Source organism: Bactrocera tryoni, chromosome 2, assembly GCF_016617805.1.
Source record: "Bactrocera tryoni isolate S06 chromosome 2, CSIRO_BtryS06_freeze2, whole genome shotgun sequence".
Classification (NCBI taxonomy): domain Eukaryota; kingdom Metazoa; phylum Arthropoda; class Insecta; order Diptera; family Tephritidae; genus Bactrocera; species Bactrocera tryoni.
This window is the reverse complement of record NC_052500.1, coordinates 44,628,900-44,773,078: the sequence shown is the minus strand read 5'-3', so window position 1 is coordinate 44,773,078 and position 144,179 is coordinate 44,628,900. Positions and strand designations below refer to the sequence as shown.

The following is a 144,179-nucleotide window of genomic DNA, read 5'->3' as shown; positions in this document are numbered from 1 at the left end:
TTTTTGCCTTTATCGTAGTAGTACTGTAAATCATGCCGTATTTTCTCTTTATTTTGCTCCATGTTTGCGACGCTATAACTCACGAACGACTTAAAGGAAACGACAATCAATCAAACACGTGTTAGCGCGTGAAATGAGCTTTCCAAAAAGGTATAGCATAACCCGACGCGACAAATAAAACTAGAACTACGCGCTTTCAGCGCCAACTAGCGAAAATACCGCAAGACTTTTTTGACAAACTAATATTTGTTCCGCATTGGCAAGACTACGCTGTAAGCATCTCCCAACGGTATGATATGCTGGAGGAGGTATCGATAGTGAGTCCGCAGATTCTGTTAAAATTCGCGTCAAGAGCAGGCATCGTAAAGGATGACTACTTCTCTGAACTCCATCGGATATCGCAAAAGACCAAAACTGGTCTATGCGTGGCTTATTGCCTCCCAGTTTAACCTAACCTAACCCTCTAAATTAAAAAATGCACGTTTATTAAAATTTTGTGACAAAAATTCGTTTTATACCTCTTTATTAATTTGTGGTGCCACCTTTAGCGTTTATGACACTTTCAACCCATTTCGAGATGGATTCATATAAAACGCTTAAATAGTTAAGTTTATTTTTAAAATATTATTACTAAATGATTGCTGCAACTCTGCTTTAATCTCGACTGCACTTTTACATCGGTCCTGTAAACTTGTACCTAAGTTAGTGCGGTCTTCTCTTAAGCTAGGGTTTACTTTCTTCCTTCTTCTCTAGTTTGCCAATTTTAGAATATTTCTGCAAAAAACATTACATTGAGCTTTCGTTTAAATGAATTTGTGCTGCTAATTTACTTGCATTTTTGATTAACCAACGAAATAATAATAGCTTTTTGTACAATAACTAATCACACAACCGGATGCTTTGAAATTTATGAGATTTAAAGCAAAATGTCAAAAAAGCTTCTCTGCATAGCCGCAATACCGTTTACAATGAATTTGTAAAAAGCACTTGCTACGGTCTTTATGTTTCGCTAGATGTATCAGTGGCGGATCCACGGTTGCCCCTTGGAACCGCAGAACCGGAAAATTTCACTTGTTTGCTAGAAAAATATTCTCTGCAATAAAAAAAATGAAAATACAACAGTGATACTCTTCTCACCAAATACACCATGGAAATCACAAAAAGATACTATCATAAATTGCATTATATGACCAGTCTAAACTTATTTAATCCTTTTCTGGGCGACTACTGGCGGAAGTACTAAATTCTGAATTGAGAAAGAGTCGAAGTCTTGAGTACAGTATGAGACATACAGCTGCGAGCAGTGAAATAGTAGTGGGTGTTGGAGCTTTACATATCTGTGAGTTACGTAAAATGCCAAACAATTTTAACATCCATTGAAATGCAAAAGTGGATCATATTTTCCAGGCTATGTTTATTACTAAAAATATTTAGATTTGAATATGTACAAGGTATATTTATTTACAAAGATGTGTTTATGTATGAAAATTTTGGGGAGCAGTAAAATAGTAGTAAAGTACTAAAAAGTTTTTTTTTTAAATACTGAAGGATTTTTGCAAGTTTCGTCTATTGTAGATCTTAGTACTTGGTAGCATGGCCATGATTTTTGATAACAGCAATACATCGCTTCTTCAGAGAATCTACGAGACTTTTCAGTGGTATGCTCTGCCATGATTGCTGCACTACGGTCCACAACTCGTTGTTGTTTTTGTGTTTATCCTTCCACACGGCTTTCTTGACATCTGCCCAACGGTTTTCAATAGGATTGAGGCCAGGGGATTGAGCTGGCCTATCCATGGCCTCAACTCCATGGACCGGAAACCACTTTTCTACCACCCTACTAGTGTGCTTCGGGTCATTATCCTGCTGAAATAATCTTTTCAGCGGGATGTTCTCTTCAGCAAAAGGTATCATAATATGCTGCATTATATCCACGTATGTGTATCGGTCCATTATGCCAGTAATCTTGTATTTGGGACTACACAATAAAATTGGGCCAGCCCAAACCATGATATTCAAACCGCCATGCTTCAAAGTTTTTGTGCTGAATCTGGGGTCGTACTCTGCATTAGGGGAACATCTTAGATACTGACGGGACCCTTTACCGTCGTATAGAACAACTTTCGACACGTCGGTCCACAAGATGTTGCGCCATTTCTCAATCAGCCAAATCAGGTGTCCTTTGGCGAATTTAAGACGTCTTGCTACATGATTTTTTTTTAATAACGGTACTTTTCTAGGACAGCGGACATATAAATTATGTTCATATAGAAGTCTTCTTACTGTATGAACACCGTAGGCCAGGTTAAGTTCATTCCGAATCTCCATAGCTGACATTCTAGGTCGAGTCTTGGCACATCTTACAACTATTCGTGTAAAATTCTTAGAAAGAATCCATCTTGCGTTCCTTTTTTCGCCTTTTTTTATAAATAATTGCATTACGAATCGTGGTGGCTTAACACCCTACAAGTCTTTCCACTCCCTTGTAGGATTTTCCGTTGTTTATGACAGATTGAATCCATTCTCGTTTTTCTTCACTACAGTGCTTCCCGCGGCCCAATAAAAGGGGCAAAGTCATATTTTTTTTGCTTTTTGCATTGAATAATAAATAAAAGATTAGAAAACTTACTTTTTGTTTGATAAAATTAAATTTTTTTTAGTAAAATAATGATCGACGGCAATATAATAAAAAAAAACAAAATTTAAAGCAAAACTCTCTTGACCAATAGGCACTACTATTTCAATGCTCGCAACTGTATATGTCCGCAGAGATATCGAATTAATGGGGCGTTCGATAGTCGCAAGCGGCATCGTGTCTATATGTTTTTCGTAGTTCGTGGTGTCACTTAGCGTCAGTTGACACCACGAACCACAAAAAACATATAGACATGATGCCGCTTGCGACTATCGAACGCCCCATTAATTCGATATCTCTGCGGCATATATGTATGTATGTCTCACCCTGTACAATTGGTACTAATGAGTATAAAAACACTCGACGCATGGTGACGTTTCATTTAAATCCGTTTATCTCGCCAAAAACGCCTCAACTTGACTGTCCAATAGAATCACGCTATGCCCAGCTGAGCGGAATCATCTATATAGTAACTATAAGTTGCCCAAGTTGCCAAGTTACCCATTTCATTTTCATCAATTTCTGTGAAGCCAAGAAAATGGCGGAAAAACTCGATGTTGACGAACCGAAACCGAGAACATGTGGTCGACAAACGAAACGCGAAAATTACGACGTGAAAACTTGCGAAGATTACTACAGGGTCTCTGTCTACATACCTCTGCTGGATACCATCAAAGAAGATTTGGAAGCTCATTTTTCACAAGAAGTTTTGGATGGTTACCAATTAAATGTGTTGCTCCCAGAAAAAACAAGTCTTTTAAAAGAAAAATAAATCGATGATCTAATCGGCGGCTTGATAGAAAGATTCGGGTACAAAATTTAAATTCAAAGGTGAATTAAGCTACTGGCAATGTCACTGGCAGCAGCAACAAAAAATTGAAGGCAGCGAAATTCCAACTTCTGCACTGGAAACATTAAGAAAATGTGATGTCGACATATTCCCAACAATCCACACCTATCTCCGAGTATTCTGAACACTTCCCGCAACAAACGCGAGCTCTGAACGTTCTTTCTCTTATCTTCGCCGCATCAAAACATGGCTTAGGACGACCATGCTTCCAGAAAGACTAGTTGAATTAGCGTTGCTTCACACGCATCATGACATCGAAATCATCGCCGAAGAAGTCATCGAAAGATTCACAAAACTTGGCAGTCATCGTTTTGCGTTATGAAACACGCAATGTAAAAGGATTTTTCTGTTTGAATTTTTAATAAAATGAGCCACTATGTAATGCATGCATATGGTTGACTTTCGATTATAACCACTTAGTTTACCTAAAAATTGGAATTGATAATTTTTGTTTCATAATTTTTACTGTATTTCTCTCGCAATAATAAGTTTGAAACCCAAATCGAAGGATAAATTCAATTTCCCTCCCCCCCCCCACAAGAATCATATCTGGATCCGCCACTGGATGTATGTAGGTCACACCGTTGGTACCGTCCATTCCTTTCCTTATTGGTCGCCCAATAGATTGTATTTTCTTGATTACTTGATCAGTCTAGCCCAAGTTCTGTAACAATAAGGTATGATACGGTCAAATGGCCTAGCCATAAGCACTGTATCGTATTTCTTTTGATTCCGTATTGACTATATATCAAAACAGACTTACAGAGCCTTTGTGGAAGTGGAGCAGGCCGTGTCCCTGCGATTTATTACGTAAAATGCAACGAATATAGTTCTCCATTGATATAATGGACCGGATAACATTTGCGAACAGCCAACCACCATATGTGGTCGAATGATTCTCAACCTTAGTTTTTATTAAAGTTAACATCAAGATATTAAACAGAACTTTACCAGAATTAAACAGTGAGATTTTTGCCTGCATAGCAGATGACATTAACCTTCTTGCTGTCTCAGTTTGGTGTCTAGTGATTTTTTTCCCCTTCATATGTAACTTCGCATTGTTTTGCTTATGACTTCACCAGCCAGCAGATTCTGATTAATGCACGGGGTGCCTGAAGACCAGCCGACTAGTGGGAAGTGGGATAGACTGAACGATCTGTAAGATTTCAGCAAATACAAGGTGCGTTCCAAAGTAACAGGACTTTTTGAATCTAGCGGCCCCCGTTGGCGCCATCTATATGTCGACTGGTGTGTTAGAATCTGCTATCTTTATCGATTGTCCAGTGACAATTTCATGACATTTTATCGATTGGAAGTGAAATGATTGCGTTTTAAGTGTCAGTATGTTTGTGTCATCGCAGTGGGTCTTGTATGGAATGAGCGGCCAAAAATACTTCCACTGCATATATAAAAGTGAAACTTTTGCCAAAGCTTTTTAAAATCTCCCTCTCCCGTTTCAAAACTCTGCCACCCCCCGATGGTAACAAATTTTAATTAATTATATTAAATTAAAAAATTTGATAAACGAAAAAAGGATTTTTTTGAATATTGTTCAACTAAATCAAAAACTGATTTTAATAAAATTGATTTACTTTTGCAAGATAGTTTCTTTGACTGGTGATGAAAGGATCTAAGCTCAAAAGCAATCGGTTTAGCAAGTCCTGTTTTGTAGCGATCCGTTAGTTCTTTCATGTATGATGGAGTCGATACATCTTAACGTCCTTATTGCTTGACTCAGCAGATTCTTATGAGAGCTCTACATTTGAAACTGGTGCATAGTGAATAACATCGAGCGTGAATTAAAATTTTCGGACTGACGAAGGAAGATAATACCAGAAATATTTTGTTATTTCCTTTGCAGGATCTAGCGCAAATCTAGTGCATTGAGGGTTTATTAAACTAATTTCTTTTGAAATTGAATTCGAACAGGACGGCAATAGCGGGTGGACGAAGGTCGGTCTGCAGTTTTTCCAAATTTGTTTGTGCTCTTCATCATTTTGCGATTTTATTATCAGGGACATATGGCGTGACAAATAAATTATTGTCTTCCAAATTATTATTTTCAAATTTCTTTTTATATTCGCTCTGACCAGAATTGCCATCAAAGCCACATATTCCTATCGATAATAGGTAATTAGAGGACTCATTCTGTTCATTAATTACATTTCTGACGCAATGTGGACCAATAATTTTTTTATCTCAACTTCAACATCAGATTCTGAGACCTTTATTGGCTCAGGATAACTGTTTTTCCCTTGAAACTTTTTAAAAGTTAATATCAAGTTTTTTGTTAACGAAGCTTCTAATAAGTAAATAAAGAAGCTTTATTAAATTTGCTTCGGTGATAAGTGATATTTCTTCACACATTTTCTCAAACACCAAAATTCAAAATTATATAGGCGTGAAAGTTTACACCGTGAGAAAATGATAAAATGAAAACCAAAGCTGTGTATATATGTATGATGGAAAAAAACATAAAAAACAATAAAATATGCACGAATATACGTACACGTAAATACAAAAAATTATAAAAAATAACTCATTTTGATTTATGAGGATTAAACACGATTTTATATCGCAATTTAATTTATTATAAGAGCTAATTTTTAAGCTATTTTCACTGCACAGTCGGTGTGTTTCTATTGTCTCACTTCTCCTGCTTTTCGTAGCCCCTACGAATGGGATAGACCAAAAATGTATTTACCGTTAGTTTTATTGGTGTTTTAAGACATAGCCTTGATACAAACAGTGGTAAATTTCAAACTTTTATTTTTTTATTTTTGGCCTGTGAAATCGACCAGTGTGCATCGATGCGAAAATGAGCTTCGAACAAAGAGCCAACATTAAATTTTGTTTTAAAATTGTTAAAACCCGAAAACGTGTTTACCGAGACGTTTCAATTGATGAAACAAGTTTATGGCGATGATTGCCTATCCTGTGGCAGAGTGCACGAGTGGTTTCAACGTTTTAAAAGTGGTCGTGAGGACATAAATGACGATCAACATGTGGGCCAATCAAAATCCGTGATCCCCGGAAAATCCATCGTAGCTGTGCGTGAATTCATCAAAAATCAGCCAAATTCATCATTGAAATTCATGGAAATGGAATTGAACATCTCCAAAACGTCGATTTATCGCATTTTGACCGAACATTTCGGCTTACGAAAGGTGTGTGCACGGTTTGTTCCGCACAAATTGACTGACCACCAAAAATTGCTCAGAATCCAACTTTCGAAGGACATCATTAACCGATTATTTGACCAAAAATGACATTTTAACCATTAACCACTCCCCGTATTCACCTGATATGGCACCGTGCGACTTCTTCCTTGTCGGAAAAATGCATTTGCCCATGAAAGGAAAGCGTTATGCAGACGTAGAGGCCATTCAAAAGGCTTCCACCGGCTTACTGGTGGCCATACCGGCCAACGAGCTAAAACACTCGTTCGACATGCTTTTGAACCGTGCAAAAAGCTGTATTGAAGCAGAATTGATTTTGCCGAAAAAAACATTTGTTCTGTTTTTTTGAAGTCCTGTTTACTTTGGAACGCACCTTCTAGTACTTTCTCTAGGATTCATGCCTTCTAATTAAATACGCTACGCTATGTGCAATAATTTTATAATAATTCTTATTCTGTTCTTCTAATCATCACTATGACACCAATTTTAACAGTAATATAGTTATGGTTTTAGGTTAAATTATAGGTGGCATAACAGTAAACATATAAAACAGCTGATCGAACCAACTTTACGGGCAATACTGTGTCCAATCAGTTGAAACTTATGACATCATCGTTTTGGTTTGACACATTTTCATTATCTTTCACTAGGAGGTAAAAAAAGCAGCACGAAAAACGATTTCAGGATTAATTAAAAGTAGAGTAAATTGGAAGTAGTATCTATGTTTTATTTAACAAATCAGTGTTTAGACCAAGGACGGACTGATTACAAAGTTCGCTACAATTTCGTTCGTTAGTATTTACAATATTTTCTGTGAGGTTAATCAGCGATTAATTCAAAACTTCAATAAAATGTACGCTTTATATTAAATAAAAAAGTTAATCCCATGATAAAAATATAATTGTTTATTCAAATTGATATCATTCATTTATCGACATAATTGCACATTAACACCAATGACTACATAAAGAGGAAACTAAAAATAATTTCAAGAGGAAAAATCTTGAACAAATACCTGTTACATAATACCTTATAATAGTATAATTGTCGTACAATTTAAAACTCAATGTGTTGTGTTCCAATTTACATTTAAATTATATTTGTTATAGTTATACATTTTTGTTGTTATTCATATAACCCTTGAAGGCAAATGTTTATACGTCGCATGTTTAAGTTGCCTTTATTTCTTAAGGTACTTTTTTGTACCATATAATATTAAACATATAGTATGTCTTTTTTCATATTAGTGAAACATAATTTGAAAACAAAAGGCTGATGCACTAAAAAGTAAAATGCTTATTGTGTTGCTGATGGTTGCTCCGGTTGTTGTTGCGGCGCTAAACGAGTCACAAAAGCGATGCCACTATGTATGATCTTACCAACAACCGCAGGTGATGAGGCGGCTAAAACCTCGGCTTTAACGCGAAGTTCCGCAAAAGCGTTCCGGGTATAAGGATTGCGTCTGGAACTATAACGCATAACCAAGAAATGATAGTAAACTATCGGAGTCATTAGTCCTGCTTTTCCTCTGAAATAGATAATAAAATTTGCAAATTATAAAAAATGCTTTTTACTGCATCCATATTCAAAAAAGTTGTTATATGAGTTATTCACTTTTGATATCGATAAGCAATTTAATTGCAAACAAATTTCAAAATGTTGTATACAATAGGTAAAGAATTCTAGGTTTCAGGAAAAAAAGGAATGCGAAAATTGACAAGTTGTGACTGATACACATACAGCTTTTGCATCGCCTTAGGAAAGCTATTGAAAGTATTGCCATATTCAGCGACGGTTAAACGGCACTTAATGCGATCTCATCTTACGAGATTAAATCGCTATTGGTGCAGGAGTATATAAAACGGCTAAACCTTCTTAACAGTTTGCAACCGATTGCAGCTCATTGGGGTGCCAGATTCCTTACAGGATGGGCGGACCAGAACCCTGTTTTGCGTTCGGTTGGTTCCCATTCCATAAAGGAGCTGCAAGAAGGAGTAGGCAGAGTAAGATATGAACATCTTACAGACTTGCGCCAGGGGAAGTTGTTAGCGGGTGGTTTTACCCGCGTTAAGTTGAAAAGTATAATAACCCTTCCCAGAGACACACGGCAATTCAAGCTCAAGATGCTCCTGTTTAACATTGGTGCAAACTACCGGTTTTACGCCATGAAATTGGAAACCCCCTACCACCCGTCTGCAGATACACGGTTGCACATCGGATCTTTATATCCGAATAGGGATCACAGCTACTTAATAGTAATAATTCATAAGTGTTGGTGAGTCTTCATGATTTACATGGTTTACAACCTATTCTTATACAGTTATCATTCAAAAAACCAAACCCAAAAACAACAGTTTTTCGTCGTTTTGTTTATATGATTCAAAATTTTAACTAAAGAAAATGCGTTTTTGAGTGACAACTGAATATGTATAGATTGTAAATCACTCAAAATTAACGTTCATAGAATTAAGGTTCCAATTAATATTTGTGTTACTGTTTTTTTACTTCTACGTTTTTTTTCGATTATTTGATATATCTCTATGAAGAGATCTAATTTCAAAATACATTTGATATCTTAAAAAACAAACGTTTAATTTTGTTACTGCATTCTAGGTCACTCAATTTAAATTTTTTAAATATACAAGGTGGCGCAAAAATAACCTTCCGATGTTTTTTGGCTGTAATTTTTTTAAAAAATTAAAAACTTTGATTCTGCTTGTTGATTATTTTTATTTGGTCTTTTAAATTGTTTTACATCAAGTCGAGAATATGATATCATGTAAATGGCTGCCGCCACAGTTGATTGTACTTTGAACCCTTTTTATGGCATTTTCCATCACTTTGGCCAGAACTTCCGGCGATAGGTCCTCACATTCTTGACGGATATTGTCTTTAAGAGCTGCAAGAGTCTGAGGCTTGTTGCCATAAACCCACGACTTCAAAAATCCCCGCAAAAAGAAGTCTGGAGCGGTCAAATCAGGCGATCTTGCTGGCCAGTGCAAATCGCCAAACCGGAGAACGACGTCTTCGAAGAAAAAAGGTCCGATGACTCCTCCAGCGAAGACAGCACACCAAACAGTGACTTTGAGCGGGGTTACACGCGGATTTTCAGTGCCCCAGAAGCGCAAATTTTGCTTATTTACGTACCTAAGATGGAAATGGGTCTCATCACTCATGTTTTTGATGAAAAATCATCATCGTCTTGGTGGTGATTAAGGATGGCTTGAGCGTATGTTAGACTCGATTGGCGGTCAGCAGCTAACAGCTGATGCACCGTCTGGACTTTGTACGGAAACATCTTCAAATCTTGTACCAAAATTCGCTACCACCGTCGACTGATACCCATCTGCGTGGCACGTGGTCTGGCGATGTCGACGGCGCTTTAATGACATCCTTGGCAACAGCAGCAATATTCTCTGCAGAACAGCTACTCCGGGGTATGCCACGCTTGGCAGCATCTCGTGTTGTGCCAGTCTCTTCGAGGCGAGCGGCTAAACGTCGCAGTGTTTCACCAGTAGGCGTCGGACGTCCAGGAAATCTGCGACGAAATTCACGAGCCAAAGTCACCGACCGATTGATCAAATAAATAGTCACCAATAACCCGCGTTCTGGAGCAGTGTAGCGTACCATTGTTTATTTACGTGTATTTCGCATGTTTTTACTACACAAATGTCAAAACAGAACTGACATTAGAGGTCAATTGCAAAATTTATAACATTTTCTGATAGGAGGATTACTTTTGCGCCACCCCGTATATGCCACCAAATGTTCTACACGTTTCCTTTTTTCTTAACCCCAAGTTTGTTTTTGAACCTTACCCAATTTGAAGTGAATATCTCCTTCAAAATTATCCACTTTAAAGTGTTTATAGTGCATGTTGGCTTTTATAACTCGGCATTTGAGAATAAAAGTTCTGTACACTTTCGCATGTATTTTAAACAATTGTCGAAGCACTTTTAAACACTCTGTTTGAGGCAGCTCCAAAACATGCGTTCTGAACGCATCAACCACCTCTTCAGATGTCGAAAAACTTTGAGTTCTTAGTTTATTCTTTCCGTACGGAAATAAAAAAAGGCATTCGGCGCAAAATGAAGACTACACGAGGGATTACGGTCCTGTTTACTTTCGGGCTTATAGGTATACCTCCAGGATTCACCACCTGTCACGATGTGATTGACAAGTTTCTAATCACCATTATCAAACAGCGTTGCGCACGAATCGTGCAACAAAAATAAGGAATTAAGACGGGATTTTGGTAGCACTCCCCCGAAAGATGGATCATTATAAGGTTGGATATTCACCATGCGCCAAATTTTGGAAAAGACGCGTGAAAGGAGAATCGACACACACCACATCTTCCTTGATTTCAAAGCTGCTTTCGACAGCACGAAAAGTTGCCTTTATGCCGCGATGTCTGAGTTTGGTATCCCCGCAAAACTAATACGTCTGTGTAAACTGACGTTGAGCAATACTAAAAGCTCCGTCAGAATCGGGAAGGACCTCTCCGAGCCGTTCGATACCAAACGAGGTTTCAGACAAAGCGACTCCCTATCGTGCGACTACTTCAATCTGCTGTTTGGAGAGGCTTTGACGATGACAACAACTGATGAGTCAACGTTGCGACTTCTCGAGAGAAAGATTCTGGGAAGACCTCCACTCCGTTGGAAAGACCAGGTGGAGAAGGACCTGGCTTCGCTTGGAATATCCATTAGGCGCCACGTAGCGAAAAGAAGAAACGACTAGCGCGTAGTTGTTAACTCCGCTATAATCGCGTAAGCGGTGTCTACGCCAGTAAAGAAGAAGACACATGTTCAAGAAATAATCGCAGCTGTTGTATCGTCAATTCAGGCGAATTCAGGAATTTCGACTCACAACTTATCTTACAACGCATAATTCATGATGACTTAAACCTCTTTCCGTACAAAGTTCAAATATTAGGTTGTCAAATATCTCCCTTTCGCCTTTTGAATTTCGCGGCTATGTTAAGGAAATCGATTAAAGTTCTACGTAAATACTGCGTTTTTCCGGCGTATAAATTTTAATAAAAAAATTAAAAATAAGAACTTTTTTTGTGGAAGTATATTTTTAAAAGAGAATATTGATGAAAACTTTCAATAATATTTTCGAAACTAGAGATTATTGCATATTTATTGCTTTTCCTCGCCAACTCTAAGATTGCAATGTAGACGTGTTACTGATCTAAAACATATTAGCGTTTGAAGCGGAGACAGTTCCAAGTGGAGTGAAGCTAAGATGTATCGAGTTATACCTAGTTCTACTTCCTATCTAGGAAAGCGGAAATAATTTTACATCTCTGCTAAGAAAACACGTCTTTGAAAAAAAAGGTTCGCCCACGCGTTGCTGTGGTTATTGAATACATTAAATATTATTATAAAAAACTTTTTAGTATAATAAAAATATTATTTGTGAATAAAGACGTAATTGCTAGTATAAGAATCCAAGAGGTTGAACTTTATGTCTGTATTTGAAAATAATTGATACAAATATTTTTTTATCGGATGAATTTCAAAATCTAATCCGATCCGATCTAATTGTTATTTTCCGGCTTTTAGACATATTATAGACATGACGAAAGATTGGAAAAATGTAGCCTTGTTTCTCGGATTTTACTCAAAATTTTAATTACACTAGTTTGTAAACTTTCGCGAGTTTTGGGTTGCTAAAACCGAAAATGATAGTAAAACGTAGGATTTCTTATGTTGCAGTCATGGGTTGTAGGAGTTAATCCACTACCATCTACTAAAATGACAAAAATACGTGATGGAAAATTCGCTATCAGGACACCTAAAATACCACACAGACCTTTTAGCACATCAACTGCAAATTTTTTCTTCAGATTTGTTAGTAATTTATTTTTTTGTTTTTATCCTTTTTTCATTTTGATCTCATCATTATATTATGTTTAGAAATATATTTTCTCATTTATAAGCTGTTTTGAGTTTCAACACAATTGAAATAAAAACTTCCCCATCTTTTAAGTTAGATCCCACAGGATAGCGTGCTAAGATTTACTAAACTCGTTTCAGTAGTTTAACAGCTTACCCCGAACAAACAAAGAAGACGTAATTTTTGTACGGTTGGAAAATAATAAAAAAACGGCTAAAAATGTATCAGTCTTGAAGTTATAATATTTATAACATATAATGGTAGGTAACACACCATACCAGATGAAAGCGTTTTTTGCATTCGCTCATTTTAGTAGTTAGATATCTGGTGTCTGAAATCTGTGTCGAATGCCTATGTTTTTGCTTGAGTTTGCCTCATTCTTTTACATTCCTAATGTAATTTCTGTCATTCAAAAAGCTTTTGCTTTGGCTAAACAACCTAAAATGGTACACATACGAGTGTATAAGTCCAAAAAAATCGTTTCCTTGACCATAGGAATTCTTTTGAGCTTTTTTCATGCTTTTTCTGTGTACAGAGATCGACTTATTGTGCAAACATCTTAAAGATTGTATATCATCTATAGTGATAATCATTCATACTTTCTTGAACACTAAACTAATACTTGCCAATCTAAACAGGGTTATATTGCTGAAATGACAACCCTGGCGTGTTAGAAATTTGGATCAATACCCGCAACGCTGAACCTATTGTAGGGCCGTAAATCGCATATAATGTAAACTTCCTACTTTCTTGAATTTAATTGTGTTTGGAAAGGTTTTGGATTGTCTGATTACAAAATTGTTAAAAATTCCGGGTTTGAAGTTTGTAATATTATAATGTATATAGGAGGATGGAGTCATGTGTAGAAGTTCACACTAGTGAGAAAAGTTTTCTAATTGCCATTCACTTGGGTGTGGCCAAAACGATTATTTTACATATGGCTCAAGCAGCTCAAGACTTCCGGTCTTTGACCACGTATCCTCTGGGTAGCCAGAAAACATCCGTTTGAAGGCGAGCTAAAGTGAGAAAGCAAAACATCCCCTCCACACGATTTAAGGGCATGGAATGTCCGGTTCATTAATTAGGAAGGTGCCGCTGCCCAGCTGGTTGATGTCCTCGTTAGAGTGAAGGCTGACATCACTGCCGTCCAAAAAATGCGATGGCGGGACAAGGACTGAGGCGAGTAGGTCCATGTACATGAACGTCTAGCCACAATCCGCATCAAAGCGAAGTTCCTCCACAAATTTTTGTAGTATTAGATTCCAGCACAAGAAAATTCATCAAGCTACCTGGCTGTCTCCGGATCGAAAAAACAATCCACAAAAAGGGAGACCCCACAATCTGCGCCAACTACCGTGGGATAAACCTCCTCAGCATCGCATATAAGGTTACTCGTGAGAAGAGACAATTTTTCGTCGATTTCAAAGCTGCTTTTGACAGCACGAAACGGAGCTGCCTTTATGTCGCGATGTCTGAATTTGGTATCCCCGCAAAACTAATATGTCTGTGTAAACTGACGCTAAGGCAATACCAAAAGCTCTGTCAGGATCGGGAAGGACCTCTCCGAGCCGTTCGATACCAAACGAGGTTTCAGACAAGGCGACTCCCTTTCGTGCGACTTCTTCAATCTGCTCTTGGAGAAAATAATTCGAGCTGCAGAACTTAATCGAGCAGGTACAATCTTTTATAAGAGTGTACAGCTGCTGTGGTATGCCGATGATATTAATATCATTGGTCTCAACACGCGTGCCGTTACTTCTGTTTTCTTCAAACTGGGTAAAGAAGCTAAGCCAGTGAACAAGGGTAAGACGAAATATCCCCTGTCATCGAACAAACAGTCGTCGCACTCACAACTAGGCTCTCACGTCACTGTTGTCAGAGTCCGTTGTGATTTACGTGAGTACCTGCCTGCGAAGGCCTAACAATACGTTGATCAGCGCCCCAAAGCATAAGTGCTTTCTGCACTTATACCTTGGTTCCAATTGGTTCGGGTGGAAGGAAACACCTTAGCCGCCTTGAATGTGACTTCAAACTGAATATTATAGCACTTTTCTGACTTTAGGCCATGCTGACATTCAAACCAAGACCTGTAAATGTCAGACACAGTGCATGTGGATTTTAGTCGCCTCTTACGACAGGCATGCCTTACCACGGGTATATTCTTTCACTGTTTGCAGTTATAACTTCGAGGTTGTAGATAATTTCGTCTAATTTGGAACCAGCATTAACAGCAACAACAATGTCAGCCTGGAAATCCAACGCAGAATATCTCTTGCTTACTTTGGATTGAGTAAGCAATTGAGAAGTAAAGTCCTCTCTCAAAGAACAAAAACAAAACTCTATAAGCCACCCACTATTCCCGTTGTTATGTTTGTTGTTTTAACGGAAATATAATCCCCGTTAGGATGGAAAGTGTCAGTTGTGTTGTCGTCGATGTCATTTAACGGAAGGCCCAAGAAACGTGCTGTTTCAACGGGGTCGGACCAAAGGGAGGAGGGTGTTAGATGAGTAGGGTTCGTAGGGCGTGCAAAGAGGTGGTTAGTATCATGCGGAGACTCGTTGCATGCAGGACATACATTCGGTATGTCAGGGTCTATTCTGGATAAGTAGGAGTTTAACCTGCTACAGTATCCAGAACGAAGTTGCGCTAGGGTCACTCGCGTTTCTCGCATCAGCTGGAGCTCTTCATCTGCTATGGGTGGTGATTTGACTCCAAGAACGCCATTCACGGGAAGGGAGTCGGTGAAGGTGTTGATGGCTTCGCTGTGAATGGCGCTCAGTACCTGTCGAAAGTCAGTTGCGTCCAAAGTCCGGTCGGCGTACTGTACGACGTCGTCGACGTAGTCAAGGAATGACCTTTTGATGCTCCTAGGAGGCGGTTCCGCTCCAAGCAGATGGCTGCAGGGGTGATTTCTGCGAAAACATCCCAGCAGGAACTGCTTGGAGAGGAGTTCATTATGCTCCTTAACTGGGAGCATAAGCGTCTCACTGTGGAGGTGTTCTATGGGAGACATCAAAAGACATTCCGTCGTAGTCCGGAGTGCAGTGTTTTGACAGGTCTGAAGTTTCCTCATCTGCGTTTCCGCTTCTTCGTCTGCTATGGGTGGTGATTTGACTCCAAGAACGCCATTCACGAGAAGAGAGTCGGTGAAGGTGTTGATGGCTTCGCTGTGAATGGCGCTCAGTACCTGTCGAAAGTCAGTTGCGTCCGAAGTCCGGTCGGCGTACTGTACGACGTCGTCGACGTAGTCAAGGAATGACCTTTTGATGCTCCTAGGAGGCGGTTCCGCTCCAAGCAGATGGCTGCAGGGGTGATTTCTGCGAAAACATCCCAGCAGGAACTGCTTGGAGAGGAGTTCATTATGCTCCTTAACTGGGAGCATAAGCGTCTCACTGTGGAGGTGTTCTATGGGAGACATCAAAAGACATTCCGTCGTAGTCCGGAGTGCAGTGTTTTGACAGGTCTGAAGTTTCCTCATATGCGTTTCCGCTTCAGCTGGAGCTCTTCGTCTGCTATGGGTGGTGATTTGACTCCAAGAACGCCATTCACGAGAAGGGAGTCGATGAAGGTGTTGATGGCTTCGCTGTGAATGGCGCTCAGTACCTGTCGAAAGTCAGTTGCGTCCGAAGTCCGGTCGGCGTACTGTACGACGTCGTCGACGTAGTCAAGGAATGACCTTTTGATGCTCCTAGAAGGCGGTTCCGCTCCAAGCAAATCGCTGCAGGGGTGATTTCTGCGAAAACATCCCAGCAGGAACTGCTTGGAGAGGAGTTCATTATGCTCCCTAACTAGGAGCATAAGCGTCTCACTGTGGAGGTGTTCTATGGGAGACATCAAAAGACATCCCGTCGTAGTCCGGAGTGCAGTGTTTTTACAGGTCTGAAGTTTCCTCATCCTAATTCCTAATTAAGGACCGGCCGGCCGATTGCCTTGTATGTTGCCATCAACGTTTCTTTGTCTTTTCCCCATGTGCTGCCGGCTAGCGACTTAAGGATTTTGTTGCGGCTCTGTACTTTGGCGATAATCGCGGTCGTGCGGGGAGAGAAGGAGCATAGACTGTCGAAAGTTACACCTAAAATCTTAGGATTATTGACAGTCGGAATTTTGACGCCGTCGACTGCAATATTAAGCTCAAGTCTATACTCCTTCGTCCAGTTTGTAAATAAGGTCGCTGTGGATTTGGTGGGGGAAGTGTTAGGTTTCGTGCAGTGAGGAAACGAGAAAGGTCGGAGAGGTAGCTGTTTACCTTCGAACACATGCCATCGATTCCATTGCCCGACGCCAATATCGTGCAGTCATCAGGGTACGAGGTTATGGAAACTCCCTCTGGTGGTTGTGGGAGTTTCGAGATGTAAAAATTAAACAGTAGCGGGGAGAGGGCACCACCCTGCGGAACTCTCTGTTTAATTCTTCTCAGTTTATATGTTTCACCTCGAAATAGTACGGATGCCTGACGACCGCTCAGATAGTTCATGGCTCACCTTTTTAACCCTAGAGGGAGCGTAATTTTTTCAATGTCCTACAGTAGCGTTCTGTGGTTGACTGCGTCAAAAGCCTTTGACAGGTCCAACGCTACGAGGATCGTTCTTTCGCAGGGTGGTTGCTGGTTGAGGCCACGACCTATCTGAGCGTTTATGACGCTAAGTGCTGTGGTGGTGCTGTGCACTTTTCGGAATACATGCTGGTGGCTGGCTAAGCTCAGGTGGTGAGTGAAAGTCGGGAGTAACAAGGCCTCAAGTGTCTTCACTACTGGGTGGAGGAAAGTTATCGGTCGATAAGATTCCCCTTTGTTGGCGGGTTTCCCAGGTTTCAGTAGTGGGGCCACTCTCCGACTTTCCACACATCGGGTATTTGAAGAGTGGTCAGTGACAGATTGAGGACCTTGGTGAGATATTTTACTCCCGTCGAGCCTAGATGCTTTAGCATTAGCATGTTGATTCCATCAGGGCCAATGGATTTGAAGGATTTTGCCTTGTTGATGACACCCTGAACCTTCTCATCGGTGAAAGTAAGTGGCGCGCCGTCGTTTGGCATTTTGCGCAGCCGTCGGTTAACACATCGTTTAGCTTTGTCTACCGAAGGGTCCAGTGTGCACTGCCGGCTAAAATAGCTCGAGCACTTTTTCGGGTCCGAAGAGGCATGACCATTGAATTGAACTTCAACTCGGTCGTCATGTCTCTTCGGGTTTGACAAAGCTTTGACAGTAGCACAAAGCTTACTCACACCGGTGGAGAGGTTGCAGGACTTCAGGTGCTCTATCCATTTCGTCCGCTTATGTTGGTTTACCATACGCCGAATCTCCAAATTGAGATCCCTTATTCGGGGATCCCCGGGATCGGCATGGCGTAAGGTGTCGCGCTCGTTAGCTAAAACTGCTGCTTCGGCTGGGAAATTGGGGCGGATTTCCGCTATTCTTCCAACCGGGATGAAGCGAGCGGTAGCTGCTGCGATCACCTTGCGGAATTGACGTTCGCCAACGCATACGTCCGTAGGAATAGGTAGAGCGTTGAAGGTGCTCTCGGCAAATTCTGTGAAGCCGACCCAATTATCTTTGTTAAAGTTAATGAAGGTGCGGTTGTTCACAGAAACAAAATCAGGAGGCTTCTCGATCGAGATAATTATAGGCAGATGATCTGATGCGAGAGTTAGCATAGGTCGCCAGGTTATGCTATTTATCAGACCACCGCTAGCAATGGTAATATCCGGCGAGCTATTACAGGTGCCCATAACTCTGGTGGGGGCATCGTCATTCATTGTGCAGAATGTCGAATCGTCAATCTGTTCCGCCAGCTCCATCCCCCTACGGTCATTTGACAGGCAGGAATGCCAAAGATCGTGGTGCGCGTTAAAGTCGCCTAGTACCAAACGGTTTTCACCACGAAGTAGCGCACCTATATTCGGGTGATATCCTGTAAGGCAACATGTAACTTGGGGGATGTATATATTAAATATTTCGAGCTCGACATCGCCTGACCGGATAGCTATACCCTGACATTCTAGGGTAGTATCCCTTGGGTCGATGTCTTCATCGATTAGACGATACTGCACGGTGTTGTGCAATATGAAGGCTAGGCCACCACCATTATCTCGCTCGCGATCTTTACGTATGTATAACGTTGAAACCGGCACAACTCAGAAGATCTGAGCGGCTGTTTAGCTTGGTTTCTTGGACTGCAGCTATCGATACACGTTCCCGATTCATAAGTGCAACTATCTCCTCGATCTTACTCTGGAGTCCGTTGCAGTTAAATTGAAATAGCCGGGTTTGTCGCGGGTGTCCGTGGGTGATCCTGGGGGTGAGGGAGTGACGTGTGGGTAGTAATTGTTGCAGCTGTAGAACCCGCAGGGGCGGTTGTCGCGCTGGGGTGTTTTTAGGCGACGCCACTGTTGTGAGTTGCGGGGGCAGACTCCCGCAGCATGGGGCAACGTACGACTCACTCCACTCACGTGTGGTGCGCAAGCCGAAACACGCCGGAAAGTGACACCAGTCAGTACAGGAATTGCACTTGACGGATGTAACATTCCGACGGATGACGGTCTGACACACGGAACAGACTGTGCGAGAGACGAAGAGCTGCTGGTTGGTTCTCGCACGAGGATTGGAGCGGGCAATTCCCACGACAGCCGGTTCTACCCACCGGAATTGACTCGGATTTTATCCGACCAAGGGCTGTTTTTTCGGCGATCTAACCCCGTTTGGATCGGTAAGTGTTAATTTGTGCCATTATTCCCGTCCTGCTATATGGTGCAGAGGCATGAACGATGACAACAACTGATGAGTCGGCTTTAGGAGTTTTCGAGAGAAAGGTTCTGCGAAAGATTTATTATGGTCCTTTGCGCGTTGGCCACGGCGAATATCACATTCGATGGAACGATGAGCAGTATAAGATATACGACGACATTGACATAGTTCAGCGAATTAAAAGTCAGCGGCTACACTGGCTAGATCATATCGTACGTATGGACGAAAACACTCCAGCTCTGAAAGTATTCGAGGCAGTACCCGCCGGGAGAAGCAAAGGAAGAGGAAGACCTCCATTCCTTTGGACAGACCAGGTAGAGAAGGACCTGGCTTCGCTTAAAATCTCCAATTGGCGCCACCTTGCGAAAAGAAAAAACGACTGGCGCGCTGTTGTTAACTCGGCTATAATCGCGTAAGCGGTGTCTACGCCAGTAAAGAAAAAAGAAGAAGATATATAATTTAATATAGCATATGTTATGTTATGTACATATGTATAAATTTTTCATAGCAGAATACTTGCAAGATGTTGCTACAGCATATAACTGCAACCTAACGGTAGTTTGTATGTTATCACCTAAAACTAAGCGTGATAGATATGCAATTATACATACATACTAGCTGTGCCGTCGACTTCGTCCGCGTGAAATACTGATTTTGGGCTTCGTCTTTATCTTCGTCCGCGTCAATTTCTGTTATCAAAGAACTTCTGCGTAAATTATATTTTTTGTTTTATTTTCTGTTGGCAGAAGAACATATTGATTTTCTCCGCAACCTGATCTTGACAACGCGACACATAATTGGCCATGTGAAAGCAGTCTTGGCGTAAATTGATCCCCACGTGTTTAAATGTTTACCCCTGCGGTGGTTTCAGATTTCTAAGTAAAATTATTGGGGCGCCTATTTTTAGCTTAAGGGAATGTGGAGGAAGGCCACTTGGGTTCAAAGAATTTAGAAACTCCTGTGGGTAATGGACCACATCTTCGTGATCCATTACATTATCAATAGATGTGTCATAGTCACACTATATCTCCTTCAAGTTTATTTAAAATTATGTCATTAATTTCGTCCACGCTACTGTTTCTCGCCGCCAATAATGCCCTTTGACACATCCATTGGTGATCTTTATTTTCTATTTCGCTGATGTCAGGGTAAACTTTTGATATTAAATCCTCAATGTTACCTACTCTTACTCCTAAATCGCGATCAATTTAAATTTTATTTTGAAAATGAGGTATTTTCCCGTCTCCTACTAAAACTAATTTTGAAGGGAAAGTTATACTACCTCCCCCCAAATGGGCTCACATATTTGTCGATAATTTTAAAATCAAAGTTCGGGAATTCTGTGAGGCCCAACGATGTGATCGTTCAGCGCTTGATTCCCGTTGTCGGTTCGCCAAAGTTCGGAAATTTTGTGAGGCTAGACGCTGCGAACGTTCAACGCTCGATTCCCTAGCACAGTTTTGTTCATGATTGCTCGTTGAGTACCCAACCCATGCATATTCTCATCCTCAGTTTCATTGCTGCGCAAAACTCGCAGCCGCTTTGCAGTAGCAGTCCGCCGAGAAAGCTGAGTTCTTTTTCTAGGCAATATAGTGACAAAGAAAGACCGTAGAAAATGAATAAAAAGAATTTAGAAAAAAGAAATGTAAGATTAATAATCAGGAACCTAATTATTTTTAACTGCACTTGGTATTTACGTAAACTGAATATTATGTCAAAAGAATTACCGAACAACACATTTATTTGGATAAAGATTAATATTATTATGTTAATACAACTCTAACAAATAATTTCGACCAAATTAGTTTTCACAAAAACAGTACTCACAGACTTTTTTTTAGATCATTAAAATAGAAATAATTCTTTCATACATAACTTTTGTGTATCTTGAACCGCTTTCGCAGCGCAAGGAACGGAAGCCCCCAAAGATAAATAATTTCCCCGTTTTTTACACATTTACCACTGTTTCTTCGCTCCTATTGGTCGCAGCGTGATGCTATATAGCCTATAGCCTTCCTCGATAAATGGACTATCCAACACAAAAAGAATTATTCAATTCCAGTAGTTTTGGAGATTAGCGCGTTCAAACAAACAAACAAACTCTTCAGCTTTATAATATTAGTATAGATATATAAATGACCAGGATGACGAAACGAATTGAAATCCGGATGTCTGTCTAGTTGTCCGTTCGTCCATCCGTCCGTGCAAACTGAATCCTTTAAAAGGAAGAACTTTTTAGTGTTATAACTCAACATGAAACTAAAATAGATAGATGTAATTTGGCACAGGGCATCGCAGGAGCAAGGTGCACTTTATATCCCTCAACGCAAATCCCTTCCGTGCGAAGCAATTAGTCCGGGTCAGCCACGAAACGTGTGACAGGTGCTTAAAGTGCGGTTGGGTATCACACACACCAACTAGCAATGCGCATGGTCCAAAAGACAAATGTAATTATTTTTGTTTATTTATTTATTTATTTATAATGTTTATTTCCGTATTTAACGTTGTGAAATATTGTTTGCCGAGACAAGCAAACAATATTTCATAATATATAGTATATTCATATTAGCGGAAGAAGACATATTACGAGCACTGGCAGATCAAGATGATTGTGACACTAAATTATAACAAGAATCGGATGATGATGTGATCATATCAGTACTCAAAGTAATACAGATAGTGAAGTAAATGCTGACATACCGTATTTGCATTCAGATTGTGATGATGCTCATTTTGCCCTAGACGAAAAGATAGGACGACTAGCCACACTAGTCAAAAAATGTGATAAGCCTATTTGCATGTTGCATGCAGATTTTAATTGTCTAGACTGCGGAAACTTAGATGACTAAGATCTGATTTTATTATTGTTTGATTTTACTCAATTATTAATGTTTAAAAGTACAACGCTAGATATATTTGATTTTAGTACTCAAGAAATGTTTTAATAGTTTATAAGTTGAGGAAAAAAACAAGTTTTTGTACTCTCTTAATAAAAGTATATTTTAATGTTAAAATAAAATTTGTTTTACTTTAATCAATTTATTATAAGATATACATACATATATGTACATTAGAGTGTTTTTTTTTTTGAACTATTAATTTTTTCAGTCCCGTTACGAAATTTCCTTGGAAATACCCAAAAAAAAATTCCCTAAAAATTTTAGCCCTTAATATTAACATTAAGAACTGGACCAAGGCATGTAAAAGTTTTCCATAGAAAATACATTACAATAGTGATTTTTTATCTTTAAATTCCTACAGATCAGAGGTATTTTACGGTATCGCTTTGACTTTAGAGGCATATTTCTCAGAATTGTTCACTCTACAAAAGTGCCCAGTGCAACAAAGTCCATGTTCCATGAAATTCGCATTTTTTTGTATATATCTCGTAAATGACAAGAGCTATAGAAAAAATGTACATCACAAACTTGTAGGAAATTTTATTTGCTACAAAATATACCATATACCATATACCTAATACAAAGATTTATGAACTTCCAGTTTACTTTATACCGCACTGTGATCAAATTGAAATTTTTAATTTATACTTGGCGAGTTTTTAGAATTTGTAAATTTTGTTTTTATAAGTTGGGAGTACTGTTAGTGACATCTATGCTAAATACGCCACGTCAAAATATTCATTACTATTTGAGATACACGTCATTTTGTGAGGCTCTAAACGTGAATTCTCCGATAAACAAAGAAGTGCTCATACTAAATTGGTTATTTGTGATCATTCGCCTGATTTACCTTCGTGTAACTTCTGGCTGTTCAGCAAATTCACATGACCACTTCGAGGGCACCGTTTTGATTCAATTAAGGATATAAAAGCTTAATCGAAGAAAGCTCTGATAGCCATCACGACAGAGGATTTTCCAAGTGCTATGATGACTGGAAAATTCGTTGGCATAAGTGTATTGCAGCGGAAGGGGATTACTTTGACGGAGATGAAATAAACAAAATTCACCTTTCAATTTGATCTCACTAATATATCGGCCAATACATGAATTATCTTAGCGAAAATCAGATAGCATATTTTACTAATAACAATATAGTTATTAAAAATGAATAAAATCTGGTAGAAAACTTGTCCTTGTCCCCATTTAACTAATATGTATCACCATTTGCGAACATGCGGCTGACTTTACTCCATATACTTATGTATATTGGTGAGTGTACCTTACTAAAACTCACGAGAGTATATTATTAGTATGTGGCATGTTAATGGTATTACGACAAATATATATGTATATAACCGGATCAATAAATACTTAGACCACCTATACCTGCTATACAATTTTGAAACTTCCGGTGGGCTTTATACCTTATACTATAACGTTCAGTGTGTGTGTATATAAGTAACAAATTGTTTGAAAAAAATGCTCAAGTATACCTGTCAAAATTAATGCAATTAGCCCGCCCCTTTTTCTGTCCTCAAAATAGCGTTTATAATGATTTCCGACTTTCTATCTGACTTTAAATTGTGCAGGTTGGTCAAAATGTGTGATATTATAATGAAATTAAATGGATAAGTTTCCACTGAATATGAATAGAATTGTTCGGTTACATCTAATTTAGCCCTTCCTTACTTGTTTAAAAATTAATTTTCCGTAAGCTCTCAGATACCTCTCCCTCATTTTCTACAAAGAGGTAATAGAGAGGGACTGGAATGTATTGCCTTGTAAGTATTTTTCCCCTTAAAACAGTCCTTAATTCAAACCAGGATAAATATGGGTCTTGCGTTAAAATTCATCAAATATTTTTATTTAATTTTTAAGAAATATTGAAAATTAGCCCACTATCATTGTTCCTAATTTCGTGTTAATTAATACTGTTGGTAAAGTTTTTAAAAATTTGTAAGTCATTAAATTATTTCTTCCAAGACGAACTAACGTTCATGGTATAAAAAACTCTAACAATATTTCAAATAATGCTTCAGAAATACGAGGCTTGGAGTTAGGTTCAACAAATTCTTTGCATTAGGTTACTTAGAAAAATGGTATTAGATACATCAGCGTATAAAAATATCAACGAGGGGAAGTAAATTGCTGTATATTTTTTATCAATAACTTTGAAATGAAAAAAATCTCAACTTACCTGAATGTGAAAACAATAGCCAATGGCATAATAAAAATCTCAGCAAAAGCTGCAGCCTTCAAAATATTACTGGCTTGGAACTCAACCAACGAAATTAAGAACCTTGCTCCCCACCAAGAGTTTTGGCCAATAATCTATTTAGGGAATATAGAACCAAATATTTTTTAACATGTCTATAATATCGAAATTTACTCACGTCTAATAATTTTAATGAGTAACTGGATGCATGTAATACGGCGAACAAAACAATTGGAATGAGAATTAGCAATGTGGGTTGCACATTAAAAAATATTAACGAAAACATAAGATAATGGCAGGAATCTTCAATAAAGAGGCGGGCCAAAAATTCCCTCGTAAATGCAAACGAAGGTAAACGCTGATGTAGGCGTAGTGCTGACGTCGCTGCATTCGATAGTAATACTTTGTTAAATGAGCTCTGTTGATTACTGTAAATTAAACAGTTAAAATATTGAACGCAAATACTATAAAATTATTTAACCTTATTAGCGGTACCAAGTAGCTGAATGTAAAGAGTACTGTGAGTATGCGTGTAGCCCACATAGCTACGTCGACTTTATTCGTTCGAATATGCTGTTGCATTTTTTCCAATACATTGCCATTACTATCTTGTTGTGGAGGTGGTGTAGATGAAGACGTCGAACTGTTATTCTGTTGATTATTACTTGCGTCGTCACTCATTTTACTTGTTCTGTAAAAATTAGTTAATATTTAAAATTGTTCATATATAGTATATGTTCATATAACAGACTTAATATTCGATGCCAGAAACCAAAAAACGCTTAAGGTTTCAATTCAATTTTAAAAAATAAAATTAAGATATATAAATACATAAATGAATAGATGCACTTTACAATATGTGCTCACCGCACGTTTATCTATTAAAATTTGATTAAGTTTATCAAAATATAAGTGAAAAAGGGATATTGAATATAAATAATACGCTCTTGGAGCATTCCTGAAGCGATCAACCACGTATCTACGAAATTTATTCTATCTAATAGTATTTAGTCAAGTTAGTTTTGTAAGACCAATTCTGCTGTCAGGCGTACGGAAATCCACCTACCGGAAGTCAATTGAAAGGGTTCAGAGGCCTGCTGCGCTGTGCATAACGGGACCTTTAACAACTAAAACGGCGGCTCTTAAACTGATATTAAACCTGTCACCTATAGACCTCTTCGCTGAAAACTGCGCAGAATCGGTGGGACGACTACTGTTTGCAGCAGAGTTTACATATAGGGTATAGTTCGGTGTAATGGCGGTTTGGCAAACACCGACCATATGATCCCACTTTCCAACTGGGAAAGAAAGTTCAAAGTAAACAAAGAAAAATATGGTTCACGTAAAGGTACATATGTATGTTAGGTACGCATAAAAACTCCAAACATTTACACGGATAGCTCGAAAATGAAGTTGGTGCGGGAATATAATATTCAGAGTTAGGCAAAAGGCAGCATTTTAATTTTCGGTGCACTGCAGTATATTTCAGCTGAGGTCTTTGCTATTGCGAAAGCCGCGAAGCTGGCCTCTAATGCACCTGCTGCAATTCTAGAGTCAACATCTACGAAGGCAGACAAACAGCAATCAAGAAAGTGTCATCGTATCGCTTATCGGCCAGAAGTGTCTTAGGAAGCTGAGCAGCAGTGGAAAGTGTTGCCAGAAGCAATCAACTTCACTTCTACTAGATGCCATACCACAAAAACATCGAGGGCAATGAAATAGTGGACGAGATTGCCAAGAATGGTGTACGGCTAACACCCGAAAACGTGATCAACATTGAGAAACCCATGCATTGTTTATATGACGACCTGAACAGCATGGTAAAAAAAAAAAAACCCGATGGAATGAGCTACATGGGTGCAATACTTCAAAAGTCATGTGCAAAGCAGTTAATCGGAAGGACACAAAATTCCTATTAACACATTACTGTAGGAACATAATCGGAATACTAACTGGTCTCTGTCTGGTTGCCCGCACGCCCGCAAAATAGTGCTGACAGATCGAGAAGACTGCAAAAAATGTCGAGAGCAAGGCACCAGGGAAACAATGCAAGATATAAAAAGTTTATTAATTGCTATTCATAACGTAGGTATATTGGACATCAGACAAACCTAAGGTAAAAGGAAGCTTTTTCGACAAATAAGTCTTCCATGTTCTGGAACCAAAATTTACATATGTATATTACGTGAATTCTTCTCCCTTGTAAAAAAAAATACATGTAAATTCAACAACAAAGTTTTTGAGTGGAATTCGTAAAAGAAAGTATCCAAATACTTCTTAAGTTATGTTTTGTATATTTTAGATCGGTTTTACAATTATGAATGGTTCAAATGACAAATGATAATACATTATAATTAAAAAGGTGATTTCCTTGTTTTTTATTTATTTAAGACTTAAAATCAAGTAAGGCAGGGCTAAGTACGGGTGCAACTGAACATTTTATACTCTTGCATCTTGCAAGAATCAAAACCAGGGAAATATTTTATGGTGTAAAACCAATAAAGTCAGTCGGATGTTCTAAAATCCTCATTTAGCTATGTAGGGGCTAGGTCAAGTTTTGGCTCAAATTTATCTAATTTAGGCACAAAGATACACTGGTATGAAAACACGCTCTCTTATTTTCATTGGGATAACTCATATGTATTAATTTAGTGCTTAATTATGTCACTTTATGTGTTTTCGGTTAATGGCCGTTATTTGAGCAAAACTAGAATGCTCTGTAGCAACTGATTGCAAGAATATAAAAATAAAAAAAAAATCCTTTAGAACACTTCAAACTAATTAACTGGCAGCTATATTGACCGAAAAATACATCTACAATGTATTAAATTTGTTGACAACATGATGCTTTTAACTGCATAGTTTTAGGTGCGTTTTTTGTTTGCAGTGCCTATCTATTGATTATTTTGCCTTTCAGTTTCAATGCCACCGAAACATTTTACAAATATACAGGTGAAACTAATAAAAATGTTACAATGACAACAAACCCGCACTAAGAATTTGCTCATTTAAAAGTATGAAATCGACATAATTAATTGTTCCTCTACAGTAAGTGGAGGAGTGGCGCACATCCGAATGGTTTTGCCCGCCACTTTATGTATGTATGTACATACTTATGTTTGTGTAGTAAAATGTCGAAAGTATTTTAAATTATGGAGAAATTTACTTAAATCGGCAAGTGCAACTTCACGTTCACATATTCTTCATCCGTTGTAAATAAAAATCAACATACATAACGATTAGGTGAAAGCGAAATTAAAACTTTGATAGCATCACTACTATATTAAATAACAAACGAAATCCAAAATTAAAATTAACGCAGAGTGAAATTACTGAGTCAGACATCTGCGTTAAGCAAAAAGACCATTAAAAAGCGGTATATGTACATGTTAACAAATATATGTATACTATAAATAACATGTGTAACAATGCTATATTTTTAACACGCTTGTATGTATACATACATATGTACATACATGGCGCAGTAACTACTTATGAAAGACGTTACAACTGGAGTAAAAAAATTTTCCCTTTCGTAAGTTGATCGCTTGCACATTTTTTTAGTAAAATAGTTAAAAAGTAAAAACTCCACACCCATATTGTCAAAAATGTGCTCAATAATATACAAAATATCCGAATAAAATTATTCAATCCATATATAGGAAATAAATACGCAAAAAAAGTCTTTTTGTTATCGAGATGTTTATTTTCATTCAAGTGTAATTCCATCTCTAAATAATAAAATGTAGGAGCTGATTAGACCTGTTCGTTTTCAATGCAGATTTTTGCGACGGTCCCGTACTGAATTAAAAATTGGACTTGTGACTGTATCAGAGTACAGAATTCCGGTATAAATTAGAGTTTTGTATCTTAGTTTGCGGATTAGTTAGGGCAATTTAAAGATTTTCGATTAAGAGTGCCAAGAAACATTTGCAAAAGTTTTAAGTACAATTTCATGAAGACATCTTAATTCTTACTTGTTACAGATTACCCGAATAGATGGACATGCCGATCATTTCTATATAATAATATAACCTTATCTATCTCTTTTAATTTTAGGTGGTACAAACAACTCTTAGTTGAACAAAACTATTATATTTTGAAGCTATATGCTGCAAGAGTAGAGATACGGTTACTTATTCAAATATATTCCTGTTGAACGGAAAAATTCATAAGTTCAAATTTTTTCAGCGATGAGGCCCTTTTCCGGCTCAATGGGTACAAGCAAAATTGCCGCATTTGGGACGAAGAGATGCAGGAGTTGAGATTTCATCCAGATAAAACAACGGTTTGGTGTCAATATTTCTTCAAAATTGATGCCGGTAAGAACGTTACCGTAGCTGGCGGCCGTTATCGCGGTTGCTTGCGCGGCAGATCCTCCCAGTTGGTCACATCCCTCAATTGTGACAAACGTATACTAGCAAAACCATTATCGCGCCATGATAACCGAATATTTAATGCCTGAAATTGAAGCTCGTTATCTCGGCGACAGTGAGCAGATAAGGTCAAGTTTTGGGCCGGTCGATTGGCAACCAAGATCGTGTGATATCACACCGTTAAACTGTTTCCTTTAGGAATATGTAAAGTCTAAATTCTAAGCGGACAATCTCGCTCCGATTCATGCCTTGGAGCAAAACATCACGCGTGTCATTCGTCAGTTACAATTAGAAATCCTCGAACGAGTCATCTAAAATTGGGGTCAACGGACCTTGCAAAACGTAACCGCGGCCAATATTTGAAATAGATAATCTTATAAAAAAAAGAATGCCAAAGAATGTTCTTTGGAATGATAATAAACATTCTCTATTAAATTCGAAATCCTGTGCTGTTTCTTTAAAAAGGAGGGAACCTCGAAATGGACCCTATAGTTCTTGTAATATATTTCGAAATTTAGTAGATTGTAATTGATTTGGTTTTGGGCCGGTCGATTGGCAACCAAGATCGTGTGATATCACACCGTTAAACTGTTTCCTTTAGGAATATGTAAAGTCTAAATTCTAAGCGGACAATCTCGCTCCGATTCATGCCTTGGAGCAAAACATCACGCGTGTCATTCGTCAGTTACAATTAGAAATCCTCGAACGAGTCATCTAAAATTGGGGTCAACGGACCTTGCAAAACGTAACCGCGGCCAATATTTGAAATAGATAATCTTATAAAAAAAAGAATGCCAAAGAATGTTCTTTGGAATGATAATAAACATTCTCTATTAAATTCGAAATCCTGTGCTGTTTCTTTAAAAAGGAGGGAACCTCGAAATGGACCCTATAGTTCTTGTAATATATTTCGAAATTTAGTAGATTGTAATTGGTTTGAATAATGTATAGTTTACGCCCTCAACGAAGGAGGCCGCGAAAATTATAATTTTTTTAATTCGTTTTATTTTCCCGTGATACGAAAGTCAACTCTTTATATATGTATGTCTGTATATACATATATAAATTATGTTTAACACACTTTGCATACATTATTCAATTAACTTATTTGTAATTAGAGTTTACTCATTGAAATAGGTATATCAAAAATACTTTTTTATAGTGCGTTTTTAAGCAAAATAATACATTTTAAAAATTACTTCGTACACCCATACTGCACTACCCATTTTAACCCCGAAATCCGGGGATGCTATTCTAAAATTTACCCTGTTTATTAAATACGTGAAACTTTTTCTTAAATTAACAAAGCGAAAGGAAAATTACAGCTCAATCATCTTATGTGGATCATCTCAAATTATCAAACATTTACAAATAGAATTCACTTTTCATTATGCAGCTAAATAACCTTTGGCAAAACATTTTAATTCTATTTAAATAATTAGTAATGCCTACCAACTGTTCCACATAACTGATTTGATTAAGTCAGTAGCAATTAAAGTCCAATGCACAATGTACATAGATTAATTTTTTAATAAAAGATCAGTATAATAACAATTAGCTCAAACTAATACGTGTTGATTCTTTAATTTAAATACTATATATAATTAACTACGGGGTATACATTTTGAGCCACAAGTCTATCTATACTAGTATGTATTATTTGATGAGTATTACACATGACATTCGAAATCAGAAAAAACGAAGTAATCGGCCAAATTTAATTGTCTTATTCCCAATACGAAGACTGATATATTCAAACCTAGTTAATTTAAATAGTTTTTACTTTAACTTTACTCACAAATTTTCCAACCGTTTTCAACTTATTTCTTCCACTAATTCACCTAAGACTGATTAAATTTCCACCTGTAGTAAAAAAAAAAAACTAATCCATCTCCTGCTACTATCTCTTTCTAAGGGAAGTCATCATATTCATTCACTCTACAAATTTCGCTAGTTCACGCTTAAAGATGACGTTGGACAGTGCGGGCAACTTAGTAGACCAAAATTTTGTAAAAAATGCTACCACACTTCACATAAGTTAAATAAATCACAATGGTATTCGAACTTTGGAGGGTATGGTTAGGTAGTTTACCTGATAATTTGGTAAATGTTCAACTGCGCGGCTTTTCCGAAAACGTGCAGCAATTTTTACGGGAAATGTCTTAAAAAATTCGTTTTTAATTCCGCTTCACGAATATATATAGCGCGTTATCTATTTTTATGTTTTTTTTTGTAATAAAAACAAAAAGAAATATGATTTTGCCCGATATTTACGCTATAAATGGCATCACTGTTCGAAATTCAATTGGGTACTAGTGATACAAGCAGCGATCGGTTTCGAAATATCGATACTCTCGATATTCGAGACTAAACAAGAATTTATAAAAATGAGAGACACATAATAGAAAAATAGTAATAATTGGGAAAATAATAAGAAATTAAAACATCGATATTCTCAATATTCGAGTCTGAATGAGAATTGGTAAAAATGAGAAATACATATGTAATAGGAAAATAATAATAATTGGAAAAATAAGAAGAAATTAAAATATCGATATTCTCGATATTCGCGACTGAACGAGATGATAAAAATGAGAAATACATAATAGAAAAATTTATAATTCATCATTATTGCAAAAAGAAGCAGAAGTTGAACACAATTTCTGCAATAATAATGAATTATAAATTTTTCTATTATGTATTTCTCATTTTTATCAATTCTCGTTCAGTCGCGAATATTGAGAGTATCGATAATTCGAAAACGACCAGTGCATGAATCAATAGTGCCCATTCGAATTTACAACAGTGATGCCGTAATTTCGAACATAACCTTGCCATTTTCTTTGAAGTGAAGTGATTGTGAAGTTTTTCATATTATTATAAAAATAACATAAAAACCAATTTCTCTTATTGATTAACTAACAACATCTGTATACGTGTATACTTATAATTGATAGAAAATATATTTTTAACTTCTAAAAACGTGTTAAATGTAAAAGTGAATTTTTAATTTCGGGAAATACGATGTTTTTTTTTATTAAAACAAAGAAAATATTGTTTTTAAACGCACGCGCCATATATATTCGTAAAGTAGAATTAAAAACAAGTATTTTAAGATATTTCCCCTGAAAACTGGTCTACGTTTTCGGAAAAGCCGCTCTCCTGAACCTTTACCGAAAGATGAGGAATGCACCGCGACCTATTGGGTCTATTGTGCCCTCTCCTAACTCACATAGACTCACCTAGCCCTAGCGCATTGATGAAGTTCAATAGACTTCCAGGTGCTAATGAGGCTATGCGATCCCTATCCGGAAACATGGATCCAAGGGCCTTAGTCCTGCGGCTACAGACAGTGCTCAGTGTTCAAGCTCCAAGTCGCAGAACCGGCAGTTAGCGCAAGTCCAGCTTGCAGTGGCCAGTATACCATGTCACCAGTAGCCTGAGTTTGTTCTTGGGAAGGTTTATTACAACTTTGAACCTACTCAAGTTGTATCCTCCAATTAGCAACTCGGCATGTCTCATACCACGTGTTTGCTGCCAATGCTCTTCCCTGCCTACTCCTTTTTCCTTGCGGGGTAGCTCCTTTATGGCACGGAAACCTACCCCAATAAAGGGTTCGGGTCCCACCATCTTGGTGGAGGCTGCGGAGCGGGCTAGCTCGTCCGCCGGTTCGTTACCGGCTATACCTCTGTGACCAGGCACCCAAATTAGGTGTACCTGGTTACGTTCAGCCTTTCCCTGCTCTCCTGCACTAAAGGAGATTTGATTTCGTAAGAGGAAATCGCTTTTAACGCCGCTTAACTATCGCTGAAAATGGCTATTCGCTCTTTGCGGTAGTTGCGATGGAGGTTTATTTCTATACACCGACTTATGGCAAAAACTTCTGCCTGGAAAATGCGTGGGTATGGAGAGCTTAGTGCGTGGGTCCGCGATACCTGCCCGATTCCCTCCGACATTTTCGAGCCATCGGTGTGCCACCTCTGCGTGCTATTCCTCAACATCAGCTCGAGATTGGAGTCATTCCACTCGTCTTTGCTGCCGAGGGTGACCTTAAACTTTTTCTTTAAGTTAACTGTTTTCCTCTGGGACGAGATTACCCTGCCTTTGCCCCACCCCTCTGCCGTTATTTGCAGAATTGTGTGCTTGGCTACCTGATCAATAACCAAATGAAGCGGAGTAAGTTCCAGCAGAACCTCCAGTGCTGACGTTGGACAAGTGCGCATTGCGCCCGTCATGCAGACACTGACTAGCCGCTGCAGCTTCGATAGTTTGGTCTTTACCGAGGTCTGCGACGCTATTGAGGCCCAGGCCACCACCCCGTATGTGATTATTGGTCGCACTATCATGGTGTACAACCACCTAACGATCCTTGGCTTACAGCCCCAGGACTTTCCCGCCAGCCGATTGCACACCATTAAAGCTTTTGTTGCTTTGACCAAGGTCAGGTTTACATGCTGCTTCCACCGCAAAGTAGAATCTAGCATCAAACCGAGGTATTTGACACTGCTGGTCATCCCTATCTCTCTGCCCCCAAGTGTGAGATTCCTGAGACCGGGTAGGGACCTGCGTCTCGTAAACGGGCCTATGGTCGTCTTGGAGGGATTGATATTCAATTCAACCTCCCTACACCACCTCTTCGCGATGTTTAGACTTCTTTTTATTAGGTCACAGAGATTGTCTTCGTATTTACCTTTTGCTATAATTACAATATCGTCCGCATACCCTTGGCAGCGGATCCCATTGTTCGTTAGCAGTACTAACAGGTCGTCTACGACCAGACTTCATAGTAGGGGTGATAACACACCTCCCTGTGGGCAGCCTCTTGTTGTGCCGAGACGAATCCTCTTATCACCTACTGTGGTCTCAGCAACTCTGGTGCGCAGTACGGCTTCAATCCATCTACGCACCGGCTGTACTCTTATGAGACGTGTTATCAGAGGCACCTTCGATGTCCAAGAACGCGCAAGGCATCACCTCTCCATGCTCCAGTGAACTCTCTATCTCAGAGGTTATCTGGTACAGAGCAGTACTTGTAGATCTGCCCGCTCTGTAGGCATGCTGAGGCGCATGCAGGGGTGCTCTCTTCAGCGCTGGTCCACGATCTTCTCCACGGTTTTTCGTAGGAAAGACGTTAGACTGATTGGCCTGAAGGATTTCGCCAATGAGTAGTCTTTCCTACCTACCTTGGGTATGAAGATCACCTTCGATGTCCTCCATACTTCGGGGATGTACGCCATTGCCAGGCTTTCTCTCAGCAGCCGAACCAGGTGAGGCAGTAAATACTGCTCCCCCTGTTGTAACAGCGCTGCAAAGATGCCATCCACTCTCGGAGACTTGAATCTCTCAAACGAGGCCATTGCCCACCTGATCGAGTCCGCCGTAAATAGCTGTTTGGCGATACTCCAATCCTCGCGGGATGGCCTGTGTTCGATCACGGGTAGATATTGGTCGCAAATGTCCCATCTCCTCTTTTGATTGCTACTACTGCGTCATTTGTGCCTCTGGCCAGAGCTTTATGCAGCCGGGCTGCCTCTGGTGCTGAGGTGACATTCTCGCAGAATCTCCTGAAGCTAACCTGCTTTGCAGATCTAATCTCCTTATTGTATAAGGTGATATAGCTCCTGTATTCTTCCCAGACCCAGTACCTTTCGCTTTGTTCAATAGGCTGCGTACTTTCTACCGGAGGTCAGCTAGTTTTCTTGACCACCATGGACAGTTTCGTCTGTCTGTGATCACTTGTAGGGGGCAGCTGCCATGATACGAGTAAGCGTTAATAACATACTCGTTTAACTCAGAAACGCTATTATCAGTCTGCCGCCCCCTGCTCAATTCCTCACTTAGTATATCCCTAAAGGCATCCCAATTCGCCTTCCGAAGGTTGCGCCTGGGGAGGAGTTTCCTGACCTCTACCTTTAGCGTGAACCTTAAAATCCAGTGGTCTGACAAAGAGGGCTCTGTCGAGACTCTCCATTGCGAGACCAATCCGTTTGTGGGCTTATTGCTCAAGGTGATGTCCAACACCTCCTTCCTGTTTATAGTTATGAATGTAGGTTCACACCCTTCATTCTCTATCACTAAGTTATTTCCTACTATATATTCTAAAAGAGACTCACCTCTTAAGTTGCAGTTGGTACTGTCCCTTTCCACATGGTGGGAGTTTGCGTCGCACCCAATAATAAGGGGAAGCCTATGCCTTCTACAATGTTCCACCAGCCTTTCCACCACCTCCGGGGGTGCCGTGGATACCTCTCCTGGGAAGTAGGGTGAAGCCAGGACGAAGTCCTTGCCTTCGAAGTCTCTGGCTTGCACCACTACCAGATCCTGCGGCAGGAACTCTGAAATGCAGAAGAATTCAATGTTATTCTTGACCACTATGCAAGTTCTAGGTCTCTCTCTAGAGAGATCCCACATTACCTTATTTGACTCCTTTTTGAGGCCTTTAACCTCTCCTCTATGGGCCCAAGGCTCTTGGATCAGCAGTATGCCCAGTTTCTCCGCTGTGAACCTGTTCGCTATGACAGCGGATGTGATGCAGGTTCACCTGGAAAATTTCCGTATTGACGGCCATTTTAATAATGGTTCGAGGAAGGGTAGATCCTCTTCCCCGCCGTCAATCACGCTGCCGTCCAGTGGGTCTCCTTGCCCCTCGAGGAGTTCCTGCGGGGGGGGTAGCTCTGCTCCCTTACCGCAGGAACTAATATCAGGAACGTCGATGGTCGCCGCTGGCATTGCCTGTCCAGTCCTGCTTTCGCTGGGGTGATTTGCCACCTCGTCCACCTGCATTGCTACTGCCTCCGGGGCTGCCACAGTCTCTGCCTGTTTTTCGACACCCCTGCTTTGTTCAGTCGCAGCCTTTTCTGCTCCTTTGCTTCCAGTGCCTGCAGGCTTGTGGAGCCGCATGACCACCGTGCTGAACCAGGAGAACAGGCGGAAGCTCGCTGCCCGGACGTACTTGTCCGATTCGTCGTCAATGTACAAGTACAATCTCCAACCTATCATGTCGCCTATTTTCTCCACCTTGCTGTTGACGACGCGCCAGGACGAGATGCTGAGGCCCAGGTTCTGATTTTTTACCAGATCCATACCGCATCGAGGGAGGAACATTGTCATGCTGTGTATGATTGGCAAATCTTCCGCCCTCTTCACGCAGAGGACAGGACCCTTCCAGTCCCCCATCTGTAGGGCGAACTCCCGCAGTCAGTTGGCGGACCACTTGTATCATACCTCCTTTAAAGTCCACTCCCAGGAAGGATGCCGCGTATTCAGTCCCTCTGAACACCTCTTCCATGGCAGTACAGCCATGCGGATGCCTTTGACAGCATCCGCATATCGGCGCCGCCCCTCCTCCACCCGGTGGGGTGCCGGTTCGTATGGTTGGCCTCCGGCTGCCTTTGTGTTGCTGCCCCTCAACCTTTTGGAGCTGGGGGGCTCCTACGGCGTGATCTGGCCGCTTTTCCGCTTCGCAGCTTGAGCATACGTGTCCGAGGGCGCTGTCCTTCCATCGCCACGCCTTGCGGACAATGTAGCACTGACCGGGCCACGGTTGCTGGTTCCGCCGCCTTGCGAGCGAGCTGACACGGTCTTACCACGCACCTTTTCTGGGGCCACCCCAGACACGCATACAAAACTTGTACCCTTTGAGAGGACTAAAAGCTTTTGACGCAGTCAATCACACAACGTTCTCATCCGGGGTAAAGTGGTGGACCATGAATTATCTGCTCAATATTTCAGTCGATGGCATTAAAATTTCGACTGGAAACAACTCTAAACAAACTCAATGGTTTATCAAAAATTTTGAAATTTAACAATTCCCTAGATAAGCAGCGAAATTCTTGATTGGGCATTGCTTAAAATAGTTAGTTCATATTTTTATATATAATATAAATGAACCTGTCACATGTCCAATACTTTTTGTGATATATGGATCGTGATTCATAAGGGATGATTGATAGATCGCGGGTAAATGCTACACGTTCAATAGATATAATAGAAATATATATATATATAGATATAATATAAAATAGATCGGTTTTTTGAAAAAATTATTTAAAAAAAAATTGTTTTGTTTATTATTTATTTAAGTTTCTGCCCTGAAGAAAACTTTTTATGGTATTGAAGAAAAGAATGCAAAGAAAGCACTGGATCAAAAAATATAAATAATTCACTAGATCTTTGAAAAAATATGTTAATATAAATATAATTAAATAGAACAATTAGAAAACTTCCGCAGTTTATATTTTTATCTATATTTTTTTCCTTCGTATCACCAATTTACATATGTAAAAACGTACAGCTTTGATCACAGGATCCACGATCCTCGATCCGGAGTTCAAAATATTTAAATAATTTAGTAATATGGATCGTAATCCATCAATATTGCATCCTCAAAAAGTTTATTTTAATCAATGTAAACATGTGTTAATTTTTAAATATGCATTGCCTTATGTGCTGAACACATAGGGAGCGACAGACTTCAAGTGCTAAACACAATGAGCGCGACAGACTGCAGCAGCACGACAGTGAACTGAAAATGGCGTCGTGAATCCTACTACATGAACATTTGTGAGAAGGCAGCAACAACACAATGGCCGGCATGTACACAATTTCGTTGTGGCCATACTAATACCTAGCACTTTAAAGAAATTTTAATATTTTGTTCAAAGTGAAATTTTTTATGCAAAAAATAAGTAAATAGGTCAATTTATTTGTTTTAAATTATAAATTGTTATTACTAATGATATAATAGAGCTATTTTATGCTTTTATTTGTAAAATAACGTCACGTTTGTTAGAGCTTTGAATAATTTTACATTTTACATATTAGTGGCATCACCACTCTACATCATATCTCTACTGTCGTCCTTTAATATTTAACAGATGTTGCTTTATGTCTGTCGCTCTCTATGTGTTCAGCACATTAATCTACGTCTTCGTATTCTACTGTGTTCTACATTCTCTACGAGACATCTACAGCACCGTAGAGCAAGCATTTAATTAAATTTTATTGTATATTGTATTACTTTTTGATATTGGTACTGTAATTGGCAATATGGTTGTGAGGCCTTATAACGAAGAATTGAAATATCTCGAGAAGATAAGCGAATGCTGCTGGAGGATAAAAAAAGAATTTCAGCCCAATATGAAAGTGGAAGGGTGTTTCTATGTAAACAGCCGGTTAGAACGGCTCATGTTAGAAGAGCTTAAAAATTCATGTAGACCGGGAGCAGTTGGTGGTTTCTTGCCAGGAGTAAAGCAAATAGCTAATGTGGCTGCTTTGCCAGGCATTGTTGGACGATCTATTGGGCTCCCGGATATTCATTCTGGTTATGGGTAAGTAACATTCAATTAATTAAGAGTTATTATGCATATGCAATTTTGTTTTAGATTTGCTATTGGAAATATGGCCGCATTTGATATGCACGATCCCACATCAATTGTAAGCACAAAAAATAAAATTCAGAAATATTTGATATTTTTATACATATATAACTTTGCAGGTAAGTCCAGGAGGAGTTGGTTTTGATATCAATTGCGGTGTACGTTTACTGCGTACAAATCTCTTTGAAAAAGATGTTCAACCTGTTAAAGAACAATTGGCGCAATCTCTCTTTGACCACATTCCAGTTGGAGTTGGTTCTAAAGGTATCATCCCAATGAATGCCCATGACATGGAAGAGGCTCTTGAAATGGGCATGGATTGGTCTCTTCGTGAAGGATATGTGTGGGCTGAAGACAAAGAGCACTGTGAAGAATATGGTCGTATGTTAAACGCGGATCCCTCAAAAGTAAGTTTGCGTGCAAAAAAGCGAGGTCTTCCGCAATTGGGAACATTAGGAGCAGGTAATCATTATGCTGAAATTCAAATTGTTGATGAAATTTATGATAAATGGAGCGCTAGTAAAATGGGAATTGAAGAAAAAGGTCAAGTATGTGTTATGATACATTCTGGCAGTCGAGGATTTGGACATCAAGTTGCTACTGACGCTTTGGTTCAAATGGAGAAAGCCATGAAACGAGATCATATTGAAACAAATGACAGGCAATTAGCATGTGCTCGCATAAACTCACAAGAAGGCCAGGATTATCTGAAAGCCATGGCAGCTGCCGCAAATTTTGCTTGGGTTAATCGAAGCTCGATGACTTTTCTCACGCGGCAATCTTTCGCCAAAATGTTCAACACAACTCCTGATGATCTTGATATGCACGTGATTTATGATGTGTCTCATAACATTGCAAAAGTAGAAAATCACATCGTCAACGGCAAGGAAAAACAATTGTTGGTGCATAGAAAGGTTAGCTTTAATATAAATAATAACTTTATTTGATATGCATAATAAGGAATTTTAATTAATAGGGATCAACACGGGCTTTTCCACCACATCATCCTCTTATACCAGTGGACTATCAATTGACTGGCCAACCTGTTTTGGTAGGCGGTACAATGGGAACATGCAGTTACGTGCTAACTGGAACCGAAAAAGGGATGCATGAAACTTTTGGCTCTACATGTCATGGAGCGGTATGCCTACTAATTATATAGTTTTTCTTAATATTATTTTAATGATATTCTAAAGGGGCGCGCTTTATCACGTGCTAAGTCACGACGAAACTTAGATTACAAGGATGTTCTTGAAAAATTGGACGAAATGGGTATTGCTATACGTGTGGCATCACCCAAACTTGTAATGGAGGAAGCACCAGAATCTTACAAGGATGTTACTGATGTCGTTGATACTTGTCACATGGCAGGAATTAGCAAAAAATGTATAAAATTACGTCCAATTGCAGTAATTAAAGGGTGAATATTCAAAGTAAATTTGCCTGTGAGAACTTCACGTGTGTTTAGACATACATATATGTATGTACTGTTTTAGCAAATACTAAAAATTTATTGATTTTGTTAAAATTGATTCGAAATTTATCGGAATTTGTAATACTAGAATTTCAAACCAATAATGTCAGCATATACCAATTAGAGAATTTTGGTTAAACAATGCATTTATAATTGTGCGAGAATTTATAGCTGCTGTTTGACAGCAGAATGCCAAATTGCAACCAATTGGTTTTTCTGTTGTTACTTTGTGCATATTATCCTATGCATTATTATAGTAAGTAGAAATGTCAAAATCAGGAACTCCTCAAGAGAATTTTGGGAAATTTCTTAGTTTAAATACATTGAATACCTCTGAAGAAAATATGTATACTTAATTTTTTATTTACTTAAGAACTTTTCAAACTGCATACTTTATCAAAATTTTTCTTAAAAAAATTAACTATTGATGAATTAATATTATAATTCAAATAATTGTGCTTAATGTGCTGAACAGAATGCTCGCGACAGACTGCAAACGACATCTGTCAAATATTAAAATACACACGTTCTTAGGGACACAGTTATTTTGACAGCTGCACGACTACACGACTGCAGGCCGAAAGTTGTCGCTCTCGCTAACTTCAATATCCTATATTTGCCAACGACAGTAGAGTTGACAGTAGACATATGAGGTAGAGTGGTGATGCCACTAATATGTAAAATGTAAAATATTCAAAGCTCTAACAAACGTGACGTTATTTTACAAATAAAAGCATAAAATAGCCATATTATATCATTTGTAATAACAATTTATAATTTAAAACAAATAAATTTACCTATTTACTTATTTTTTGCATAAAAAATTTCACTTTGAACAAAATATTAAAATTTCATTAAAGTGCTAGGTATTAGTATGGCCACAACGAAATTGTGTACATGCAAAATGGAGAGCTGTGTTGTCTTGTGTACATGCCGGCCATTTTGTGTTTTTGCTGCCTTCTCACAAATGTTCATGTAGTAGGGTTCACGACGCCATTTTCAGTTCACTGTCGTGCTGCTGCAGTCTGTCGCAAGCATTGTGTTCAGCACATAAATGCTGTATTTTTATAAATATATGCAAATAAAAAACTGAAAAAATGAGTTCATAGACAGAGATGTCCCAATTTTCCGTCGAGGTACTAACAAAATTAAACTTAAGGTTGTTATCTGGATTTCAAATAGCCTTGCTTCTGTAACCTTCCGCAAATAACAATCCTGTTATGGTGCACAACACAAGCATAACGCAACTATAATCTTATAGCAATAAGGGGTAATACATTTTATAAAAAATAGGTATTTACACATCAGAAATATAAAATTCAAGCAAGTAATGTGTATAAGTAAAATATATAAACAAATTTGTAAAAAATCAACGGTAACTATACTTTTATCTGATGTACAATTACTGTCAGCACTGCACCTTACATATCACACTGGATATCTATCGTTAGCACTGTAAAAATCAGTTATTTAATTGCTTACTACTGCAATAAATTGTTCAATACATCTTAATGCAATTGTATACTAAAATTAAATAATTATTCAGTACCCTTTCTTAGCTAATACAATTATAAAGTTTTTTCAAATTTTGAAGTCAATTGTTTCCTGCTGTTGTTCTATTTGCATACGTTTCTTCATCTTTAAGCAACCCTGTTTTTATGTCAGTTCGAAAGTGGGACTAAAGCGAAGTGTCAGTATTTTTTCTCAATAGCATATTCTTTTGCTGGTATAAATTTCTTGGGTGATAAGGAATGAAAAACATAAAAATTTAATAAAACTCAGTGAATTTAGTAGATTAAACGATGTTAATATCAAAGGAATTATAATTACTGTGAATTTGGAACAACAAAAGTAGTTGTAATAAAAAATCTTTAGTTACATAGTTAGGTATGCAAGGTAGAGGCAGAGTTGCAGAAATCCAAAATTCCGTTCATTTCTTTAAGGTGAGAATTTTGTTAAGGATATAAGTTTGATATAAAAATGTTTTCTTTCTTAGCGGAGTTCTGCACAATCCAAAAGTTCCAACGAGTTACAACCAGAAACCCTTTATAGTTCAAAAGAATTACAGCAATGTGCGTCTTTATTTCGGGAGAGAAAATCCCAGGATAGTATAAACATTTGTGTAATAAGTGGCGATGGCGACATAAATCATATTGAAATAAGTGATACAGAAAGTGAATTTGCTGGATTTGGATCCCTAACCAAATCAAGTGAAAGCAGTTTAGGAAAGCAACAAAAATTCGAAAAAAGTTTCTCAAAAATTTCAGTTAAAAAAAGAACAATTGAGTCAAAGCGTTTGAATATGAAGGAATGCGACTTTCAGCAAGAAGAACATTCGTCCCTGAAATCAATTTATGATATTGAATCAATGGAACTAGATTTTGGGATAAATTCCGTGCCTGATAAACATAAAAAAATAATGAATGCGAAAGAAGTGGGTAAGTAAGCCTGGTACAAGAGAAGTTAAAAGTTTTTATCAAAAGTTAATTTTTAAAGTTTAGTAATTCCAGGAACAGTGTTTGAATAGGTTAATACAGGATAACTGAATCTAAAGTATTTAAAAAAGTCGGAGACCCTATAATATTGTACATATATTTATTTATTTAATAAACCATAGGCCAATCGGTAGTAAAATATACAAAATTAAGTACAAAAAAAAAAAAAAACAAAATGATATAGAGATAAGAATGTGGAAAGTGTTATATATACACAATCCGTTGAATGTAAGTAACGAGTTAGTGGTAGATTACTCGCACATTTTTGGTGTGCGAGATGAAGGCTTGATATGTTCCTCCGTAAAAATCAATGTCTGCATGTAGTGAGTTTACGAGATTAGCAATCCAATTATTTGGTCCGTGGTATACGTAGTTTCGTTGAGTCTTTGTTGTTTTTAACAGTCTGTTATGCCTGAGCGAGAGGCTAGTAGGAGCAAGCTCAAAACTGCTGAGTGCTTCCGAGGAGTCAATCAGACCGTTGACAATTTTGTAGAAAAATGCCGCATCAGAACCTTCCGACGCGATGTTAAGCTGTTGAGTCTGAAACAGGAGCGGATGTCCTCAGTGGATAGTCCCTGCATCCTTAACGATTGCTGGAACAACAATGTCTTGCAGAAGTTGTTTTGTATTCTCTCAACTCTGTTGATGAGTGTATCAGTATATGGAGACCAGATTACACAGCCATACTCTAGTATTGGCAGTACAAGTGAGCGGTATAGACTGACAAGAGAATTTGGGTTGTTGAAATCCCTTCCTGTTTTGATGATGAATCCTAGCATTTTAAAAGATTGCACAGTTATTTTGTCAATATGCTTAGTTAAGTTAAATAATTTACAGGATCCAGTTCCTAATTTATTTAAAACAAAAAAATAATAAAGGTTTTCATTCAAACTTACCAATTCATTATGGTTTCATTATAATGAAATAATTAAGTAATCAGTAATCTCGCATATCTTCTGAAGTTAAATTCTTAAAGAAGTCTGTCCACTAGCGGCAACATATCTATGAGATTTTTTTTTGAACAGCCCTTGGCCAGATAAAACCCGGTCAATTCCGGTGCGTAGAACCGGCTGTCTTGGGAATCAAATATTTTTGCTCATTTGTATATAGGAACGTTTGAAATATCTTATTTTAGAATTTTTGATTTCTGCCTTTGTTATATTAATGCACTTAAAGATGCTTTAAAATATATTTTACCACGCCGCCAGATAAGCGCAGTGCCCGTGGACCACCAGTGGTTCACGCCGTTTAGAACCTGTTAAGTAAACATAAAATGATTGATAATATTCAATTTGTTGAATATTGTCCAGTAAATAATCAGTATATGTTGTCATATTCTATGAGGGCTACCGATCGACGTGTATGTTAAGAGCGCTCCGTTATAATAAGTAAACATTAGTGAAAACAAGTATTAATTTGTATTAATTTATAATTATAATTAATAAGTAAACTTATAAGTATAATTTATTTACTTCTGCCCTTATTGCACAACAATATTGATCAACTCGCGTTTGTATACATTTATAAGTGCGAATACACTGATACTCAGCATGCCTCCCAAGAAGCAAGTTGATGCTAGCGCATGCGGTAGCTGCTCTGAACCAGTACGAAAAAATACAAAAGATCTAAGATGTGCATTATGTCAGAAATGGTACCACGTTGAATGTCTAAAACTGAGTAATGAAGAATTTAAAGTCATTGCTACTAATATCAAAAAACATGATGAACGGTGGAGATGCGCCGTATGCAGTGCATTTGAGGTTAGTGTTAGAGACATCGATATTGCATCTGACGAGGAGTCAGATGTTAGCGGAGATGACAGTATTGATTGCTTCTTGAGAATTGTTTCGAATAATTTTCCCAAATATTCAATAACAAATTTGATAATTTTAAACAAACCATCAGGGAAAGTATCGCTGGACTCAAGAAAGAAGTACACAAGCTTTCCAAGCTGAGCGTTGCCACTGAAAAAAAAATGTTCTAACTTCAACTCCTTCAGGAATGTATCATCTCCGGAAGACATCACAAAGGAGATGAACGATCGAAAAAGGAGATAGAGTAATGTCATTGCCGTTGGCATCACTAACCCTACTAATGCTGCTGGTAATGACAGACTGGAAACCGACAAAATTTCGCTCTCGGCAGTCTTACCCCCTGAAATCTCTGCCAAGATATCTCAACTCAAGATTCGAAGACTAGGTCGTCCGTCAACCGGCCGTACACGTCCCCTGCTCATCGAGACTCATTCAGCGACCCACGCTAGGGAGATTTTCAAGCTTAACCAACGTGATGGAATGACAGTTACTACTCTGATCAGACTCCAGCACAGCATACTCATCTCTGTGGGCTAGGATCCAGACTCGATGCTCTTGGCAAATGTGGTGACACAAGCAAAACCATCAAATATATTCGAGGAGTACCGCAGATAGTGAACAAAAATTTTCGTTCTATCAGTGAGAAAAAAAACCTGAAGACTCTTTGGATTTATTACCAAAACACTAGAGGCCTTCGGACAAAGCTGCCTAAATGTATGACAGTATCAGCGGCTAGTGGTTATGATCTACTCTGTATCACTGAGTCGTGTTTAAACTCGTCAATCAATGATGGAGAGGTAATTGATAGCACTTATACTATTTTTAGAAGAGATAGAGATCCTATATGCACCGGCCTAGAGCGTGGTGGTGGCGTCCTCAATGCCGTCAAACGTCATATCCATGCTGATTTAATTACCATAGATGAAAGATATTTGGAATTGATCTTCGTAAAAGTGAAAGGTACTGTACATGATATTATTGTTGGATGTGTATATATGCCGCCTCTTACAACACTAGAAACTTATCGTTAACTACTAACAACTCTAAACTACATCAATGTGAAATTCAATTACGCAAAGCTAATAATCGTAGGGGACTTCAACTTGCCAGACAGCATCCCCCGAGCCGATTGCGACAAATTTGTATACGATGGACTTGCTTTACTAGAAGGCATCCAAATAAATAACATAAACAACCTCCAGAACAATCTTCTTGACCTCTGTTTCAGCAATGTTGAGGCTTACGTGGATAAAACTTTACCTTTATGAGGACAAATATCATCTCGCCATCATCAAAAATCTAAAATTTCAACTCAACTTAGAACATTTGAATCGCCAGTTACTCATTCAAGAAAGCTGATTACTTCAGCTTCAACGCTTCAATTGGACGGTACTGTACGAACTCGACACAATTGAAAGTAAAGTCAATTGGCTATACAATAGTCTTGAAGAAGGAATATCGCAATATGTACCTGTTAACAAAAAATCTATCAGTACCTGTCCCTGCTGGTTCTCCTATGAACTCATAAACAAGATTAAACTAAAAAAATTAGCACACACTCAATACAAGAAAAAGGAAAACCAACACAATTACAACCGTTTTAGTACTCCAAGGCGGGATTGCAAAAGAATCAGTGCGGAATGTTACAGTAATTACGTATACAAAGTTGAGAACATGGTCCAGTCTGACACCAACGCTTTTTGGAAGTTTATAAAGGATAAAAAACAAAATAACATTGATATACCATCCTCAATGTCCTGGATGGACCAAATAGCTGACACCGCCCCGGATATTAGCAATATTTTCGCCTCATATTTCAAGACTACATTTTCCACTCATACTAACGGCAATCAGCTCGTTGATGCTAACTCAAATGGATCGTCAACCAACGTACACAGCTTAGAGGTCCAATACAATGATGTTCTCAAGCAGCTACTCAAATTAAATCCAAATAAAGGTGCCGGACCCGATGGGATATCAAACGTTTTCTTGCGCCATCGAGCTTTGTGAGCCCCTCACACATATTTTAACTACTCTCTTCAATCAGGTAGTTTCCCTCGTAGCTGGAAACTGTCACATGCGAGTCCAATACATAAAAGTGGCCCAAAATCTGAAGTAACTAACTACAGGCCCATCTGCATCCAATCTGCATTAGCCAAGGTCTTCGAAAAGTTGGTTCTTGCTCAACTATCTCTAACCTTCAAGGATATCATCACTACAAAACAACATGGATTTGTGGGTGGCAGATCAACCGTGTCAAATCTCTACCTGTATGTCAACTATATACTCAACAACTGAATAAAGGACAAAAGGTACATTCAATCTACACTGACTTCAGTAAAGCTTTTGATCGTGTTGACCATATGATACTCGTCTCAAAATTCAATAACTATGGCGTCAATGGCACCGCACTGGATTGGCTTAACTCATATTTAACTGACAGGTTCCTACAAGTCAGGGTTGATGGATATCTGTCTAGAGAATATGAGGTCCCATCTAGAGTTTCTCAGGGATCGCATTTAGGACCACTACTCTTTAATATTTGTATCAATGACATTGTAAACAATATACAGTCTGAATGTCTGCTATATGCCGATGATTTGAAAAAATTCAGAATAATTTCTAATGATTCCGATGTCATACAACTACAACAAGATATCGACTGCCTGTCAACCTGGTGCCTTAAAAATAATCTCGATCTCAATGCTAAAAAGTGCGCTGTCGTATCCTTCTCACGCTCTCATATCAACATTGTCACCAACTACAGATTCAACAACGAGTATTTACAGGAATTAATCGAAATCAAGGATCTAGGAATTATAATAGATAACAAACTCACATTTGGAAAGCATATTGACAAAATAACTGTGCAATCTTTTAAAACGCTAGGACTCAACATCAGAACAGGAAGGAATTTTAACAACCCAAATTCTCTTGTCAGTCTATACCGCTCACTTGTACTGCCAATACTAGAGTATGGCTGTGTAATCTGGTCTCCATATACTGATACACTCATCAACAGAGTTGAGAGAATACAAAATAAATTCTGCAAGACATTGTTGTTCCATCAATCGTTAAGGATGCAGGGACTCTCCACTGAGGACATCCGCTCCCGTTTCAGACTCAACAGCTTAACATCACGTCGGAAGGTTCTGATGCGGCATTTTTCTACAAAATTGTCAACGGTCTGATTGACTCCTCGGAAGCACTCAGCAGTTTTGAGCTTGCTCCTACTAGCCTCTCGCTCAGGCATAACAGACTGTTAAAAACAACAAAGACTCAACAAAACTACGTATACCACGGACCAAATAATAGGATTGCTATTCTCGTAAACTCACTACACACAGACATTGATTTTTACAGAGGAACATATCAAGCCTTCATCTCGCACACCAAAAATGTGCGAGTAATCTACCACCAACTCGTTACTTATAGCCCTGACAAATTTGAGTAGGCAACACTGCTCAAAAATGGCCGATTTTTGCTATTTTTTGACAGATGTTGCTTGAAGTCTGGCGCCACCAAAATACCAAAATTTCTATTAATAATTTATCTTATTCATTTTTATTTCACTTTTTTTTTTTTAAATAAATAAACAAATTTCACTATCATCTGTCTAAATGCACAAGTCTGCCGTCTGTCACCATAAAATTGCAATGCGCATTAGCGTTGCTTAAAACGCATTAATTTTGCTCGTCTGTCAGGGCTATTACTTTCAACCGATTGTGTATAAGTATATAACACTATCCACATTCTTATCTCTATATCATTTTGATTTTTTTTTGGTACTTAATTTTGTATATTTTACTACCTATTCGATGTATAAAGCCGATTGGCGTATGGTTTATTAAATAAATAAATAAATAATATGCCACAGAACCTGGAACCGCCGATATAGGATATACATATTACTGCCATACAAAATGAACGACAAAAATCATGTCCTTGCATGAAAAACTTTTTTATTTGTTGAGATATTTTCACGAAATTAGAACGGACCGACCTAAATCAAGTTCTTGTATGAAAATTTGACAATTATCTTCACGTACTGTGGGATGGATTATTTTCAAAGGCAACGGTATAATCTGTGAACAAATTGTTCAGATCGAATAGCTATAGCCAAATCGGCTTTTATAAAGAAACTTTTTTTTATTTATAAAGGGTAGTCTAGCTTCCCAGGATTGTACGCTGGGTTTGGAACCCGCCACGTAAAAACGTGGAATAGATTTAAGGGCATGCACCTGGAATGTTCGGTCCCTTAATTGGGAAGGTGCCGCTGCTCCTGTCCTCGTAAAAATAAAGGCTGACATCACCGCCGTTTAAGAAGTACAATGGACGAGACCAGGACTGAGACGAGTAGGTTCTTGTGACTCCTTTGCCGAGTCCTAGAATTCACCCCGGTAGATGAACGTCTAATCACAATCGGCATCGAAGGGAAGTTCTTCAAAATATCGTTGATTTACGTTCACGCCTCGACGGAAGAGAAGAACGAAGTGACCAAAGATGCCTTCGACCCCAGCCAAGATTTCGAAATCGTGCTTGGCAACTTTACACCAGATTGGACAAAGAAGGTATCTTTGGCGCAACGGTTGGTACATTCAGCCTCCACGATGAAACATCCCCAAATGGGTTGAGGCTGATCGACTTCGTCGGGGCAAAATATGGTTATCTATAGTACTAGATTCCAGCATATGAAAATTCACCAAGCTACCTGGCTGCCTCCAGATCGAAAAGCTATCAACCAGATCGATCATGTTGTGATAGACGGAAGACACGTCTTCAGTGATTTGGATGTGCGTACTCTTCGAAGTCATAACATCAACTCCGGCTACTATTTTGTTGCAGCTAAGGTTTGCCGACAAACAAGAGAGAGGCCGAAATATGTATGTGAGTACAAAGAGCTTGCCGACATGGGTAATGCTTGAAATTTCTACCGAAAATGCGGCAAATAACGGAAAGTTTCAAGACCGGAGCATACTCTTATATAACCTCCAGATTTGAGAGTCACTAGGACTGATGCCCACAGCATACACTTCTCCAGCCTGCTGAATGGTAGTGAAAGTATAAGGTCAAGAGATTCCTCAATCGATGACGATGGAGCAGACGTTCCATTGCACGACCATGAAGAATTTCGAATAGGAATTATCCATCTGAAGAACAACAAAGCGACGGATGCCGAATGCATTTTTTTTTCGTGTGTTTGTTGTGCCATTGCACCACGAAGAAAATTCTGCAATTGGGGCACCGTGCAAGGGTTTTGCAGGAACAAGAGAATCCCCTTAACAGTGAGCAGCTGTATTTGTATATGGAATGTAAACAAATATCAAGTGACAATATAGGGCCGGCAAAATATGTCTTCCAAAAAAATCGGTTAAGCTAGAGCAGGCACCGATTATAATGAGTGGAATCTAAGTTTTCAAGTAGCTTTCAGCGAAAACTGTGTTTTCGTTTGACAGATTTTACATGGACGAAAACACAAGTTTTCGTGCGAAAACCAGTTTTTCCCACGAAAACATGTTTTCTCAATGTCGGTCCGAACATAGTATATGTAAGTATGGACTGTGAAACCGGGCATTAGACTCTGTGGCAACATATTGCAGTATTAGTATTAAACTAATGCACAAACTCACAGTTAGTTATTCTTATACATTCTTAACAAGTTAATTGGAATGTTGTCGAATTGGCTTCGCCCGTTTATAACCGTTTTGGATACGTAAATCCGACTCGAGTGTGCGGACACAGAGTAGCTTGTAACCTCTAAAACCAATCGAGATTGATAAGGAGTATGTGTGTACTCAATATTATCTAATGAACCAAAATTAGCTTGATCAGAATTGAAGTGAATGACGGATGTCGGTCTATCCGTGAAAGCGATAGCTTCAGTAAAAATTGAGATATTTTTTTCCAAACACTCTTTCCTTGGGACTCTGAGGAAGCACTCTTCTATATTTCAAGAATTTCCTAAATTTAATTCGCCAAAGACTATTATTACGACGGTTTAACACCATTTATATCAGTGAGTTGTCTTAAATAAAGTTGGCATTGGCGTGTAGTAAAACTGACCTTTTTAAAAAAGTTTTACAGTGTAATTGTATAAGTGACGTAATCTGTCATAGTTGCGTTAGGAATATTGTCTTCTAATTTACACACATCCTTGATCTATCTTTTGTATGAAAATATATGAACTTTGGTATGTTTCTATCACTTCGCACGGTTGATTTATCTGTTTACATGTTCGTTACATGTCCTAATTGGTTTGTATGTTTATCTAGCACTCATATAAACATACTCACATGCATAAATATGTTCTTTCGGGTCTACGAGTATAGCGAGCTCTTTGCGCTCGACTTGTTCGTGCGAAAGAAGAGAAAAAGAGGGAAACAGTCAAAAGAAGAGTGTGTTTACAAACAAAACCAGGATTTTGTGTGTTTATTTTTGCTACAGTATTACTGTGAAAATACGCATATTTCGCGCCAGTTCTCATCTTGTTTTTTTATTATTCTGTTCGCTTTGGTTATAATAATGAGTGATGAAGTGGAATATGTGTATAACACACGATTACGTTCTAGAAACATCAGTGCAGATTTTTATGATCGCTTAACATCAGCATTGGTAAATGACATTCAAACTGAAAATAATGATGTTGTGCGTGAAGAAGTGGATCCATTCGAAAGCGATGACGATGATAGAGATGTCGATTATGTGCCATTTGAAGATGCATCGGATATTGAAAATGAAATCGAAATCAAGCCGAATGAAATATTAGATAGCGACGAAGAGGAAGTAATCGATGGTGCAGAAGAAGAAGAACGTGAAACTCCAGCTGCTACTGAAACTTCTTACTACGGTAAAGATGGGACAGAATGGAAAAAAGAGCCTAATGAAGCAATTCGTACTCGTGCACACAATATTATGCGCTTTAGGCCTGGACCGAAGCAACAAAACTCTGTTCCCATTGAGGTATTCAAACAGTTTTTAACTACCAATATTTCATTCATTATCATCAGTCAAACAAATCGTTATGGAAGAGACCAATTTGCAAAATGGAATGCAGAAAATCTAACCTCAAAACCTAAAGTTTGGGTGGATTTCACTAGCATCGAACTTGATGCATTTATTAGCATTCTTATTGCTTCTGGTGTAACGCACTATAATATGCAGTTTACACCACTTTTGTGGTAAACAGATGATCTTCCCATCTTTCGAGCGGCGATGCCACTCAAACGATTCAAGTTATTGACGCGATATATCCGTTTCGATGATGGCCGCAACGATTGGCTACCATTGGACTTGCTTTCGTCGGTACTATTCGCGCCAATAAGAAGTGTTTACCCGAAGAATTGAAAAAAAATCCGTCTCGTCCGTTGCTTTCTACTATTTCCGGGTTTCACGATAATCTCGTTTCGATTTGTAGCTATGTTCCGAAAAAAAACAAGGCAGTCAATTTGATTTCAACCCTGCACTACACAAAGGATTGTGAAGGTGAAGCCAAAAAACCGGAAGCAATTTTATTTTATAATTCAACAAAGGCCGGCGTTGACTGCATGGATCAGATGGTTACCCATTACACTACAAAACGGCCAACGAAACGATGGACATTTGCCTTTTTTTGCAACTTGTTGCATGTGATGGGATTGGCTGCTTTCGTAGTTTGCAAAGAAATCGACCATCTAGATAAAAAGTATGCACGACGCACTTTTCTTTACAATTTATCGAGCACATTGGCAACGCCTTATATCGAAAATCGTAAGAACAATCCCAATGTCATCAAACATCTATCTTCTCGTTTGGCTTTTGAATCCTTTTTCGGTCGTTCACTGAACATCCCATCACGATTAGTAGCTTCAACATCAAAAGGTGCTGACACACTCAAAGGAAGGAGAGATTGCAGACTTTGTTTGCAATAAAGCCATAAATTGCGTCGTAAAACTCGATTTTTCTGTTCTAAATGTTCAAAACCAATTTGTCAACAGCATTCGAAAATTGATTACATATGATTTTTTTGTATTCCTCAGGACCCATCATCATAAAATCAATTGAAAAATCGCTCAAAAATGATTCATATGCTCCTAAATAAATCAAAAAATAAACGAAAAGGAATGCGTTGTATTTCATTTCAAAAGCCGCATACGAGTTTCATTTTTCTTTTTCAGGTAGTTCAGAGTATGCCCAAACGAAATCGTGAGGGAAGAAATTTCAAAAATGTATCTATATTGTACATATATGAGCGTAAATACAACACGTATTTCCATACAAATGTATGTAAACACATAGGGGCCTAGCCAAGCACCAATATTCTTTAAACATAAGTATACATATGAAATCTGCGTGACTGTCTGTCCGTTTGTCGATGGACCACTGCCCGGAAAGTACCATAACTAAGCGCTAAATTAAGGTATAAAACTCAAATTTGACACATCGAACCAGAGTAGCATGGGTCATTAGTGTGCAACATTTTTAGAAAAAATAGGCGTGGCGCCGCACTCTTAATATGTTTAATGCACATATTTCGTGAACCATTAAAGCTACAATAACCATATTCGCCCAGTGCAAATATTATAGGAACTCCTCTAGACTATTGGATGATAACCCCGCTCACACCGCATATAACGGTACTGATAAAAATTATTGATAAATGAAAAACTGAATTCGCCAGATACCTTAAATTTTACCCCAGAAATGGTATGAGAGGCCTTTGATGTGACTGGGGTCAAAATCGGATTATGGGCGTGGCACCGCCCACTTTTAGGTGAAATCACATATCTCGAAAACCGCCACACAGTGTGAAAATGGGCGAAATCGGACTACCGCCACGCCGACTTCACCATAACACAATTCTAAACTCCTTTTGATTCTTCCACTTTTCGGTAAACAAATCAGGAAGTAGTTAAAATAACGAGATAAAACTTTGCACGAATAATGCCTTTAAAGTATGCCACCATATGGCTAAAAAATGTCCAAATTCAACAAAACTGTTCAAGCGCCTAGGCATCGAGTATTTTGACCCCAATATTTATAGTTGACTTTTAATCGAAAATATTGGCCAATGTGTGAGATACAACTATGGACAGAGATTTAGCGCACTTCTTAATGTGAAATATGATACTTAATAATGTTATATTTAAAGAAAGTAGAATCATAATAATGTAAAAAAACTATTTATTACCTCTCTAAAAACTAAAGTAGTCCAAAATTTCTTAGTTTTCTATAAAAAAAATACAACGTTTTGTTCAGTTTACATTATTAAGTCAAAATTGGCTTGGACAAGTATTTAGCGCACTTTAAAAGATCAGTAAGGAAAAATAAATATTATTAACACGAATAACCGTTATTCGTTATCACCGCTTCACATCTGCGTGGCAAGCTCTCTATTAACCTTTGGCATCTGTCCAAAGGAATATATTTCCACGCTTCCTGTACTCCTGCCCAAAGCTCGTCGCAATTTTTAAATTTTCTTTGCCCAACTTTTTCTTTGACATCATCATTTTTCATTTGACATTTGACAAAAACTATCCTTTTCCAAAAATTTAAATCTTTTGATCTATGGCTATGAGCGAATGACAAACGCGCTTTAATATTTTTTTCGACAATAGCGGTTTTTTTCTGCTCACACGTCCATACAAATAATTTGCATTTAAACGTCTTCGTACTAGTCTACTTGACCCTTTTGAGTCCTATTCTGCATTGACTTCGACCATAATCGCGCGTGAGAATTTGAAAGGATCAGCTTTACACTTTCTAAGAATTATTTTATACTCGCGGTGGCACGATTCCGATTTCCTTTTCGGAGGGGTAAAAAAACCGAATTTCCGTATAAATGGGGTATGTGCGGATAGGGAAGCTTCTCCAGAGAAGAAATATCCAAAAATAATATAAAAATAACTTATTTTTTAAAATATTCACGATTAAAAGTTCAAAAAATTGCACTAATAACACATGGTATTTCTCTATGTTTCACTAAATATTTTCACGTTTTTCAATCTGTATATTTAAATATACACTCTAAACATTGAAATAAGTTCACATTTCACTTTTAGTTTGGTATATTTTACCTAAATTTATTAATTTAAAAATCCCTTAGCACACTCATCGTTGAAAAGGTTCGATTGTTTACAATTATGAGGAAAACAAGCCTTGCCACATCTTAAACAGCAAATATGTAAGATTTTTAACAATTTTTCTTTGTTTGCTTTTTCGCGTGATTCTTTTTTCTATATTAACTATAATTCTACATATGTAAATGTATGTGTAATATGTGATTTATGTGACTGAAGTACTTTCGCGTAGTACTCCTTTCTGCGTTGGCGGCCTTCGGCCGCGCTTTAAAAAAATAACCCAGGTCGAGCGAATACCCGGGGTGACTGAAGTACTTTCGCGTAGTTCTCCTTTCTGCGTTAAAATAAAAAAACATATTGAGTTTCGCTATAAAGTGGTTATATTTTTTGGTTATCTTGCACTGATATTGAAACAAAATTTGAGGTTTCGTTATAAAATGGTTAAATTTTGGTCATTATATCTGTCAGCGGTTTCCATTTATTTTTGATAATACGTTTTTTTGTTTATTAGGTGACAATATAGTAATATTATAAAATAATATTATATAATATTACTATATAATATTACTTATTTCTTTATTAAATTAAATAAAGAACATATCCACATGAATGGATAGAGGAATTTTTGGGAAAAAAGGCATTTCAGCGAATTTCCTTATTATCACATGGCAGCGCTCCATTTCGTCGTAATTTTTAGCACACACATGATGTTCACTACGAGTGTAAAATGTAATTTTTAAAATAAAGATTTCTTCGGTAAAAAGACTGTTAAAAGTGTAAAATGTGGATTTATTTAAAAATTTATAGTTTAATTTAATTAATTTGAAATGAAAAATGTGAGTAAAGTTTTGTTTAATGCGGTAAAATAACTTGTTGAAATGTTCGAATTTTGGGAATTTTTGAACTTTAAGGTCGAATATCTCGTAAACTAAGCGTTTGCGGTACCTATAACCCTATATATTTTTTAATCAGGAGGACTTCCTCTTTCCAGCGGTACCTTCAAATCGCGGCGCCAAAGAAATCGGAATTGTGCCATCGCGGGGGGTTGTTTTGCGAGGGGGAGCCTTACGAACTTTGTTTTTTTTTTAACAAATTTGGATCACTCTTAACATTTTTGATGGCATTATACACCATTTTTCTTGAACATTTTACTATTTGAGCAATTTTTACTTGATTTGTACCGTTTTTGTAAAGGTCCCAAATAATTTTTCTTTTTTCAATCGAACAGTATTTCTCTCAGCCATTTTATTAAAATTTGTAATGTTACTAAAACTGTTGTATACAAGTTCACAACTGAAATTAATTTTTTGTTGGACCAAACACAACAAATGACCGAAAACTATAAGTGCGCTAAATCATTGTCCAACGAATTTATGACGAAATTTAACAAAAACAAATTAACGGTATCTGAGGGGAAATGATAACGGTTATTTTCCACGAATTTAAAGAGGCGGCAGAAGTAGTATTGATCTACTGATAACAAATTCATGAAAATATCCCCCTCTTAAAATTAACGGTAATATTTCTAATTATGAATGCAAGTGCGCTAAATCTCTGTCCATAGCTGTATATAATTGAAATTATGTAATTATAATTATATACAGCTGTTGATAGCGCCATATATAAGCTGTTGACAGCTAATTAGAAACGACACCTATTTTGAAGAAAATTATGTTATTTTCCAATAAATCACTTATATTTATTGTATTTTCACTTATTTTATTGAATCCTATGTTAACCTTAAACTCTAATAGTAAAAAGTTTGTTTGAAATTCGTTTTTGTTTTGAAGAGTTTAACCTCTTCGGTCCTCACGTGCAGTCTACTGGACATTCTTCAAGTATCCGTAGAAATACTTTAAAAATACTTTTTGAGTTTATGACCATTTGTGCAGCCGTACGTATTATTTGTAGTAAAAACCCAAAATTTGTTCTCTATGCTGGCAATACTGTTAAAAAGAGCGCAATGAGTGTAATCAGCTGAGCGAAACACAGATTTTGTAAAGTGCTAATGATTATTAGTAAAAACTTTGAAAGCTGTGCAACCAAAAAATTCGAAAGTGTGATTAATTTGAATCTAACAATTACAATAAACAAGGTAAGGTATAGATTTTGTCACTAACTTTGTTCTATTACCCATATTTTTATACTCTCGCAACAATGTTGCTAAGGAGAGTATTATAGTTTTGTTCACATAACGGTTGTTTGTAAGTCCTAAAACTAAAAGAGTCAGATATAGGGTTATATATACCAAAGTGATCAGGGTGAACCTATAAAGTGTCATAACTAAGCCATAAATAAAGATATTAAAGTGAAATTTGGCACAAAGGATCGCATTAGGGAGGGGCATATTTGGACGCAGTTTTTTTGGAAAAGTGGGCGTGGCCCCGCCCCCTACTAAGTTTTTTGTACATATCTCAGAAACTACTATAGCTATGTCAACCAAACTCTACAGAGTCGTTTTCTTCAGGCATTTCTATATACAGTTCAAAAATGGAAGAAATCGGATAATAACCACGCCCACCTCCCATACAAAGGTTATGTTGAAAATCACTAAAAGTCCGTTAACCGACTAACAAAAAACGTCAGAAACACTAAATTTTACGGAAGAAATGGCAGAAGAAAGCTGCACCCAGGCTTTTTTTAAAAATTGAAAATGGGCGTGGCCTCGCCCACTTATGGACCAAAAACCATATCTCAGGAACTACTCCACCGATTTCAATGAAATTCGGTATATAATATTTTCTTAACACCCTGATGACATGTACGAAATGTGGGTGAAATCGGTTCACAACCACGCCTTCTTCCAATATAACGCTATTTCGAATTCCATCTGATGCCTTCTCTGTATAATATATGTATACATTAGGAACCAATGATGATAGCGGGATAAAACTATACAAAAATACGGTATTTGAAAAATATATAAATGACGTATAATGAAATCTCGTTTATCACTTTATCATGCGAGAGTATAAAATGTTCGGTGACACCCGAACTTAGCCCTTCCTTACTTGTTGCCCATATATTTCATGACCAGCCCGCTGCACATTTGTAACATATTAACAAAAAAATGGCAGGTAAATTGTCGGAGCAACAGATTTTTGATATGCTCTTGGAAAGCGATATTGAGGATATGTCGGACGATGAGGATGACGAGGAAGAGCGAAATGGCATAGATTTTGAGGAAGAAATAATTGCGGATTTATTAGAGGAAGAGGAATCTTCCCCACCCGAAGTTCTGCCACAAACTCAAGTCCGAAGACTTAAATGGTTTTCAAAAAGCTTTTCAAATTCTTCTGAATGTTCCGACGTAATTGAATGGGATGTTGATAATAGAGAGATGTGGACACCTTTCAATTATTTTTCAGAGTACTTCGACGATAACTTCTTGAGCTTAGTTTCAGAAAAAAGTAATATGTATGCAATACAAAACAACCGCAATTTAAACTCCACTCCTTCTGAGTATAAAAAGCTAGTAGGCGCTCATATTGTTGCGGGGTGCATGAAACTTCCAAGGATACGTATGTATAATCGGTATTATCGACCTCAAATAAAAGTCCCAGCCATCACAAAAATTCCCAGAGACAGACTTTTTAAGTTGCGAAATCACATGCATTTTGTTGACAACATGTCAGTTACCGAGGAGGAAAAAAAAGATAAACTTTGGAGAGTTCGACCAGTACTAGACGTTTTATTGAAAAGGTGTTGATTGATTCCCAAGCCAAAAAAATGCAGCATCGATGAGCAAATGATTCCGTTTTCAGGAAAAACAAGCCTTAAGCAATACGTAAAAGGCAAACCAAATCCAGTAGGATTGAAAAACTTTGTTCTAGCATCGCCTGATGGTTTAATACTGGATTTTTTTATATACCAAGGAACAAACACGTGGCCCGATGGAAAGCCGAATAAACATTTGGGAATTGGTGGTACTGTTGTACAAAAACTTGCTACAGATCTCAGTGAAGGTAGTGAAGTATTCATTGACCGATATTTCACCTCTATAAACATTCTCGAGCATTTGTTGGATAAAGGAATATTTGCGACTGGTACTATTCAACTCAACAGGATACCTAAGGAACTTCGATCAAAGTTATCAAACGACAAAACTTTATTAAAAAAAGGAAGAGGTAGTCACGAAGAGTTCGCTAGGGAAGATGACAAATTGTGTGTTGTCAAGTGGATGGATAGCCGCTCTGTGCTTATAGCTTCCACGTCAACTGGATCGTTACCCCTACCAACCGCTGGACGATGGGATAAAGTAAACAGAAAGTACATTAACGTTGATTGTCCACATGCAATTTCAAGCTACAACAAATACATGGGAGGAGTAGACTTAGTCGTCTCTTACTACAGGATTGCAATTCGCACCAAAAAATGGCCTTTGAAGGTGTTTTGGCATTTTATCGATGTTGCCGCTTGCAACTCCTGGGTTATGTATAAAAAAGACAAATATGCATGCGGTGAACACAAAAAAAATATCATGGATTTACTCGATTTTAAATTCTATATCGCCGAATGTTTAATTGCTGATGCTATACTGGAGAAGAGCGCAGAATCATCATCAGAGAGTGAAGATGAACCACCGCAAAAAAGGGCAAAAAGAACCATAAAATCTCTGCCGCCGAAAGATGTGCGTACAACGAAGAATAAACATTTACCTATTTGCGCAGTTTCTGATAAAAATAAGTTTATGCGTTGTCGTAAAGAAGGATGCAATCAAAAAACACGCTTTAAGTGCATTTCCTGCGACATATTTCTATGCATCAACAATGATAGACATTGTTTCATGGAGTTTCACTCTTAATTGCTCATTATTCAAATATTATCTAGTTCTTTTCCTTATTTAAGCAAAGTATTCATCAAAGATTTACTGTTATTTATGAATTTAAAATTAATATGAAATAAAACATTAATCCTTTATATGCTTTTACAAAAACGAGATTCATTCCACTTGGTTACAAATGTCCAGCCAGCTGCACCTGTCTTATCTTCGAATCCTTTCATCGCATATGTCCTTGAAAAATTTTTTGTTTTTAACGTGGCAAGCTTAAAAAAATATATTTGTCGACTTCTAACTTTTTTTCCCCCCCTTGGGACTGAGGAGACTAACAAAAACATGTGGAACCAATGATTTGAGTGCAACAACTAATTAGAAACGAAAATATTTTATCCACAAAAAATAATGATATAACAAAAACTTGCTTACTTTCAGTTAGTATTTTGTTGGTTATCTCTTTTACTTTAACCCTGGTCGAGACCAACGGTCTGATACACTTAGTCGAGACCAATGGTGCTTGGCTAGACCTAGGCTAGTTTACATACATTTGTATGGAAATACGTGTTGTATTTACGCTCATATACATACATATGTACAATATAGATACATTTTTAAATTTCTTATCTCTCGATTTGGTTGGAATCAAATTGACTGCCTTTTTCACGCTTGGCGTGGCAATAGCGTTCACAAAAAATGTAACATTTTGAGAAAAATTACATTTTTTCTTAACCTTTTAAAACGCTCTAGCGGCTAAAGTATTTGACCTAGATAAACATACAAACCAATTTGGACATGTAACGAACATGGAAACAGATAAATCAACCGTGCGAAGTGATAGAAACATACCAAAGTTCATATACATATTTTCATACAAAATACATACTTATGTATATGGGGTCTAGCCAAGCACCATTGGTGCACTAAGGTGTAATATTATAATACCTTTTTTCGTCCTTTTCGATACGATATCCTTGATTTTTTTTTTCTGAATTCTATAGACAATAAAATTCTAGGAAACTACCTGGAAGCGCAAGTCGTTTGCTACACTCTAAATATATGTATTTAAATAACATTTAAAAACAAAATATGCCTGGCCAGACCCGAGGGTCTCGATGAGGGTTAATATTGCTTCACATCGATTCCGAATTTACATTATAAGACTATAACGGCGCACCAATGGTGTAGTTTGCCATGCCGTTCTAATTTCATCACAAAGAACATCCATATTTGAGATATTTTTGGTGTATACGGCTCTTTTAACATCACCGAGAGATGTTCTATAGGGTTTAAGTCTGGGCTGGACGATTCCCACTCCAAAACATTGATAGAATTTTTGTTAAAAAACTTTTGTGGCAACTTTGACGTATGCTTTGAATAGTTATCTTCCTTTTAACAGGCAAATTTTTCTTAGCCCATGGCACTTTGACATTTTTTAGGATGTCGACGTATTTCTCCTTGTTTAAAATTCCATTAATCTTATGGAGCGGACCAACACCATTCCAAATAAAAAATCTCCACATCATGATTGATCCTTCACCATACTCAATCATCAAGTTCTTCAATTAATGGACGGCGAACATACCTTCGACCATCAGGACCTAAGCGATTAATTTTTGTTACATCTTTCCAAACGACATAACTCCGTTGATTTGTCGTTTTAGACCAATAAGAGTTGGCAAAGTCTACGCGTCGTTTCTACGAATTTTAGTAGGAAGTGTGTTCCTGCGTGCGGTGAAGTCCAGAGTCGACCAAACGCCGGGCAATTGTTCTCTTGGATATTTGGACATTGTATTCTACTTGAATTTCATGTAGAGTGTCAGTGGAACTCTTTTTTGGGTCTCTTCGCGAGATAGTATTAATTCTGACGTCTATTTCTGTTGCAGTTTTTCGAGTTTTTTCTTTGCGTGCAACTTTTTAAATAGTTTTAATGTTCGGTATATGCTTAAAGGCATTGAAAACAATTTTGGTTGAGCATTTGATATGATTCACAATTTATTTGTACGTCTTTCCAGTCTGAGGAAGGACAAAAAAGGAAAATACGTGGGGCAGATGTACATCGTCTCATTAAACAACTTGAATAATACATTTTAATATATTTTAAATTACAACTTTGAAACACACGCTTACTAGAAATCAATAATGTTATTAATAAAAATTAACGCCTTGAGAAATTCTAATTCTTTAAACAACTGTTTCTAATTAGCTGTCGCACTTAATTCACCTTCTAAATCGTAACGCATTTACTATTTGAAAAAAAATTAAAAGAACTTTATCTTCACAAATATAAAACGGAGTGAACTTAGTAGTGAATAGAGTAACACGAACAATGCAAGAATTTTAGGAATATAAATAACGGTATATCAAAAATGTTTATCTTATACTCATCAGCCACCTATAAAAAAGTGAGCATTTGTCAGTATGTCGCAAATGGGTTAAATCAGATAAATACTTAGCTCCCATATAGGTAGGTAGGTAGGAGGGCAGCCCTATCGGGCTCAATTAGCACTTGATGTGCCATTTTGATACACTATTCGTAGAACCTTTTGTATCTGCTATAACGTTTCACTTTCTCTCTCAAACCATTTTGAGGTTTCGATGAAACTACTTATGTCCGATATGCTTTTGTTGGAAATCCATTAAAGATTTGGTGCTTGGTGGATTCCGAGTGTTTTGTGTCGGATCTGTGCTAGAGCTGGGCATTCGCAGAGAAAGTGGAAGATTGTTTCCTTGTTCCCTGTTACTTGTTGGCTGCAACAAGATAGTGGTCCGAGTCGATGTTAGGACCTCGGAGCGCACGCACATCTAAAACACTGGAGACGTGTCTTCCGTCTATCACAACATGATCGATCTGGTTGGTAGTTTTTCGATCCGGAGACAGCCAGGTAGCTTGATGAATTTTTTTGTGCTGGAATCTAGTACTACAGATAACCATATTTCAGGCCCTGGCGAAGTCGATCAGCCTCAACCCATTTAGGGATGTTTCCTCGTGGAGGCTGAATTTACCGACCATAGCGCCAAAGATACCTTCTTTGCCCACCCTGGCGTTAAAGTCGCCAAGCACGATTTTGACATCGTGGCGGGGGCATCTCTCATAAGTGCGTTCCAAGCACTCATAAAAGGCATCTTTGGTCAGATCGTCCTTCTCATCCGTCGGAGCGTGGGCGCAGATCAGCGATATGTTGAAGAACCTCGCTTTTATGCGGATTGCGGCTAGACGCCACTGTAGTAAATGTCACAAGGACCTACTCGTCTCTGTCCTTGTCCCGTCCATCGCATTTCTTGGACGGCGGTGATGTCAGCCTTTATTTTCACGAGGACATCAACCAGCTGGGCAGAGGCACCTTCCCAATTAAGGGACCGGACATTCCAGGTGCATGCCCTTAAATCGTAGTTCTTATTTCGTTTGCCATGGTCGTCATCAAAAGGGGGGTCTCTCATCCGAGGCTGGTTGTTACTGTTCATTGGGGTAGGCTTTTTACGTGGCGGGTCCCAAACCCAGCGCACAACCGTATGCAGGGGATGTTTCGCCTTCTCACTTTAGCTCACCTTCGAACGGATGTTCTTAGGCTAACCAGAGGATACTTGGTCAAAGACCGGAAGTCGTGAGCTGCTTGAGTCATATGTAAAAGAATCGTTTCTGGCCACTCCCAAGTGAATGGCGATCAGAGAACTTTCCTCACTTGCGTGAACTTCTACACATGACCCCATCCTCCTGCTGCTCTTTGTATTCCATTTAATTTTCTAATGTTGAATTCTTTGTTTAGCGCTGGCCACCACACCAGAGCTCCATATGTAAGTGATTATACTTGGTTTAAGGCTCCAATTCCTGTTGACGATTTTCTTACAAGTATAGTAGGCCATGTAAGCTTTGTTTATTCTTTTTTCTATATTTATTTTCCAGGACAGTTTGGTGTCAATCTCCACCCCCAAGAATTTAGCTGTGGGGGGTAGAGTGAGTGTTGTACCGTTTAGTACCGGAAGTTGGAACTGAGGTATTTTGGTTCTGCTTGTGAATAGCATCAGTTCTGTTTTGTTCGGGTTAACTCCTAGACCATTGTTCTTAGCCCATAAGTTTAACCTACGAAGTGCTCTTTCCAAAATCTCGCTGACTGTTGAAGGAAACATACCTGAAACCAACAACAGTATATCGTCTGCATACGCTACTGCTTTCACTCCTCCACCGTTTAGTTGGAGTAGTATTTCGTTCAGCGCTGCAACCCATAGAAGCGGAGAGAGGACCCCCCCTTGAGGCGTCCCTCTACTCACATAGCTTGTTTGTGTTGCAGCGCCTTTTGAAGCTATAATCTTCCTATTCTCAAGCATCGATAGTATCCATCTGCACACAGTGTCGTCTATGCCACCATGTGCCAGAGAATTTATTATCGCATTTACTTCTATGTTGTTGAAGGCGCCCTCTATGTCTAGAAATGCAGCCATGGTGTATTGTTTGTGGTGTAGTGATTTTTCGATTACACTTATCACCTCGTGAAGGGCGGTTTCGGTTGATCGGCCCTTCATGTACGCATGTTGGGACTTCGATAACTTCTCCGCCATTATTGTTCTTACGTGTAGATCTATTAGCCTTTCTAGTACCTTCAGCATAAAGGAGGTAAGGCTTATAGGTCTAAAATCCTTGGCATTCTCGTGTGTTCTTCTGCCTGGTTTTAGAAGGAACACAACTTTACTCCTTTTCCAACTTCTTGGGATGTAAGATAGTTGAATGCTAGCCTAGTATATATTTTCAAGCCTTAGAACCATTGGTTCTACCAGTTTTTGCAGCATTATGGGCATAATCCCGCCAGGACCTGCCGCTTTAAATGGTGCAAAACTATTTATGGCATATTTGATTTTTCTTTTGTCTACTATTTGGCTTCGATAGTCAGCTGCGTTCAGCTGTGGTTCTGGTTGAACCCTCGTTGAAGGTGTTTGCTGACTCCCGGGGAAACGCGTTGTGATTAGTACCTCCAGAGACTATTTTGCCGAGGAGGTCAAATCACTTCCCTCAGCCCTAATGTAGGCAGTATTAATATGATCTTTGGATAGCATTTTACTCAGCTTAGCGGCTTCTCTGCAACTTTCTATCGATGTGCAGAAAGATTGCCATGAGTCCTTTTTAGCTTCAGCTTAGAGTTCACTGTTTCACCAAGGAAGAGACTTTCTCTTTTTCAAAACTGTTAGCGGAGTAGATTTATTAAAAGTTGTGGTTAAGATTTTTTCCAACTTCTCTACTTCTGAATCTAATTCCTCAGGATTTCTGATACTCTTGTTGCCTCCCTTTTCAAGGCATTTTGTTGCTATACTGGTAAATTTTCCCCATGCCGTTCTTCTAGGGTTCCGGTATGTGAGAGACGCACTGTACTTCTCGCGGATGCTGAAGAGTATCCAAGAGTGATCCGACATGGAAGGCTCATCGGATACCCTCCAGTTATCCACAACGAGACTGTCTGTGTCTGTTGATAGCGTGAGGTCAAGCACTTCCTCCCACTCCGGAAATCTATCCGAGTTTGGGAAAATAAATGTTGGCTTATCGCCCTTGTTGCAAATACTTAGATTACTATTCAAAATATACTGCAAGAGTGACTCACCTCTGGTGTTTATATTTGAGCTACCCCATACGGTGTGCCTTGCGTTTGCATCACACCCTATTAGGACATCATCCTTCCTGTTCTCCTCTACTAGTCTGGCGAGCGGGGCCGGTGGTAAGTCTTCGTCATGGGCCAAGTAGGCTGAGACCAAGAAGAAGGGCTTTTCCTTCTGTTCCACCTTTACCACTGTGATATCTGCTGTGCTGTAATTAGGACAAAGAAATGCATTTATACTTTTATTGATAAGAATGCATGCCCTAGGTTTACCTCTGTTCCGTGTGTAAAACAGGTTATATTTGCTGCTGTTTAGCCCTTTAATGGTATCATCATTGACCCAGGGCTCCTGTACTAGGCTGATGTCGATGCCCCTCTCGTTCACGAGGGTTGTCAGATTAGCTGTAGCACTCTTCGAGTGCTGCAGGTTTATCTGTATGCATCTTATGTTATTGGGCATCACGGGTTTCTTCGATGCCCACATTCCTTAGCAACTGGCTGGCGTCGTCGACCTCTTCCGTGTCGTCTTCGTCAGCCGCTTTGTCGCCTTGGAAGATTTTTAGTCTAGCCTTGCGGATTCCGAAGCTGATTTTGTAGTCAGTCTTCTTCAGAGCCTCAATGGACTCATCACAAATGGCCACTAGTATTGGCTTGCTTGCTTTATTAGGTTTTTCCTCCTTGATTAGCTGCCACTCATCTATACCTGGTATAGATTTGTTCTACAGCTTAATGCACCTCAGGAGTTTTTCGCCTGGCTCCTCTAGAGGGGGTAACCAAATGCGAGCACGAGGTCTCTTTGGAATGTCCCTGGCGGGTATAAGCCTCAATTGGAGGCCTACGAAGGCGTTGCTAATTTTAGCAACACTACCCGTCAGGAAATCTAGCGAGGCCTGGTCCGCGCACTTGATGACCCTGTAGGCCCTGAGGGTCTCAGAGGAGTCAAACTCCGGGTGAGGACCCGCAGGATTGTCGAGTACATAGCTCAGCACCATACTCGACAATCTGACGTCGATCTCCACCCATCTCTCCTGTATTGTGCTCGGAGAGGAGGAATTTCCATCTATAATGCCCACCTGCAGGCTATCCCTGGCTACATCGCAGAAATGCCTTGCCGTTGTTGTGCTGCTGTGTTCACCTTCACTCCGCCTCGGTTTTTTGGGCTGAGTTCCGGGTACCTCTGTGATGGAGCGATTTTTCTTCTGAGAAGTGCTCTCTCGTTTGCTCTCTACTTGAGGTTGTGATTGCTTCCTTTTCAGGTAGCCTTCATATTCCTCTACGATGGATTTGAGGCGCTTTGTTTCAGCTTCATCAACTGGGGTACCGGCTGCCTGGTCTTTGGCTATCTTCCCTAGTATGAAGACTGCCCTCTGGTACCGGTTTTTCCTCAGCTGATTTTGGGATTTCTTGCGCTTCTTTTTGTTCTCTCCTTTAGCCGCCAGTGCACATTGGTTGGTGCTCATGGCAGCCTTGGAGGTGGACGCTTCCTGCCTTACATCTGTGGTTTTCACTGCTGTATCTACAGGTATACTTTGGTTGGTATGTCCGGTAGTACTCTTACTCGTCTCCTGGCTGGAGGCAAATAGTTCGTCTTCATCGGATTCCGTAATAGGATTCCGATAGCTCATGTCCTTAGTCGTTGCTGTTGTCGTCAATTTGGTTATTGTAGTTGGTGTTGTTGTTGTATTGTTTGCGTTCATATTTGGTCCCACGAGTAATCCGGAAAGGGTTAGTCACTCGTCCGCAGAGCCGGTATGCGGAGAGAAGGCTTTTATACCTCCGACCTCGCCTGGGCATCGGAGGGGACCGTTCGCGATCAGCTATTTATTACCCCCCGCTGACTATTTAGCCCTCGGCACGGGTACCTCGACACCTTGGCTTAGGGTGGTGTTGGTTCGGGTATCCTCATACTTCCACAATAGGAGATGAGCGTAAAACCTGGGGTTTATTCATCCATATCACTATTGTGGGAATTATGAAGTGTCCCTCTTAGTTCGTAAGATTAGAGTGCGTTTCCTTTGGGATAATACTTAATAATACTTAAGCCCCTTCGCCACGACAAGGCGACCAACTTCAAAGGAGAAGCTCCCATATACCCAATATAAAGAATTTCGAACTTTCGGGTGACTTATATAAAGTTTCTTGGTTGACGCACCTGTCTTTGGTTCTTGCAAGTTTTAAGAGTATAAAATGTTCGACGAAAAATGTGTTCCATCATCTTTTTTTTACGATCTGAGAGCAGAAAATAGTCACAGAGTCCCAATTCATGGATTTTTGGCATGGTTTGCACTGACCTCTAAAATTGTGCATTGTCTTAGTGAAACAGCACTTTCCTTTCCAAGACCAGTTTTTGCTTCAATTTCCCTTCCCTTCAAGAATCAATATTTTATCAACAAGCGAAATTTCACAATAAAAAAGTTGTTTCACTCAAAATGATATAATTCAAAAACGAATGATCCGACAAATTTTTACACGTGACTTTTAAAGGTTAGAGCTAAATAAAAATAATATGGATATAATTCTAGCAGCGCCATCTGTGTGACAGGCCGTGAAAGTTTCAATTGATCTGTTCAATTAAAATGTGTTAAAAAGTTTCTCTGACTAGCCGTATGCTAGCTATATGGGAATTCGGGCAATACCCAATACCGTTTTAAAAGAATTTGTAAAATTATATGGTATATCAATGATCCACGGGAAGAGCTAAGTCGCTTAGCCATGCTGGCAACTTACAAGTTTATCATAGAGTTTGTCATTTTTTATGTTGTACTAGCCAGAACGTGGATTAACTCATTAACAGTGCTTCGATGAACTTAATTTAATTTATTTCGATAAAGCTCCTTTAAAGACCAGTGTATTAGACTATTTTGGTTTTCCTGTGAGGAATCAAGACAAATCCTGGGTTCCACATAAATGACAAGAACCTAGGCATTTGTCATTTGCTATACCAATGATTTGGACGGAACCAAAGGATCATGTAAGTGATTGTTATTTTTGTTTGACTCAAACAAAAGGTATCAGTACCACTAGAATCACTAACTCCAGGTCATAAAAATGTTAAAAATGATCCTCTAGGGAACCTTGATGACATACTTTTACCACCGTTGCACATAAAGCTTGACCTGATAAAAAAATTTGTAAAAGCTAAGCATAAAGATGGAGATGGATTTTTATATCTAAAAGAGAAATTCCCTAAACTCAGCGAGGCGAAAATGAAAGAGGGAATATTTGTGGGCCCACAAATACGGCAATTGATGAAGGATAAGAGCTTTGAAGAAAAACTGAATGATCAGGAAAAACTCGCCTGGAAATGTTTTGTGAATGTTGTTCAAAATTTTCTGGGTAACCATAAAGTGGGAAATTACAAAGATTTAATAAATGAACTTATGATATCATTTAAAGCTTTGGGATGTAATCTGTCCTTGAAAATACGTATGCTGGACTCTCATCTGGATTTCTTTCCGTCAAATTTGGGTGCTGTAAGTGACGAACAAGGTGAGAGGTTCCATCGAGACATTTCCTTAATGGAGACTTAAAAGGGACCTACCGGAAGCCAAATATTCAAGAAAATCATAAGTATCTATTAGATATTAAAAAATAATTCTGTAAGTGAGGCTGAATTTTGTACTTTGTACGAAAATATATGTTTTGATGTCAAAAGAAAACATGATGTGTACATTTTTTCATTGATAAATTATTATTTGGTGGCCCTAGTATATTCAAAATTTGATATAAATTTTCATGTGACAAAAAAAAATTACAAACTTGTTGACCAGTGTAATGTTTTAAACATCAAAGTTAAAAGAAAATTATCTTTATAATAGATAAATCATCGACCATTAAATCGAACTAAATCTTAATATTGTTGCTATCTTTTTAATGTAATACATCAATATGTTTTGAGACCCGAGTGCAGCAAGCAGTTTTGACCGTTTAACAAAGAAAATATAATTTTTCTAATTAATAAAAAGGGTGGCGTCATATGCATCCCCTCAGTTGTTACGTTTTGGTACATAATTCATAAATGTATAAATGTAGCAAACACTATAATATATTTTAACGTATAATTTATCAACATTTGTATATGTATTTTTTTAGATGATCACGTACAAAACCCTGTGAATGAAATTGTTGAAATCTGCTCAAAGTCGACAACTAGTTCGGAGGCATATAAGAGACAGAAAATTAATTCCAACCTTCAATTGCGTTTACGTTTAAATCAACAAACTGTGAATAGCAACAGCAACAAAAACAAGTGTTCTACTGAAACCACCAGCGATTTTCCAGTTAGTTCTCCTTCGAATCCACGAAAACGGACTGCTCTGCAAAAAAATACATTGTCAGGAGACGTTTTTGAGCGTAACCTGGCATTATTAACAACGCAAAAACCGCAAATGTCTTTGGACGAAAAAATTAACGCTTGGAAATGTGATATTGATTTCAGTGAGGTCGAAGATGTGGATAGTTTTGATGATCTTTTCAGAGAACATGAGGAATTACAAAAAGGAGTTATACAAGGCAATAGGAATGGCGCTTTCAACAGCACACAGTATGATTTTAACGTATTTCGAAATGATATCCTGCCTAGGCTTACAACAACGTCTACTTTAATAGAAAAAGATGAAAAAACTAAACCTTCTGCCACTGGTACATTTTCGGCACAACGTCGTATGCGAGCAGCTCTTGAATTTGAGTGCAAAAAACGTCAACAACAACATTTGTTAAGAGGAAGGAATACTACCCCTACATTTACATCCTCTTCTGAAAATGATTTACTTTTATGTCTTACTTCCAAACAAAAATTCAACAGCAATCAACAAAAGCTACGCCCTAGAAATTCGGAGCATGGTAATCAAGTTCTGAATGGAAAGTCTTCGTGTGATATTTTAGAATCAAAAGATAACATGTGTCGCCATTCCCAAATGGCAATAGGCGGATATCCGTCGCTTGTATCTCGTCAATTTCGGCCATCTGCAGATGAGGAATCGGTTTTTAAGTTACGCCGCCTGAATAGGGAAATTGATAAATTCAATGAAAAGAATGAGACAAATTCTCGAGGTCTTATTCAAATGCGTTTGGATTTTGCAATACAAAATAAAAGTCAACAACTTTATGAAAGAAGGAGTCAATTGTTTAAAACGCCTACATTGCCACAAAAACACCTGCCGCTACCCGTTCCCACTCAGTTACCGATGCCGAACTCAGCTGCCTTAAACGTTTCGATATTAATGTCAAAGAACACGCATAGCTTTAATCCTAGTGATATGGATAAAAACACAGAATGTCCGCTTCACCAATCAGAAGACAATGAGTTACAAACAGAAATAATATCTACATCGCCACATGAAGCTGATCAGTCCTATTCTACACTTTCCCCAGTTTCGAAAAACCTTATATCTACCAGTGCATGTCATCAACAACAAGAGTTTTGCAATTATTTGGGATTGACCGGCATGTCCACTGCTAATGCAGTAGCAAATGCAGTAGCTGAATTGGCCAAGTGTAATTTAACTAGACGTTCTTTGCGTGTGCGCCGGTTGAAGCAACAAGAGAAAAGTGAAAATAACCAAAAAATTACAAATTCAAAAGACATTATATTAGACGATAAGTATGTAGAAACAACAATAGGCGAAAGGTTAAGTGCAGCCGAAATTGTTGAAAAGAAGGAAACTACGGAGATGTCAGCAAATTTACGGTAAGTGAATTGTGGTTATTGCTATAAAAAAATGCAGTGCTAATATACATTTATATTTACTTATTCAAGAACTAATTCAAGTCTATGGAAGATATCTTGTTTAATAAAAAAAAGTTTCACGTACAAGAACAGAATTTTGAGCGTTCAGTTTATATGGCAGCTATAAGCTATAGGGTCTGAAATCGGCGGTTCCGACAAAACTTCTTGGGAAAATTTGTGTGAACAAATATTTCAAAAAATACCTATTACCTTAGTAAAGAAATTATATGAGCACGACTTCAGGCTATTCAATTTTTAATATAAAGAGCGTTTACAAAGTTTTGGTTTTTACACATTTAACACAATTAGAAAGCAAATAGATGTTAAAAAGAAAATATTTATATGTACATGTTAAAAAATTGTCATTGATTGTAATGAATATGCTCTCTCTTATTAATTTTGACTTGGTTAAGTTGAGATGGCATTGTTTCAATCAAAGGTTTTAGCTTTAACATGGCGATTGAAGCCCATTTCCGCTGCATTGCCTTTTTAAATACTTTTGTATTAAAAGGTCGTAGGGTAATCTGGGCTGTTCTTTTGACATTATTTTTTTCATAGAAATTTTTATTCTACAATAGAACTTTTTTTACTTTATCATGAGGTAAATCGTGGAGTGTATAAACAATTTTTTCGGAATTTTTTGATGACATCTGTCGGAGAAATGGCTGGGTGAATGAGACGCTGTTTTTCACTGGCGAATGGTTATCGTCCCTACTAGAATCATGAAAAAATGTTGATAAATTAAAAAGTAATTAACGTTTTCATTTTTCCCCATGTTTTTTTACATACATTTTATCATAACATTGTCAATAAATTATAAAAAATTATGAATCTTGTAGGAACGATAGCCAGGCGTTTTGTGAACATTGAGTAGTTCGACCGGAATCATGTTCGCCAGTTTAAAAAAGTGTGTTTTAAGAAAAACGCGTTTAAAGTTGGAGGTACTGAAAAAGCATACAAAGATAGACATAAACGTTGAAAAAACGTCAAGCGGTATTATTATTTTTGGGCCTTTTTCGAAACCTTTCAATGGTAAAATCAATTTCTGCATTAATTCTAAGGGTATAAGGTAACAGAAAGTGCAAAAACAAAAAAAAAAAATTGAAAAAAGATTACCCTACTGACCCCTTAAACTGAGATCCATTTTTTAAAGCTCTATCAGATAATAGTCCCCACAGATCTTCGATAAGGATTATATCCGTTCTTTTTCCTGACCATTTTCTTGCTGGTAAAAATGCCTTACAAATTCTATCTATTTACTATCGAGCAAATCAAAATACATTGGGGCATACATATGTATTTGTCGTTATGTAGCATATTAGAGTTTTTCCTTTATAACAAGGCAGCCCACAACCATGTACTCGTCGGAGACAAGTGCGCCGAGAATTTGTAGTACCATAGAAAGAATAGTTGGCTTTGAGCGTATATTTTTGGTTTTCTAGCTTGAGTAGGATTTTTCGCAAATTACTAATTGTAGTTCTATGGCGGTTTGGTACTGTGCAAATTCATATTATTTTCATATCACATTCACGCAAACTTAACCCATTACTGCCAGCCTATATATCTCGCCGTACGATTTTTTCGAAAATTTATGGGGCATACCTGACATATGTATGCGATGGGTTATAAAATACCCAATGGGATAATAAGGGTTCTAAGCGCACCTGAAATTTAAAATACTTGTATGTGACAACCTGTTGATCGGTTGTTCGCCATGTGTCGATCAAAATCAACTGTTTTACGAAGTAGATGCAAGTGAAAATGCAATTGTGAAATAGTGCGGATGTTGAAATTGTGAATCATTTTCTGGTTTTTCAAATGTCTCAACATTGACTTTGAAAATGGGCACTTATTAATCAAAATTTTGTCCTGTCTTTTAAGTAGTGTATATTATTTTACATTTCCTCTATGATTTAGAAAAAAAGTAAGGTCAATATATCTAAACACTTGCGAGATATGATTTCAGAATCCGAAAATATTGACTAGATTTTTATTTTCTTCTATATTCGACGAAATACTTTATAATAACAATCTGCTATAAAAACAAGAGACTAGCGAGAGTTACAATACAAAATATGTATGCACATAAGTATAATTTCTTTACTAAGGTATTATTAATCAGATTTGGTATCAACTTAGTTATTAATATTATTCTTTGTTTTTTCGTGTTCGAAACACAGTGAAATTTCCAAACACGGACAGCCTCTTAAGCTTACAAAACCAATTTAGAGGAAGGATTTGATTATTTGTTTGTTCGAATTAAAAGACTCCGAAACAAACGGGGTTTTCAATAGGGATGCTACAAAAGTACACCGATAGAGACTCTTTTTTGACATTTCTTTTCAGTAAGGCTTGCCATTTCATCATGGAAATATATTTCGAAATTCGGAGAAATGTGTTTTATTTGCAATCTATGTATTTTAAAAATAATAAGCAAATGAGATAACAAAATCATAATCTGACTTATGATATTGATGTCCAGTGATATCAATAATAATATACAATATTCATATCAAATGTTCTTATTTCTAGTGCTTATATTAACAAACTTAATACTAATATTTAATACCGTAGTAATATATGCTATTAAATATTTAGTACTTAATTCCTAAATGGGAGATCTATAATATGTTGTCTTTTGAGTCTTTTGATTGCCAAAGGATTGTCATGATAACTGATTCTGTGTAAATATGCTGTACTAAATCTTTTAATCTCAGCTTTAACAAAAGCATAAACATATTAAGATGTGTATGAATGGCTTTATTCGTTATAAACCAAGGGGCGTTTGTAATTAGTCTTAGGGTTTTTGACTGAAATCTTTGTAAAATTTCAATATTTGAATTACTAGCAGTGCCCCAGAGCTGCACACTGTAGGTCCAGATAGGTTTTAGTATGCCTTTATATAATAGCAATTTATTTTCAAGATGTAACGGCGATTTATATCCGAGTAGCCAATACAGTTCTTTGGTTTTTATTTTTAATTGCTTATTTTTAGCTTGTACGAGGGCTGCTATATATATTTCTTGCCTAACAATGAAAATAAGAATATTTATCAACGAAAATGGTTTTATTGTTTTTCAAAATATTCTCCATCAAGATTTATACACTTTTGCATGCGCTCAAACCAATTTTCGAAGCACTTTTTCCACTCCGATTGAGACACCTCCAAAACATGGTTTTTGAATGCTTCAACAGCATCTTCTGGCGACGAAAATCGTTGACCACGCATTCTTTTCTTGATGTGTGGGAATAAAAAGAAGTCATTGGGTGCCAAGTCAGGGCTGTACGGCGGATGACCCATCAATTCGACGTTTTGGCCGGCCAAAAAGGCGCTGGTTTGAGCCGATGTGTGAGAGCTCGCATTGTCATGGTGCACAATGATTCGTCTTCTCTTGTTCGTTTTTTGAATTTCTCCGAAGACTTCAGGCAAACAAATGGTGGTGTACCACTCAGAATTAACCGTCCTACGTTGCTCAAGCGGAACAGTCGCCACATGACCAGTTTTGCCGAAGAAACAGGCGACCAATTGCTTCGAAGTGCTTCTTCCACGAACAACTTTCGTTGGATTTGGCTCGTCTTGGAAGACCCACACGGTCGATTGCTGTTTTGTTTCGGGCTCATACGCAGAGATCCATAATTCGTCACGAGTGACGATCTTATAAACGTCTTTTGAAGCACCGCGATCGTATTTTTTCAGCATTTCTTTACACCAATCCACACGAGCCTTTTTTTGAGCGATTGTCAAATTCTGCGGGATCCAACGAGAACAAACCTTTTTTACGGCCAGGTGTTCATGCAATATCGAATGTATGCTGGTGGGAGAAATGCATAGGCATGCCTCTATCTGAAGGTAAGTATGTTACTTGACGGTCTTGCATTATCAGTTCACGTACGGCATCGATGTTTTCTGCCAAAACGGCTGTTTTTGGACGACCTTCACCGAATTCGTCTTCTTAAGCGAGCGTCGGCCACGATTGAATTCGTTGTACCAGTTTTTCACAGTGCTATAGGATGGTGCTTCATAGCCATACAAAGATTTTAGTTCATCGATGCACTCTTGTCGTGATAATCCACGTCGAAAGTTGTGAAAAATGATCGCACGAAAATGTTCACGAGTTAATTCCATTTTTTGGCCGAAATGAATTTTTTAATCCGTATGTGCTGTTTCCATGTTAACCGTTTGTCCAAGTGCATGCCGAGGTATTTACCGCTATCACTTTTAGGTATAGCATTGCCATTTAAAAGCAATGAAGGACTATCGCTTCGCCTTAATGTAAATAAAATATGCACGTTTACTTTCATTCTCCAGCAATCTAACCAAGTTTGTATCTTATTCAATTCTTCTTGCACCAAATTAGTTGCTTCAACAGGAGGCTGGCTTAACGACAATAGAGCAGTGTCGTCAGCATATGTAGCAATTAATAAATTTTCAGTTTCAGGTATGTCAGAGGTAAAAATGGTGTAAATTACAGGACCAAGACGCTACCCTGTGGTACTCCAGCATTTATGAATCTTATGTCAGACGTTTCGTCATTTATTTTTTACATAAAATGACCCACCAGTTAAATAAGACTTAAGAATTAGATATACCTGAGAGGAGAATATGTTTTTTAATTTATATAGTAGATCAAGATGCCAAACTTTATCAAATGCTTGCTGAATGTCCAAAAATGCTGCTAAACAGTACTCTTTACGTTCTAAAGTGTCAGTAATATAGTTAACTACACGGTGACATTGTTCGGGTGTACCGTGATAACAGCGAAACCCAAATTGATGTGCAGGTATTACCTTATTCTCCTTTAGTAGTGGCAATATTCTACACAAAAATATTTTTTCAAATATTTTGGAGAATAAGGACAACAAACTTATTGGTCTATATGAAGTGATTTCATTCTCGGCTTTACCTGGTTTGAGTACCATCACAATTTCTGCACACTTCCACTGAGTAGAGAATTGGTTCAGCCTTAATATTGAATTATAGATAAGTGTAAGAAACATAATTCCTTTTTTACGTAAGCACTTAGCTACTCTGGCATCAATTTTGTCATACCCTGGAGATTTTTTGTTGTTCAGCTTCTCGATTTCAGAACGTATTTCGGCGGGCGTAATATGTTTCATTGGTAGAGATAGTTGACACAGTATATCAAGAAATTCTAATATTGCAGCATCATTGTTGGTACCACTACAACCAAAAGCAGTGAACGTTGCTTCAAGGTATTTACTGTACGCATTTGCTTTGCTTTTGTCTGATCTTTAGATATTTTGTATCATTCCAAATCTTATGATCTTCATTATTTCTATAATTAAACTCTCAATATATCAATATAATCAGAAATCGATTAATTTTGATTGAAGTCTTTTAATTTTTCTTTTAGCTCTTTTGTGGCTTTATTTAGAGTAGTTTTGAAACGTCCTTTACTCTGAATTAATGATTTAATCTCTGCAGATACATGAATCAGTTTATGAGATGTAAATTCATTCCTTTTTTGGGAAGTGGCAGGAAAAGATGCTTTGTGAATTAGGTTTTTAAAACCTTCGACTGCATCATCCAGTTCAACTTGAGATTTAAGTGTTAAGTATTATATTTTGCGAAATCCAAACTTGAAAAAGTCCAATTTCACTTTTATTGCTTAAAGCAAAATATTTTCTTTGCTTAACATTAACTGAAGTGTTGTATCTCACTATGATAGGCGAGTGATCAGAGCTTAGTTCATCAGAGCTAACAGCATCTAACAGTTGAGTTGGAATACCTTTGTATACAGCAAAATCGAGGTCGGCTCATCGCTTGACAGAGTTCGTAAATTATTCTTTATAATGCATTTATAAAGCCTCTACCCTTTGGATTTGTAGTACGTGAGCCCCACCAGGGATGCTTAGCATTGTAATCACCTCCTACAAAAAATCTTTGACCGAGAGAGCTGAAGAAACTGTGATATTCCGTGGTTGTTATACTATGCCTTGGTGGTGGGTACAAAGCATAAATGTGTAAATCATTATCGTTAGACTTTATTTTTATTCCGGCAGCTTGTATAGACGGCGATTAAATTGGTTCAAGTGCGTCATATTTGATACAAGACTTAATTTAGATTGCACAGCCAGCATGAGCCCTGTTATTTGGATGATTAGAGGCGACTATATCATAATTTTTTATTTGTAAGAATGTTTTATTCGTGAAGTGGGTTTCTGACACTAACATAATGTCAATAAATTTTGATTTAAAAATATTTAAATTTCTTGAGTATGACGGGATATGCCATTGGCATTCCATTTTGCTAATTTTAAGTTCACTTGCATAGCTTGTTAAGAAGTAGAGACATCATGTTAAGTAGAGTGTTTGTTAATTCTATTTGTTTTTCTAGCAGCTGTTCAATTTATTTATCATCGCATTTTGTTCATTTTTCGTATTACTTTTTAGTACATTAGAATAAGTCTGCTTAGTGTTGTCACTTGCCTCATTGTTAGTGGAATTTAATTTAGGTAACCCATTACTTAAGCTAGGGAAGTTTTGTTGGTCCATATATTCTTTCGTTTCAAATAACGACTCTCAATATACAATTTAAATTAAATTTATATTTCTTTGCAATAATATATTTTTAAGAAATTATAGAATTTTTGAAATTTTATATGAGCTTGAGAAACTGGGATATCAATGAATTTATTAATTTCTGTGAAAGTTCATTCGTACGTTCTACATCACCATTGTATCCTGAAAAAATTGCGGTTTGGTGCGTACTTCTTCCGTGATAATCGCTACCGCTCAATGATAACCGAATATTTTTGACCCGAATTGGGTTATATGGACTTGGACAATATGTGGTTCCGACAGAACGGTGCCACAAGCCACACTGCAAATGTCGCAATCTATTTATTGAAAACCAAGTTTGGTGAACGTGTTATCACACGAAATAGACCAGTCAATTGGCCGCCTTGGTGGCGCGATTTGGCGTCGTTAGAAAAAAAATTACAAGTAGACTGTGGGGCTACGTCTGGTCTATGGTCTATACCAACAAGCCGGCGACGATTGCAAAAGAAATCGAGCTCCATACTTAATGGCATCGAATGTACTTTCACAGGAATAAATAATTTCATTGTTTTTTTTTAATATAACAAAAACGGGTTGGGATGTTTTTGTTATATTAAAAAAAAACTCTCGTAGCGTTCTCATTGAAAAACCCGTTACTTGACGGATTTGAAGAAATCCGTTCACTTTTGGGACGCTACACTCTCTCCGCTTTGTTATATTTTCAAAAAAGTTAGGGATCTTTACCAAAACACCAATAATATAATCCAAGATGTAAAAAAATTACCTAAAAAATTACTTACATAGCCCGGCCAAATAATCAGAAGGAACAATAAAAGAATGTGGATTTTTTCTTGGCTTTTATTATTAAAAGAACTGAAAAATTTGTCAAAAAATATTTTGTAGTGGACAGCAAATGTATTTTTTCCCAATGAATCAAGTTAACTTTTGAGGCACCAACGCAAACCATTTAAATGAGTTAAGCATCTACCCCCTATACACGGTAAAACTGGCGCATCCTAATAGAACAGCTGAACTCACCACGTCCGATGACACCATATCCATACATCACCACACAACACAACTCACCAAACAATCAACACACTTAACAAAAAGGATGGGAAAAGGGATAGCGAACACAATTCGCTAAAAAACTCATCGCACATCAACATTCGCTTGTGCACTGCGCCGCGTTAGCACTCTACGCTAATTTACTTCGTCTATAAAGATATACCCTGCGCGGCTTCAACAACTCTCTGATCTACGATTAGCCGATTCGACCTCGATCCGCGGAACCCCGATCGGCAGCTCCGGCAAATCATTTCTGAATTGAAGTCTCTCCATCCGTCGATATTTATAACTTTATAAAATATAAATTTATTTTATAAATAAAATTGTTAACAAGCCAAAGTGTGTAAAGCGGTTTTTATTTTAATTAAGCAGTAGTGTGTACTCCACAATATATTGGATATACACTTAAACAAGGTCCTTCGAGCCTTAACGAAAGGCACCTTCGGCTTGTCACAGTCAAATTAAAAACAATAATAATTCACATAAATTGGCTTAATAACAATAATAAGTGGATTTGGTGGCAAAAACCAAACCAAGTTCGGTAAAAAAGTGCACTGACACAAAGTGTAGAAGAAAACAAAAACAAAAACATTGTGCGCGAATTTAAAACAAAGTATAATAAACAATTTCAACAAATGAAAAACAATAAAAACCACAAAAGACTAATGTGGTGAACACATAGAGCGCGACAGACTGCAAACTACATCTGTCAAATATTAAAATACACACGTTCTTATGGGCAGTGTTATTTTGACAGCTACACGACTACACGACTGCAGGCCGACAGTTGTCGTTCTCGCTAACTTCAATATCCTCCTATTTTTGCCAACGACAGTAGGACGACTGTAGAGTTGACAGTAGAATGGAAGATAGAAAGAGGAGGTAGAGTGGTGATGCCACTAATATGTAAAATGTAAAATTATTCACAGCTCTAACAAACTTGACATTATTTTACAAATAAAAGCATAAAATAGCTATATTATACCTCTATTATATCATTTGTAATAAAAATTGATAATTTAAAGCAAAAATATTTACCTATTTACTTATTTTTTGCATAAAAAATTTCATTTTGAACAAAATATTAAAATTTCATTGACGTGAAAGGAATTAGTATGGCCACAACGAAATTGTGTATATACAAAATGGACAACTGCGTTGTTTTGTGTACATGCCGGCCATTGTGTTGTTGTTGCTTCTCAAAATGTACATGTAGTAAGATGAACAACGACGTTTTCAGTTCACTGTCGTGCTGCTGCAGTCTGTCGCGCTCTATGTGTTCACCACTTAAGACAATCGGGCGCGAAAACTTATAGCAAAACATAAATACAAACAAGGTAAAACAAATATTCGGGCGCGAACACAAATTATCTACTAATTACAACACAACAAAAACTACCAGCCGTTCTCGTATCCAGCAGACTTCAGGAGTGGAAAAGGAATTGGAACAAAACGCCCAGGCTTGTAAACACCTACAGCGCATAAAACGCCCCCTTGAGGAAAAACGAAGTGAGCGTATTTATTTCATTTCCTTAAATCTATTTAATGCGCATATGTATGTAAAAAATACGTTTGATATAAAATCCGTATTTCGAAATCCGTTTTAACAGCGAAAAAACGGTTGCCAAACTACATATACCAGTTTCGAGTTTATTTTGCGGGAAAAACCGAACACAGTTTGGTATAAAGATTATATATCAATATATGTTTATAAATAATATTACTGTATTGCCGAGGTACTAGCTTACCTTTGTGTATTCAAATACACATATTAACAAATAAAAAAAAATATCAATTTACTTCTCATATTTTCCGGCATACCTCTTATGTTTAACAACAACAAGCAGGAGTGCATAAATTAAGTAAGCAAAGGCACCTACAATAATCAAAAATTGTAACAGAAAAAACAAAGCAAGAATTGAAAAAAAAATACATATTCGCATATATACCTAGAGGAGATATATTTTTCCTCATATATTCTTAATATACATACATACCACAAAAAATATACACAGAAACCTTAACATACAAATTACATACTTATAAAATCAGAAATATTATATTAGAACATATGATTAGTTACATACATACGTACATATGTATACAGATGCGTGCAACCAATTAACAACGACTTGCCCTTATAAATTAAATAGCAATTTCTGTAAAATTTTTAAGCGTAAAAATATATATTTTTTTTAGTTCTCTTCTGTGAAAGTATGGTCAAATTTAGCTGTAAAAAAATCTTGATAAAATCCCGTTATTCTGAAACAGTTCAGTCTTTTATCCAGAAGTGAGTAAAACGGTCGTGCATATAATTAACAACGCGTGTTGAATTCTTAAGATTTCTTATAAATTAGTTGTGTACAGGTAACTAAATAGGTATTTATATTTTTATTAAAATAAGTTACTATTAAGGAAATAAATAATTTTAGTGAAAAAAAAAATCGGCATGCGCAAGTCTTGTGATGAATAAGGATAGGACAGATGCACAAGGATAGGAAATCTTACGGAGATATTGCAAGGACTCTAAATATTTCCAAACGTATGGCTTTTAAGGTATTAAAAACCACAAACCAAGTGCTTAGAAAGAAAAGAGGTCGGGAATCGACTCTTCGGGAGGACGAATTAATTATCCGCGAGTCAAAAAAGGATCCCCACAAGACGGCAAATCAAATTCGAGTTGCGGTTTTTGGAGAAAATCCAAACGCACCATCTGTAGATACCGTAAAAAGACGATTACGCGAGGAAGGACTCTTTGGAAGAGTTTCAAGGAAGAAGCCATTACTCTCTGAACTCAATCGGAGGAGCCGCTTAGAGTTTGCAAAAAAATATCGCCATTGGACAGCAAAAGATTGGAAAAGAGTTTTATTTTCTGATGAAAGTAAGATAAATGGGAAAGCTATGTCCGCAGGCCTCGATGCAAGGAGTTGGACCCCAAATACACCAGGCCAACTTTAAAGCATGGTGGTGGCTGTATAATGATTTGGGGTGCCATATCGTGGCGAGGTGTTGGGCCTATTTATAAAATCGATGGGCGTATGGACCAGTTTAAATACATATCAATCTTGGACAACGTAATGTTACCATATGCTGATGATAATATGCCTGTAACGTGGATTTACCAGCAGGATAACGACCCGAAACATACTGCGCGTGCTACAAAGCAATGGTTTCAGAAAAACATGGTGACTCTATTAGACTGGCCTTCATGCAGCCCCGATCTAAATCCAATCGAAAATCTTTGGACACATTTAAAGAAAAGAGTTCGTTCCCATAAAGTTGGAAATTTCCAGGAATTATACGAAAAGGTTCAACAAGAATGGAATCATATTCCAAAGGACATCTGCAAAAGTTTAGTGGAGTCAATGCCTCGCAGATGTCAAGCCGTGATTGACAATAATGGGTTTGCAACCAAATATTAACTTTAAAACCGAAATAAAAATAATTTTTCCAAAACACAAGAAAGCGTTGTTAATTAGTTGCACGACCTATTTTTGACTTTGAGGTCGTAAAATGCCCTTATTTTATAAAAGCCCTCTTATAATAAAAAAAAATACATTTTTTATATTTCTTGTATTATATAATTTATTCTTAAAACATATAGTTAAAATATTTTTCTCGAAAATCAAAATATCAACCAATTTCAATTTTTCCTACCAGCGTTGTTAATTAGTTGCACGCATCTGTATGTACATATATAATAGTGCATACGGAAATCTGTTCTACCGAATCCGTTTTCCCCGCTCTCTTTTCGTCGTGCAAATATATTGCCAAACAAAAAAAGCAAAATTACACAAGCATTACAGTATATTGTTTGCTCATATATGTATGTACATTAGCACAAACAATTTGTGCATACTAATCAAAAAAGCGAATTGATCTCTCTAACGAGCTCTCAATTGCACAAAACATAAGCAACTTCGTACGAAAATACATATATACATGTACCACCGTATATGCAAACATACATCTTATATTAAAACATAAAAGTTCAAAGTCCACATTTGCAATTATCCGGCAATACCTCTTGTTCTTTGGCAAACAAAAACAAGCAGGATTGTGGACAAAAATCTAATTGATCTCTCTAACGAGCTCTCAATTGCTTACGAACAAATCATAAACACACAAACAATTCGTGCATACTTATGTAAATAGCGCATTGATCTCTTCAACGAGCTCTCAATTGCACAAAGCATAAGCACATACAAGTCCAAGTATTAGGGTGTACCTAAATACAAATCATTCGGACAACAAATATTTTTATTAATAAAAAGAGCGGTTTTAATAACAATTAACAATTCAAATACATTTTCGAACTAAAATATAAATAAATAATATTATTTTGCAAAAATGGTTAACAACAACAATAATCAAAATACACCTGCAGGAGCTACACGCCCAAAACAGGTTGCTAAATTTATTTCAGAAAGTGACAGATTAACAAGATACTGCACTAGATTTGCCTCTTCACCGATTCAAGAAAACTCTGAATCGTTATTAGAAATAAAAAGCCAAAATCTTAAAAATTTCTGGACTCGTCTCCAAGCGGCCCATGACGCCATAGTAGAATCTGACGATTCAAACCTACCACAAAATTTGAAACAATCGGCTTACGAAATATATGAAAACTGCTTAGACCAATATGAAGAAACAAAAGCTATGATCTCCGATCAATTAAAGCTAATTAAAGCAATTGCACCTACTCCCCACAGTAGAGTAGAGCTGCCACAAATGCAACAATATCAAGAGGCAAGTTCAGGCATCCACCTCGAGGTGCCCGCATGTGACACAGAAACCTTTTACGGAGGTTATGAAGAATGGCCGTCCTTCCGGGACATGTTCACGGCCGTGTACATAAACCATCCTCAATTATCACATGCGCAAAAATTGTATCACCTCAGATACAAAACCAAAGGTCAAGCAGGCATAATAGTAAAACAGTTCGCTCTTAATGACGATAATTTCAATTTGGCTTGGGAAGCTCTAAAAGCTAGATACGAAAATGAAAGAATACTGGTCGATAAACAAGTAACGACACTACTAAACTTGCCTAAAATCAAGAAAGGAACAAGTGAAGAATTTGTAACACTACAATCCACTGTTTCTAATTGTTTGTCGATTCTGTCGACCCTAAATATTCCCACAGACAGCTGGGACCCAATTCTGGTAAACATTTGCACCGCCGCATTACCAGAAAAGTCGTTACTTCTATGGGAGCAATCGCTCTCATCACGAAAAAAGTGCCCAACGTGGCAACAAATGAAAGATTTTCTCACCACCCAATATGAAATTGCGGAAAGGTTAGAAGAAAAAATAATCAAAACTAAGAACACTAAACACGACCAAAATAGAAGCTTCAATAGACCCCAAGTTAGTAACAAAAACAATTTAAACAAAAACCTTCACAAAACGCAATCGTTCACATCTGAACAAAGAAATCATATGTCATGCGAACTATGCACAAGAGGACATAAGCTTAAAACTTGCGAGAAGTTTAAAAAATTGAATGTCAATGAAAGGAACAACTTTGTCAGGTCAAAAAGACTCTGTACAAACTGCTTGTCCCACTCACACAATCTTAATCATTGCAAAAGCAAATTCAATTGCTCATATTGTCACAAAAGACACAATTCAATGCTTCATTACAGCAGATTTCCCCTCTCACCCTATAAAAGCGCTTATAAATCAAGAACCACGGATTTAATTACAAAAGTAAATCCCGAAGGCCAATTTACTAAAAATTGCCACGAGACACCATGTTGCTCAAAGGCACAAAAAGTTCAAACGCTGCACAGCGAAACACAAAGTGGACTAGTTACCGAACTAGTTACAACCATACCAACTCAAGTTGAGTACAATACAAATAAATTCCTTAATTCACAATTAAGGAAATTTCAAACTCTAAAAGATCAGTATTGTGAAGACTTCTCTGAAGCTACAACTACTCGATCAAATAATGGCCGGTACGTCGCACGACTACCACTAGTGCCACAATTTTCCAATACCTCACATATTGGTAGAAAAAAAAAAAAAACAAAGTAAGATTTCGGTCTAACAATATTAAAAACTCACATATATGTTACTTTTCGACCCCGCAGGATGGCTTTCGCCAATAATGGAAAAAACACAATCCTGAATATATCCTTCAGCGGTGGCGGGCTACTAAAAACCAAATTAGTGCATACGCACTTAAACACAATATATAAAAATATTGTTCCAAAGGGATAGAAAATCGACATTTCTCATAAAACATTGCTTAATACGTAGTTTCTTAAATTCTCAAATGGAATAAAGCAAAAAAAAAAAACAAAAAAAACTAACAAAAGCAGAGGTCGATCTTATCGTCCCTACATAAGCGCTCCACATATGGTTAGTGGATGTGAATCTGTTATACAACTTGAACATCCCACTTAAAAAATTATAATTCTAAATGAAGCCGTTCGCCATTACCGCCTACTCTCTCGCAAGATCCCTCAAATTTCATAGTCCTAAATCTGGGGCTAAGGTGTACCCATTCTGGCCACATCTGAGCCAGGCGTGGAGTTACTATCCTTTATAAGCCGGTAACATAGAAAAGGCAAATAATAAACAACCGATATTCCATACCGATAAAATAAGAAATGTTAAATAACCGCCAATGAAATGAATAAAAGCAAAACAACTCATACACTTGTAAACCGTAATAATGACTCCCAAAAAAGCAAAATAAAATAAACAAAATATAAAATAAAAAAAAGGGTTGCTTCTCTTAAATACCTGCACGCAAATTAAAATGCATACAAAATACCTGTGTCATATTTAAATCAAAATCCGTTCTCTGCACACCGGAATAAATGTGAGTATATTACAACTCCATCATCAAATACTTCTGTTCTCAGAATGTATTCTGCGCCTTGGCTACTCCACCAGCAGTACGCCAAAATACAGATAGCAACATATTCGTGGAAAACTAGGCAAAATATTCGCCTAGGGGGCCCAGGATGTTTAAATGAGTTAAGCATCTACCCCCTATACACGGTAAAACTGGCGCATCCTAATGCAACAGCGCAACTTACCACACCACACCAACACAACTCACCACACCTGTTCCCACTCAACAAAAAGGATGGGAAAAGGGATAGCGAACACAATTCGCTAAAAAACTCATCGCACATCAACATTCGCTTGTGCACTGCGCCGCGTTAGCACTCCACGCTAATTTACTTTGTCTACAAAGATATACCCTGCGCGGCTTCAACATCTCTCTGATCTACGATTAGCCGATTCGACCTCGATCTGCGGAACCCCGATCGCCAGCTCCCGCAAATCATTTCTGAATTGAAGTCTCTCCATCCGTCGATATTTATAACTTTATAAAATATAAATTTATTTTATAAATAAAATTGTTAACAAGCCAAAGTGTGTAAAGCGGTTTTTATTGTAATTAAGCAGTGGTGTGTACTCCACAATATATTGGATATACACTTAAACACAAACTAAACAGCCGAATGATGTTACCATGGTCGCCAGTCTGGTACTTCAATACTCAATAAAACGGTAATCTGTAAATTTTACAAAAACAAGACGCACCTCATGAACTACCGAGTAACGAGTAACGAATTCGAGCCAAAGCTGGTCTGAATACCCCTGATAATAGTTTCCTTATAAATATTTATATGTGCAAAAAATTATTTCAATACAAGTAATTATTTTTTTATTTATAAATCAAATAGTGTATGCAATAACATGCAATGAAAAAATAATATTTTTTATTTTTTAATTTAAATTCATTTACACCATAATTGAAATTAATATTTTACATATTTCATTTTTATTGAAACACGAAGTTTAGGCGGTGTATAACTTTAAAAACAATAAAATCGGCTGATTTTTTATAAGCACAGAAAAGCTAATTTGTGTCTCACTCATTAAACGTAATAAATTAAAAACTACAATTATAATTAGATAATATAATTTAGTTTACTTCTGCTTACTAAAAACATAAAAAAGCCAAACTGAAAAAAATCCCGAACGAACGAAAAAGACCGAAAAAACGTTAAAGAAAGTATAGTGGTATGGTTTGTGTGGCCACGAGTGTATATATAACTTTTTGAATTATTCGATTCGAAAATTCCATTCGAAAGATATCACAAATTTAAAAATGTTAGCATTAGAAAAAAGTCTCATGGTAAGTGGCGACCCGCTCGGCCGGGTTACATATATTTCGAGGATCTAACCCTGTTTGGATCGGTGCCATAAGTAGTAAGTTGATCTATCATCACTTTTATAGCAACACCTAACCGCAGGCTTGCTCCGTATTCTCCTGATCCGCGCTGGCATTGAGTCCAAACCGAAAACAGAGGAATTTTCTACTATAACTTTACGTTGGTTAAATGCAACACTTGCACCTGTTCAGACCTTAAGACACATAGGGAGTGGTTCATGTTGCCCCATACTGCGTAATAGCCTCTCCATCAGATTGGCCAACAAGAAACCTGTATAATCCCACAGAGCTCAACTAGGCAGCATAACTCCCAATCTGATCAATACCGACTTTTACAGTTGAACAGCAACGGACTATCGAACAAGATAGAAGAGATAGTTGATATTATGAGTCGAGAAGGCATATTGATATCTGCGCTAAACAGATCTTCTGAGATGTACAGATTTCAGCGTGCTACATAAAGATTGCGAGCTCCAAATATGTATACTTCCACCTAGTTACTTGTTACTCAACAGGATATCAGCCGACAATGATGCGCTTCGTGGTGAGAACCGATTGGTACTAGGCGGCTTTAACGTTTAGCTCTATCTTTAGCACTCCTTCGACGTTCTTCACAATGAATGGCTATGACCTATGCTAACTATCGCACAAGACCATTTGCACATAATCTCGATCCAGATCTCCCGACTTTATTTCTGTGAATAACCGCACCTACGTTAACTTACGCTAACTAGGTCGTCTTCACAGAATTTACTGAGAGCACCTTAACCGCACTACTCATTCCCATTGGCGAATTTGATGCTGAACGATAATTCCGCAATGTAATCGCTGCTGCTACTGCTCGCTTCATTCCCGTTCGTAGGATTAAAAATCTACGACCAAATTTTCAAGCTGAAGTAGCAGTCTTAGCAAATAAGAGAAAGTGACTCCTTACACAACAACGTCCTCAACTTGTGACTGACCACCCTTCACAAACCCGACCTGTGGAAAATCGGAAGGGTGCCAACCTAAGGGAGTCTTATCGCCTAATAACTCTCTTTTCTCTAATAGTGAAAACATTTGAGGCTTTGCTACTCCTGACCTGAGCCTAACTGAAAACCAGCACGAATTCCGTAAAGTAAACATGTGTTCAAAAGTGAACGCCTATCTCTTAGAACTTTTCGCTTCTTCCCAGTCAGAGTTCCAAAACTCCCCTTTTCCTGCCAAATCCACGACCATTCTATTTACAATGTGGACGAAGGAGTCCAGACTGGATCTCCGAATATCAGTTGATGATATCAAAACTCCGACGATAAGCAGAGCTAAAATTTTAGTTGTCACATTCGACAGTCTGCACTCCCTCTGTCCGCACACGACGCGATTTTAACAAAAGTATAGAACCGAAACAAGATCCTTAAGGACAAAGATACGTTGTTGACAACATACAAGGTAATCGGCCTGATCATTAACTACTTCTTCTTCACTGGCGTAGACACCGCTTACGCGATTTTAGCCGAGTTAACAACAGCGCCAGTCGTTTCTTCTTTTCGCAAGATGTGCCAAATTTCAGTGCTGGAGTATTTTCGTAAAAACGCGCAAAGGAAACTAAATCTTCCGCAGAACTTTCTCTAAAAAACACGTAATGTCGACTCATCAGATGTTGTCATCGTCCGTGCCTATGCACCATATAGCAGGACGGGAATAATGGGTGGCTTATAGAGTTTTGTTTTTATTCGTCGAGAAAAGACTTTAGTTCTCAATTGCCTACTCATTCCAAAGTAGTACCTATTGGCAAGAGTTATTCTGCGTTGGATTTCTATCCAGACATTGTTGTTGCTGTTAATGCTGGTTCCAAATTAGACGAAATTATCTACAACTTCGAAGTTATCACTCTCAATAGTGACGTGGGAGCCTAGTTGCAAATGCGACGACTGTTTGTTTGATGACAGGGGATATTTCGTCTTGCCCTAGTTCACTGGCAAACCCATTTGCCTCGCTTCCTTATCCAGTTTGGAAAAAGCAGAAGTAACGGCGCGTGTGTTGAGGCATACGACGGTAGCTGTACACTCTTATAAAAGATTGTACCTGCTCGATTAAATTGATTATTTTCTCCAGCAGTAGATTGAAGACGTCACACGAAAGGGAGAAGCCTTGTCTGAAACCTCGTTTGGTATCGAACGGCTGGGAGAGGTCCTTCCCGATCCTGACGGAGCTTTTTGTGTGGCTCAACGTCAGTTTACACAGACGTATTAGTTTTGCGGAGATACCAAATTTAAACATCGCGACCATCGTGGATTGAGCAGAGCACACTTAAATTACAAACGTTGTGCATGCTTTCGACCGAGCATATTTTACAAAGAAGCTGATGCATGCTCCTTATCAGTTCTTCGCCATCGTTTTTGAATTGCTCGGCCGACAATCCATCGGCCCCGCCGCTTTGTTGTTCTTCAGACAGGCAATTGCTATTCGAACTTCTTAATGGTCGGGCAATGGAACATCTGCTCCATCGTCATCGATTGGGGAATCAGCTTCGCCTTCTCCTGGCGTTGTACATTTACTGCCATTCAGCAGGCTGGAGAAGTGTTCCCTCCATAATTTTGGTATGCTTTAGGCATCGGTCGCTAAATCACCTTTGGGGGTTATATAAGAGTATGATTCGTTTTTGAAACCTTCTGTTAGCCACCGTATCTTTTCGTAGAATTTTTTCTGGCTACCCAGAGGATACTTGGTCAAACACCGAAAGTCGTGAGTTGGTTGAGTCATATGTAAAAGAATCGTTTCTGGCCACTCCGAAGTGAATAGCAATCAAAGAACTTTCCTGGATGAGCAGGACGCAGATGGAGAAGATACAGACATGTCAGAGCACCGCACTCCGAACTATAGCAGTATAGTAAGGCCCGCATTCTCCCTGTAAAGAATAATAATAAATTTCTCCCCAAGCAGTTTCGGTTTCCTATTTATCCAGAAAAGACCCTGACATGCAAAACCTACTGTGATGTGCGATGAAATATAGCCAGTACTTAAAATCCTGGTATATTATAAGGTATCCATTGTACCCTCGATCATTATACTCCCGTCGCCAAATTGAAATTGTATCGTTTTTATAGAATGTTGTGGGAATAAATTGATATTGAGAGTTAAATAAATTTAATTTGGTTTCTTCTTACCAAAGACGTTGACTGTGGTCAGACTAGTACCTTCCGAGGAACTTAAGCCTTCAACTTGTTTTTGATAAAGAGTTTTGGAACGGTGAAGCATGGGCGTCGCGAGGATCCAGATCATGGGGGGGTGAGTCCCTTTGAAATGACGACTCATTTCAAGAATTTGCCGATTTAATGTATGTATATGTTTATAAATATATATAAAATAAGGATATCTTCATTTCTGATAAAGTATTACGGAGAAGTTTGACAACATAATAGCATAATTCATTATTTTATTCTCAAATAAGTATTGTACATATTAGTATAATCATCATTTAATATGTTTCCCTTAATATAAAATACATACATACATGTACATTGTTCAGCGACGTGTTACGCGGAAAAAACAAGATTTTCTTAAGAAATTGAATTGCAAAAAATATAAATTTCTGAGTTATATTTTCACTCTGCGATGTTTCAACATTGACCATTTTCCAACAACATCGCGCAGATCGATTTCGTCTACTTTATCCTTTGAAAGCAGCATCAAAGAATTCAAACGTTCATCTCCCATTGTTGTACGCAAATCGTTGAAAACAAATTTCAATTTACTAAAAGAACGTTCACATGAAGCTGACGTGACAGGAGCAGTCATTATGTAATGAACAATTTTGTGCGCAGAAGGAATGACCTTTCTCAATTTGTACGCTACTATAGAAATGTCATCGAAAGATTTACACTCTTTACATGAATCAAAAAGAATTTGTGTTTCAGCAAAAATACAATCTAGATCTTCACTGAAGAACTTAGGTTCCAATTGCACAACAAATTGTATAGATTCTATTGTAATATTACTTCTGTTAGCTGGAATCCTGAACATCTCTTGAATGGGTTTGAAGGTTGACATAGTTTCTTGCAAATTATCTTGAATACAATTTGTGAAATTTTCGAGGACAATTTTGAATTCTTTTCTATAAAATGTCTGGAAATCAAAATTACAAGCAGTTGCTGGATTATCGTCATATTTCTTCGGAGCACGGCGTGTTCTGTGGTGTTTCGAAAAGTCATTTTCAGGGTTGATCTGACACTTTTCAGCAAATGCAACTGAACTCGCTAGCAATGCGTTAATTTGTGAATCGTCATTCATTTGTTGGAATGACGCTGATGTGCTTTCAATCAGCAATAATGCGTCAATGCGAAAATGCCGACTCGTTCATAGATGGGGGGGTGTGGAGTTATATATATATATATGTATATGTAAAAGGCCAGGATGATGAGACGAATTGAATTCCGAGTAGTTGTCTGGCCGTCCGTCTGTATGTCTCTTTCTATATAAGCTGTAACTTGAGTAAAAATTAAGATATCTTAATTTTGGTGCACGTGTTTCTTGACTAAAAAGTGAGGATGAGTTCATATATGGGCGTAATAGGACCACTGCCACGCCCACAAAACGCCATTAACTGGCAATAAATTAAGGTATAGAACTGTGATTTCGACTAAAGTTTTTTAAACAGAGGGCGTGGCTACGCCCTCTAATGGGTCTAATGAACATATGTATCTCTGAAACCACCATAGCTACAATAACCACATTTACTCAAGAAAAATCTTATAAAAACACATACATATGATAGTGTGAGAATGGATAGAATCGGATTATAGCCCCGTCCTCTCCCCACATAACGGTTTAGCTAAAAACTACTTAAAGCACAATAAGTCAATAACCAAAAGAGCGTTTTTTTCTAAGAACAGTATATCTTTGTAACGAATATGGATAAAATCGAGCAAAAACTTACCTTAGCCACCAAATAATTGATTTTGAAGCATCCAGCTGGATTTAATTCATATATATACTATGTTGATACTTATGTTATATGCTCAACACTACCCAAGTAGCCCTTCCATTTCTCTGTCTCCAATGAAAATATAGTAATAATAATATTATTATTATTATTATTATTAATGAAAATAATAATAAAACTAAACTTTAACAATACAAAAAGTATCAGCATTAGCGACTATGGCCATTAGCTACATAACTTATTAAATAAATCTACTAATCTTGTTGTATTACATTATCACACTTCAAAATATATTATATGTTTAATTTATATATAAATCTGTAATGTTAGAATGTGTTACATTTGTTAACAATTCGCGTAAGTTAAGGTTATTTAGTACTAGCCTGAGGTACTCTAATGATTGACAATTTTCTATTAAATGTTGAACTGTGAGATTCTCCAAGTTTCAGTATGGGCAGATTGGCTGTAGGGTTTTTCCAATAAATGTTTGTGACCCAGTCGAAAGCGAGTATATATAATGCACTGTCTCCTGGATATTGTTGTAGGAAAGACTGGAGGACATCGATAGGGATTTATGTTTTTGTATAAGTGTGAATATGTGTGAATAAAATTTTTTGGCTGCATTTCTGATGCCATTTTAGTTAATGCTATTTACAAGTTTTCAGGGAGATGTAGTTGCTAATTTTGCTTTCGTAGTCTGCTAGAGTGTTCCCTTGTATGCCGATATGACTGAGTGTCATTGAGAGTTTAACTTTTCCGGGGGAGGTGCGATAAGGCCATGTGAGTTAAGGTCATGCATTAACTCACATCTGAATGGGAGATTAAGCCATATTATTTTGAAAAAACGATATGGCTTTATCTCGCTTTTGAATTTGAGATAAAGCCATCATGGCCTTATCTCACAATAGCACATAATTCAATATGGCCTTATATCTCAAATACATTTTAAAGAAAAATCATTTTTGATTTTTTTTAACGTTTTTAATATTTTGCAATTTATGAAAGATTAGTAAAGTGTTACCCTTTTACAAGATAACAAAAATGGGAAATCCTCACCCTGTTTTGACAAGAAGTGCAATTGGCAATGTATTGTTTTATTAGAAGTCACCCTGTGTTGATAAAAAGTGCATTTGACAATGACAATTATTTAATGTCATATTTTTATTGCCGTGCACGTGTTTTCAATTTCGCGAAATTCTTAACAAAATGGAAAGTGTGAACATAGTTTTTTAGTACACTATTATACCAGGGTTTAGAAAAAATAGTAAACTTTTGTATATTGGAAAGGAAGAACAAATCTATAAATATAAATATACAAGTAGAAATATTAAATACTATTATTGTTACAATAAGAACTGTAAAGTTGGTGTTGTAGTTGATTTCAACAACCTCCTGATTCATTGTCGTAAAATTAAAAACTAAAATTCAGTCCATGATCATGAAAAACAAAATATATTGTTTGATAAATTGAAAATAATAAATGCGATCAGATGTGAGGTCAAAAATGCCACTTAAAAAGAACTAGTGTTCGTGAAATATTTGACGATCAGTGCAAAAAGTATAGATCATCTGCACATTTAGTGGAGTTTGGTTCAATGCGTAGACATTTGTTTGAAATAAAACACGAAAAATATCCCAAACAACCTACCACATTCGAAGAAAGTGGAGAAGGAAGCTTAAATAATTATGCGCAAACACAACTAAGCATCTTATGTATAATATGTTGCGAAAGGGAAAGGCAGCTTCTTTTCAACCCGTGCAAACATTACAAAGTTTGTAAAGATTGTTATAATCACATGAAAAATAGAAATGATTCGGTAGGCATAAAAACATTATGTCCAATTTGCAGAGCGATTATTATAGATGCTCAACCAATTTTTTGTTAACATAGATAATATAACTTTTTTGTTTTTTTTTTTTGTTAAAGAATTAAATTTTTTTGTTGTTTTTTTCCTGTTAAAGAACTGCAAAATTGCTAATACAATAATAAAACATGGTTGCTTAAAAAAGAAAAATTGTAAGTATATATGTATGTATATCAGAATGGTTTGGCGGTTCTGTGATTACTCTCCTTCGCGTCCCGCCGCGCCGCGCGGTTCGCGTGCCGGCCCGCCCCCTCCCCCTTGCGAAAAGTTTTCTTAGTTTTTCTAGAAAACCATTTTCAAAAGTGCAATAAAGTCTTAATAGCTTTATTTCCATTTACTTTAAAAGAAAAAATATGGCATTACCTCTCATTTGCAAATCAAAAAAAAAATACATATATGGTTTCATCTCACATTTAAATGGAAATTAGACCATATGGCTTTATCTCTCATTTGGATGAGAGATAAGGCCATTATGGTCTTAAGGTCTTATCTCGCATGGCCTTATCGCACCCCCCCAACTTTTCCTATATTGGCGATAAGTATATATCTGATTTGGTAAGAAAAATTTACGTTGAGGATAGCTTTGAGCGCCGATAAGGAGTCACTCAAGATTATATGCTTGTCTCTACTCTTTATTGATATCTGGCAAGCGTGAAGGATGGCTGTTGCTTCTGCTATAAAAAGTATAATAGTATAGCAGACATAATTGTTGCATAGTGATTAACAACGCTGAAGGCAACGATTTTGTTGTGTTTAGAATCATCAGTGTAGAGAGTTTTCCAATTAATGTAATTGCTTAAAATTTCCAAAAAGAGTTCTAAATAATCGTTAGGTGGTGTGCTTTCTTTTTTATATTTGACGACGCCCAAAATAACGTAAGATTGGTGAAATAACTGGAACATCCGTTTCTTTTACCGCATCGATTAGCTTTTGTAAGGCTGGAACTTTTTGTAGACTTACCCTTTAATCTATTTTTTAGGGCAGTGTTGATAGCTGATCCTTCTGCGATGGTTTTTAATTATTTTCAATAAATTGTATATTTTTCAATTTTATGAGCTTGAGAAATGCTCAAAATATAGTAATAAAGCTAAGTGAGTCGATGACTTTCATCGGTTGACGATTTCGTCGAACAATGAATTTAAACCAATTTGTTAACTTTTAATATACTTAATTAAAATATTTTACTCATTTTTTGTGTAAAATGTTATCATGCAAAAATTGTTTAGCTTCTCAGAATATTTGATTTGATTGTTTATATTTTATGTATTGACAAATAATAATAAATAATTACTTTCAAATCGCAATGGCAAAAATAAAAATTGACCTTATAACTACATTTGAAATCACTCTTATTAGTAAACGAAAATAAAAATCAAGATACAACGATTATTTTGTGAAGATAAAAAAAATCAAGTTTTTGACATACTTATGTAGTCTTCAAAAAACAAAAATTTTCTATTACTACATCAATGCAATGACTTTTATTTTCTTTCCCTGATTTTAAATTAAGTAATATTGTCGGCTTTATTTTACCACACATCACTGCATGTACTTCATTGAATGAGTAGGCGCATGACAGTAATCACCACTTTGCATGCCCAATGAAATCAACTCAGTTAACTCCCCATTCCCTCTATGCTTTGAACTCGTTCCCTGGGCCCACCGTTAAGTGAATTTCATTACAATTAACTAATTGCTTTCTCCTAAGCAGGGTCTGGATACAGCAACAACAACAGCTATGCTGCTACATAATGTACGATGTATCGTGAAATAAAGTGCAGCAAGACTCACTTGCCACCTTCCTCCCGAAGGGGTCGTGTGCAGAGTTCAATTTAAATAATATTAAAAGTTCGATGTTTACATCTCAGCGTCTATATTAGGACAAGTGGAATGGCAAATGGATCTGCTCATCTCTGATAAAGACAAGGACAAGAATTCATAAACGGAAGAAGAAAATTGTTTACAATTTGTAGTTCCCGTTTTTAATTTGATTACACAAAATGAGTAAAGCAAGCAAATTGACTTACACTGTCGTCGCCCGTTTCTTGGATATGAGAAGCTTTTTTGAGCATATCAGTACTATCCATTCTAGGTACTGCAGAGTGGATGCAAAATTTAGCGGCGAATTCCGCGCGTTCTTTGCTGTCATACTGTTTTGTTCGAATATTCGAAGTTCGAATATCATTTTATTTAAAACAAGAAATTAATTAATGAATGTTTTGTGATAAGTAAAGAAAAGAAAAATTGGGCGTATAAATACAGGTATTTCCTACTTTCCCGATAGGTTAGGAAATAGCCCTTGAAATTCATAAATTTGGCCTTGAATATATTTATAGCGGGATGGAGTCATGTGTAGAAGTTCACGCAAGTGAGGAAAGTTCTCTTATCACCATTCACTTGGGAGTGGCCAGGAACGATTCTTTTACTTATGACTCAAGCAGCTCACGACTTCCGGTCTTTGACCAAGTATCCTCTGGGTAGAGAGAAGGCGAAACATCCCCTCCGCAGGGTTGTGAGTTGAGTTTGGGACCCGCCACGTAAAAAAACACTCCCAATGAAAGGATGCATCAAGCCTCGGATGAGAGACCCCCCTTGTGATGACGACCATGGCGAACGAAATAAGGACTACGAATTAAGGGCATGCACCTGCAATGTCCGGTCCCTTAATTGGGAAGGTGCCGCTGCCCAGCTGGTTGATGTCCTCGTGAAAATAAAGGCTGCCATCACCGCCGTCCAAGAAATGCAATGGACGGAACAAGGACAGAAACGACTAGGTCCTTGTGGCATTTACTACAGTGGTCATATAAAGGAGCGCAAGTTTGGTGTGGGATTCGTGGTGGGAGAGAGACTCCGTCGCCGAGTACTATTATTCACTCCGGTGAATGAACGACTAGCCACAATTCGCATCAAAGCGAGGTTCTTCAACATAGCGCTTATTTGCGCCCACGCCCCGACGGAAGAGAAGGACGATGTGACCAAAGATGCCTTCTATGAGCGCTTGGAGCGCACCTATGAGAGCTGCCCAAATCGTGCTTGACGACTTTAACTCCAGGGTGGGCAAAGAAGGTATCTTTGACATTACGGTCGGTAAGTTCAGCCTCCACGACGAAACATCCCCAAATGGGTTGAGGCTGATCGACTTCTCCGGGGCCCGAAATATGGTTATCTGTAGTACTAGATTCCAGCAGAAGAAAATACATCAAGCTACCTGGCTGTAATCACAACAGACAGCTGAGCGATTTTCTACTCGGCTTGCACTCCTGCTCTCTGAGAGCACTCGTCAACAACTCGGTATAAGGGAACTGTGGGACGGCATTTCAAACTCCTTACGTACAGCTGCTACCGAAACCATTGGTTTTCGGAAAATGCAAAAGAACAGGTGGTACGACGAGGAGTGCCGTGTTGCAGCGGAGAGAAAACAGACTGCCTACCTCGCAATGTTACGATCGACCACTACACGTGCGGGATGGGATAGATACCGAGAGTTGAAGAGGGAAGCGAGACGCATTTGCAGACAGAAAAAGAAAGAGGCCTAAATGCGTGAGTATGAAGAGCTTGATAAGCTGGCCGACAGGGGTACTGCTCGAAAATTCTATGAAAAAAAGCGGCGGCTTACAGAAGGTTTCAAGACCGGCGCATACTATTGTAGAACCCCCAAAGGTGATCTAGTCACCGATGCCCAGAGCATACTTAAATTATGGAGGGAACACTTCTCCTGCTGAATGGCAGTGAACGTACAACACCAGGAGAAGGCGAACCTGATTCCCCAATCGATGACGATGGAGCAGACGTTCCATTGCCCGACCATGAAGAAGTTCGAATAGCAATTACCCGCCTGAAGAACAACAAAGCGGCGGGGGCCGATGGATTGCCGGCTGAGCTATTCAAACACGGCGGCGAAGAACTGATAAGAAGCATGCATCAGCGTCTTTGTAAAATATGGTCGGACGAAAGCATGCCCAACAATTAGAATTTAAGGGTGCTATGCCCAATCCATAAAAAGGGAGACCCCACAATCTGCGCCAACTACCGTGGGATAAGCCTCCTCAACATAGCGTATAAGGTTCTATCGAGCGTATTGTGCGAAAGATTAAAGCCCACCGTGTGGCTTTAGACCTGGCAAATTAACAACCGACCAGATATTCACCATGCGCCAAATCTTGGGAAAGACCCGTGAAAGGAGAATCGACACACACCACCTCTTCGTCGATTTCAAAGTTGCTTTCGACAGCACGAAGAGGAGCTGCCTTTATGCCGCGAATTTGGTATCCCCGCAAAACTAATACGTCTGTGTAAACTGACGTTGAGCAACACCAAAAGCTCCGTCAGAATCGGGAAGGACCTCTCCGAGCCGTTCGATAACAAACGAGGTTTCAGACAAGGCGACTCCCTATCGTGCGACTTCTTCAACCTGCTGCTGGAGAAAATAATTCGAGCTGCAGAACTTAATTGAGCAGGTACAGTCTTTTATAAGAGTGTACAGCTGCTGGCGTATGCCGATGATATTGATATCATCAGTCATAACTTTGAAGTCGTAGATAATTTCGTCTATCTTGGAACCAGCGTAAACACCACCAACAATGTCAGCCTGGAAATCCAACGCAGGATAACTCTTGCCAACAGGTGCTACTTCGGACTGAGTAGGCAATTGAGAAGCAAAGTCCTCTCTCGACAAACAAAAACCAAACTCTATAAGTCACTCATAATTCCCGTCGACGTTGCGAGTTTTCGAGCTTACTCGGCTATAATCGCGTAAGCGGTGTCTACGCTAATAAAGAAGAAGAAGATTTAATTAATTCTAATGGATAAGGGAATTCCCGCCATGAGTGTTCCCTTGAAAATATTAATAGTGGGTATTGTAAATATTGTTCTAACACAATATGGTAATCCCTTATGAACAAAATATGAGACCAATATACAAATTAACTATGCAACACGCCAAAAAACTCTTCAAAATTGGCTGTGGTCCGCGTCCACTTGGCGCTGCCTGTGCGATTTCACATGAAAGTGTGCGCGCACAGTTTTGCCAGATGCATTTGTCAGCTTTTCTCTCGACTCGGCTTTCAGGATCCACTCTTCAGGCACACTTTGTTCAATTAACGACGTCACTTCAAAAAAAAAAAACAAAGCGCAACGATGCAAAGCGAGGTCGTAGGGTGGCCGCAGAGTGGACGCTTAAGGGGTCAGTAGGGTAATTTGGCCTGTTTTTCATATTTTTTCATAGAAATTTTTATTCTACAATAGATTCTAGAATAGAGGTATGTATATCGTGGAGTGTATAAACAATTTTTTTCGGAATTTTTTTATGATACCTATCGGAGAAATAAATGAGATGCGTTTTTCACTGGCGGACACGATTTCTCATGTTTGGATCATCTGAAACACAAAACCCTAATTTATTCTTAAAAAGTACGTGAATGGTTATCGTCCCTGCTAGATTCATAATATCGGTTAAGTAGTTCGACCGCAATCATGTCCGCCAGTTTAAAAAAGTGTGTTTTGAGAAAAACGCGTTTAAAGTTTGAGGTGTGCACTCCGAGCGCTCCGAACGTCGAGCGGTATTCTTTTTTTGGGCCTTTTTCGAAACCTTCCAATAGTAAAGTGGGTTTCTACATTAATTCTAAGGTCATAAGGGAACAGAAAATGTAAAAAAGAAATTTTTTTTTTTTGAAAAAAGATTACCCTACTGACCCCTTAAGGGGGTATTCCGGTCTAGAAGCATGAATTCCAGGTAATTTTTAAAGTGTCGTAAAAAAAGGCAATTAATATTTTTACTATCCATTTTTTATTAGTTATTTGTTAATTTTAGAAGAGTACAGAAAAAAATTAAAAACTAAAAAAAGTAAAAAAATTTCAAAAATTATGAGCTGACGAAGTGGGGGGGTCTCTAAAAATTTCCACGTGACCATACCCATGATTTCAACCCTCCTAGTTATCTGAAACCAAAAAAAAAGATTATTAATCTAGAATAATGTCGCAATGGCCGGAACTACGGAAAAGTGGGAAAAATTTTTTTTCACAAAATGGCGACTGCCTGAAAAAAAGTTTTTTTGGATCACTTTTTCTGACTATTTCGAATTTTTTAAAAATAATAAAAATAAAAATTTGGGGATGGGGCTAGTTTCAACCATAGACAAGCCTATAAAGAAGACTCTATAAAAATTTCAAGTAAATCGGTCCAGTAGAACCTGAGAAATCGTGGGTATCGTTCCGAAAAAGTCAGTTTTGAGAAAAACGCGTTTAAAGTTTCGCGTAAAGTCTTTTGTTCGATTAGTTCCGGCCGAACCAGTTTGGATGTCGGGTCAGAAAATGCCTATATCTCCGAAAATAATTCGAATTTTGAAAAATCCTCTTGTACACATTTTATTGAATAGTTAAACTTTAAATATATAAAAAAAAATTTTGATTTTTTTAAATTTCTATACCAGAATCCACCCTTAAAGCCGAGTCGAGCGCATTTTCCTATTTACCCAACACGCGAATTTACGTTCAGCTCGGCCTTGAGATCCCGCTCTGCGGGCACCCTTACTGTACTGCTGCCGGTGCATTTATACAAATGTATATTTGTGAATATGAGCATATTTACCAGTTGGGATGAAAATATGTTTACTTTATACTTTCAGGATTAAAGAGTCTCAGCCTTCACCGAATCAGAAATGCTTGTGTACCTTAGCAGAAGGAAATGTAAAAAATATTAAGGAACAAGAAAAGATCATTTGCAATGTATCCTGCAAAGCCCAAAAGAAATACGTAGAAGAGGATACTATGCATAAAACGCTGCTACGCCATTTGAAACATAATACAACAAATTCAAATGGTACTTCAACATGTCCCCGCTCATCGGTTAGTGATATTATTTACGACTATGAGATTAACAGCAATCCCACACTAAATGAATCACAAAGAAACAAAAATGTATTAGACACTGAATATAGACCTTCACCAACACAAAACAGTGCGTGCTCATCATTTAAAAATACCTTGACTTCGAATAGTATAGAACATCAGAATTCTATTAAACGACAGTTACATAACAAGTTCAAAAAATATTTAGAAGCGTCGCGTAAAATGAAGCCAAGTATTTACATCGTAGACACTTTACATAATCCTGACCCGCGGCAAGGTTTCCAACATGAAAATAATCGTATGGCTGAGAAAAAAACGGCAAATAATGAACTTTCAAATGAAACAGATGTTGAATGCATTGAAAAAATTGCTAAAAATGCTAAAATAAATAATATCGAATCATTGGATGCACAGAAACAAGAAATGCCATTACTCTCAAAGCAAAAGAAAAAGGATCGCCTTCGAAAATTATTGGCGGTCGCTACACCTTGGCATAAGATAAAAAGTCATCGCCAACTTCGAAACCGTAAAATATTGTTGGTAAAAAGAATAAAAACAGCACCTAATAAAATTCAAAAGAGTGCAAAACCAAGTGTTAGTATTGTAAAACCTGAGCATTGTAGTATAATTTCAACATCCAAAAGCAATCTATCTAAAACAAAGGGTACCACATCAGAAAAAGTAAAGAATCGAGGTTATAAAAAAAAATACAAACGTTTTCATAAAGGTAAGCTAACAGATAAAAGCACACAATCTCCACCCGACACGTCTACTGAAAGTCCTGAATTGAATTGCATTTCATCGCCGATACAAAAAGTCCAAACTACATCAACAGGACGACGTCGACTTAGATCAAAATCGTTTCCAATGCTTTCAACAGTAGATTTAGCTAACAGCAGGAAAGATAATACCAAAATAAATCCCCCAATATGCAACCTTGATAATGAGACCGTTGTTGTTTCATCAACAACCAATAGCTATGACGAGGCGACGTTACTGAAATTAAATAAAGTTGATAGTCCTAGTCAAATATCACACGAGCTTAAATCGGATCAAAATGATACGTCCTGTGTTATTCGAACCAAAGATAGTAGTACCCAAAGTGTTTTTCCCTTGGGTATTCATTTTCTCAGTGCACCCAGTCACCAATTAAATAATCCTGTGAAAACCGTAAATGGTGCAATTGATTATATATATTATGAAATGGATGTGCTCATTATAGTTCAAGAAAGAACCGTTAGCTTTTGGAAGTCTTTTAAACTTATTAACGTCTTAGCCAAATCACAAAATTGCGAAAAATATTCTCATCGAATAAATAATGAAGACATGTATGGACCACCCTATTCTTCAGATATGGATGATACCTCACCTCAATGGCTGCCTTTAGGAGAGTGTCGACGCCTTTCTGCCGGTAAGTTTATTATGATTAAATAAAATATAAATCTCGCACTTGGCAAGACTCACAGACGGCGATAGATTTCCTGGAATATTTTCCACGGGTATCAAATCTTAACATGAAAGATGTACGGAAGTCCTAAGTTCGAATATAACCGATCAAAGCTGAGGAAATACTCTTGGGCATTAGCAAAACTTTATATTACAATGGTTTCTCGAGAATTCAATAATCAATACAAATTATAGCTGCATAGTTCTCGGGGTGCCCAAAAATTCATTATGTTCTTTAACCATAATTATACGGGTTTCACTGTGAAAAAGTTCGATGGAAGACATCGATATGTATCCTGATATTGATATATGGAATTCCTTCCAAGAAGTCTGTAGCTTACTGCATCCATACACCAAAAAGGTGCTGCTTAGTATAAGACCGCATGGCTTATTTCTGTGTACTTTGCCGTACTTTCACTAGTTTTGAACATAACCCTTATATGAGGAGTAGGCATCGTCCTGATTACACCCATTTTGCCAGTAAATGGGCAGGAGTTAAATAGACTTGCCTGTAGAAAGTTTTGCAAATATAACGTTAGGTGTTTCTGTAAAATAAACCTAGTAGAGACTGAGCCGGCGAACACTCTAAAAATTTCTAAACCACGCATGTCTCTCCTTGCGGTGATTATTTGTACAAAACTTGATTGTCGTTGCTTAACTCAGCTTTGACAAATCGATTAACAGAATTTTGTAGACGTGGCTAGAATAGAAAAATCGTAATCCTTGTAAGTTTATGGTATACGTATATACTCAAATGTTACAACAAAGTGTAAACACAGTCTTGGCATCCAGTTGACTGATCAATTAACCGTCGATGGGATTGGTAAAAAAACCTACGACTTAGAAAGATAACTATAGCTTTTGTTATGCAAGGATAAAATCACTAAATTCTTTGGTACTGTCAGCAATAACAGTGAAATGAACAACAAAATTATAGTCAATATTTATGATAAGGTGTGAAATAGAAACACTTATCACGTAGCCCAAAAGCAAATTTTGTATACCATATTTTTAAAAGAGAAGAATTGCTCTTTATTCTTTGCGAGAACTTCAAAGTGTTGCACGTTTTCCAAATATACTCTCTTGTGTTTTATATTAAAAGACAAACATACAAAGATAAGGAAACGCAAAGTTCGGGTGTAACCGAACATATACACTGTCGTATTTTATAGGGCTCAAAAGGGGGAAGGATTGTGAGGTGTTGACAAAAATTTATATTAAACAAGTAAGGAAGGACTAAGTTCGGGTGCTACCGAACATTTTATACTCTTGAATCTTGCACGAATCGAAGCCAGGGAAATACCTTAAGATGTAAAACGTACTTATGTATTTATAACTCATACATTGACCGACATATTCAGCTTAAGATTTGTTAGAAAAAAGAATATTTCGATTTGATTTCGATTCGCCCATTTTCACACTGTGACATAAGAATATGAAACTTCACAGAAAAGTGGGCAATGCCACGCCCATAGTCCAATTTTCTCACCGGCTCCCATAAACCATCTCTTAAGTAAAATTTAATGTCTCTGCATATTTAGTTATTGATTTATTACGATTTTAGTAGTTTTTACCAGTATGGTTATATGGGGAGCAAGCGAGGTTGTCCTGCGATTTTCACACTTTCGGTAGGAGTTCTTATAATATTTGTGCTGGGCGAATTTGGTTATTGTGGCTTTAGTGGTTTAGGAGATACAGCCGTTAACAGCTAATTAGAAACGCTACCTTTATTGTAGGTAGCTGATGAGTATAATAATTAAATGTTTTTGTATACCGTTATTTATATTCTTAAAAGTCTTGTATTGTTTGCATTACTCTATTTACTGCTAAATTCGCTGATTTTTGTAGTTGTGCAGTTGAAGTTCTGTCAATTTTTTACCAAATATTAAATACGCTACGATATGGAAGGTAAATTAAGTGCGACAGCTAATTAGAAACAGTTCTTTAAAGAATTAAAATTCCTTAAGGTGTTAATTTTTATTAATAATATTATTGATTTCTGGTAAGGATGTGTTTCAAAGTAGTGGTTTAAAGTATATTAATGTATTTCCAATGTTACACGCAAAGTATAACCCTTAAAACTTCAACAGAAATAAATCGCTGAATTACTACCATCGCCCGAAGAGGCCCAAAAAAGAGTTCCACTGACATTCTACATAAAACTCAAGACGAATATAATAGCTAAATATACAAGGAAACAACTGCCCGGCGTTTGTCCGAATTTGGACCCCACGGTAGGACTTCACGCAGGAAACCACTTCTGACTAAAATTCAAACTAAACAACGCGTAGACTTTTCCAACTCTTATTGATCTTGGACAACAAATCAATGGCAGTATGTTGTTTGGAGCGATGTAACCAAAATTAATCGCATAGATCCTGATGGTCGAACGTATGTTCGCCGACCAATCTATCAAGAATTTGATCCTCGCTATGTTTCACACGTACTGAAGAATCCATCATGATGTGGAAATTTTTTCCCTGGAATATTGTAGGTCCGTTCCATACGATTGATGTAATTTTAAAAAAGGAGAAATACGTCGACATTCTAAAAAATGTCATTCTGCCATGGACTAATCAAGAATTTGCCTGTTATATGGAAATTCCAACAAAAGAACAATCCAAAGTATACGGGAAAGTTGACAAAAAAGTTTTTTGTTAAAAATTCCATGAATGTTTTGGAGTGGCCTCAAGAGAACACATCTCTGTTGATGTCAAAAAAGCTGTAGGTGCCAAAAATATCACAAATATGGATGTCCTTTTTGATAAAATTAGGACGGCATGGCAAGCAACACTAGTGGTATGTTGTCAGAGTCTTATAACGACAATTCACAGTGGATGTGAAGCAGTATTAACCGTCCGGTCCATGACCGGGTACCCGGGTATCCATTTCAATTTACATGTCAATTTTTCTTAACTCCTCCTCAAAAAAATTTTATGGCCGCCTGGATCCCCAAAATTAAAGTTATTTGACATCCATTTTTCATCAAAATTTTTTAGAATCAATTATTTAATAAAAGTTATTAGCTATCAAACTTGATACCCCCTCCTATCAATAACCAGGTACCCGCTGAGAAAAAAATAGTTAGTAAGAACAAAATAACTCCGTTTTTATTTATTTTAGTAATATTATTTTCTATTTTCTTACTATTTGTTTATTTATATTGCTGTATTTATTATGATACAATGCTATATAAGAATTAAAGTGTATTAAATTATTCTGTACATCCTTCACATGTCGTGGTTGTAATACAGTGTTCATCACAAATAGGTTTCTCACATACTGAACATATTTTTCTAGTTTTGCGACGTTTTTTGAATTCACTGTGAAGACATTCATAGCATACACCAGTAATCTTTTTCCTTCCAGTTGAATTGCGCTGCTTCTAAGGTCTCAATGATACAGATGATGTTGGCTGTATATTTAGATTGACAGCTCGACCAAGTAGAGATTCAATCGCCACTTTCGGTGAGAAATGCCTCATAATTTGTGCATTATTCGCACGATTTTCAACAAATGGAGTACACAGCTCTCTGCCCAATTGCCGATAAAATAAGCGTCGTTCATACGATTTTTATACTCTCGCAACAATGCTGCTAAGGAGAGTATTATAGTTTTGTTCACATAACGGTTGTTTGTAAGTCCTAAAACTAAATGAGTCAGATATAGGGTTATATATACCAAAGTGATCAGGGTGACGAGTAGAGTCGAAATCCGCATGTCTGTCTGTCCGTCCGTGCAAGCTGTAACTTGAGTAAAAATTGAGATATCATGATGAAACTTGGTACACGTATTCCTTGGCTCCATAAGAAGGTTAAGTTCGAAGATGGGCAAAATCGGCCCACTGCCACGCCCACAAAATGGCGGAAACCGAAAACCTATAAAGTGTCATAACTAAGCCATAAATGAAGATATTAAAGTGAAATTTTGCACAAGGGATCGCATTAGGGAGGGGCATATTTGGACGTAATTTTTTTGGAAAAGTGGGCGTGGCCCCGCCACCTACTAAGTTTTTTGTACATATCTCGGAAACTACTATAGCTATGTCAACCAAACTCTACAGAGTCGTTTTCTTCAGGCATTTCCATATACAGTTCAAAAATGGAAGAAATCGGATAATAACCACGCCCACCTCCCATACAAAGGTTATGTTGAAAATCACTAAAAGTGCGTTAACCGACTAACAAAAAACGTCAGAAACACTAAATTTTACGGAAGAAATGACAGAAAGAAGCTGCACAGAGGCTGTTTTTAAAAATTGAAAATGGGCGTGGCCTCGCCCACTTATGGACCAAAAACCATATCTCAGGAACTACTCCACCGATTTCAATGAAATTCGGTATATAATATTTTCTTAACACCCTGATGACATGTACGAAATATGGGTGAAATCGGTTCACAACCACGCCTTCTTCCAATATAACGCTATTTTGAATTCCATCTGATGCCTTTTCTGTATAATATATACATTAGGAACCAATGATGATAGCGGAATAAAACTTTACAAAAATACGGTATTTGAAAAATATGTAAATGACGTATAATGAAATCTCGATTATCACTTTATCATGCGAGAGTATAAAATGTTCGGTGACACCCTAACTTAACCCTTCCTTACTTGTTTAACAAGCATTTTATTATTCTCGTAATATAGAATATATGCTGCAAGGCAGGCAATATCGAGAATATTGTAAAAAAATGCTAGAGGCCTTCGTTGAGTTGACCTTTTTGTAGTATATCTACCAAGCATTTTATCCATCGTGTCTACTCCAGCTTTGGGCTTCGGGTTTTTTCTGTGCACTATCACGAATTTTTGCTTCGTGATGCATTGATGATAGCATAATTACTACCTTGTTTTTTTTTTTTGGCACATAACTACATAGAGTTACTTTTTCATGAAAGCCAAACACAGTGGATAATTCTTCTCGAGTTTTTGAAACAGCCATTGCTGGTGGAATGTATCAAATCGAATAAAACGAATAATATTCCAGAAGCGATTGATACTCATTGCTGCGCGATATAATGGATATGAATACGGCTGCCACATTTCCTTTGCATTATCAGTATTTGAATTATTTGCGCCAGAAGTTATCAAAATAGCCAAAAATGCATAAAATTCCTGCAGCTCGAGATTTTTCCTTTCTAATTGTTTTTTTTCTGGATTTTTTTCATTATATGCTGTATACGTTGAAATTGCCTTTTTATTAGTATGGCGTATAATGATATTAGCCATTTCCGGTGTGAAAAATAATTTAAATGTGTCTAGATTAGACAACAAATTGGTGTTTCTATTAGGTCCACTTCTTTCTCGCACAATATTACGTCTCTCAGCTTGATGTTCATTTGGTGGTGTCGCAGCCCACTGAGTGCCATCTTTTGCTTTTAGTCCAGACAACGTCGCTTCTATTTCACATTGTTCATCTTCATCTTTATCCTCTCCATCTTCACCTTCTTCATCTTCTTCGTCTTTATCTTCTCCTTCTTCTTCATTATCTTCATTATTGGGTGCAATTTCATCATCTATTATAAAAAAAATACACAATTTATATTACATAAAATACGTTATAATTATCAATATACTCAAGAGAAAATAGAAGTGTTAATTACCGCCTCGTTTGGTGGAAAAAATTCATCAACACTACTATCCAGCACGTGGTCATCATCAGATTCTTCTGCTTCGAACGTTTTCTCGAAATTTTTATTTTCTTGAGAACGGGTGACTCTATGGTCAAAAATAACTAATTAGTAACTCTGTTCACTAGGCTTGTAGAATTCCAACTGAATACGTTTCTTTCTTTTCGTGCGAAATATAAAGGGGGCGGCTTAGGTACCCAAATATCCATTGTTCTTGACACTCAGCTTTCGTTATTTCTTTCGGTCCGAAATGGAAAGGGGATAGGTACCTAAATATCCCTTGACCTTGGCACTCAGCTTTCGTTATTTCTTTCCGTCCGAAATGAAAAGGGGATAGATATCTAAATATCCATAGACCTTGGCACTCAGCTTTCGTTATTTCTTTCCGTCCGAAATGGAAAGGGGATAGGTACCTAAATATCCATAGACCTTGGCACGTTATTTCAACGAGAACTATGGAATATGTCCCCATTTATAGTTATTTCCTGTGCCATGTAGCCAAATTACACAGAAAAAAATTTTATTTAGTATACTAACGATTTCTACATCTGCTTCACTCCGGTCATTGAACGAAAGGTGAAAGTAAAAGGGTTAAGTAACAAAATACTAACTGAAAGTAAGCAATTTTTTTAATAACAGCATTTTTTGCTTATAAAAATTTTCGTTTCTAATTAGCTGTCGCACTCAAATCGTTGATTCTACACATTTTTGTTAAAAAGGATTTTTAATTAAAATTTTTACTATTAGAGTTTAACGTTAAACTTCATGAAAATGAGAAAATTGGAAAATAACATCATTTACTCCAAACTACGTAGCGTTTCTAATTAGCTGTCAACGGCTGTATGTCTTATATTTTTCAAAATTGTTTGCCAACCTGTGCCTCTTGCTACTGCGATCCCCTGTGCCAAATTACAGTTCAATATCTGGATTTAGTGCTTAGTTATGGCACTTTATGGGTTTCGGTTTTCGGTTAGTGGCGTTTTGTGGGCGTGGCAGTGGTCCGATTACACCCATCTACGAACTCGAGTTTTAGGGTGAGCAAACTATTTTACTCTGTAGGAACAGGTTGCAAAAGTATAAAAATGTCGCGTATAAAAATGTTCATTATTTAAAAAAATCTTGAATGAATTGCAATCATATAGTATTTGGTATCTTATTATATGTCAGGTCATAGTCTCAATTGTATTATTATATTTAACTTCGTGTCGACGATAATTATATTATATCAAATAAGACTCAACCGAAGTGGCTAAATTTAAATTATTAAGTTAATGTGGAAAAAGTCAACCCGAGGATCGAAATTCATTACAATATTTCATCCGTTTTCATTTCAGTCATGTGGAAAGTCACTATTAGGGTAAAATGAGGGTAGAGATCTGGACTGATTGCATTAACTTTTGACATTGCTCGTGGTATGGCTTTTCTCCTAAAGGTGGATGGTGTCACGCGAATTAAATCTATGTTATTAGGCTGAGTTATGACAGAAATTTGCGTGGATGTACAATAAGAATATTTTTAATATGAATCCACTTATGGTGAAGTCATAAATACGTCCCCTATATATATCACAATTACTTTTAGGTGATACAAACAACCGTTAGGTGAACCAAATTTTTAAAAACGGAGCAACATGTTTCCAGGGAATAAAGGATGGGCTATCAAGTAAACAGATGTAAGCAATGAAATGTAGTTGGCAATAAATTTGGTAAAAAATTGTATTTCATGGTAGAAAATTTAACGAGTGCTCAGCATCAATGATCCGTAATGCAATAACGTATAAAAAATAACACGAAAACCGAGGTCGCAGCTAGATTCTTTCACAGTTTTCCGGACAAAATATTGTCAAGTACGACAAAACTCAACCAAAAATGTCTGCTGTAGAAATCCCAGGCGATTTAAATTTAATTTAATTTTAAATCATGGTGAGTGGAATATAATGGTAAGGGAATGTTTCTTGTTCAAAGGCGTTTAACTGATCCATCGAGTTGAAGGCATAATGGACCAGGACGTATAAGCGAATATACTTCAAAATGTTATGCTGAACAATGATTCCAAACATACCTGTAGGCGGGCACAGAAATGACTTCCGGTCAAAGGAATTGTGGTTATGGACAAGCCAGCCAATTCCAATGTGAAATAAAGTTTTATATAATAAACCGTTTGCAACCGGAGTCAAAACTATTTTTTTTATTTTTTATTTATTTACAAGAGAGCTAATTATATATAATTAATTCACTAAGTTAAAGCGCTGGCTACTAAGGCCTTCGGCTCTTATATTACAATATTATATGTGTCTATAAGTATCTAACATTGGTATACATAGTTACAATTAAATTAAGTTTGATATCTTACATATTTTTAGAAAATTGTTGATTGCCCTGATTTTGTCAGTATTTGGTGTCTTTAAAAGATTTGATGGTTTCGTTTTACCAAAAGTAGTAGTCCTAGACGTATTTAAAGCGGTGCATTCATTTAGGATGTGATTTACTGATATATTTGGCTGATTACAATATGAACAGCTTGGCTTAGCCCAGGCCCGTCCAACATAATTTTGTGAAGGGCCAGGTTTAGAATTTTCATAACCGTAGCGGGCCAAAACAAAAAAATAAAATGACGTTCAGTTTTGGTATATTTATTTATTTATAAAAAGCAACATCACATATATTATTAATGTAACTATGGCCTTAGCATATAAAGATATTCTTATTCTTAAAATCTAATTAATGAGATGTCTGAAATTTTTTCTGTTTGCACAGCGCATCTATGTCAGCTGGAGTTTTAGAAGTGGCTATGCGCAAAATGCCTTTAAGATGGCTATCTAATAAAGATGATCTGGTTTTTGATTTGTTAAATTTCATGCGAGAAAACAGCTGCTCGCAAACATATGTACTACCAAATAAAGAAATATGTTGAATAGCCAGCTTAGTAAGGTTTGGGTATTGACTGGGTGTAATTTACTTTTTGTTAAATTAAATTAAGTTTGGAAGACAATATGCCGTTTTTAGATGAGAGCTGCTTTGCAATTCTATTAACTCCAGCTGTAAACTCAGCGCAGCGCCTTCAATTTCAACATCAAATGGATTTTGAAACACTTTCATGCATGGAGATTGTGATTTGAAGTCTGCGAATCTGTCGTCAAACTCATTCCTTAATATTTGTAACATCAACACGTACTTGTCAAAATCCAAGGTATCTTGCTTTCCTGTAGATAAGGTCTCCCAATGAATCAACTGCTTTTGTTCCAGCTGCTTTTCCAACAACAAAAGCTTTTTTGTGAAAGCTAGTACGTGTTCGTATAACTGTGTGCATAGTTGGTCTTTCTCTTGTAGTTTTAAGTTAAGATCAGAAAGATATTTAGTTATGTATATCAACCAGGAAAGCCAGATCTGCCAACCACTCCTCATCAGTAAGGAAAGTAATTTCTTGGTCTTTGTTGCCACGAAAAATCTTTAAGTCGTCCAGCAGGGAATAGAATCGTTTTAGTGCAGCTGCTCTGCTGAGCCAGCGAACGCGACTGAAGTATACAATGTCTTCGTGATCTGAACCGACATCAGCCAGAAAAGCCTGGAACTGTCTGTGGTTAAGCCCTCTTGCGCGTATAAAATTAACTGTCTGCACTACTTTATTCATCACGTATTTCAGGCCTATACAACTGGGATGCCCAAAGACTATGAGAGATGGCGGGCCGGATGAAAGGCCTATGCGGGCCGGATGGTGGCCCGGGGGCCGTATGTTCGACAGGCCTGGCTTAGCCGTTTTGTTTAAAAGATGACTGTCAGTTGGGTGGTTTGGCTTGGTACCAGAGAGATTATGTTCCTTGTTATGGTGTTGGAAATTTGACCAATCTCTCGATGCTGACTCGTCAGTAGTGGTTCTTTTCCAGCCATTTTTGCACGGTCATCTGCAAGTTGGTTTCCTCTAATACCAGTATGCCCAGGGATCCACATGATCTTAATTCTGTTTTTGTGTTGATACATAATTTCTTTTATTTTGTTGATCAGCACTGAGTTTGTCTCATTTAAAATAGCGTTAATTGTTGATTTGCTATCTGTACATATGATATATTTTTTTCCTGTTTGTGCGACAAATAGAACCGCTTCATATATCGCAGCCGCTTCAGCTGTAAATATCGAGCAGTACGTTGGTAAAATTCCGACGGTTATGGTGAGACCTTGGTCGTTTGTTATCGCAAACGAAGTGTGGGTGTCTGATTTGGATCCGTCGGTGTATATTAATTTCCACTCCGGTTTGTACTTTACTACTGCGTCATTGAATAGCTGGATATATTGCTCTGCATTGGTGGATGTTTTTTGAAATTCGATTAGCGTACTTATTATAGATGGTTTCAGCGTTAGCCAGTGCGGGTGAGTGTTCACTTTTAAAAGTTGCGGTGTCGAAGTCATATGAAACCGATTGATAATATTCAAGCATTTTATGATCGTAGATGGCTTGTTGGTTTTAGGATTTGTTTTCAGTAGATTAAACAAGATCGAGTTTTTACACTGCATGAACTTTGGTATGAGCATCATTGTGTTAAATTTTATTCTATGATGAATGTTTGGAAGACCTATTTCAGTTATTACTACTTTGGTTGGTCAGGTGGGGAATGCACGAATGCTTCTTCTTGCCGCCATGTGATAAGGGGTTTCAATGAGAGTGAGATGCTTTTTTGCACAATGTCCATAAATTGCGAGCCCAAAATCTATTTTTGACAACATCAGTGCTTTTGTGATATTTACAAGTGTTGAGATGTGTATGTGACAGTGTTTTGATGAAAGAAACTTAATAATGTTTAATCTATTGAGTAAGCTTAATCTAACATATTTACAATGTTCCTTAAATGTTAGCTTTTTATCAAATAATATACCAAGTATTCTTAAGATGTTAGTATGTGGGATTTGAGTATTTTCAAGGGAAAGGTTAGGAAAGGTGCAATTTCTTTTTCTGCAGATGTGAAATGTTGAACTTTTGCTTGCAGAAACTTTGGTTCCTGTCGCCTTAGACCATTACATTATGTCGGTCAGAATATTTTAACTTCGTTCAAGTTTTTTAAAGCCGAGAATATTAATACATCGTCAGCGTAGATAAGGTGGTCAACGTTGCGGTTTAAGGCTATTAAGTTGCTGAGTTGATTAAAGGCTATAATAAATAACGTTGCTGAGAGAGGAGATCCTTGTGGTACGCCGTAATGAAGGGGGAAAATATTGGAGTTGAAGTTGCTAACACTTACTTAAAATTTACGATTTGAAAGAAATGCCTTTATAAAATTATACATTTTGTTTCCAATGTCCCATTTTTGTAGTTCTTGTAGTACTGTAGGGGCTCCGATTCTATCAAAAGCTTTTTCAAAGTCTAGGATGGTTTTTCGCAGATATTGTTGAAGAGGCGCAATGTTCAAAGTAAAGTAGGGGGTCAATGACACCAAGACCACTTTAAAAAGCGAACTGATTGGGGCTTATTAAATTTTTTTGTTTGGTATACCACATTATTCTTTTTGAAATGATTTTTTCCAAAACTTTTGCCATACAAGGAATCAAAGAAATTGGTCTGAAGTCAGCGATTGAGGTATTTGATTTGTTAGGTTTGGGGATAGGGATTATAATAGCTTTTTTCCACTCCTGAGGCAGTAAGACTTGTTGTAATATGTTATTGTATAAAGTTATCAATCTGACTTTTAAGGAGTGTGGGAGTAAAGTAGGGGGTAAAAAAATTTTGTCTGATCCAGGTGTTTTTCCAGACATTTTGCTAATAGTAAAATCAAATTCTTCAATTGTAATGGGATATTCTATCAAGGTTGCTTCAAAACACAGTGATGAGTTGTAGTAATTTTGTGAAATTACTTCATTTGAAAGAGTAATATTTATTAATTTATTTATTTATAATAATTCATATAACAAAAAGAGTTTTATTATATAAATACATAAACGCAGCACTGGCTACGAGGCCTTCAGCCGTCTTGTAATTATAACTAGGTGAAAAAATCCATTTGCTAAGGGTTAGTAAAGATGTAAGTTGCTTAAATATATTTTAACAAATCGTTGGTTTTTAAGAATCTATATACAATCATCACGTTTTTTTCTGAAGGTTCACTTAGTAGTTTTATGAGATCAATGTTGCCAGAGTTGTGGGCTGTTGGGTGAAGCATCGGACAGAGTGTGAGTAAGTGTTTGATAGAAGCGGTGTCATCGCAAAGGGGGCAAATGGATGGGATTATACCCGATAGTAAGTGGGCGTGTGTTATGATAGTGTGTCCAATCCTTAATCGAGTATATGTCTTCATTGCGCTAGTTGGAACTGTTGACGAGTAGATTATACGATTTCTGGCTGGGTTTATGACCGCGTAGTGGTTTTGTAGTAGTTTTGTGCTTAATAAGGTTAAGAATGTCTTGCTTGGATGAGACGTAGTATGTTAAGGCAGGAGTCCTGGCTACATTTTTCGCAGCGAGGTCTGCAAAGTGGTTGCCTGTAATACCCTCATTGCCAGGGATCCACATTACTTGGATTTTCTGAGGGACACCAATGACCGCGTCCCCGATAACTTCTATTATGGGATTGCGATTGGAAGGAGACGTTATTGCAGACATACACGATTTGCTGTCTGTACAGATGAGGAACTTTCCTTTAGTCTTTTTTGCGTAATTAACTGCATGAAGGATAGCAGATCCTTCAGCGGTAAATACAGAGCTCGTTGAGGGAAGAAGCCAATTGCAAATAATTTCTCCTGTGGCAGTGACAACTGCTTACGAAGTGGAATCGATGGACTTGGAGCCATCCGTAAACAATAACTTCCAGCCATTATTTGTGTAATTAGATTCCAGTTCAGCAAAGGTTTGTTGAAAGACTTCGTTTGGTGTGTTTTGCTTGGACAAAAACATAAGCTTATTCTGTAGTATTTTATCATTGATCAGACAGGGAGGATGTCGAGTGGTGAATTTGCGTGTTGCGTTACGTAAAATATTATTTTCTGCAGCGAAACTTAAGCATCTCGAAATAGCCGATTGTATTCTTGGAATTTTTCTTTTTTTCGTGGCATGCGTGATAGTTGTATTTAGTAATGGGTTGATGTTCTCAGCCGTTTTCGCAAGAATTTGAAGCGAAGAATCTATAATTTTATTTTGAATAGTTGGTAAACCAGATTCAGCCATTATCGTTTTTATTGGCGAGGTTGGAAAGGCCCGGAGACTTCGCCGTATTGCGCAATGGTAAGGTGCATTTAAAAGGTTGATACTGCTTTTGGAGCAATTGCCATAGATGGGGAGCCCATAATCTATTTTTAAAGTTAGCAAAGCTCTGACAACATTGACTAGTGTGTTCGGATGAATAAATGAATGCTTAGACGAGAGATATTTAACAATATTTAATCGTGACATTAACGAGTTTCTGACATATTTACAGTGAGCATTAAAATTATAATTAGAGTCAAAAATTAATCCTAGTATTTTCAGCTGTTTTTACATTCGATGTTAGCTTGGTTGTGGGTTAGTGAAATACCGTTGCAATTTTGCTTCCTACATACATGAAGGATATGTGTTTTGTCTAAGGAAAGTGAAGCACCAGACTCCAGTGACCAAGTCTCAATTCTGGCGAGTATATTAGTAAATAAGGATTGAGCTAAATTAACGTCAGAGACTTTTGTGTAGATTAGGACATCATCAGCATAGATCTGGTGCTCAACTCCTATGTAATTTTTATCATCCTACTAATATCATCGAAAGCAATGATAAAAAGGAGGGCTGAAAGAGGTGAGCCTTGCGGCGTACCATTAGAAAGCGGGAGTGTTGAAGAAAGAAAACCATTTACGTTGACTTTGAGTTTTCTGTTTGTGAGAAAGTTAGTAATAAAACATATCATATTCTGGCCTATTTTCCATTTTCTAAGTTGTCGAATAATAATATGGGCTCCAATTTTGTCGAAAGCTCTGTGAAAGTCCAGAGATAGTACGGACACGTGGTTTTTGCTGGACTAAGCGTTAGTAATGAAGTAGTCTAGTTGGATTAAATCATCTAACGTGCCTTGACCTTTTTTGTAGGCGACTTGATTCGGTGATACGAACTTGTTTCGCTGAGCATACCACATCAAGCGGTTAACCACGATCTTTTCCAAAATTTTGCCCATACATGGAAGGAGAGAAATCGGCCTATAGTTAGCAAGTTCATCAGAGGATTTGTGTGGTTTAAATATTGGTATAACACAGGACGTTTTCCAAAATTGGGGGTAGACACCAGTATTGAAAATTTTGTTATAAAGTTTTACCAATCGGAGCTTGAGACTTTTTTGGAAATATGTTTATATTTGACCTCTTACGTTAGAGGAAGAGGATCCCCATAGTGGACTCCAAGCATTGAAATCTCCGATGATTATGGTGGGTGGAGAAACAGCGTTTGTGATATTTATAAGATCACCTGCATCAAACTTTAGATGCGGAGGGATATAGCATGAGATCATAGAAAATTTGAAACCTATGTTAACTTCTATCGTTTTTATGTTTGATTTGTTTTTTAATAAATAAGGCAATGCCTTGTTTAGATGATTTGTTTTGTGGTAAATTATGAAAATGACCGATGTATTTGTGGGGCGTATACGCTGATTGTTGTAGAGAAGTGGTCGGCATGAGAGGATCTGTCACTATGTTGGTGAGCACGAAAAAAAGTAGCCCAGTGAGAAATTGGAATTAAAATTAAGCATCTAATCTAAATAATTAATAGTATAATGAAAATTAACAAAATGTCTTTTAAGGATATATTCCCTATTATCTTTAAAAGGCTTGGAACATAAAAGGCATTGCATGGCACCAAAGGCATTTAGAATCATAAAATATTTCTTGCAGGGCATATTTGGTTTTGCGCTATAGTCTCGCGTGATGTTAATTCGTTGCTGGCTCGACAACGACTGAACGATAGAGCATAAGCGTACGTGTGAAGTTAGTTTGCCCAATTGTGCTAAGAAATGCCGACCACTGTTGTAGAGTAATCAAAGGGAGTTGGGGATGAGTCATCGACTACACTTGTTGTTGGGAGAGAGTACGTTGAATTTGTTGCGTTTACTATGGTTGTTTCATTTTCAATATTTGTGCTATTTGTTTTAGAGTTAGAATTTGTTGAGTTTACTGTGGTGGTTTTATTTTCATTGCATCGTTGTTCGTGTATTATTTTAGAGTTAGATGGTGAAGATGAAATAGGAGTAGAAGAAAAGATTTGCGCTCCTCTTTGGGTAATTTGTTTGTTATTGGAGAGATCTATGTTTGTCGGATTGTTAAGTATGTTAGTGAATGAAGGAGATGAAGAATTAAAAACATGTGGTATTTAAAATTGCTAATAATTAATGGCAACCCCTTCTATTTCATTGCTCACAGTTGTATGTATGTATGTTAAATAAGTTTCACATAACGAAATATTCAGAAATTGGTCACATGGAGAACTATTAAGTGGAGCCAGCATAGAATGAAATGAAATTTGCCATTTCGTTATTTCATAAATTTTTGCGTTACTTAAAAAATATACAGCTGAAATAAATTTGTTCATTTGTGATACACTCATTTCCGCCATTATAGACAATTTTCAGCTATGATCGATGTACTGTTCCGGTAAATATTTATATATATATATATTAAACTGATACTTCTCATGCCTTTTTATAGTTAGTCAATTCCATATATCGATAATTTAGAGAGAAATTCAATTTCAATTAATGTGTTTGTTTACATAAGTTTTGGCACACTGTCATGACATAAACTTTGCTTGTAAAATTATTTCAAATCTATTTGTTCTTGCAGGGTTATCAGATACATATATGTATTCTTAAGTATTAGTTTTTTGTACATGCGTAAATAGTATTTCTATGGTAATGATATATGGTTCTTTTTTTCATAAAGATATGGAGATTTTAACATCATACGCAAATCGAATTTGCATACACAACTCTATACCCATTTATGTTGAAATGCGTTGCCGAGAGATACCGCATGAGAGACGTGATTGCAACCTTCTTTCATTGTACATTAATATATACTATTTCAATGATGAAGATATGGTTGCTAAAATACATTCAATTCAACTTGATGCCGTTCAGGGGTAATAAATTTACTCTACTTATATTATTAAACATTTTTGATGTTCCTAATTTACTATGCTTACAGTTTACCTACGGATGTCGTGTACACCACAATAACTGATTCCCGATACTTTATTATGTCTTGGCCACAGCAAAATATATTGGGCAAACCACGATCGGGTCTCTGCAAATATTCATTAACACCAAATCTCGATACCTTGGCAAGCATACGTGACTTCAAGCATATTAAACATTGTGTTCGTTATCTAGAATGTACCACAGGTATAGGTGTCTTTCTTTACCACGTACTATATTTAAACATATTTTTATATATTAATAGATGATAAACTACTTGGCTTTGGAGATACACAACTAACGATATGGGACCACCGTAGTGGTGATGTTTTAATGAACTATGACTTTAATATGAAGCTGGGTCGAAACTTAGGTTCTATTTATTACCCTAGTCTAGAAATCGGTCAAAACAGCGTCCTGTTATTATGTCAATATAAAACAAAAATAAGCGAGAATGAATATGAAGCAACCGAACTTATATTTATTGCTTGTAGTGTATCGCACACAAATCCGTCACATCGAGTTCTGAGACGTCTGAAAACACCTAGCAAAGCTTTTGATGCATTAGAAAACGCAATAAACACTGGTGATTATATTGTCATAACGGCAAAAAATGACGAGGAAATTTGGATAAATAACTCGGATGCTACTACGATAACAAAAGTACCGCCTCAATATACTAGACGATTCTATGCACGGGGAAGATCACAAATAATAGAATTCACATGTAAAAGCCTTACAGTGGACTCGTTTTCAAATCATATATTAAAGTTGGCAGCGAATCCGACTGTTAATGAAACAAAGTCTAATAAGGCGGAGTAATATGGTGATATATTTAAAATATTTGGGACATCTTTTTTAAGGTGAACTAAACTGTATAATTTGATTTTTATGTTCAACTCCTTAAAATATATTCTGGAATATGTAGTTATTGTTCTTTTCTTATATACGAATTAATTTTGAATTCAATTCATCCAAAATTTCTAGTTCTCAAAAGTAAAAATTTTCTCCGCAGCGAAGCTACGTACATATATGTATGTATATGCAAATAATTAAAAACAAAAATAGAATACCATTAATTGTGGAAAAAATATACGATATATTTAATACCATATTTTTTTACTAAATGTCGAAAAGTTTTCTAACGTTTCAAATAAATTTGTTTTAGAAACGCATACAGATTCTTTGAATGGGCATTAAATATATTGTTTATGTTTGTTCACATCTTCTTCATATATTTATAAATAAAAAAATTGATTCATATCTGGTGAAAAATAAGTTTCTGGAAAATCACTTTAAATGAACTATTTTTGAGAGCCGAGAGTGCTGTACATAAGACGTAAAAATTTTTTTACTAGCGATCAAAATGCTTAACCTAATTCGGCTTAAGATGCCTTTAACTAATTGTCACATACTTAAGGATGTCATTGGTCTAACCTTGATATTAGACATGGTCATAAGTATAAGTAACTCACTCACTTTCTTCACTTTATTTTAAATGTCTTTTATGAATACGGAAATTGTAATATTTTAAATAATAGCAATAAAGTTAGTCTTAGTGAACTTACAATTAAAAAAGAGTCTTTTTCTATGGATGGAAAGGGAATTAATACATTCTAAATTTTTTATATTAATTTTTAGAAGAAAAAGTGGTATGTTACAAACTTAATATTATGTTTTGCTTCTAAATAATCAGACAGTGACTAAAAGGAAGACACAAGACAATTCTCACGACAGCCGGTTGTACTTTACTGAAATTGACCCGGATTTTATCCAGCCAAGGGCTTTTTTAATTCGGCGATCTGACCCTATTTTGATAAGTCAGTTCTAGGTTAAGATTGTAATTATTGACCGGCATTGAGTACAACCCGGGCCCGGAGGAACTTTTTTGCTGAGTTTGGGCTAGAATGCTCTATTCAAACTCTACTTAGGTTAGTTGTGACATATGTAATGGATGGAGCTATCTGAAATCCTGCTCATAGCTCCATTCTCCCAAGGCACTACTCTATTACTGCGCCACTTCCAGCCAAGTGTCCAACAAAGGACCTCTACTCTCCCTAGGAGCTTAAACGGGAAACATTACTCCCAATCTATTTAGACCGAGAACTCACCTCAATACCCATTCCAAACGTTGACGAACGTCAATGGGATCGCAGCAGCTACCGCTCGCGGAAGTCGGAAGAGTGGTCAATCATCCGGACTGTTTCGAGGTCAAAATTCCAAATTGAGAAGAATTCAACAGGAGGTTCCTCAGGGTGGTGTTCTCTCCCCGTTACTGTTTAATTTCTACATTTCGAAACGTCCCCAACCACCAGTGAGAGTTGCTATCACCTCTTACGTCGATGATTGCACGATATTGATTACTCCGCACCAATATGGTCGTCTGGATGCAGTGAAACGCAGACCAGCTTCAGACGAGACAAAACGCTGCTCTCCGGACTATAACGGGACGCCACTTGATGTTCCGGTAAAACACCTACACAGTGATGCCCGTATGGTTCTGGATAATGAACATAGCGAACTCATCTCCAAGCAGTTTCTGCTTGTAGCGGAGCCGCTTTCTAGAAACATCAAGAAGCTTTTCCTTACCACGTCGAAGACATTAGACAGTACACCGAAGGAACAAAAAATTGAGAGAAGTCGCAGGTATTCATCGTTAAAAGCCGCCCTCAATCCTTATAAATGAAAACAATGAGGTGATATTTGACATAAATGGAAAAACTATATGGAAGAAATATATTGAAACCGTTTTTTTCGAATGACAGTAGATTGAACCAGAACCTTAACCTCCATCACAGACCAACTGGCAATTATATTACGAAAGACGAAATAGAGAGCGCTATACAATCAATGAAAAATTACAAAGCAACAGGTCTGGATGAGGTTCCAGCTGAAATTTTAAAGTTGATAAAAATATGACTCTCTTAGTAAAGCTTTTTAACCACATTTATGACAATGGCCAATATCCAAAAGACTGGTTAAAATCTACATTCCTATCACTACCCAAGAAAAATAATGCGAAACATTATAGTGAATACAGTCTAATTAGTCTCTAATTGCACATGCTCTCAAGATATTTCTAAAAGTCATTCACGCCGGAATATATAGAAAATGTGAAGAGTCAATGAGCAAGACGCAATTTGTCTTCAGAGAAGGTCTTGGAACACGCGAGGCATTGTTCTGTATACAAGTTTTGGTGCAAATGTTTTTTTGATTATGAGAAAGAAACACCATTAAACACGATAAACTTATGGAAATTCTTCATTCTATGAGAATAGATAAAAAAAGAGATTCGTTGCATAAGAAATCTATTTTGGCAACAAACCGCCCATGTAAGCATCAATGGTGATATAACCGAAGAAATATATATTTCACGAAGTGTAAGACAGGGATGCATTCTGTCACCCTTGTTATTTAACATATATTCGGAAGTAATATTTCAAGAATCCGTAACCAGTATTGATCAAGGTGTGAAAGTGAAAGGTATTTTCAACAATAATATACGCTACGCTTACGCTGACACTACACTTAAACATAGCTGATAGCTTGATATGATTACAAGAACTTGTAAACCGAGTTAACTTACGTAGTGACGAATATGGCCCATGGATAGATAAAGTTACAAACAGTGAAGTTTTGAGTAGTGTGAACCGCAATAAAGAGTTGATAAAGACTTTAAAACAAAGAAAATTATTATATATAACAATTATCCAAGGAAAAATTTAAGGAAAACAGGGTATTGGCCGAAAACAACTTTCGTGGCTTCGAAACATTCGACAATGGACAGGAATCCAGAACGTTGGCAACCTTATACTTGTAGATGTGGCGACAGATAGAGAGAAATATGATGCGATAATTAAACTCCTGTGATTTTTTAATATATAGTACAATAGATATATTTAACATGTAAACAATACATTACACTGTGCAAAATTTTTGGGATTATTGTCTGGGGGGTGAGAAATTCCAAGTCAGGGTGATGGTACTAGGTCAGTATAGTAAAACCCTCAAAGGACATTTTGGCAAATTCATAGCAATTCAATGGATTGTGACCTTCGCCAGGATTAGTCCAAGCCATTGGGATACCGAATGGCATACTTTCACGTCTTCTATTTTTCCAATCCATTAGACGGTTGTAGCAGCTTTTACACACTATATTTGGTATCCAATTTTCGTTCACTATAACATTTTGGTTGAAGTAGATCTCGTATGTTTGAACAAAATCAGTACTGAAATTTCCCCTTTTTTTATGTGTTGAGACATATTGACCACAGCAGTAGCAAAAGCTATTTATGTATATCTGTATCAAAATGTTACAACTAAGCGAAAAAACATCAAGATAAGGAAAAAATTTAAAAGGTCATAAACAAAACTGACACATACGAACGCCAAACCCTTTGAGGGTTTTACAATACTGACCTACCATCATCCTGACTTGGAATTTCTCACCCCCAGATTAGCTGTTGTACTGTGTTATTATATTATTATTAATCTTATTAATATTGTACATATTAGTAAATGTTATATGATCACCAATGTACGAATTGGCAAATAAAGAAGAAGTTACTTGTTATGCAAGAATAATAGAAACAAGATTGCGCAATGACGAGTTCAAATTTGTTCGTTCTGCGCATCTAAGTCACAGTTGACCAACGTACAATCATGTGATTTCATGATTTTCAGTTTGTCAGTCTTTGCAATAAAAAGCAATTTTGTATTGCAGGCATACAAAAACATGAATATAATTAAAAGTTAACATCAGTATAAGTGAGTATTAATAAAAGATATCAATATAAGTGAATATTTTATAGTGAACATTTACCTACATATTCATTTAATTGTATTTTCATTGTATTATTTAATTTTGTCTCTTTGCTGTGTTTGTTTCAACCATAAACATTTATGCAAATAAAAAGATTGAATATTTTGTGACCAAGTATTAATTTATTGTCTTATTTAATTTTCTTTTTTTGCTATACATACATATGTATGTTCAATTAAGTTTTTATTTAAGGAACGAATCCTAAAATACATTCTAGCTATGAAAAACAATTATTTTACTTTCGAGCTACCATTTACAAAATTACTTAAATCTAAGTGCTTCTGCGCGTAATTTGTACATACTTATATGCAAATCAGTACCATTTACATCGTCAAATACTGCTTGCAAAACTCTCATATGCTCCATTAACATATCTGTTGGTTTTGAGAGTCCTCCTTTAGAAAGGTGATCCACCCAAGTATAAGACGAACAATTTTCTGAATTGCCACAAATTTCGAGGTTGTCTTTACCGAGTTTGTGCAAATTCTCAAGTCCGTCGTTGTTGAGAATCTCCAAGTCATCATTTTTTTCAATTGGGTCAGTGGAATTTAGATCAACTGACACACGTTGAAAAATATTACCTGTAAAAATATAATAAACATACATACATGCATATAAATAAATGGAATAAATTGTTAGTTAAGATTATTATTATAATTAGGATAAGAAACAGTGCAAAAACTTAGTTTATATGTTAGTACATATTTGCATTTGTTAACATCAATACATTTTTATATAAGAATGTTTTCTGTAGTTTTAGGTTTATAATATAATTTATAATACTTTTAAGAATTTTGGCACTTACCTGGCCGTTGATGAAAATGCAGCTAAGTTTTTGCTCCAAATTATTTCTGTGGAATTCCGAGGTTTTAATGGAAATCCTAAGGCGTTTAATTTCTGCTGACTGCTCGTTTTTGCACTTATTCAAAATTCTAACGAAAACGATACTTCATCAATATCAATTTGGACTAACATTTCTGTTTCCAAATGCAGTATTTTCTCGTCTTTCTCATCGATGACCTCCTCTCCTGCAGTTTGAAGTACCTCTCCAACCTCGTCTTCTTGAATTACTTCAACAGGGGCGTTATTCTTTAACATTGTTGTTAACATCTCTTTTTTGGAACGAGACTCCATCCTTTTCTGCCGTTCATTAGCCTTTGCAGGAGCAGTGGTTAACGTGGGAAAAGCGCTAGGCAGTAACTTAGTTGGATTCCGCGAACTTAAACCTGCAAGAGTGTTTGGTTATAAAAGTAAAATTATTGTAATCAAAATGCTATAATTACCCATTTCAAACTGCAAGTTGCATTAATTTTGTACATTGTTTTACCACTGTTTCATCTTTAGGGAAATGGAAAAATCTCCATTTCGTAGCACAATTTTTACCATTATTATTATTGCACCCAACACTGCGCAACTCATTTTAAAAAATATAATATTCACTTTAAAAAGCGCGGGCGAATAATAAGTCAACCGTGACGTCAGCAAGAACAGCTGACTGAAAGCAAACATGCGCATTGGGCAATCTTGTTTCTATCATTCTTGCTAGTTATGTAAGTTTTTTTTAGCAAGTGTTAAACACGCTTTAAGAATTTCTTATCTTTTGCATGCAAAAAGATACTCTCCTGGGTTTCGTTTGACGTTTACAAATTGGTTAGCTGTTACAACAGAAAATTAGTTGGAATTTGCATTTATATATAAGAATATAATTTCACAAATAATTTATATAAATAAAATAAGCGAATTTAAAGTTAAAAAACAAGATTGGCTTAGGAAAGCAGCAGCTTTTATGTTTTCTGTTAGTCAAATGTAAACAAATGCAGCCGTAGAAAACTCGCCACCGAGAAATCAACACCAAGAATACATTTTATACATAACATCTCAATACTTACTATCATTACTATCACTATCATTAAATCAATGTTTTAAGGAAACACTATGACGTTTAAATCATCTATTAATAAAAATAAATAAATCATTTTTGATTTACAAGTATATTAAGTAACGATATTGGTAGTTTTTGCCTAGAATTTAGTACCTCAATATATACAGCACTGCGTTGCTACCGCTTAAAATCCAAGATGGTCGCTATTCAACCCTCAGAAAGCTACCACGAAAAGGTTTTCCAATGTGATGATGGGCCGTAGGAGTCCTTGTCAGCCTTCGGGATAAACGTAACTCTCACTCGTCTCGAGGCTCACGGGATGTAACCCAGTCTGATACAGTTCGCATAGATAAGTGCCAACCAGCTGCATGACACCTTAACAGCCTATTGCAGCTTCGCAGGTATAATGCCGTCTGGTCGCGGGGACTTGAACGATTTGAAAGAGTTAACCGCCTATTTCAAGTATCGTTTATCGAGAAGGTCGAAAAAGGCCGTGCAGTCATCATGCAGCACTCCGAGAGATATCCTCGCAGAGGAGTTGTTGGTCGGGAAGTAAGCATCTGAAGTTATTTTCACTGCTCATGGCTCACTTCCCATTTACGTTCTTGAGATAACCCGGGAAAACGGGGTGCCTTCTTTAACACAGACTCACATATTGCAAGTCCCGTTTTATAGAACGCCCAGTCATCAGTTGACCCACTCCCACGGACCCTGTTAAATAAACGTCTGCAGGGCGTCCTGATATCCGAGAGTTTTCAGTGGACAGGAACCCCCCAAAGCAATTTTGCAAGCCGAGCTGAAGACTTCGACCCGCCCAGCCGCCCCGTCGGTGGTGACCAGTGCATCCGGGCCCAGTGCGCGTTGGAGAGTTTGTCGGAGTCTCTTTAAGAATCAAGAACCCTCCAGTTTGAGATCAGCGGGGCCCCGTATGAGGTCAGGGAGAGGTAAAGAACCTCCTCCCTGCCTGCAGTCACAAAAGTAGGAGAGTTTCCTCCATTACAGATGAAAAGATGTTCGCAAGCAATGAAATGAAAAAGCAACTCACTTCTATTTATTTTTGTTCGAGCTACCCCAGATTAAATGTCACCTGTTGATGTCGGAACCGATGATGATGCCGGTTTCTCTTCGTGACGCTTCAGCCAAGGTCTTCCTCAACAGTTTCACCTCATCATCGTGCGACATGTATACAGAAATTAGCCAGACATCTCCGGCGTCACACTCCAGTTTTGCCGTCACTACGTCATTAGGTAAAAGAAATACTCTTAATTCATTTCGGACCATCATATAAGGTGTTTCTACCTACATCGTTGGTCGCCAGTAGCTTGTGGCTCTTCGTCCTCAATCCAGCGATGCCGTTACTAGTCAGCCACGATTCCTGGATCAGGACGACATCGGCTACATCTTGCTCTAGAAGTAAATTGGCGGAGGCCGCCTTTGCGTGTTGGAGATTAATCTGGAGGAATTTCATCCTTTAAATTCTCCTCCAGAAGTGCTACTTCAGCGCCCATGTCGTGCTCGACCCGCACCTTCTCAAACAGTTGTTCGAGGTTGAAGATACAGTCGCCGACTGACGAGCCGCCTTTACGACTCGCTACGTCCGAGAGACTCGGCTCGTTATCCATGGTTGTTTGGCCATCACCATCGCTGTTTGCCTTATTCATCGTAACCGCAACTTGGGCACCATCAACTAAGTCATCCGTTGAGAGTACTTTAAGGACTACCCTTTCGAACCCATAACTTATGGCTCCCTTGATTTTTCTGAGAGGACCGATGGACTCTGCATTTAGCAGCATTAGCGCTTGACGATATGGTGCTTCGGAACTTTCCAGCCTTATTACCCGCCAGTCCTGCGTGGGTAGTAAGTGGTTACAATACCTGAGAATTTCCTCAATCTTACTCGCAGAGGAAGGTTCGGCTGGCAATCAGACGCGAGCCCTAGGGTGAAGTGGAAGATCCACTTTGTCCACCGCCTCCAATCTGACTCCCCTCCAAAAAAGGACCCCAGCAAGTTTGTTGTTGCTGCTGCTGCCTCGGCTCCAGCTGCTGGCGCTGCTGTCGAAAAGAAGGAAGAAGCCAAAAAGGAGGAGTCGGAGTCCGAGGAAGACGACGACATGGGTTTCGGTCTCTTCGACTAAACTGAACACTAAAGTTGGTACTACTCAGAACCGCTAACCGTCCTCCGGGAAGGTAGTCGGCGAGGATTGACGTACCGGGGAACGTACGCTGAGGTCTGCCAGGGTTTTAATGGGACGGGGGTGGTTGAGACATTAGCCACTTCTGTTGAGTGTCATCTCATCATACTTCAGAATGCCGCCGCCACCAGCCTAGGGTTCTACCAAATCCTAAATAGCTACTCCTACTCAAAAACCAGTTCCAAAGCCAAATGTCGTTCAGAAGTTGAAAGGCAGTGAAGGCCGCAGGCCATTTAGCGTTACACGGGATGCACCAGTTTAGAGGCGACCTGCACTACGTCCCAGGCTTTGTAGAGGTACATATGTATATTAAAATAAATTATACGTATGTATTCTTGAACCGGGTGAATAGAATTTACATTTAAAGCAGTTCGTTTTAAACTTGTCCATATTATGTTTGAATTTTGTGAACTATGTAATACCATACAATTATTATAAAATCTAATAAGTAGTTTAATTTTTCAGATTCTCTGATTTCAAATATACTGAAATTAATTCAATTTTAAATTCAAATATATTGCGCTTCCTCGTGAAAAAAATTGCTTGAGCTTTGTCAGTATTAACCAGTATTTTCCATTTGTTAAAGAAAAAGACAAGTAGTTGAAGTCCTCTTGTAGTGAATTTGTTATCAGCTGCAATGAAGCCCTAACAGAGTATTGCCATGTCGTCCGTGAAAATGAAAGCTGTGCACTTCCTTTACGTCGGGAAATCAAAACTAAAAATTGTATGCAACTATGGAGGTCGTGCCTGGGGACACCCGCATCTATCAAATTTGCAAGACTGTGCTTCACTCACTTGGACTATAAAGGATCGGTAAGTAAAAAAACTCTATACAATTTTAACATAAAGTAAATTGTGCTAAACAGAGTCTTGGAGTTTGTAAACTTTATTTTGATAATTCTGTTTATTCTAAGTGTATGATATTATGTTTACGGAAGCCGAATTGTTTGATAACAAACTTATTGGGCGGTAGGACCGTGGGTGTTCTGCAAGCTTGTTGGGCTTTAATATCAGTATAACATTTAAAGACTTGCACCACGTCGGAAAATAGCAAAGGCGAAGACATTCGTTTATTTTTTATTATTCTTGTAAGATACTTTAGTTCATTATGAGGCAGAGCCTTAAGGCATAGATTTTCTATATTATCTAAACTAGGCATTTTTTAGTCTTAAGATTTAAAATAATTGAGGATATCTCAAAAATATTTTTTGAGAATTTCTCCTCGGGACTTATTATTTGAGAGTCTAAGTCGCGGACAATATTTGCGATTTTTTATAAGGTTGCCTAATCGGTAAGATTTTAGAGTAATACTGATTCATTTTAACTGTATCTGCTAAAATGTTCGCATTTTGTACCGTTGTAGAAAAACAGCAAGAATATTGCCTTAATGTTGGGATGCTAGAACTTTTTTTTAGATAATTTCTTAAATGTAGAAGAATATCCTCTAACATCTCTAAAAGATGTTCCAATTTTCACTTCTGAGAATAAATATGACTTAGCCACCTAACTAGGACGAGATCAGCCTTAGAGACTTTGTGTGACAATAGACACACTTTTTGACAAAGTGGCTTGCTTTGACAGAACAAATCGCTTCCTTGAAGTTATTTATTAACCTATCAATGTCGTCTGTATTTCTGACTGCTGTTTGGTCAATGCCATTTAGGTGTAAATTAACAAGTTTACCAAATTTGTCCAGTTGGCATTCTTAAATACGTATCGAAATATTGTGAATGAGCTAAAATTTGTGTAAAAGAGAGTTTGCACAGGTAGGCAATCGGATCCTAAGTCATTTATTGCGGTGGTGTTAGAAAACGCTTGAGGGACGTTTGTCAAAAACCATTTTGAAAGATCATTTGGGCCTAAGCAAAGTGAATGTGCAATCGTTTTCAAAATAACTAATTTTTTTTCGAAAAACAACGTCGCGTTAACGTCTGTGAAACATTGCTATCCGACACCAGGATGTCATGAAACGTATTATTACTGGCGATGAGTCTCGGGTTTATGCTTACAACGCTGAAACAGACGATCAATCGGCCGAATATCGTTGAAAAAATGAGCCAAAGCCGAAAAAATTTGTCGAGGTGTGGTACACTCCGAATTCCTTCCGACCGGCCAAACTGTCAACAAGGAATACTATTTAAGTGTTATGCGAGTTAATTCGTATTGTTATGAATTGGTTTAAAAAAATATATGTTGCCTTCGGAACTATGCACTTTATTATAGAAATTCACATACTTTAATGAACATGTTTTCATATTATGCTACAGGTTGTATAGTATTCGTTAAGCTGATAATATATTCAAGTTTTATGGCTTAGGATTAAAGTCTAATTTGGTTATTTATTCTAAACAAGTGTTTATCATGCGGCCTATGCATGTCTTGCATTCGGGTGTGGTGTGATATGAGTTCAAAGTTTAATGTTTGGTACTGTTGTTTACTTGATTAGAGCGGAACTGGTTTTGTCAGCGTTTCTCATATGCTTATATATAGTACATAAGTGTCGTTGATACTGGTATTAACTTTCCTCTCTCTTATAAAAAATGCCCTTTTATAATGTAAAGTTGGCTTTAAGTTGTTGAAGTTGGTGTAGTTTCTTTCTTTCTTGAGTAACTTATCTTAGTTTGATTATTTTGAGTAGTGTCCAAATTATCAGGACTATAACTACAAATGTTGTGATTGTGTAGCATAAAGTTTGGATCGGGTGATCTTCAATTGGAATGAGTAGTTTATGTAACTTCCGAATATTCGTAAATTTAGTTTTTTCATTGGAGTTGATTACTTCATCAATTGTTATGGTGCCTTCATGTTGGGATATCTATTTTATTGTATGCTGCATGTTTGTGTACTTTCGTCCATTTATTTTTATGATGTCATTGAACTGGATCAAGTTTACTCCTGAGATAGTTTCGTTATCAATTTCATACTTTCCATCTAATATTATATTTCCATAATCTAGTATCGTGATATTTGCATTTGATTTTCAATAGTTTTACAATTTGCCTTTTCTTTTTGCACTAATTTCGAAATACATTCATTATCCTTGTTGATTTTATATATAAAATTATTTAGTGATTGTTTACATTCTTTTACTCTTGTATAATTATTTATATTACATTTAGCCATATATTTTTCTAATATATATATTGCCTGTAGATAACTTAATGATGTTATTTGAAATAATTTACATTTTTTTTTCAATAAAGGATATTTATAAATGATTACATACATATGTATCCTTAACTCTAATTACATAGGTAAGGCTGAGCTCAAGCTACTACTGGGGTCACAGCTGGCGGATAGTGGACGGCCTACGCTAAGTAGGTCAGCTGCGAATAGTAATACGCTTGGCTCAAAACGCCTCACGCGCCCAATGAACCTCCCGCGAAGAGGAGTGAATATGCCGCCTTTAAATAAGCGTCCACAACCCCCACCGGGCTGAGCTTAAAGGTATTGAAACCGTTTTAGGCATAGCCTGATCAGTGTAAAAGGAACGGATGCGGATTTATAACTATCCAAACATTATCAACTCGGATAAATTCTTCAAAACTAGTTTAAGAAAGAGCTATGTAGATGATGAACTGACTGCCACCTGGGCTGCACCTAGGGAGAACCTACCCACGAGAGGTAGGCAACAAAGCGACCAGCACCAAATGTGCACAGAAGACGACGAAAAACCCTGGGCAAGAGCCCATCAGAATTGAGGCCAGTAAGATTCGCAGATCGACAAAGGGCTGGGGAGGGCAGTATTCTGTCACCTCAGTAGATAAGAGTGACATCTTACCAAAATGGCTGGCAGGCTAATACTGCTCTCACCTCCGTCTCGTTAAAACCATGGCAGGTCTTCAAGTACGTTCAATGCACGTCGCTCATAATTTCTTTGGCCGTACAGGTTCAGTTGAGACGAACTCTTGATTCGTGCCCGAACCTGGCTCTGAACCTAAGCTCCCATAAGGACTTGTGTCAATTCTTGCGTGGCCTCCCTGCTTGCATAGATAACCACGGGGTTCATAAAGGACAACTGCTACAACGTACGGAGACAGCGGAGATGATGAAGCGGAGACCCACTAGAAATAATGAATACACCGCAACAACAACAAAAACCCCAACAGAAAAAAACAACAAAACAAAGACGAACAAGACGAGGAATTCGGAACGGTCTTCCATAGAAGCAGTATCCACTCAGATCCCCCATACTCACAACAAGAATACATCACCAAAATGAGACGAATAGAAGAAGAATCCTTAGAAAAGTGCAAGGGTATAGTGCAAAAAATGAAGTTGGCGAAGGCAAAGCATGGACGTATGTAAAGAACGGAGCGGAACAGCTAGACGAACTCTTCGACGTCATCAATAGCTACCCCAGAAATTGGCTCACTGCAGAAACCGAGAAAAGGCGGGCACATCTAAGCAGACGTATCAAGACCCCCGAGTCAGCAACCTCGAAGCGGCGTGCGACAAGCCCTTTGGAGCCGCGAGAAACAGTGCGACCACGACACGAAAACGACGCACATAGGAGCATTTGGTCTCAAAAACCGGACAAAATTATTTAAAGTGCTTTTATGAATAAAAATTAATAAAAATGCATGATTAAATATATTAATGCAATATATTAAAATAAAACAAGTAAGGAAGGACTAAGTTCGGGTGCAACCGAACATTTTATATTGAATATATTTATTCAAACATATTGAACAGGCTTATCTTCGCCAATGCTGAGGCAGCACAAAGCAAATACATAAACAAACGTATAAGGATACATACGTTTATATGAGGCACCTATGCATTTATATGCAATACGTATGCACTCAACAATTAACAAATAAACATATTTACTTAAGAAATTATATTGACCTAAGATATGCATTTAGGTAATTGAATACAAATATGCATGTGCAATTGAAAACAACACCATACCACGTAGCATAAACAATGTGCTACCCCTGCCAACCATGAGCGGGTAAAAAACCAGATAATCAGTGGGTAAGAAAGTGGGTAATCCATAGGGTAATCATGTGTACTTTGCCATAGGCCGAGCGACAATTTTACCCACTCACGTCCGTATACATGTGATCATACATCTTTGCTGCTCTCATTCAGCAGTGTCATATAAAATAGTATATCTGTCCTGCTCTAATATCCCCAATCGACGGCTGATGCAGGGTTGCATTTTCTCTTTTTAAATAGCTGATGCAGGGTTGCATTTTAAACAACTGATGCAGGGTTGCATTTTTTAATTCCTACTTTTAAAATTTTTTTCCTCTATACACTAACACCAACGCACATTTTCAGGTTATTTTTCGTTTACCTAAATGCGATGAAAAAAAGGCTCTTTCATCTCTTGATTTATTTGAATGAGTGCGAAGGAGAAAATATTATTGTCAATAGTGACAAAAGAAAATCCCAAAAAGAGTAATAAAAAAACGATTGAAAGACGCATGTCATTCGTGATCGTACTACAGTGGTCGGCATGAGAGGATCTGTCACTGTGTTGGTGAACACGAAAAAAAAGTAGCCCAGTGAGAAATTGGAATTAAATTTAAGCAAATTTTATAAATAATTATTAGTATAATGAAAATTAACAAAATGTCTTTTAAGGATATTATTCCCTATTATCTTTAAAAGACTTGGAACATAAAAGGCATTGCATGGCAACAAAGGCATTTAGAATCATAAAATATTTCTCGCAGAACATATTTGGTTTTGCGCTATAGTCTTGCGTGATGTTAATTCGTTGCTGGCTCAACAACGACTGAACGACAGAGCGTAAGCGTACGTGTGAAGTTAGTTTGCACAATTGTGCTAAGAAATGCCGACCACTGTCGTACTATCGTAAAGGAGGCTCGTACAACAAGAAGGTAAGTGAATGATTTTTTTTAAATAATTTGCAAATAATTACTTCATTTGTTTTTATAGCATTGGAATTAGCAGCTGCAGCAATATCATCAGAAGCAGCAAATTTAAATTGTTAAGAAAGTATTTTTTTTTTTTTAAGTAGGGGGAAGCATCAAAAGCCGGAGTGCGGAACTTTAATCCGCTAAACCTAACCTACTCCCAACTCCAGACTCTCCCACGGAACCACCTGATTAAGTATTACTTCGTGGGAGTGATAAGACATTTAAGTCTCTTCTATGGCATGGACTGACGGACGCCTACTCTGGTCTATATGTCCCAATTTTGTCATGATTGAGGCTGCCGCTTCGCTGACAGCTCTCCAGTTCTCAGTGGACTGACACATGAGTGTCGTCAAATTTTCCACCGTAAAACTACCACCGAGTGTAGTTTTAAGTTTTTCCCTTGCACTTGTAAAGCGCGGGCAGTAAAAGAAAACATGCTCAGAGTCTTCACAGCACTCTGAACACGACGGACAATTCGGACTAATGTCGTGCTGGAATCTGTATAGATAGCTTCTAAAGCATCCATGTCCACTTAATATTTGGGTTAGGTGGAAATCCAGGTCCCCATGTCGTCTGTCGATCCAGGAATGGACATTCGGTATGAGTCTGTAGGTCCACCGTCCTTTAAGTGAGGTTTCCCACCGCTGCTGCCATATTGTTAAGCTTTTCACTCTCTCTCTTCTTTTGGCTTCTGTAGTTGGCTCTGATACTTTGTACACTCGCTCGTATTCGTCACCCTGGATGTCAATGGGCATCAACTGGCTATTACTTCAGCAGCCTCGCTTGAAATTGTTCGGAAAGCACTGATAACTCTTAGTGCCGACAGCCTATGCACTGTGCTTATTTGTTTGGCATATGCTTTGATGCCTAGCGCTTGGGTCCATATTGGAGCCGCATATAATACAACCGATCTCATTACCTTTGCTAGTAAAAAACGCCGGGTGGAACGCACGCAGCCTTTATTTGCCATCATTCTTGATAAGGCATTCAGGATTTTTTTCGCTTTACCTGCAGTGTATTCTAAGTAGTCCGTAAATTTGAGCCTTGAGTCTACTATTACTCCCAAATATTTTAGGTGTGGCTGTGAATGAATCTGGCATTCCCCTATGGTGAGAGATATACTTTCCTCGACTTTTCTTGTGCTTATGAGCAAGACTTTAGTCTTTTGCTCCGCCAGTTCTAAACTCATTGAGGAGAACCATTGGCGCAGACCGTTAATGCACTCGTTGCATTTGCTCCGGAGGTCATCGAGGTGTTTGGCAACTGCTACCACAATAAGGTCGTCTGCGTATGCAACTAATTTAATATCTTACGTTTGGTGTCTCCTTAGCACCCCATCATACATTATGTTCCATAAAAGGGGGCCTAGTACCGAGCCTTGCGGTACTCCACTCGAGATAGAGTAGCTCTTTGTGCCTTCATCTGTATCAAATAACAGTCGCCTGTTTTCGAAATAACTTATGACAATTTCCATCAGATATTGAGGAGTGCTTATGTCATACAGAGCTTTAATTATGTTTATCCACTTTGCTGAGTTAAAGGCATTCTTCACATCCAGGGTGACCAGCGCACAATATTTTTTCGTTCCGCCTTTCCATCGCTTGCCACTTACTGCGCATTTCGCGGTGTCAACGACATCGTATAGTGCGTCTATGGTGGACCTCTTTTTCATAAAGCCGTATTGTCTTTCTGATAATCCGCCGGCTTTCTGGATTGCTATCTCCAAGCGGTTTCTAACTATGCTTTCATATACTTTGCCAATAGTGTCAAGCATGCACAGAGGTCGATATGAAGATGGTTCCTCCGGAGGCTTTTTTGGTTTAGGGAGTAGAACCAATCGCTGGACTTTCCATGGGTCGGGAAATGTTCCTTCTTTTAAGCACGCATTGTACATTTTTACGAATAATTTAGGTTTCAGAATCATGGCTTCCTTTAGGGCTCTGTTTGGGATGCCATCTAATCCAGGCGCTTTGCTGCTTTTAATTTTTCCGGCTATGGCCAATATTTCTTCTTCACTAACCAGCAGTGGTGGCTCTATGACTTCGGTTCGAGGCTTAGCATAAGTAATACTGTCGTGTTTTGGAAACAAAGTTTCGACGACATTTCTCATGAAGGATGCACTTTTGGGCTGTTGTGCCTTGTTTTTGAATTTTGACATACATATTTTATATGCTGTTCCCCAGGGGTCTTCGTTTGCTTCCTCACAGAGTTTTTCAAAACACTTCTTTTTACTGCGACCAATGGCTGACTTCAGAAGCTTCTTTTGACTTTTAAATAAATTCCTAAGACTGCTTTCATTTTCTTCACTCTGATTACGTTGTAAGCGGCGTCTAGCTGAGTTGCAGAGTTTTCTGAGCTTAGCTATCTCTTCGTTCCACCAATACACTGACCTTCGGTTGTTGTGGTGTGCTGTCCTACGCATGGTTGCGTCGCAAGCTGTAGACAATTTTTGACGAACTGCGGATACCAAGTGCATGGCGTCTTCGCCTTGTATATTTTCTGAACTCCAGACCATCTCAAAAAGTTCGGCATCAAAGTCTTTTTCTTTCCAAGTTCGTTTTTGGCATATGCTCCTGCTGCGGCGTTCCGTCCCTTCGGCATATGAGACTTCAGCAATAATAGCCATGTGGTCACTATTTGTAAATATGTCCGACACCGCCCACTTGATGTGCCTACTAAGAGCGTCGTTGGCGAACATGAGATCGATTATAGAGCCTTTGTTTCCTTTGAAATGTATTTTGCGTACCGCTATTCAGGATCGTAAGATTTGTTTGGCCGAGGAATTCAAGTAGTAGACGCCCACGATGGTTTGTGCGCCTACTAGCCCAAGCGGTCGACCACGCATTGAAGTCGCCTGCGATTACAATTGGTGCTTTGCCTCTGGTTTCTAGAACAAGTTCCAAGAGGAATTCTTCAAAATCTTTAATTGAGGCGCTGGGAGGAGCGAAAGTAAGTAAGTGAAAAAAGGTGTGTGTTGTTTGAAATTGGATTGCGCAATTCAACACAATACGCAAAAATAATTACATACATACTTATGTACATAAGTATGTATTTTATGCGTTTAAGGCAGCCTGCACAATCCAATAAAATATGTGAAAACAAATGTTTGCCTTATATTTTAAATAATCAGATAATATTATTCTTTTATTTCAGATATTATTATGATTTTTATTTAATTATTCTTTCTTTTCAGATTTTATGACTATTTTTATTTAATTAATATTGGCTTTCAGAGTAAATTCTATTTGTAATTAATATATTTTATTCTTTCAGATAATATTAATCTTTTTTTCAGATATTATTATCATTTTATACAATTAATCATTCTTCAATGTAATTATTATTTATTTTCAGGTATTAATAATCTTTATTTTCCTGTATTTGTCTTTTATAATATTTTTCCACTCTTTTATTTTCAGGTTTTAATAACCTTTATTTTATTTACAGGAATTTGTGTTTTATAATATTTTTCCACTTTTTTATTTTCAGGTTTTAAAAATTCTTTTCTTTATTTAATCTTTTTTCAGATATTAAATATTTTTTAAATTAAATATATTTTTATTTATATAAATTGTGACAAATTTTTTGTAAACATATAAAAAATAAAATAAAAATTTTGAAAATTAAAAAGTTTAGTTTGAAATTTTAAGAAATTTTAAAAGTAGGAATCAAAAAATGCAACCCTACATCAGTTATTTAAAAAGAGAAAATGCAACCCTGCATCAGCCGTCGATTGGGGATATTAGAGCAGGACAGATATACTTTTTTATATGACACTGCTGAATGGGCGCAACAAAGATGTATGATCACATGTATATGTACGTGACTGGGTAAAATTGTCGCTCGGCCTATGTTAAAGTACACATGATTACCCTATGGATTACCGACTTTCTTACCCACTGATTATCTGGTTTTTTACCCGCTCTTGGTTGGCAGGGTACATTCATATGAACATTCACACATACACATGTAATAAATTGTACACTTAAAAACAACCCCATGTCAAGCAGCAATAAACAATATGCTGCAATACATATGAACATGCACACATACACATATATTAAGATAGTTAAGACAGTTCTTAAAATTGTATATAAATACGTGAAAATTCTAAATAAAATCAGACTAAAATAGTTCTCGTGGAATGAACAACAATTGACTATCATTTATTTTCCCCACCAGTGGTAAGAAATATTTGATAAAGCTTGTTTTTTGTTCAATATTTGAGAAGGGGGTAGTGCCGACCGGATTTGATCTATTTTTGCTTATCTCACATACTACTAATATGCCACATACTCAAAAAAATTTTCCCTCGGTTTCATTTAGGTACCTTACAAAGAATCAGCAATCATATGGAGCAAGGTCAAGTGGATGTCCGAAAATCTTGGTAATAGTTATATAGGTGGGGGGGTTGTGTTGGAGGGGTCAAGTTTTCACGAAATTGTATCTATTTTTGGCGCAAAGATACACTGTTATGAATAAAATATGTTCTGCAATTTTCATTGAGACTTGACTTAAATATTGGCAGATATATCCAACAAAAAGTGACCTTGAAGTTCTAAAATCTTTATATTAGGTATATGGGGGTTCAGGAAAGTATTGACCCGATTCAACCCATTTTCACACAATGAAATACTATTGTCAGAAAAGGATTCTGTGTGAATTTCAATTTCATATCTCACACATTGAACGATATTTTCGGTCAAAAGTCAACTACTGATATCGGGTTCACATATTCGGTACCTAGGGGCTTGAACAGTTTTGGTTGGATTTAGACAATTATTGGTCAAAAGGTAGCCTACTTTAAGGGAATTATTACCGCAAAATTTTATTCCGTTATATTAACTAATTCTCTATTTGTGTACTGGAAAGTGAAAGAATCAAATTGAATTTTAAATTGTGTTATATGGGAAGTAGGCGTGGTTGTAGTCCGATTTTGCTCATTTTCACAGAGTGATACAGGAAAATGAAAATAATGTTACGTTCCAAATTTCGAAATCGGTCAGTCGGGTCCCGAGATATGGGATTTCACCAGAAAGTGGGCGGTGCCACGCCCATTGTCCAATTTTCATACCGGCTCCGATAGAGCCCCCATATACAATCTATATACCATACGTATAGAATAATTAAGCAGGATTTCAGTATTTAATTAAAAAAAATAAATAAAGCAGTACTCATTTTATGCAACTGACCAACTTTTTTCAACGCGCTTTTTTTAAGGGGGGGAAAGACGGGGAAAATGTTTAAGCTTATATGTTAAGTAGAAACCCTGTAGTTTACTAGGAAAAATAATTCATACCTCGACCTCGCCCGACACTATAACAAAAACACTAATTTCTGAAAAATTAAAAAAAAAAATAGTTTTTTTAATGATTCATTGTTTTCCCGAAACAAAAAACATAATAATACATTAACTAATTTAATTTTTATATCATTAATATTAAAAACATACCATGTTGTCCTGAATCCATAAAAAATATTTTCAAGAATTCCGTTAACGCAATAAAAAAAACCACTTACAATTTCGAGAACAATGGAGAGTTTCGCGAATAAGCACGTGCGTACTGAACGAAATCTAGGTTCCGACTACTTGTGTGGCAATATAGCGGCTTGAAGGTCATTCATTTAATCGGTTCATTGTAGAACGGTTGTTTAGGTACCAAAAAAGTCAATTTTGAGTACCATCGCTGAAGTTTGTAATTTTCAATTTTGTCCGGTTTTTGAGGGTAAATGCTCCTATGTGCGACAGCCAGTGGCAAAAACTTTTACCTGAAAAAGCCAGAAAGATCCACGTAAACGAAGGAACGAGGGAAGAAGTGCCTAAAAACGCACCAAGAGCAACAAGTCAACAACATGGCTGCAAGTCAGAAAGGAAATAATAGGCCTAAACGACAAACAAAGGCCGTTATAATAAAACCAGTAGAAGGAAATAGCTACGCCGAAGTCCTCAAGAATATCCGTAGTAAGGTAAATCTTAAAGAAGCAAAGGTCAAGATCAAAGGGATCCGCAAACCAAGAGCCGGGGCCCTATTACTAGAGCTAGAGAAGGGCAAGTCTACAAGGCCAGCTTCTGTGAGGCACTTAAGTCCACTCTTAAAGAGAATGCAACTGTAGCCGACCTTAAAACTAAGGCTATTATAGAAATCAGTGACCTCGACTCGCTGACAACATAAGAGGAAGTAGCAGGGGCTGTCAAAGAAGTGCTACAGGACCCCATCGAAGGCTTGGCGATTAACATAACAGCTCCTAACACAAGAGATCAGGTAAGGGCATATGTATCGCTGGACCAGGATAGAGCTGATACACTGATGCGACAGGCACGCATTAAAATTGGCCGAGTTAGCTGCAGGCTGCGGTTGAAAGAAACCCCCAAAAGGTGCTTCCGCTGCTTTGGATCAGGGCACTTAACCTGGAACTGCAAAGGGTCATATAGAATGCTTGCATAAAATGAGGCCAACCTGGTCATAAATTGAAAGAATGCGACAAGCCTCCTTCATGCTGCCTTTGCGAAAAGGTCAAACATGAAAATGTCGACCACATCCCGGGCTCCGCAAAATGCTTTGTATATAGGAATTACTGAGGCAAATGAATATCCTACAGGCCAACATGCATAGATGCAAGGCTGCTGACGCACTACTTTCGCAAATGGTGATGGAGTGCGACTATGAGATAATCATCATAAGCAAGCAATACAAAAAGAAAGAGAGAGGCACCTGGATAGAAGATAGGAGCTCAACCGCCGCTATATGGTTACCACCAGGGAGTAACACCATCACTGTAAACAATGGGAACGGCAACGGTTTCGTCTGGGCCAAATGCGACTTTTTTACAGTAATTAGCTGCTACTTGACGCCAAGTGATAGTATATAGAAATTCCAAGGAAAGCTCGACAATATAGAGAACACAGCCAGGTCTATAGAAGTTCAATTGATTATCGCCGGAGACCTAAATTCCAGAGCCGTAGAGTGGGGTTTGCCAAACACGGACTCGAGAAAGCGCATTCCAGAAATGGCTGCGCGGCTAGGTCTAGTAGTGCACAATACGGGAAATGCAATCACATTTAGAAGACCGGGATGCGAGGAAATCGCACCACACATTACCCTATTAACAGAACGCATGGCACGCTCAACAAGGAACTGGACAGTCCTGCAGGATTACACTGGCAGCGATCATTACTACATTTCATTTATGATCGACACTGAAACAAACGCTAACCAGCACAGAAAAAATATTGGAACACAAAAATGGAACATTGCGAAACTAGATACTTCGAAATTAATCTCCGCAATAGACGACCAAAACCCATCTAGCAACTCCCCCATAATTTCAAGAAAAACTTTCGAGCACACAATGCGTAATATAACATGAGCCTGTTAAAAAGTAATGCCCAAGGCCTCCCACAGCAAACATAAAGCAGCAGTTTTCTGGTAGACTGAAAATATCGCCCAACTCAGACGGACATGCCTCCGCCTTCGCAGATCCTACACGAGATCCAGGGGCAGAGGAGCCCCAACTCAAGAAGCCGATTAATACAAAGCAGCAAAAAAGGAGCTGAAGCGCGCCATCGACGACAGCAAAAAGAAAAAATGGGAGGAACTACGCGAGGATATAATCAGAAACCCTTGAGGACTCGGGTATAAAATTGTGATGAAGAAACTCGGCGCTCGATCAAAGCCACCTGACTTAACCGCTGCCAAAATAGATCACATCGTGAATGCACTATTCCCCACACTAAATAAGGGCTAGTGACCTAGAACACATTATAAGCTCTGCGCAAATCCCCCAGTTTACCCTTGAAGAGCTGCAACTAGTTACTGGCAAGCTCAAGGCCAACAAATCGCCCGACTGGAGGGGATCCCAGCAGAAATCCTCAAAATAATCGCTGCAGAGTGCCCGGCAGTACTCTGAACATGTACAACGCCTGCCTTGAAGCCGGAATATTCCCTGAGCCCTGGAAAAAGCAACGGCTGGTGCTAATCTGTAAGGGAAAAGGAGACATCAATTCGCCATCAGCATACCGTCCACTATGTATGTTTGACACAGCGGGAAAGCTTTTCGAAAGTCCGCTTAAACCCCGACTCGAAGCGGCTATCAACGAAGCTGGAGGACTGACTTTTGATATTTCACTACTTAATAAGGCTTAAGTTCTCAACTAATAAATGTTTTTAATCATTTGTAATTGGAAATTAATTATTCTATGCATCAAATAGCAAAACGTTTCATGAAATATATTTAAATTTCGCATTTATTTTGATTTTAATTTTTTATTAGCGATCTTGAACGGCGGCAACAAATTCCTCCCTTCACATAAAATTTTGGTTTAATTTCAATCTGGCCGTTCCAGTCATTGCAATTGCAAAACGCCAAAACCTACCCAATCCAGTTAACTGTTAAGTTCGGTAGGTGAGCGGTTCTCACATTTCCAGTGACAGGAGAGTTGGGGATCTCTTTACTCTGGTTCAACTGAACCGTTTGATGTCGAATATGCTGTTGGCGACCCTGTAAAGTGTATATATAAATGATCAGTATGTTGAGCTGAGTCCATTTAGCCGTGTCCGTCCGACTGTCTCTCCGTCTGTCTGTATATATACGAACTAGTCCCTCAGTTTTTAAGATATCGTTTTAAAATTTTGTAAGCGTCATTTTCTCTTCAAGAAGCTGCTCATTTGTCGGAACTGCCGATATAGGACCACTAAAACATATAACTGCCATTCAAACTGAACGATCGGAATCAAGTTCTTGTATAGATAACTTTCACATTTGACAATGTATCTTCACAAAAATTGGCACAGGTTATTTTCTAAGATAATAATGTAATATACGAAGAAATTGTTCAGATCGGCTTACTATAGCATATAACTGCCATACAAACTGAATGATCGAAATCAAATATTTGCATGAGAAACTTCCTCATTTGACGATATATCTTCACGAAATTTGATATGAGTTACTGTTCATAGAAATAATGTAATATCGGAAGAAATTGTTCAGATCGGCTCTCTATAGCATATAATTGCCATCCAAACCGAACGATCGGAATCAAGGGCTTGTATGGAAAACTTTCGCATTTGACGTGGTATCTTCACAAAATTTGACACGGATTACTGCTTAAGGTAATAACATAATTTCCGAAAAAATTGTTCAGATTGGATTACTATAGCATATAGCTTCCATGCAAACTGGACACATAGTTACAAAAAGAAATGCACCTGTGAAGGGTATATTAGCTTCGGTGCAGCCGAAGTTAACGTTTTTTTTTTGTCTTGATAGTACATCTGCTACTATGTTTTAATTTTCCATCTTTTTAGCTTTATATTTGGATGTTTGTCCGAGATAGAAAATATTAATGCTTGGTTATCAGTGTGTATAGTTAAATCTGCTATACCGTAAATATAATTCCTAAGTTTTCCTATAGCCCATACTATACCTAATAATACTTTTTGATCGTTGTACAATAATTTTCTTCTGCTTTTGTTAATGTTCTTGATATAAAAAATATAGGTTTCTTTTCCTGTGATAAGACTCCTCCTATGGCGAAATTACTCGCATCTGAAGTTAAATCAAAAGGTTTTGAGAAATCTGGTAGAAATAGTTCAACTTGTTCTTTTAATTTTGTTTTAATTATTTGTATGACTTTTATACCTAAGAACAGTGGCGGATCCAGAGACGATTCTTGGGGGGGGAAATTGAATTTATCCTTCGATTTGGGTTTCAAACTTATTACTACGAGAGAAATACAGTACAAATTATGAAACAAAATTATCAATTCCAATGTTTATGTAAACAAAGTGGTTATAATCGAAAAGTCAACCATATGCATGCATTACATGGTGGCTCATTTTATTAAAAATTCAAACAGAAAAATCCTTTTACATTGCTTGTTTCATAACGCAAAACGATGACTGCCAAGTTTTGCGAATCTTTCGACGAGTTCTTCGGCGGTGATTTCGATGTCATGATGCATATGAAGCAACGCTAATCCAACTAGTCTTTCTTGGAGCATGGTCGTCCTAAGCCATGTTTTGATGCGCAAAACGATGACTGCCAAGTTTTGCGAATCTTTCGACGACTTCTTCGGCGGTGATTTCGATGTCATGATGCATATGAAGCAACGCTAATCCAACTAGTCTTTCTTGGAGCATGGTCGTCCTAAGCCATGTTTTGATGCGGCGAAGATAATAGAAAGAACGTTCAGACCTCGCGTTGGTTACGGGAAGTGTACAGAATACTCAGAGATAGGTGTGGATTGTTCGGAATATGTCGACATCACATTTTCTTAATGTTTCCAGTGCAGAAGTTGGAATTTCGCTGCCTTCAATTTTTTGTTACTGCTGCCAGTGACATTGCCAGTAGCTTAATTCACCTTTGAATTTGAATTTTTGTACGCTTTTTTCATCATCCAGAAGATTCCCGAATCTTTCTCTCAAGCATCCGATTAGTTCATCGATTTCGTTTTCTTTTAAAAGACTTGCTTTTTCTGGGAGCAACACACTCAATTGGTAACCACCCAAAACTTCTTGTGAAAAACGAGCTTCCAAATCTGCTTTGATGGTATCCAGCAGAGTTATGTAGACAGAGACCCTGTAGTAATCTTCGCAAGTTTTCAAGTCGTAATATTCGCGTTTCGTTTGTCGGCCACATGTTCTCGGTTTCGCTTCATCAATATCGAGTTTTTCCGTCATTTTCTTGGCTTCTGAATAAATCAGTCGGAATATTTCATCAACTTTTTCCCTATTTTTTTCCAACGTGACAAGCAACTTCCCAATCATTTTTGATGCCTTCGCCAAATCAATTGCTTTCTTTTGAATAATTACGCTGAGCGAATGGGTGAGCGATAGAATGTCGCTGAGGTAAAAGAGCCCGACGATAAATTCGAACTTGCACAAAGCCGATATGAGAATTGTTGCTTTGCCTACTGTTTCTCTGTTCTTCCACTCACTGAGTTTTGACAGAGCTTCGATGAACAAATTGAAGGACTGCATTGTGCCTCTCTACCCATCTTGTTTCACACAACTAGACAATTTTTTCACCAAGTATCTTTGCTAATACAGTCACACGTTTTGGAAATGAGTTCTTGAAGAATTTGTCGACTTCTCGTATGGCACTGGCAACGTTTTTTAATCGTACTTTCACTGACTTTGAAATACTGTTGTTGAGTTTATGCGAGAAACACGGAGTCATGACAGCATTTTTTGCTTCTCTCCGAATTTCGTTGACTGCTCCGATATCTGACAGCATGACCGCACATCCATCATAACACAATCCCTATAGTAGTGCATTTCTCCATTCGGAGATTCATTTTCTTCATTGTCTGTCAAACCGGTTTAACAGTTTAGCGAAGGTCTATCATATTTGAGATCTACATTTCAAAGTCGCCCGTGGCGTAGTGGTTAAGCTGGCAGGTCACTTGCGCAGCCTAGGGTTCGAACCCGGCCGAATATTTTTTTTCTACAAAATGTAAATAAAAATCGGGAACATTTCCCGACAGAGCCGGGAAAATTTCCGTGCCTGATTCCAAGCGTTTCCGGACCAGCTGTTATCGTCGGGAATCGCCGGGTTCCGAGGACGAGGGCAAGTTAAAACTCGGGTTCTATATGCAAAATTGGCTACTACTGTTGTTGAATAAACAAACCTAACCTCAATTTTTATGTAAACACTCGTTTGAATGTCAGTGAAATTTTACCACGCTCAAAAATGAACAGTAAAATCGAAACAACATCGATACTTACCATTTTAGATATTCAAAATTGGGCACTTTATTTTCCAGAATAAGGTATAACTTCACAGAAATTGACGAAAATGAAATGGGTAACTTGGGCAACTTTAATTACTATATAGATGATTCCACTCAGCTGGGCATAGCGTGATTCTATTGGACAGTCAAGTTGAGGCATTTTTGGCGAGATAAACGGATTTAAATGAAATGTCACCATGCGTCGAATGTTTTTATTCTCAATAGTACCAATTGTACAGTATGAGACATATACGAGGTGTGTTCAAAAAGTATCGCGACAGTTTGCTGACAGTTTTCTTCGATTGCAGGGGCGTGGTGCATCATGAGTTCTTGCCACAGGGAAGAACGGTCAATAAGGAATATTACCTGCAAGTTATGCGCAAATTTGCGCGAAGCAATCCGCCAGAAACGCCCGGATTTGTGGAAGAACAAAAATTGGCTTTTGCACCACGATAACGCCCCTGCTCACACATCATTGCTTGTGCGCGACTTTTTGGCCAAAAACAACACACTAATGATGCCGCAGCCACCGTATTCCCCAGATCTGGCCCCCTGTGACTTTTTCTTGTTCCCTAAACTGAAGAGGCCCATGAAAGGACGACGTTACGCTTCTCTTGACGAGATAAAGACGGCATCGAAGGAGGAGCTGAAGAAGATAAAAAAAAATTATTTTTTGAAGTGCTTCGAAGATTGGAAAAACCGTTGGCACAAGTGTATAATATCTCATGGGGATTACTTTGAAGGGGACAAAACAGATATTCATGAATAAATAAATAATTTTTGAAAAAACACAAAATTCGCGATACTTTTTTTTTAATTTCCCTAATTTCCCCCCGCCGCCCCCCTTCCCCCTCGTGGATCCGCCACTGATAAAAATTACCTTAATTCTTTCAGGGTTTGGATACTTGTCTAATGTTTGT

General features: G+C 37.6%; 3 protein-coding genes across 3 annotated transcripts; 2 read left to right on the top strand and 1 right to left on the bottom strand.

Annotated features, from left to right (window-relative positions):
- Positions 1-7,546: 7,546 nt before the first annotated feature.
- Positions 7,547-30,713, bottom strand: LOC120768309 (Krueppel homolog 2). Its single transcript, XM_040094946.1, has 5 exons — positions 30,604-30,713; positions 24,911-25,120; positions 24,608-24,857; positions 24,412-24,545; positions 7,547-8,192 (listed from the first exon to the last, which is right to left on the bottom strand). Exons 2-5 carry the CDS (start codon positions 25,108-25,110, stop codon positions 7,961-7,963), a joined length of 816 nt encoding a protein of 271 aa, XP_039950880.1. The 5' UTR covers positions 25,111-25,120; positions 30,604-30,713; the 3' UTR covers positions 7,547-7,960.
- Positions 30,714-37,741: 7,028 nt separating this feature from the next.
- On the top strand, positions 37,742-40,003 carry LOC120769013 (RNA-splicing ligase RtcB homolog). Its single transcript, XM_040095857.1, has 5 exons — positions 37,742-38,134; positions 38,189-38,240; positions 38,302-39,096; positions 39,159-39,323; positions 39,379-40,003. The coding sequence occupies exons 1-5, from the start codon at positions 37,854-37,856 to the stop codon at positions 39,604-39,606; spliced, it is 1,521 nt and encodes a 506-aa protein (XP_039951791.1). The 5' UTR covers positions 37,742-37,853; the 3' UTR covers positions 39,607-40,003.
- Positions 40,004-41,343: 1,340 nt separating this feature from the next.
- Positions 41,344-117,662, top strand: LOC120767443. Its single transcript, XM_040093505.1, has 7 exons — positions 41,344-41,599; positions 41,653-42,094; positions 68,469-70,065; positions 99,308-100,941; positions 116,482-116,680; positions 116,746-116,942; positions 117,001-117,662. Exons 1-7 carry the CDS (start codon positions 41,546-41,548, stop codon positions 117,555-117,557), a joined length of 4,680 nt encoding a protein of 1,559 aa, XP_039949439.1. The 5' UTR covers positions 41,344-41,545; the 3' UTR covers positions 117,558-117,662.
- The last annotated feature ends 26,517 nt before the right edge of the window (positions 117,663-144,179 follow it).

Excerpts from the sequence above, each read along its gene's own strand:
- LOC120767443 (XM_040093505.1), top strand. The coding sequence starts at position 41,546 with ATGCAAGGTAGAGGCAGAGTTGCAGAAATCCAAAATTCCGTTCATTTC. Across the intron at positions 41,600-41,652 it reads ATTCCGTTCATTTCTTTAAG|CGGAGTTCTGCACAATCCAA; the intron begins GTGAGAATTTTG and ends TTTCTTTCTTAG. Across the intron at positions 100,942-116,481 it reads GTGTCGACGCCTTTCTGCCG|ATATGGAGATTTTAACATCA; the intron begins GTAAGTTTATTA and ends TTTTTCATAAAG.
- LOC120769013 (XM_040095857.1), top strand. The coding sequence starts at position 37,854 with ATGGTTGTGAGGCCTTATAACGAAGAATTGAAATATCTCGAGAAGATA. Across the intron at positions 38,135-38,188 it reads GATATTCATTCTGGTTATGG|ATTTGCTATTGGAAATATGG; the intron begins GTAAGTAACATT and ends ATTTTGTTTTAG. Across the intron at positions 39,324-39,378 it reads GCTCTACATGTCATGGAGCG|GGGCGCGCTTTATCACGTGC; the intron begins GTATGCCTACTA and ends GATATTCTAAAG.
- LOC120768309 (XM_040094946.1), bottom strand. The coding sequence starts at position 25,110 with ATGAGTGACGACGCAAGTAATAATCAACAGAATAACAGTTCGACGTCT. Across the intron at positions 24,858-24,910 it reads TACTTGGTACCGCTAATAAG|TAATCAACAGAGCTCATTTA; the intron begins GTTAAATAATTT and ends TTTAATTTACAG. Across the intron at positions 24,546-24,607 it reads ACTCATTAAAATTATTAGAC|ATTATTGGCCAAAACTCTTG; the intron begins GTGAGTAAATTT and ends TTCCCTAAATAG.